Raw genomic sequence first — 118,518 nt, 5'->3', positions numbered from 1 at the left:
AGGACCAAAGACCACCACTGGTTACAGATCAACAACAGTCACATTCAGTCGGTATGCATGCGAACGCATATGAATGAGATGTGTACATATGAAAATATACATATGAGCTTATTCACACACACACACACATTCTTGCACTACATACATATATAATTAAATGAATATGAATGTATTTACGATTCGGAATCAGCAACATCATCATGAGCATCTCTCCACAAATATTGATATCCTGCTGTAAAGAAGCTTCAGTCGAACATACATATATTATGAATTCCGAACATTCGGATGGTAATTGTAAAATATTTCATAGGGAATAAATTATCATTATGGTTTGGTGGAGGAATATTAAATATTATTTGGGAAATTTATTTATCAATATATGTGTTGCAAAGGAACGTAGCAGCAACCTAATATACCGGATATGAATACATGTTTATGGTGTAGGAACGTTCATACATACATACACATAAATCACTGTTGATATAACATTAAATAATGAACATGTCGATGCTAAATATGAATGCGGGTGAAATTACAAACCCATGTCTGCCAATGACCTGATCGGATTTAAATTGATAAAGCTGGGTAATATTTGTTGGACCACCATTTGCGGAAGGAAAGTGCGTGAGGGATAACTTAATATTTAATAATTATTTTCGCACTAAAAAAGCTGCCGTAAGGTGTGAAGTAACCAACCATGCCTGTATAGGGAACTTAAAAAAATATTTTTAAAAAATCCAAGCCGGACTGGTCCGACTATATGATACCCTTCACAACTTTGGGTATATTTTACATATGTATCCTAACAGACGACGCGTTTTGTTATAAATCTATATCTGAACCGATTTCAGGGAAACTTGCCAGAGACTAATTTATATAATATCAGTACGATGTGTCAATAGGCCTAGCTATGGATCTTTTCACTAAGCTTAGTATCATCATTCTTGACTTAATTCAGTACCCAATACCAAAATTCGTGCAAATCGAAAGAGATATACGGTCTTTGGTGCACCAATTACCTTAAATCGCATGAAAATACATATGGGAGCTATATCTAAATCTGAACCGATTTTCACGAAACTTGGCAGACATCATTCTCGTTATTATTCATAACTCTGTGCCAAATTTCGTGCACATCAAATGATTTCCAGGGAGCTATATCTAAATCTGAACCGATTTTCACGAAACTTTGCACACATCATTCTATACTTAATTTAGTACGCTGTGCCAAATTTCGTGCAAAACGAATGATATATAGGGACTTTGGTACACAATTAACCTTAAATCGGACGAAGATATATATGGGAGCTCTATCTAAATCTGGACCGATTATCATGAAACTTGGCAAACATCATTCTAGACATTATTCATTACGCTGTGACAAAATTCGTGCAAATCAAAAGATTTCCAGGGACTTTAGTGGACTATTTACCTAAAATCGGTCGAAGCTATATATGGGAACTATATCTAAATCTTAACCGATTTTCACGAAACTTTGCACTAGACTTAATTTAGTACGTTGTGCCAAATTTCGTGCAAATCAAAAGATATATGGGGACTTTGGTGCACCATTTACCTTAAATCGGACGATAATATATATGGGAGCTATATCTAAATCTGAACCGATTTTTCCCAATTTCAATAGGGTTCGTTCTTGGGCCAAACAAATGAGCTTTGCCAAATTACATCCAATTCGGATCATAAATGCGACCTGTACTTTGTTTACAATATAACATGGACAGACGGACGGACGGACATGCATAAATCTACTTAGAAAGTGATTCTATGCATATTCTCAAAAGGAACCATGGGTGTATCTCGATTATTTTTGACTGTTACAAACATATGCACAAAGACATAATACCCTGTACCACAGTGTGGTGAAGGGTATAAAAATATAAAATCGATGCCTGCACTCTCTCAAAATATTTTTAAAAAATCCACACCTGCATAAAGGACCCTCAAAAACATGTAAGGTACAGAAAAATAATATGATACAAACACAAAAGGAATGTCAAAGCCTACTTGGTGTAAATATTTGGTTTGGCTACAAAGTGTGACATATTAATGTTCAATTTGCTTCTTACATATTTCATCGCTAACGTGATGATATTTGATATCAATATGCTTACTGCGGTTGTGGAATATAGGGTTCGTTGCCAACTTCATAGCACCTTGATTGTCAATATTTAGAATCACTGCTTTGTTCATATAGCAACCTTTTTAAATGTACAGCTTCTCGAGCAGCATTTAATATTGATATATACTGCCTCTGTGCTACTCAATGCTACTACATTTTGCTTTTTAGATTACCATGAAATCAAACACTCCATAATAAAATAAGAATCCTGTAGGATTTTCTGTCAGCGGGGTTACCACTCCAATCTGCATCAGCATAACCGCACAATTCATTTTCACCATTCTTGTATACAATCTTCAACTCAATAGTACCAGCCAAATACCTTAATATATTCTTGCCTGCATTTATATGTTCAATATGGGTCACTATTTCTCTGCTAACCACGTCCAACTGATTTAAATGCATTTTATTTTGTACTGCTAGACTCAAAAACAATCTAATATTTGAATACCTTATAAACGGAGAAAATGTTTCTTTGTAGTTCACACCGTATTGTTGACTACAGTTCTTAACTACCAGCCTGGCTTTATACCTTTCTATTGCTCTTTGTTTCTTAATTTGTTTGTCTTAATGGCATACACCCATTTGTAGCCAATAATTTTCTTTCCAGTCTGTAAATAAACTAATGGTCATGTCTCATTTTTCTTCAACTTGCATTGCTTTCCTCCATTCGTTCGATTTTCCACAATTCATGGCTTCTTTGAGTGTTTGAGGTACAAATTCTATTTCAGCAGATAATCCATTCACCACATTGAATTGCTTCCTAGGCCTTCCCCTATTTCCATCTCGAATTATCTTTAATCTTCCACGAACTACTCTCTGATCTCCTCGATTCACAATTTCTTCTAAATCATTATTTTCCTCGGCAATTTCTGGAATTGTTACTGAATCTGGATTAATTTAGGCCAATTGTAAACCTTGCTCGTTTTCGTTATCCAAAACCATATAATATGAATTCTTATCTTCGAATCTTGCCCGTTTTGAACACTGCTGGACTTTTAGACCACTTTCATCAAAGAATACGTCACGTCTCTCAATCACGGTTTGAGTACTACTATCGTATAAGCGATATGACTTTTCAACTAATGAGTAGCCAATAATTATATATTGCTTGACCTTGGGATCAAATTTCAAATTGCACCAAATACTTTCAGATGACCAACCTTTGGCTTTCTTCCATACCACACTTCGTAAGGAGTTTTCTCACATAGAACCTTTGTGGGAGATCGATTCGTCAAATACACCGCAGTTAAAACAGCTGCTTCCCATAGATTGTGAGGAAAATTTGCATTGATCAACTCTACAATAGTACGATTAGCTCTTTCTGTTACCCCATTTTGTTGTGGGGTATAAGCCACCGTGAGTTGCCGTACTATTCCCTGCTTTTGTAAATATGAATCACACTGATTGTTTACATACTCACGTCCATTATTACTCCGTAGTATCTTCATTTTCTTTCCTGTTTTTCGTTCGACTTCTTGCTTAAACACCTTCAACTTTTAACAAATTGCTTTCATACGGTAGACAAAAAAACGACGGGATATGTCATCAATAAAAGTCGCGTCTTACCCATTCCTCCTTTTGTTCCGTTGTCCATCCTGGGTCACAATCATAAGTTCCACTCGCGTACTTCCACAGCTTATTATGTACCAGAACGCTTTTCACATGCAAGTGCAAGGAATCTTGAAAAATGTATTTTTCTCTCTAAAAACATTTTTTCGAACACATCTCCAAAACTCACAAAAATCTTATCAAGTGTCACCAAACTCTTCCTTGATTAAAATCTGCTACAAAAATCGCCTTATTGTAATATCCCTTACAATATCGTCCTTGGCCTTTATCTTTTATCCTCGGTAACAAGTATGTTTATTACAAAAGGTACAGAAAAATAATATGATATAAACACAAAAAACAATATAAATGTCAAAGGTGTAAATATTTGTTTTGGCTACAAAGTGTATTCTCAGCAGATATATTTTCAACATAACGGCACTCAAAAAATATTTTTAAAAAAACCGCGCCCATATAAGAACCCTCAAAAAATATTTGTAAAAAATCCACGCCTGTATAAAGACCTAACCTTTCCTAACCTAGCCACCGTAAAAATTATTCTGAATATGTTTATATTTTCGCATTGTGTATTTATTTATAGATAAACACTGCCATGAAGTATGCGACGAAACATGGAGATGATACGAATTATATTGATCATAATCGTTGTACAGCGCATATGGCCCGGAATGAGATCAAATACGTTTTAACCGCTTTTCGTTTGTAATATTAACCGATGTCCTAGAATTCGCTTTTGTTTTATTGTTTCTATCCTGATTATTTTTTGTTGCTGCTTTTTACTAGTTAATGGTTTTCCTCATTATGCATCATACAGTAATAATAAAGTGTCCCAGTAAATTAGTTTCTGCAACAATGATATAATCTTATTTCAAAAATCTTACTTTGCCATAATGTTGACAGGACAAACTTGTTTTTCAACTCATTGTTTTTGTTATCCTGCGCAAGATTTTTTTCAACAGAAACTGGGTCATCTTCAGGTGCCAATGGATCACAACAATGTGGCATATGCATAGGTGGAAAGTAAACAATTGCGTTGGCGACTTTTTGAAGAAGATATAAAAACTAAGTCAAATGGGAAGCACAGGTATAAACTAATTAGGGTGTCTGTGGTACTTGATTTAACTAAGATGATAAGATGGAATATGCGCTTTGGACAAATTTGCTTCAAATTTGGTTTAATCGGTATATGTATTACTGTATCTTGGATTTATAGGAAGTAAAGATCCTATACGACACTGGGCATTGTAAATTGTTAATATCGATAATCTCTAATAAAGATTTTAAATTATTTTACGTTATTGCCTATAACATTCCAATTTATCAGGGACCGTAACGGTTATAACTTATATCAAATCAGGTAAAAAATAACTGTTATTATGTGACCTAAATAAAAAAATCCACTTTAATTATTTATTTTTTAACAGAAAAAATAAACGTTGATTTTTAACTGTTAAAAATGATTTTTATTTTTTCTGTCAAAAATAAAAGTCTTTTTGGGACTTTTATTTTTTCCGTCAAAAATAACAGTCTTTTTGGGACTTTTATTTTTTCCGTCAAAAATAAAAGTCTTTTTGTGATTTTTATTTTTTCCGTCAAGAAATAAAAGTCTTTTTACGTAAATAAACATATAGAGTTTGGTACCAGTTATATAACCTTTGACCTAATAGTCAGGGGAATGATTCTTTAATTTATATTCATGATTTGGTACACTAGACTATTTTTTAAAAATTTATAACAAATATTTTTTACCTTTGATCTTGATTACTTATGTGTACACTTATTGTAATAAGGACAGAGATTTATAAATTGTAATTTTATAACTGATTACAAGTTGTATAAACTTCTTTACATAAAAAGAGTTTTATTTCCTGACGGAAAAAATAAAAATCCCAAAAAGACTTTTATTTTCTGACGGAAAAAATAAAAATCCCAAAAAGACTTTTATTTTTGACGGAAAAAATAAAAGTCCTAAAAAGACTGTTATTTTTGACGGAAAAAAAATAAAAGTCCCAAAAAGACTTTTATTTTTGACGGAAAAAATAAAAATCATTTTTAACAGTTAAAAATCAACGTTTATTTTTTTCGTTAAAAAATAATCCTTAACATGGGAACTGAGAGTGTTTTCTCAAGATCACTCAATATCATTAATGGGCTCCTCAATACGAATCTATTGGTATATGACACTCTTGGTGTCCAATGTCTCTAACATGAAGATTTTTTTGTTCGCATTTTAAAAAATAACTGTTATTTTCGGTCCCTGCAATTTATTTCGTCATTAATATATTTAGTATTTTTCACTCCAATCTTTAGTGTTATTTCACTCCAATCCATGAATGGCAACACATAATAAGTATTTTAAAGTTCTTTACTGTAAAAGCTGAACAATTACTTTCTTCTTTTTCCAATATTTCCCATTCATTTATTTGGCTTCTTATTAAGGAAAATAAATTGGTCTGGAATCTACTTAAAAATGAAATGTGTGTGCATGTGTGCGCTTGTGTGTTCGGCAATATAATTGCTCTAATGCCAATACACACCATCGATATTGGAAAGTCCTAATGACGATGACTGCAAATGCTGACGACGACAGTCATGACGATGATGATGATGATGATGAAGCACTCTAATTCCCAGACGACAATGGTTTGTGAATGAACGAATTGGTGGGTGTGTGTTTCTCCATATGTGTGTGTATTTGTGTCTGTATACATATATCTGATCTGGATCAGAGAGTGCAAGGAGGTGTTTTTGACAAATTACATTTCACGGCGTAACGACAACAGGAAATGTTGGCAACTAGTTATTTTTGTTACAAGAATAAAGGCAACTATTTTGAGATTTTCTATTTTTGTAAAATAAAATGTAAACAAGTGAAAAAAGCGTTAAGTTTGGCCGGGCCGAACTTTGGATACCCTCCACCATAGATGTACTGACAGTACTTGAAATAAAAAAATAGGGAATACACCAATAAGTTTACCTAAACCGGCATTTTTACAAACCGGTTATGGTTCTAAATATTGGCCCTTGACCACATGTTTCTTTGGACCAAATTATTTCTTCCAAGATCAGTTCAAGTTCGAACATGGTCCACTCCTTCTGGTACCTCCCACATAGAGCTAGGTCCAAATGCGGGTTATAGTTCATATATATATATATTAATTAATTATCGAACCTTATGTTCTAGTTTTTTTTCGTATCTTCCGCAGATGAAATGATTACAACAGAGTCTTAGAACCAAACCCAAACACGGAACAAATCACATAACTATTTTAATATAAAAAAGGGGGTTATATGGGGACGACCCCAAAAAGAGGGCGAATATTAACAAAATTTTGGTAGGGAGATTTATTACCATAATACCAAATTGCAGCGAATTCGGTTGAAAAACGCGCTCAAGAACCCCAAAATACCGAAAATTGGGGGTACCCTTATATGGGAGCTATCCGAAAAAATTGACCTATGTGGTTCGATTTGGTACCTATTGAGAACTCAAAATACTAAATTACAGACAATTCGGTGGAAAAATACGATCAAACCCCAAAATACTGAAAATTATGAGGTACCGTTATATGGGGGCTACCAGAAAAAGTGGAGCTATATTTAGTAACCAATAAGAACTCAATGTACCAAATATCAGCGTATTCGGTGGAAAAACGCGCTCAAGAACCTAAAATAAATTGGGGGGTACTGTTATATGGGAGCTATGCCTAAACGTGGACCGATATATCCCGTCTTCGAACTTGATCTGCCTGCAGACAAAAGACAAACCTATGCAAAATTTCAGCACCCTATCTCAATTCCAAAGATAGCGTGATTACAACAGATGGACGGACGGACAGACGGAAAGACATGACTAGATCGTCTTAGAATTTTACCCTGATCAAGAATACATATACTTTATAGGGTCGGAAATGAATATTTCGATGAGTTACAGACGGAATGACAAAATTGATATACCCTCCATACTATGGTGGAGGGTATAAAAATGTGAAATACAAGATGTACTGCGCAACAAGATTTTGAGGGTGCAAAAGTCGTTATCTAGGTCAAAAATTTTGGGATCCCGATCTTATTATGGTAATATTCCCGACGAATCCGACAGTTGTTCACAATTCACGAAAATTGTTAGTCTTCGTATATATTGGGGTTTTTGAGCAAGGATCGGGTAAAAGTGGAAAAGAACGATGAAACCATACGTTTTGGCATTTTTTTGTTTCTTTCTTATAAAACTAATTTTAAAAAATGAAATGATTAATTAAATATATATATTTACATATAATTGAATGTTTAAAAATAAACTATTTCAAAATACTGGACTTGCAATAGGTTTTGAAAAACTTAATTTTTAAAACTTGTTTTGCGGTGGACATCTTTTTTTGAAAACAGTTCTGAAAACAGTTCTCGAACGAAGGGTTTTAAAAATTTTAATTATTTTAAAAATGGAAAGAGAAAATTCAATTTTTATTTTTTCAAAAACAAAAATTTTCCTACTAGGAGAAGAGACATTAGAAAAATAACTTAAATTTATAGTTTTAAATTTTGTAGCAGTATTTTTTATTATATCAGCAATTGTTAAATATAAAAATGACGTGAAATTTCGAGCACTTCGAACTAATGGTATAGACTTCATAATACCATCTTTAAAATAGTCTTGCAATTCGTAATAAGCGTTTGCAAAAACCCGCGAGTAGCCATTGTCCGTCATTTTGTATATTGAAAAACTGTCTTCAGATTTGTAATCAGCGACCCGAAAACCTCTGAGTGTCAGGTTTCAGGCAAATTAAAAATTTAAATTTTCGAAATCTGTCTTCAGATTCGCAATCTTTAGGTTGTATTCCTTTAGAAAATGCCAAAACTCAAAAATAGACTTTTTTGAGCAGAAAAACTAGACGTAACCCCTTAAAGAATTTTCCTTCCTAAATAAACAACCACATGGTTTGAAATTTGGCACAAGCCTCTTTTTAGGCCCAAGGACAAACCCGCCCGATTTTACTAAATTGTGCACCAAACTTCAAATATTTGTTCGATTGGAACAAAATTTTCCACAACGTACTGAATTAGGCCCATATTGATGTATGCAAAGTTTTCATAAAATCGTTCAGATTTAGATATAGCTCCCATATATATTTTCGTCCTGCCAGTAAACTGTCAGTGTTTGTTCGATTGAGAATAAATTTTGCACAGCGTATTGAAATTGCTACAGGTAGACTCCCGTTACGTTTTGTTGAAATCGGTTCAGATTTAGATATAGCTCCCATCAGCGACGTAGCCAGAGGGGGCCCGAAATTATATTTTTTACAGTAAATTTATTTTTGCAACAACGAATTTATTCATTTTGCACTAGGAATTTGATAATTTTTGGTTAGAAGATTTTAAACCCCATAAGAATTTGATAAATCAAATTAGAGCGAATTTGGTTAAAAAGTATGACTAATTCTCCTAATATTCTGAATAATGGGTGTAACATTATTTGGAGGCTAGCCAACCTCCCCAAAATACCGAAGTATGTAGCATTATATGGGGGATTCCCAAAAAAGTGAATCAAAATCTTGCTTAGTAGAAAGATTTGACACACCATGAGAACCCATAAGAATCAAATTAGAGCGAATTCGTTTAAAAAGCATGCCTAAATCACCAAAAAATTCCGAATTATGGGCGTTAGCATTATATGGAGGCTACCCGGAAACATGGGCCAATATTGATAATTTTTGGTAGGAAGATTTTTTATTCAATGAGGATCCAAATATATACAATTATAGCTAATGTGGTTGAATCACGTTCCCAATATCGAATTTTATAAATCAAATTAGAGCGAATTCGGTTGAAAACATGCACAAACCACCCATTAATACTGAATAATGTGTACCATTATATGAAGTCTACCCTGAAACTTTTACCAATATTGATAATTTTTGTTAGGAAGATTTTTTACTCAGTGAGAATCCAAAATATAAAATTAAAGTTAATTTGGTTCAAGCACGTGTCCAAGCTCCCCAAAATACCGAAATTTGGGATGCAGCGTTACTTAAAACGAGAAGCAACATTGGTTATGTTTAGTTGGAAAATTTGACACCCCACGACAACCTGAAAAATCAAATTAGAGCCAATTTGCTTAAAAAACGTGCCTAAAAACCCCCCAACACACCGATAATGGGAGTTACCATTGTATGAGGGCCAATTTTGATAATTTTTCGTAGGGACATTCTCTACTAAAAGACTATCCAAAATATTTAATTGATCCAAAATTAGTTGAAACAAATGCTCCCCAAAATACCGTTCTTGAGGGTGTAGCGTTTGTGGGGGCTATTTTAAAAAGTGGATCAATATTGATCATTGTCGGTAGGAAGATTTAATACCCAATAAAAACCAAACATAGCAAGTTATAGCCAATTCGGTTTAAAAACGTGTCAAAAATTCTCATATACCAAAACATGGACCCATATATCCAATACCTACATCCTTTGTGTAATAGCAATACAATTGCCAAATTTCAATGCTCTATCTTAAGGGGACCCCCCTATTCTCGGGGTCAATTTTTTTTGATTTAATTCGAATCTACACTAATTCCAGAATGTCCCTACAAAATTTCAAGAACTCTTGAAAATATAGCCGATTTATTGTGTCAGCATCAAGTGACGGCTAAAGGGCTTTTCAAACTTTAAACGCGTTTTTCTCTTTTGTGAATGGCGGGCACTATAACTCAAAAACTAATAACCCAATCGATTCCAAATTTTTACATGTTTCTCTGTGAGTGTATAGCTATCGTATGAAGTAGGATAAAGTCAATCGGTGAAGATCTTCCTTATTTTTTAACTTGGTATTTGGTCAAGAATCGGTGATTTTCCAAAAACATTTTTTCGAAGGTCCGCCATTTTGTTAATTTTAGAGCGATGTCAATAATCCTAGTTCATACGAGAGCCAGTCATGTACTTTTTCTATCACCGTTGGAATTTTTGGATTCCGATGTTCCAGTGAGGAGTTATCATGCCCGCCATCAAAAATAAGGATTTCTCTTTAATTACAAAAAACAACAACAAAAATTTTTTTAAATTATTTTTCTCCCTTTTTAAATCTTCAAATATATATGTGCAAAGTTTACAAACCTCAACAAGCATTGGTATTGATTTACCAGCCCATTGAAAATCTTGAAAAATTAAAATCGAGAATGGGGGGGTTCCCTTAAATACTACAATCTCTATGGTGATTTCAACAAACGGACACGTACAAGTCGACTTAGAATTTTATTCTGATCAAGAATATATATTTTCTATTTGGTCAACGGTGAATATTTCGAGGCGTTGCAAATCGAATGTCAAATTTAATATATTCTCATCCTTATGGTGGATAGTAAAAAAACGCCATCTCAATCACAATTTGATGAAACATTGACAACACTTTTTGTATTGTTTCGTTGATACAGAAAAATGTGCACAAACAGACAAAATCGTAATTGTTACGCACACATACACCTACAAATGGCATTTAAAAAGAGCTTTAAGGTTATCAGTCATCAATCATTCCCAGGAGATTGTGTGTGTGTGTGCGTCGTCTTGATTTGATGTTCATATCAGATGGCAAATATAAATTAAAAATAAAAGACAAAATCTAAAACCAATCTGAAATTAGCTGAATTATCGAAAATCATAAATGTCAGCTGGATGTCCAATCATATTTTCTTATTAGATATTTACATTTACTTTAAGCCAAAATTCAACAGAATGCATCAAAAGGTTTTCAATCAATAGAATAATTTATATAAATATATAAGAGCTTCTATATATATTTGTGACCTAATAATATGCGAATATGCTTCGTAAAAATGGGTTTTAATTATTTTTTGAAATATTCTCTAGCCTGATTTATACACCATTTTCGGAGAACAAAATGATTTTTGGGGGATTCCGAGCAGCCCAGGTCCTCGATCCGGCTATATCGGTGCCCTGAATCACAGTATGAACTACATTACGTCAGGGTAAATCACAACAGAGTCAGAAAAATGAAATATAAACATCAAGATAACAAAAAAGTCCCCTCGCCATAAGAGATAAAGATGAATTTAATTTCGTATTCCATAAAACGTGTTACCAGTTTAAATCAAATCTCTGAAGGAGAAGCAAGTGTGTTTTGTTATCATTTTTGTTTTGAAAATGAAACCAATTTTAATATTGTTATTTCTGGTTTTATTACAATTTTCCAATTGCGAAAATCTCCAAAAGACCACCTATGTAATATTACACCATTTTTTTTCAATTTCACTTTGAATAAATTAACCTTATTTTTAGGATTTAAATGACGACGAAGACCATTTGTTTATAGTCAAATTATTATTTGAAAAAGTGCACGAACTTTTAAATAGAACGAAGCAGCTTGATGCGGATTTTAAAATGACAAATCAAAGGTATTGTTTTATTTCCGAAGAATCTAAAACAAATTAAATAATTTTTATATTACAGATTTGCTGCAATAGATGGAGGTATGAGAACATTATCACAAAGGTATGGACTTAACAAATTTTTAAGATAAAATCTGTTGTGCCACAAAATATCTACTTTTTCAGAATGCAAGATATGGAAAATCGAATTAGCTCTATGAATTCCAGGTGGGTATTTCATACAAATATCTGCAAAATGTTTATATTTATATTTAAAATATAATTTTTTATATGATACATTATTGCAGATTTAATTCTTTAGAGGCACAAAATAACGCATATAACAGGGTTTTAAATCAAAGGTAAATTACCATCAATAACAAAATAATTATTTTGAAATAATAATGTTTATTTTCTTATAATAGAATCGATGACCTGGAAAGAAGATTAAATATTCAAGATAGTGGCTTAAATTAGCGATTGATTTAATATTTAATAGGATTGTTTCCTACAAACAAATTTATGGATTTGCTTAATCTTTCGTCATAATATTATTCATAATGTAATTTAAATAAAGGGAATTTTTTTAGGCATTCCAATCGAAGAACTTGGAATGCATTTTTCTAAGCATGTTTTTTATTCTTCAAGAAATCGGAAATTCGAATTAGGGCGATGCCAAACGTTAATCTTAATAGAAAATTGTGTACAAAGATGTTTATACCCTTCACCACACTGTGGTACAGGGTATTATGTCTTGTGCCTAAGTTGGTAACAGGCAAAAGGAAACCTGAGTCGATATATTTTCGTCCGATTAAACGAAATTTGGTACAGTGTACTGAATAAAGTCTATAATGATGTGTGATGTGTTTTGTGAAAATCGGTTCAGATTTAGATATAGCTCCTATCAACGACCTAGCCAGAGGGAGGCCCCTCGCGATATGAATTTTTTCACAGTAAATACATGTTTTCAACAGCGATAGTTTTCATTTTGTACTAGCGGCTAATTTGTACTAATGAGGGTAAAGCATTTCTGTGTTTTTGTTTTATACCCTCCACCATAGTATGGAGGGTCTATTAATTTTGTTTTTCCGTTTGTAACTCATCGAAATATTCATTTCCGACCCTATAAACTATAGGTATTCTTGATCAGCGTAAAAGTCTATGATTTAGCCATGTCCGTCTGTCTGTTGTAATCAACTATAGCCTCTAAACGAATTGAGATAGATCGCCAAATTTTGCATAGAGACGTCTTTTGTCTGCAGGCAGGTCAAGTTCGAAGATGGGCTTTGTCGGTCCACGTTGAGGCATAGTACAAGAGTATAAGAGTACTCCCCAAATTTCGGTATTTTGGGGTTCTTGAGTGCGTTTTTCAACCGAATTCGCTGAAATTTGGTATATTGGGTTTATATTGGGTACCAAATATTTCCACTAAAAATTATAAATATAAGTCCATTTTTTCTGGTAACCCATGTTTAGTCCATTTTAGCATAGCATATAAATGTACCCCCAAATTTCGGTATTTTGAGGTTCTTGAGCGCGTTTTTCAACCGAATTCACTAAAATTTGGTATTTTGTAGTCGTATATGGTAACAAAACTCCCTACCAAAAAATGATTAATATATATATATATATATAAGGGTACCCCCCAATTTTCGGTATTTTGCGGTTCTTGAGCGCGTTTTTCAACCGAATTCGCTCAAATTTGCTACATTGGGTTCTTATTGGGTACTAAATGTCTCTACAAAAAAATATAGATATGTCTCCTTTTTCTGGTAGCTCCCATATAATGGTACCTCCTAATTTTCAGTATTTTGGGGAGTTTGATCGTATTTTTCCGCCGAATTAGCTGTAATGTAGTATTTTGAGTTCTTAATAGGTCCCAAATCTTTCCACAAAAAAAATATGAATATAGGTAAATTTTTTCGGGTAGCCCCCATATAAGGGTACACCCAATTTTCGGTATTTTGGGTTTCTTGAGCGCAATTTGCTGCAATTCGATATTTTGTAGTCATATATGGTAAAAAATCTCCCTACCGAAACTTATTAATATTCGCCCTCTTTTTGGAGTAGTCCCCATATAACCCCTTTTTATACACTTCACCACGCTGTGATACAGTGTATTACGTATTTGTGCATATGTTTGTGACATGCAAAAGTAAACGAGATAGACACATGGTTCCTTTTGAGAATATGCAGAGAATCACTTTTTAATTCGATATATGCATTTCCGTTCGTCCGTCTGGCCATCTGTCTGTCCATGTTAAATTGTAAACAATGTCGCAATTATGATCCGAATTGGATAAAATTTGGCATAGGTCACTTAAGGACGAACCCTATTCAAATTGGGAAAAATCGGTTCAGATTTATATTTTTTATTTATATACATATTTTCGTCCGATTTGATGTCAAAGGTCCTTATATATCTTTTGATTTGCACGAAATTTGGCACAGACTAATGATTTAGGTCTAGAGTGATGTGTGTTAAGTTTCCTGAAAATCGGTTCAGATTTAGATGTAGCTCCCATATATATTTTCGTCCGATTTTAGATAAATGTTGTACCAAAGTCTCTATATATCTTTCGATTTGCACGACATTTGGCATAGCGTAATGAATAAGGTTTAGAATGATGTGTGTTAAGTTTCGTAAAAATCGGTTCAGATTTAGATATAGCTGCCATATATATTTTAGTCCGATTGAATGTAAATGGTACATCAAAGTCCCTTTCGATTTGCACGAACTTTGGCATAGCGTACTGAATAATGTCTAGAATGATGTGTGTTAAGTTTCATGAAAATCGGTTCAGATTTAGATATAGCTCCCATATATATTTTCGTCCGATTTTATGTAAATTGTGCCTCAATAATGTACTGAATTAGGTCTAGAATGATGTGCGTTAAGTTTCCTGAAAATCGGTTCAGATTTAGATATAGCTCCCATATATATTTTCCTCCGATTTAATGTAAATGGTGCACTAAAGTCCATATATATCTTTCGATTTACACGAAATTTGACGTAGCGTAATGAATTAGGTCTAGAATGATGTGTGTTAAGATTTCTGAAAATCGGTTCAGATATATCTCCCATATATATTTTTGTCTGATTTAATGTAAATGGTGTATAAAAGTCTCTAAAGTTTGGAAAGTTTTGTTAAAATCGGTTCATATTTGGATTTAGCTGTCATATATATTTTCTCCCGATTTTAAGTAAATGATACACCAAGATCTCAAAATGTGGCTGATATGCACAAAACATACTGAAATTAGTATAACTTAACCTGTGACAAGTTTCGATGACATCGGTTTAAATTTCGATATAGATCTTATATATATATATATCTCCTCCGATTTTAAGTAAATGGTAAGAAGCAACTCTATATTTGACCAAATGAAAATGGATCCAATTTCATTTTACTGGTCCTTCAAAAATGCGACGACTCTTAGGATTCAACTGTTGAATATACCCAAAGTGGTGAAGGGTATCATATGTCTTTTCGACATTTACTATCAGTCCCACCTTGGCAGACTCCTTCTCGATTCGTTCAAGGTGCATGTTACCGCTCGCAATGTTCGACCCATTATATCAATGACATTGGCGTAGACGAGTAACATGTGTTGTTTGGTGTACAGTGTGTCATTTCTGTTCATATTTGCATCTCGTATGACATTTTCCAACATGAGGTTAAAAAGGTCACGCGACAAACTGTCACCTTGTCTGAATCCTCGTTCGGTATTAAAGGGCTCCGAGAGGTCCTTTCCAGCTTTCACTGCTGACCTTGTGCCAGTTAAAGTTATGCTGCATAGCCGTATTAATTTTTCAGGAATGCCAAACGCAGACATGGCTTTAAACACCTCTGAACGGAAAGGGATGTCGAATGCGGCTTTGTAGTCGAAAAATATGTTGAATGTGTAGATGAGTTTTTCGTGGGTCTTTTCCAGGATTTGGCGCAGAGTTAATATCTGGTGGATTTGCCAGGTCTGAAGTCGCATTGGTATGGTCCAATAATGTCATAGACGATTGGCTTTAGTCGTTCACACAGCACTCTGGATAGCACTTTATATGCGATGGGAAAGCATTTCGAACTTTCAAAAAAGTTGTGGGACATACACATATGTCCTCTACCCGTTGCGGTGATCGTACAATCAAATGCATATAGTTCTGGAGATATCACTTCACCTTGGAGAATCTGTGCTTGATTATCCAACGTTTCAAACTTGGCCGGATGGAAGTGTTATCGATGTCCTCAAACAGTGTGGCATGATTGTCTGTATCAAAGGATTTTGATAGGTCAAGCGCTACTAACACTGTTTTATGGCATGGCCGGTTCTGGTTAAGTCCATATATATATATATATATATATATATAACGCATTAGAAGCGTTACGGATGACACATGTGGTACATCCTCGGGGGGAAGAGATCTTATATGACTCTTCGCTTCACCCTGTCGCTCTCAGGATGCCCGACAAACTGTCGGTCAAAATAACTGGCGCATTTCTTCAGGTCAGTCATAACTGGTGTGGCAGCCGCTAGCCGAGTAGAATCGGGATTGTGGACCAATGTTGATCATTTTTGGAGTGGAGATTTGCTTCACAAAATATATCCAGCATCTTCAAAATACCCAGAAATATGGTACTTTTAATTGGGGTTACCCCAAAACGTTGAATATTTTGACCAAAGATTCTCAAAAAAAAAAAAAAAACAAAAATATGGTGGCACTGAAATAAGCCAAACTAGTCATTAACATCAAATGCCGACATGTCAAACGAAATATTCAATGGTATTAAGTCGCTTCATAACTGTTGAGGTTATCACAAAGAAAAGGTCAACTAAAATCCGGAAATAACTTGTACTTTATGCGAACAGCAAAGAAATAACAAATAGGAAATTTGTCAAAAAAAACATTTCTTTCTTTATTTCCAAAAAAGATGTCCTCATATATTGACTTTTTCTATGACTTTTGAAACAACTTGAACAATTTGTTTGAGATTTATTCAGTGTTTCATGTTTCCCAAGAAGTATTTACCGACAAAACAGACCAACAAATAAAATAATAAAAAAAACAACGGCAACACACCACGAAAGGAAAATAAACTTTTGCTTCATTCATGTTTGGGGGAAAACTTGTTTTTTGTTCTTTTTCAAATTCTCTTGAAACTTCCATGTCAGTTCCTGGACTTCGAAACATCAATGGAAATGTTGAAAAATAAGAAAAACAAAAACTGACATATCTGTTGAAATGGCATAATAAGGAACAGGGACCAGATAGATGTTGTCTCTTTAAAGGCGCGCTCGTGGGAGGAGGATGCCTGAAATTGTGACATTCCCGTTATCTGTTCATATCATTCCATTTATATTATGTTCATATTTCATATTTCAACTCCCGTTTCCTTGGAATTTCATTTCTGTCGAAGTCGTCTTCTCTGTAGTTGTTGGCGTAGTCGTAGTTTCTTCGAACCACTACTCCCTTTGAAGAGCGAAAAAAACCATTCAAATTTATGTCGTTTACAAACTGTAAATGACAGTTTGAAAACATGAAATTAATGTCAATAACTTGCCATAAATACAACAATAATATACATTTGCACTACATCCGATACGCTTCGTGTCGAACATACAAACACACTTACTTACATATAAAACAAGTAGTTTTCAATAATGGCAGGTCATATGGTAAGGATGAGAAAATGAATGTCTAGAAATATGGAATGCTATTTGAAACTTTTAAGGGGACTCCCCCCGGTTTCAATTTGAACCTACAGTAATTCAAGAATGTCGCTTTAAATTTTCAAGCGATAATCTCAACAACTCTTAAAGATACAGCCGATTTATTGTGTCAGCATCAAGCGGTGGCAAAAGTGCTTCTCAAACTTTAAATTTAATTTCATATGTCCGCCGTTCATACAAAACAAAAACAACAAAATTATATCAAGCAGACTATCCCGGCAGCAGATTTTACGATACGGGATGACCCGAAACTACTCGGCCAGCGTCTGATACCCAATTTATATGATGTAATGGGTGCAGGAAGTGGGTGTGCTGCAGGAATAGCTCCGTTTTGTCCCGGTTGCAAGACTACAGCGAAAGGGATTACGTTCCCTCGTGCTGCTACAGCTGTATCCCAAACGAGTTTTCGTCCACGACGTCATTTTTTACGTCGGGGTACGGAATATGCAACATTTAACACCACACGTTGCTGTTCTTACTCCTTACAGTGCATCGTTTCTGCAATTTACTTGCAACAGTCTTCGAGGAAAAATAGACGATATAGTGGACTTCAGGAAACGGAAGAATACCTTGGTCGCGGCGGAGCAGGAAATCAATCTCGTTGTGATAGTTACAACTTTCTCAAAAGGGATCGATACTGCCGAGATAAAGGCGCTATATACCGCTTTATTTCGCTAACATTAGCTTCCAATTGAAATTTAATAACCGTCTGGTATTAGGGGATTCTAATGCTCACCATGAGTTGCGACAATTCGTCCTAGGTGATGACCAGAGGGGAACAATGCTCTCGCAGGACAAATTTATAGTTTCACGTTCTGCATGGTAAATGAGGATGCCCCCACCAGAATAAGGGGAGAGTGTCACAGTTCGCAAGACATATCAATTTGCCACCAGGTCTGAAAAAGATGTCAACTGACAGTCCATCATTTTTCCGCGCTCAGACCACCTCGTCCGAATAAGAAGACTGCCCGGTTTCATCACCTCTAAATGCCGCAATTTCCTTAACCATAGCAAAGCCAACTGTTAAAGATTCAGAGAGTTCACCAACCAACGCTTCAGGAAACTTTCCATTCCTTCCGATGCACGGGTAGCAGTGGGAATTCCGGAATATCATTGCAGCTGCATCCGCTAGATTTATACTTGCTGTTCGAATACCCGAGATGAGACCTAATTTCCCAGCTGAAACAATTGGTTTAGCTCCGTCGATCTAACCCAGCATATCCCAGAGTCAAGGAACAACGAGGCCAGCAGATTGGTCGTGAAGCATAAGAGGAATAAATTGTTGTAGCACCTTGAGTACCTGAATAATATCCTCAATTTATCGATAGCAACCCACGTCGTTTCCGTAGCCTGGACACCTCTAAATGCCGCAATTTCCTTAACCATAGCAAAACCAACTGGCAAGGATTCAGAGAGTTCACCAACCAACGCTTCAGGAAACATTCCATTCCTTCCGATGCACGGGTAGCTGTGGAAATTCCGAAATATCATTGCAGCTGCATCCGCTAGATTTATACATGCTGTTCGAATACCCGAGATGAGACCTAATTTCCCAGCTGAAACAATTGGTATAGCTCCGTCGATCTAACCCAGCAGATCCCAGAGTCATGGAACAAGGAGGCCAGCAGATTGGTCGTGGAGCATAAGAGGAATAAATTGTTGTAGCACCTTGAGTACCTGAATAATATCCTCAATTTATCGATAGCAACCCACGTCATTTCCGTAGCCTGGACAATCATAAAGGAGATTTCACATTTGTTACCAGTAGCGAAGAATCATCAATATGGGTTTCGTAAGCAACACAGCACAACAATAGCATTGCTATCCATCTCCACACATTTAAGTCGAGGATTAAGGGGACCCCCCCCCATTCTCGGGGTCAAAATTTTTGTCGATATAGTTCGAATCTACACTGATTAAAGAATGTCTCTACAAAATTTCAAGTGAAAATCTCAAGAACTCTTGAAGATATAGCCGATTTATTGTATCAGCATCAAGTGACGGCTGAAGGGCTTCTCAAACTTTAAACGCGTTTTTCTCTAAACATTTTTTTGCGAATGGCGGGCACGATAACTCAAAAACTAATAACCCAATCGGTTCCAAATTTTGCAACGTTTCTCTGGGAGTGTATAGCTCTCGTATGAACTAGGATAAAGCCAATCGGTGAAGATCTTCCTTATTTTTTAACTTGGTTTTTGGTAAAAAATCGGCGATTTTTCAAAAATATTTTTTCAAAGGTCCACCATTTTGTTAATTTTAGAGCGAAGTCAATAATCCTAGTTCATACGAGAGCCAGACATGTACTCTTTCTAACACCGTTGGAATTTTCGGATTCCGATGTTCCAGTGAGGAGTTATCATGCCCGCCATCAAAAATAAGGACTTTTCTTTAATTACAAAAAACAACAACAAAACAATAACAAAATTTTTTTGTAAATTATTTTTCTTCTCTTTTAAATCTTCAATTATATATGTGCAAAGTTACAAACCTTAACAAGCATTGGTATTGATTTACCAGCCCATTGAAAATCTTGAAAAAATAAAATTGAGAATGGGGGGGGGTTCCCTTAAACAAAAAACGGCCGTGCTATTGAGCAGTGTTGGTAGCGCTTGACCTATCAAAAGATTTCATGCCACATTAAGTTTGAAACGTTGGATAATCAAGTCGTTGAAACGTTGTGGACGCCAGTCGTACGCGGAGTTCCGGAGTAAGAAGTCCAAACCCCGTAGAGTGAAGCAGGGAGTTCATCAGGGTGAAGTGATCCAGACGGCATGGATATCGTTTCATATGTAGATGATTGCACCATAATGGCGTCGGGTTCAACAATTGGGCCCATATGTGTAAGGTTGAACGCCTATCTCACCACAAAATCTTCGGCCACATTGTCCGCCACACGGACTGCGGACATAAAAATGTAAAAAACTACCCCTAAATACTCGGGGTCACATACGAAGGCATGTTCAAATCGTCCGCTTAATCCACACCTATCTTCGATAAGTTGAAAAGTAGGACAAATTTTCTAAAGTCTTATAAAGCGATAGGTCGGCCTGTGGCAAGCTTTGCGGTGCCAGTGTGCCCTGCGAATACTAGTGTTATGCAATGGAGAAGACCTGTCAGAACGCCGCTGTGAGAACAGCAACAAGGTGCCTCCTCATGACACCATAACCATAAAATGATAGATAAGACTCGCCCACCCAGGCGTTCTTACTGATGCAGTTGCCGCAGAGATAAACGAATACAGAGTGATTACCGTCCTCGAAGCCCATCCCCAACACAGCTGAAGAATGTCAGCTGCCTAGACAAACCAGAGTAGTTTTGACCCAATTACGTTCAGGATGGCGCAGTCGTCTCAATTCGTATTGGGCACGGATTGGTGACGTCGTTCAGAATGTCTGCTCAGCAATGTGGCTCTTCAAACCTACTCGACTTACGTCATATGATCTGTGGTTGCAGCCAGTGGAAGTAGCTGCATTTAATAAAATGGAGACAGAACTAGACTGAAAAATGTCATTCCAATTGGATATCTAAAATTTTGTCATAATTATGATCCGAACGGGGAAGGGGATATGTCCACAATATAATGATGATTTGTCTACGGTTCTTATAGACCAAGTCTGATTAAGTCGGATATGGAAGATATACAAATATATGTATATGGGACTAACGTCCTTGTCCTCCGCTCATATCATGTACTGAATATTACTGAATATATATATATATATATATATATATATATATACGTTTCAGGTTGTTTAGGGTGAATTATTACAAGGCACTCGTTAAAAAAACCTTATTATACAGACAATAACATGAACTCACACACTTTTGAAAACGAAGTAGAAATATTATATATGACGTGTATTTTGTATACACAATACGATAATCATATTCCCCAACCATGTTCATGTGTGTGAGTGCGAGTGTGTGTTTGTACACTGATACATTACTTTTGAACTGTTTTATTTTGTAATATTTACTGTCACTTACAAAGTACTTTGTTTCGTTAAAATTATTCTCAATTCGAATACAAATACTTTGTTGCAGAGAAATATCACATTTCGTATTCCCTCTACGCTTCTCCACGTATTCAAGCACTCAACCACCCACCGACCCAGCATCTGAACAAGTCGGTAGATGTAAATAAACAAATGCTCTTAGTTGGAAAATAATATGCAATATTTGTATTGCTGTTTTGTATTTTCTTTTACTACGATATTTTACCATTTGCCATTTGAAATTTACTATTTTGTTGGAATTATGTGAAGTGGAAGGAGCAAATATTTGTCTGTTATAGAAGGGCGATAGGAAGATGTATGAAATCATTATTGTTTGACGTTATATCGGCGAAAAGATATTGTCATGTATTTGACATTTATTACCTCATGTTAATGTATAATATTGGGAAACGAATATATATTACATCTTGTTTTTAATACAACAATGTGGTATTGGGCATAATAAACAGCATTTCGTATACAAATTCTGCAATTAATGTTTGGTACTGCGTGAAAAAGTGGCATGGAATACGGACACAGGAATTATAAAGAATAATTTTAATATTTCACGAAATGAAGATGCAATTATTAATGTTGTCGTAAAGTGGGTGTTTGACAGTTCTGCAATATTTTCCCTCAGATTAATTTTGCGTCAAAGTATATTTCTAGATTTTTTTATTTCCTCAGGATTAAATACCTCGTTTTCCATATGGGGACCCTCATTTGTGTGCGATGTTTAAATAGTTCGCACCAGAGCCAGACATGTACTCTTTGGAATCACGTTGGAATTTTTAAACTGGAAAGTGATCGGAAATCATGTCCGCCATCGAAAAGAGGGACATTAAATACAAAAACAAAACAAAAACTACAACAAAATTGTGTTAATTCATTTCCTTATTGTGTTAATTCATAAGTCTTCAAGTGCACGTCCATTTGACGGCCGGTTGAAATTCATAAAATTTTAAATCGGGACAGGGGGGGCTCAGTTAAAACATTGACAAAACCTGTACATAGTAATCGGAAGGAAGTATTAAATCGTGCAATGTCGTCGGTTCGTTAGGTTTGTAATGGTAACCAGCCTAATTTTTACACAGAGTGCGGAGACGACTCCAAAGTAAATTCCAATGCAACCTTATTACGTGTATATGTTATTTATATTATAAAAATGTGATACTAATATTTTAAGGCCACATACTGATAAGTAATGAGCTTTACACCAGTAATATTTTATAACATTGTGGGCCACGGTTTACAAATGGCATGAGGTCAAAGTCAAAATTTAATATTTTTGTGAATATAATTTACATTTGAAAATTAATTAGAGAGAAGGGACTGGTGATTATAATGGAAGTGAAAATATAAGTAATTCGGAGATAATAATAAAAAAATTCGGATATTAAACTTATAAATATAATTCTTTCCAAAAAAAAAAAAAATGATTTATAGAACCTAGTGCCAAACTGTGCCAGATGATATTTTAATGATTATAGCAGCATATTCTCTGTCCAGAATATTCCGACCGTCGGTCACCGTTTATATTCTTATGAGTTATTGTCCATAATATAAAATAGTCTCTGAAAATTGCCTTTAAAATGTAATAATAAAATTTGAAGATATTAGCCTCGACTTCAACCAAATTAGCTGCAATTTGGTATTTTTAGTTCGCATTGTGTAGCAAATATTGTAATCAAAAATTATCATTATACCCTTCACCACACTGTGGTACAGGGTATTATGTCTTTGTGCATATGTTTATAACAGGCAAAATGAAACGAGATAGACACATGGTTCCTTTTGAGAATATGCATACAATCACTTTCTAAGTCGATTTATGCATGTCCGTCCATCCGTCCGTCTGTCTGTCCATGTATTTTTGTGAGCAAAGTACAGGTCGCATTTATGATCCGAATTGGATGAAATTTGGCACAGCTCATTTGTTTGGCCCAAGGACGAACCCTATTGAAATTGGGAAAAATCGGTTCAGATTTAGATATAGCTCCAATATATACATTTAACCGATTTAATGTAAACGGTCCCTATATATCTTTCGATTTGCACGAAATTTGGTACAGCATAATGAATTAGGTCTAGAATGATGTCTGCCAAGTTTCGTGAAAATCGGTCAAGATTTAGATATAGCTCACATATATAGTTTCGTCCGATTTCATGTAAATAGTGCCCCAAAGTCCCTATAAATCTTTCGATTTGCACGAAATTTGGCATAACGTACTGAATTAAGCCTCGAGTGGTGTCTGCCAAGTTTCGAGAATATCGGTCCAGATTTAGATATAGCTCCCATATATAGTTTCGTCCGATTTCATGTAAATGGTGCACCAAAGTCGCTATATATCTTTCGATTTGCACGAAATTTGGTACAGCATAATGAATTAGGTCTAGAATGATGTCTGCCAAGTTTCGTGAAAATCGGTCCAGATTTAGATATAGCTCCCATATATAGTTTCGTCCGATTTCATGTAAATGGTGCACCAAAGTCGCTATATATCTTTCGATTTGCACGAAATTGGGCATAACGTACTGAATTGAGTCTAGAATGATGTCTACGAAGTTTCGAGAAAATCGGTCCAGATTTAGATATAGCTCCCACATATAATTTCGTCCGATTTCATGTAAATGGTGCACCAAAGTCGCTATGTATCTTTCGATTTGCACGAAATTTGGCATAACGTATTGAATTGAGCCTAGAGTGATGTCTGCCAAGTTTTGAGAAAATCGGTCCAGATTTAGATATAGCTCCCATATATAGTTTCGTCCGATTTTATGTAAATGGTGCGCCAAAGTCCCTATATATCCTTCGATTTGCACGAAATTTGGCATATCGTAATGAATTACGTCTAGAATGATGTGTGTTAAGTTTACTGAAAATCGGCCGAGATGTAGATATAGCTCCCATATATAATTTTGTCCGATTTAATGTAAATGTTGCACCAAAGTCCCTATATATATTTCGATTTGCACGAAATTTGGTATTGCGTAATGAATAAGGTCTAGAATTATGTGTGTTAAGTTTCGTGAAAATCGGTTCAGATTTAGATATAGCTCCTATATATTTTTTCTTCCGAGTGTGTGTAAATTGTGCACTAAAGACCCAAAGTTTGTCTGATTTCCACACAATTGGTACAATGAACTGTAGTTACTATAATACATTTCCTTTACATTGCTTTATAAAATTTTGTCCCATTGTAAGAAGCAACCCTATATCTGACCAAATGAAAACTTTAGTGTAAGTTACAGAATGACATGTTTATGGATCCATTTTCATGTTAATGGTCCTTCAAAAATTCGACGTCTGTTATGATTCATCTGTTGAATATACCCAAAGTGGTGAAGGGTATCATATAGTCGGCCCCGTCCGACTTTACTACTTTCCTTACTGTTTTTTTTTTTTAGATTAGATTGTCCGCGTTTTTATACCCTTCACCACACTGTGGTACAGGGTATTATGTCTTTGTGCATATGTTTGTAACAGGCAAAAGGAAGCGAGATAGACACATGGTTCGTTTTGAGAATATGCATAGAATCACTTTTTAAGTCGATTTAAGCATGTCCGTCCGTCTGTCTGTCCATGTATTTTTGTGAGCAAAGTACAGGTCGCATTTATGATACGAATTGGATGAAATTTGGCACAGCTCATTTGTTTGGCTCAAGGACGAACCCTACTGAAATTGAGAAAAATCGGTTCAGATTTAGATATAGCTCCCATATATATTTTCGTCCGATTTAATGTAAATGGTGTACCAAAGTCCCTATATATCTTTCGATTTGCACGAAATTTGGTATAACGTACTGAATTGGGCCTAGAGTGATGTCTGCCAAATTTCGTGAAAATCGGTCCAGATTTAGATATAGCTCCCATATATAGTTTCGTCTGATTTCATATAAATGGTGCACTAAAATCCCTATATATCTTTCGATTTGCACGAAATTTGGCATAACCTACTGAATTGAGCCTAGAGTGATGTCTGCCAAGTTTCATGAAAATCGGTCCAGATTTAGATATAGCTCCCATATATAGTTTCGTCCGATTTCATGTAAATTGTGCACCAAAGTCCCTATATATCTTTCGATTTGACCGAATTTTGGCATAACGTACTGAATTGAGCATAGAGTGATGTTTGCCAAGTTTCGTGAAAATCGGTCCAGATTTAGATATAGCTCCCATATATAGTTTCGTCCGATTTCATGTAAATGGTGCACCAAAGTCCCTATATATCTTTCGATTTGCACGAAATTTGGCATAACGTACTGAATTGAGCCTAGAGTGATGTCTGCCAAGTTTCATGAAAATCGGTCCAGATTTAGATATAGCTACCATATATAGTTTCGTCCGATTTCATGTAAATTGTGCATCAAAGTCCCTATATATCATTCGATTTGCACGAAATTTGGCATAACGTACTGAATTGAGCATAGAGTGATGCCTGCCAAGTTTCGTGAAAATCGGTCCAAATTTAGATATAGCACCCATATATAGTTCCGTCCGATTTCATGTAAATGGTGCACCAAAGTCCCTATATATCTTTCGATTTGCACGAAAATTGACATAACGTACTGAATTGAGCCTAGAATGATGTCTGGTATGTTTCGTGAAAATCGATTTAATGTAAATGGTGCACCATATGTATCCTTCGATTGGCACAAATTTTGGCATAGCGTTCTGAATTGATGCTGGAATGATGTGTGCTGAGTTTCGTGAAAATCGATTCAGATCTAGATATATATTTTCGTCCGATTTAATCTAATGTACCAAGTTCTTATGTTGCATAGCGTTTTTAATTTAATCCAGAATAATGTGTGCCAAGTTTAGTGAAAATCGGTTGAGATTTAGATATAGCTCCCCTATATTATAGATTGATTTTAAGTAATTGGCGCACCAAGGAACCAATATATGGCTGATAGGAACAAAACGTACTGAAATTAGTATAACCTAACCTGTGACAAGTTTCGTTGAAATCGGTTCATATTTAGATATAGTATCCATATATAAGTAAATTGTGCATCAAACTGCTAATATTTGTTAGATTGACATCAAATTTTGCACAACGTACAAAATTGAGCATAGAATAACGTAGTTGGGTTTTCTAGAAGTACATACCTAGCTCACGGATGAACTATTGACATTTGTTTGAAGTCGATTTACATACTTTTGTTCCATTGTAACAAACGAATGACATGTTTATGGATAGATCTAGGTCGTTTCACATTTAGATAAATATCACATATGTTATTTCATACAACTTCATGATAATAGTCCTGTTTAATATACCCATAGTGGTGAAGGGTATCATATAGTCGGCCCCGTCCGACTTTACTACTTTCCTTACTGGTTCATCATAATTTGATGCAATTTTGTATTATCATTGGGTGTAAAACCTTCGTACCAAAAACTATCAATATTGACTTATGTTTCGGGGTAAGCCCCACATACGCCCATGTGACATGTTCCGAGAGTTTTTGAATTCCCATACTTTTTTAGATTCCCATGTTGTGCAAAATGGTGTGCTCAATTTCGAGCGAAAATGCGGCTCAATATGTTCAATATGTTACGAACTGTGTTCAATAAAGAATCTATGTTTCATTGGAATTTGCTATTTGTTTAACAACAAAATTAAGAAAAAATGCCTGCTGGCTTATTAATTGCCCTGGTTCTTACCAGAAAAAGACTAATCGTACTGGAACGTGTTGAATGACGTCACCTTAGGAACGCATCGGACCCAACGGATATGCCAGAATCTGTGTATGTAGTTGTGATCATGACTCCAAGGCCCTAAGCTACCAATAATGCTTATGGTTTCGTATGTCTTTTTAGGATAAATAAAGAAGCATTTATGCATATTTTTAAAGAAGTTGGTCCTTTCATACACAAGCGCTTAAGATTTCTGGTTATTGGTGGGTTTTAGAGGGGTTTAGAGGGTAGTGGCAAATGATTTCAATATATGTGTTGATCGCACAACAATGTGTAAAATATTCGCCCATGTGACATGTTCCGAGAGTTTTTGAATTCCCATACTTTTTTAAATGCCCATGTTGTGCAAAATGGTGTGCTCAATTTCGAGCGAAAGTGCGGCTCGAAAGCATAGCTGTGTTCAATATGTTACGAAATATGTTCAATAAAAAAACATATGTTTCATTGGAATTTGCAATTTGTTTAACAACAAAATTAAGAAAAAATATGCCTGCTGGCTTATTAATTGGCCTGGTTTCTACCAGAAAATATAATGATACTGGAACATGTTAAAATAAGCATTTATGGATATTTTGAGAGAAGTTGGTCCTTTCATACACAAGGGTACCATTACCGAAAACCTGCAGTTAGCAGCTACCTTAAGATTTCTGGCTATTGGTGGGTTTCAGAGGGTAGTGGCAAATGATTTAAAAATAAGTGTTGATCGCACAAAAATGTATAAAATATTGTGGAGAGTAATGAAAGTGCTGGAAGACAAAGTGTGTGCAAGCTGTGGACGGCTGCAGACCAGGATCCAACCATGATGCATTTATTTGGCATATGAGTGTAGCTAGGCAGCGTTAACAAAAGAGGAATTGGTATGCAAAATAGTTGGCTTCTAGGAGGCAGTGGTTACGCTTTAGAAACATTTTTGATGACGCTCTATAAACAAGGGGTGCATGGATCTTGTCAACATCGATATAATAAAGTGCACACATCTGCAAGAAATATTATTAAAAGGACTATTGGAAATCTTAAAAGTAGGGTTTTTATAGATTCTATTTTTATTTTGATCATATGGGGGCTGAGTTGCTAGATTGATCTCAAAAACGTTACGCGCTGTTTTTGATAAAAGGAGCTCTTTTTATTTTCTTTAATTTTACTATAAAAACTAATGTAAATACTGTATTTTTAAAATAAATATTGCAAAAACACTTCAGCGTTATTTTTCAACTTGTACATGCTCAGAAAAACACGTACGATCTCATTTCGTTTTCAATCCACAAGGCTATATGTGCTCGAATTATATTCCAAATATTTTTTTGGGAAATCGGAATGGAGCGCACCAAATGTGGGAAAATGTTTCACATTCGAGCAAACTCGAAATGCAGCACATGGACGATTGTGGAGAGTAATGAAAGTCCTGGAAGAAAAAGTGTGTGCAGCGTGGATAAACATTAGTTTGAGTGAAGATGAAATGAGGTTATCCAAATTGCATTTTTATGGACATTTCGGATTTCCTAATACGCGGAATACGCCGATATTTCGCGTATTTAATTTTACGAGAAAAGCCAATGTAAACACTTTCTTTTTTAATTAAATATTGTAAAAACACGTTAAATATTACATCTGCGTTCTTTTCTAATGAGCTCAGAAAAACACGTACGATCTCATTTCTTTTTCAATTCACAAGGCTATATGTGCTCGAATTATATTCCCAATATATTTTTGGGAATTCGGAATGGAGCACACCAAATTTGGGAAAATGTTTCACACTCGAGCAAACTCGAAATGCAGCACATGGGCGATAGACAGGTGTTTGGGGATTTTGAGCACGTTTTCCAGCCAAATTGGCTATAATTTTATTTGATTTTCAAAATTCATTAATTTAATGTTTTTAAAAAGTGACCGCCGTTTTCTATCCACCCTATTAAATTTTAAGTTTTTCTTGTAGAATTGTAATCAGCGTCCTCGAAACCCTTATATTTATTTATTTTTATCATAAACCCACTATTCTAAATGACCAAAAATGGGATCTCTGGCCCATAGTGCAATATTTGGTATTTTGGACGTTTTTCAATTGAATTGGAAGTAATTTAGTATTTTGGGTTCTCAATTAATAACATATATCCGTACAAAAAATTATTAATATTGATCCAAGATTCAGGGTAACCCCCATATACCAGTATTCGGTATTTTGGGGATTTATGACATATTTTCCAACTAACATTTCTGTACTAAAAATTTTTAATATTGGCACACTTTTAAGTGTAGCCCATAAATATAGGAATTTGTGACACGATTTTTAATAAAATTGTCTCTAATTTAGTATTTTGAGTATTCATAACGGTACCACCACATCTCCGCACTAAAAATTATCAATATTGACCCAAGTCGGTATTTTGAGAATTTTAGACACGTTTTTTAACCGAATTGGTTGTAATTTGGAATTTTGTATTATCATTGACTGTCAAATCTCACTACAAAAAAAAAAAAAAATAATAATAATTATATTGATTTCCGTTTTATTATAGTCCCATATAACGTTAGCCCCACTATTAGTTCTTTATTTGGGAATTGCATCTTCTTTTCAAGTATTTTTCGGTATGTTCAATGTACTATCATTATATGAGTTTTCTCCTAGGAGCCCCCATTAATTTGTCAGCCTCATGGTGGAGGGAATGGCCGTTTTTACTTGATAATTAATAATTTCTTCAATTATACCAAGGGCGGCTAATTTAGTATGCTACTTTTCCTACTGTTATTTAGAACAATAATGACCAAAACTGGTGAAATTAGGCAATGGTCGGCAGAGTATATGAAGATAGCTTTAAGCATGGTGTATTTATATGCGGTATTTATTTTTTGTAAAATAAATTGTCAGAATATATTAAGGTCTTCACTTCAAATATTATGAACTTATTCTAAATTGGTCCCAAAACGTGCCCTAATATTGAATTTAGGGCATTGACAATTTTTGTTTTCTATAACAGTAATGTTGCTTTTGTAATATAATTAGTTGTTGTAATTCATGCATACAGCTTATTAAATGCACCCTGGCTTTAAGTGAAAACAAATTGACCAACATTACCACTGAGCTCTAAGATTCTGCTGATCTATATTCCGAAACTTGATATTTTGGGAAACTTGCACTCACGCAGATAAAAAATATTTTCCTCCATAGTTGGGGAAACCATAACTATTGTTGCTACAACTTTTATATATTGAATGTAAATTTCATATTTGAAAATACTATGTTCCCTGCAAACATAATTTTCAAAATGGAATTTTCGTAATATGATAAAAATAATTTACTATATTTAATATTAATATTTTCTAATTTACAATACATATTGTGGAATTTTAAAATAATATTTTAAATTTTATGCGTTTAAGAGCTGAGAGTGGCAAAACATTTCAGTTTCATTTAAGAAGTCGAAGAAGTAGTGCGTAAAATTTAAGAGTGAAAATTTAAAAGTTGTATTTAATTCCAAATACAAATATTAAAGAGTGATTAAATAATGATACATGCTATGTATAAATGAAATAAAAATAAAGTGAGTTTATTTCGCGTTCGCTTACAACTTTTTTGTAGGCGATTTTTCTGAAAAAGAAACGTAAAAGTTCTGTTTGATGGCAAAAAATAATTTAAAGTACATATAAGTATGTAAGTCATCGTAACATAATTCACTTTCAGGAAAATTAAAATGTTGAACATTTTTAAAGCACGTGTTTTCAGAAAATTCAAGAACATTTACACTTTTTAAATATTTAACAATATATATTTTAAAATTTAACTGTATATATTTTTTTCCAAGCCAGAAAAATATTTTAGTTAACAAAAATCCTTCTACGGAGGTATGTATATGTCATAAAAACTAATTTAAATTATTTTCAGTGCTAATTATTCTATTTTGTAATCCTATAAAACATAAAAGGATATCCTGAAATCAAGCAGTTGTTTACAGTTATCTTGTTTGTCTTTCTGCAATGCATATTTCATTAGCTGACATTTGCAACATCTCCGATGCGCAATATATGAAGCTGCATAATTTGACAACTGTGGGGGCAGGAGAGTCAACGCTACCTTTCCAATCTCGTGAATCCATATATTTGGTTGGCTATGTCAATTCGAAAAATTCAAGCACACCCGGTAATGTATTCTCTGTTGGCAGTGGTTCCAAAGATGCTTTTGTGGTTTTGAAATTTGGCTATCATATTGACTATATACAAAATTACAACATTCATCCTAATGAAAACTTTCATCAATTGGTACGTGTTTGAATTATTAATAGTCTACAAATTTCAATTAATATTGTTGATAAACGTCTCACTTAGCTTAAACATAAGAAGAAACTATATACAATCCTAATAATAATGTTTTATTTTTACATCAGATTGCAAAATTGATCTTTCATTGATGATCATACCTTTCGTACACCACACTACAGCTGTGTGGTTGGCAGTTAACAAAACCATTGTACATTTTTACAATATTTATTGTAATTCTTTAAAACATTTGATAAAATTTTACAAATAAAATTGTTGAGGCTAACATTTATATTGTATTTTTTTTTCATAATATGTATTTTCAGGCTAAAAGAACATTTGATAAAATCCTACCAATATTATAATTGTTACAATCATGAAAATATAAAAATATTAAAATATATATATTTTCAGACTAAAACATTTGATAAAATCTTATAAATACTATGATTGGGACAAACGTGAAAATGGTTGGGGGCAAATATACTTTACGAATATTACGAGATGTTGCCGACATAACACAAATTTATATCCACAAAAATTATGGTGGATATAGATCTAAATTTTCGTTCCATTTTTGTTTAAGCTGTACTTCTTTTTTCAATAAACCCAGTGTTTCCTCAACATACCTTCCACAATTGGCCCAAAAAAGTATCCAATTCTTAATGTATGATTCGATACTAGACTCCATCTCAAGTATCCCAAAAACTTTGATACATTTGAATAAAATGTTAACATTTGATGTAAACATTATTAAACTTCCTGCTAAGCAAACTTCTTAGGATTTTCGTTGTTGTTGTCGTTTTATATACCACACCACTGAATTTATCTTGTCCCGGTTATTATTTCGTTTTCGTAATAAACGAAGCAATGAAGAACGAAATTCGTTCATTCCTTGTGATATATAGTTTTTGCCGACAACTGCTGGCTATAATTTATTTTACCAAAACAATTTGTTAACTTGAATTTGTTGTTGATGTTGTTGTTCTACTACTAAACAAGCTCATGAGCTTACAATCAGACAAACATACCGAACAACTAACAACCTACCTACAGTCGTCCTCAGATTGTGTATTATTACATTGCTGTGCGGTGTGTTATATAGTGTGGCGATAATCCCATTCTATAACTTCGGCAACTTCCAAAAATATAAATCGAAAAAGAGGAGGAGGAAGAAGAAGAACTCCTGCCAAAACTCCTGTTTGCCACTCTCGCTGGCACACTGAGGGAAGAGTAACGTCCCTTGGTAGTAGCTGCTACATTTAGATGGGAGTATAAATTGCAAAAAAAAGAAAGTTTTTTCCTCGTCCTGCTTAGCTTCCTTACCTTGGTCTCTCATGTGTGAGTGAGTGTGTACGTTCTGGTATAGTCTTCTTATTCTTCTTCTTGGCCCCCAGTTCGTTGCTGCTTCCCGGTAAATGTTTAGTTGCTTGGGGTTTTTGGCATCATAAATAATGCATTATTGACGACAGCTGTAGCGCAATGTCTTCGTGGCAATATGACATGGAAACGCGACGTTGGGCGGCGTTATTGTTTTGCTTTGGCTATGTGGCTGTGTGCAGTTCGAACCACCCATCCAATAGTGTGCAGCGGAAAGAGATGTGAGGTGAAAAGTCAAACAACGAAGCTGAGAATATAATGCCGTGCTTATAAAGGAAATGTACGAAAATGTGAAACATGGTAATGTAATTCTTTTTGCCTTCGGTCCTCCCTTTTTTGCTGATTTTCGGGAATGGATCAACACTTTCATGCAGCAGCAGTAGCAGCGGGACAAAGTTCAAAGGAGTATGGCAACGAAAATGAAAGATAACTTTCGAAACAGTGGAGCATGAAGTGATAATAAGTACATAACAGGTTGATTATTATTTTGGATTCATATTGCAAATGGACTAGATTCGCCTAGGTTTCGCCTCTATTTTAAGTCAACAATTATTGGGAGTAACAAATAAAAAAGTATCAGTCGCAGTTGTCGACAGATGGTTTGCGGAGGTCTACCGAATTATACACAGGTTTTATTATTCGTTATATATTAGGTATATGTTTCTATCAAAGGGTTTACCATATGTGAAGGCCTACCAGAAGAGGTTGATCTATATACCATATCATCGAATTTAAAGTAGGTTAGGTAAAATATTACGATGTTCGAACAATGGATTAAATCGTTTATTCAATCCGCTACAAATTAATTTTACAAGTTTGAAAAATGTCGACCCTTTGTGGAAGTACCAGAAGGAGAGAACCGTCGCGACGGTTCAAACCTCCGAACTTGATCCATGTAAGTTAAAAATATTATGTTATGTGCAAAGTTTCGATGAATTGCGTTGATTTTCCGTTCGCTACAAAATTACAAAATATTGACCGTTTGTGGGGGAGGTTCTAAAAGTACTGGACCAATAAAGCATATCTTCCAAAATATTAGGATTATCCGCATTATATTATAAAAATAATTTTCAGCAAAATGTTGACTTTTTAGTGTGGTAGATACCAAAAGAAATTGATTTATATTGTCCAACTTCGATCTTGATTTGAGTTTGAAAGAAATATTGCGATGTACACAATTTGGATCAAATCGGTTATTCAATATGGATTAATACATTTTCAAAATTGTTACCCTTCGTAAGGGAGGTGCCAGATGTAACGGCTCGATGAACCAGGGTAAAATTCTAAAATGATCGATGTCTTTCCATCCTTCAGTTCTATTCACAATATATTTCGAAGGATTTGAGATAGAAAGCTCATATTTGACATGTAGTTATATTTTGTCTGCAGTCAGGTTCAAAAATATGCTAGATTGGTTCACATTTAGGCATAGCCCCGATATAACGGTACTGTAAAATTTACGGCATTTGGATCGTATCTCAATTGAATCGGTTGTTATTTGATACGTTAAATTCTTACGTAGAACCCCATAAAACGGTATCCCAATTTTTAGAATTTGGACACGATTTTAAGCGGAATTGCTGTAATTTGATATTTGGAGTGCTCTTAGGTATCCATGACATAATTATGGAAGGTAGTCTCATTTGAGAAATTTATAATGGTATCTCTTCTTAATATGTAATTCATCATCATTATATCATTATATCAGGGGCTATATCTTAATTATTTAGTGCACAAAAACATGAAGTCAGTGAAAATATTTATGGGAGCTTTATTTGCATCTGCCCCAATTTTTTTTAGTCGGAGAAAATTGGGTATTTGAAGGATCATTTAAATAAAACTGGACGAAGATATATATGGGACTTATATCTAAATTTGAACAGATTTTATCCAAACTTACCAGTCGTATTTTTTATTCTTTTGTCCCAGTTCGAAACATTGTGCAAAATGTTGTGTAAATCAAACAAACGTAGATAAAATCGGACCCATTCTTTAGATACACCATTTACCTTAAGTCGCCCGAATTGGTTATTATATACTTCCAATATACAATTTCAACAAAACATAGAACCAAAAAATATTTTTTTCTCGCGTTAGCTATTGAGGAGCAAATTGGGAGCTTTTCCGTTTTCATACTATTTTCTATAAAATTCATGCTAAGAACCATTGCAAATAAATGTGATGAATAAATAAAAATTGAGTGATTTAATTCTTAAACTTTATAGAATTTGAACGACCAGGACTAAAAAATCACATCATCATATTGTTTTACTATGCATACACTTATTTTCAAATTTAACTTTATTAACGTGTTCAAAAATGTCCAATAACCCTGAACATACTGTAAATGACGGTAATATAGGGGCCGCACTGAAACGAGGACCAATGTTAATAATTTTTGGTAAACCCAAAATATCAAAGTACAGCCGATTTGGTTAAAAAATGTTTTAGCAATACTCAAAATACGAGGTACCGTTACATGAGAGCTACCGTAAAAAGTGGACCAATATTGACCATTTTTGATAGGGAGATTCTCCGCCCATTGAAATCCCAAAAAAATACAGCAAAATTAGTTAAAAGACTTGTCCATAATTTCGAATATACTGAAATTTTTATTGTATCGTTTTTTGGGGGCTACACTGAAAAGTGGTTCAATATTGATAATTTTTGATATAGACATTTAATACCTAATGAGAATCCAAAATATCAAATAACAGCCAATTCGGTTCAAAACGTGTTCAAAATAGAGAAAATTTGGACGTACCGTTATATGGGGGATATGCCTACACGTCGACTGATATAGCTCTGGCACTTCTGTGCAAATTTTTGGACAGCTAGCTCAGTTTCTGCAGATGCTAGAGTGATTACAACAGATTGATGAACAAGGCTACTGATCAAGAATATATACTTCATGGGGTCAGAAACGATTATTTTGAAAAAAAACTTATTATAGGATCGTAGGACTAGTGATTTCACTTCGATTGATGTATATCTCAAGAACATTTTTATAAAAAACCTATTTATTGGGTTGAACCCCGCCTGATTTTAGTTTTTTTTTTTGTGCTGAATCTACTGAGACCAGCCGTGTTCAAATCCGCCCAAATAAAACTGCGGTCAAAAGTACTTTGAAAGTAGAAACATCTGCAAATATATAATTTGAGAATTCCGCGTGTATAATCGCTTTATTTTGTATATAAATATAAACATAAAATATAGCGACACGTGAATAATTTTATACAAAATAGATTGGAGAGGTATATACACGGTTCTTGATGGATATGAGCAGATGAGATTTAAAAGCTTTCAAAATATTCACCCTTTGTAGGGAAGGAGTGGACCGATAAGTCCCATCGTGCAACTTATACAGGTTTAGTTATAATATTAGGGTTCAAAGTTTGGTTCAAATACGATTCCCAATTAATTTTCAGCAAAATTTAGACCATTTTGTGGGGGAGGTACCAGAGGGAGTGAACCGATATTCTCCATAATTGAACTAGATTTAAGTTTGAAAGAAATACTACGATATGCACAGCTTGGACCAAATTGGACATTCCATTCGCTTTATATTAGAGAATATTCAATATGTTGAAACAGAAGAAGAGGACCGATAGGATTGGTAAAAATATTGCGTTGACTATTGCGTTCGCTTCATATGAGATTTACAAGTTTTCGAAATATTGACACTTTGTAGGGGAGATACTAGAAGGAGTGGACTAATGAGTCCCATCTTCCAACATTATACAGGTTTCGATAAAATATTAGGTTTTGCAGAGTTTAGTTGAAATCAGTCAGTTCGCATTATATTATAATATTAATTTTCATCATTTTGTGGGGTATCTTGATTTAAGTTTGGAAGTAATTTTACGATGTGCAAAGTTTGAAGGAATCGGTTACTCCCTTCGAGAGTTATCTTGCACATCAGCCAGCCTGACAGACACGCAGACGGACGGGCTGATATTTGTAAATGAGTCCAATTTGTCTGAAGCGGATTTGGTCCAAAGAACCATGGAGTATAAAACCAATATTTCGATGAAGTACATTTTTGCGGTAGCAAAGTATATATACCCCATTAGCCGTAAGGCGGAGGTTATAATAAAAACATTTTTTCTTAATATATGCATCAACAATTATAGATGTACTCTAAAAAATTCAATTGCAGTTGCACTAAGCAAATTAGTAATTTTGCAAAAATGTATGTAATTTTTTCTTAATGATATAATGATACGAAAAATCCAATATCTGTATAAAAATTAAAAAATCAATGCTCATTTCATGAATCCTAACAGACGTCGCATTTTTGAAGGACCAGTAAAATCGGACGAAACTATATATGGGAGCTACATTTAAATCTGTACCGATTCCTTTAAAACTTGGCAAACGTTAGGCAACACTAATTTAAGTACGTTGTGCAAAATGTTGTAGCAACATTGGGTTATTTGAGCACTTTCACTTAAAATCGGAAGAAAATATATATAGGAGCTATGTTTAAACCTGAACCGAAACTTAGCACACATCATTTTAGACTTAATTCAGTACGCTATGCCAAATTTTGTGCAAATCGAAAGATATATAGGGACTTTGGTACACCATTTACATTAAATCGGACGAAAATATATATGGGAGCTATATCTATTTGTATCAACATCTATTTCTCAATAAATTGAATACAATTTTCTAAATGTGCGTTTATGTAATGGATATTTTGAATCGCTAATGGCCGTTTAGGCTCGGTTCTCGTTTATGAAATATATTGAAATTGAAAAAAAAATTGAAATTGATTTATTTTTAGATACCCAAAGTATACCTACGTCCTACTGTCATTTGCTAAAACAAATCCTGGATGATGGTAAATGAAAATAATTTGCACAATTTAAAACATTTGACTGGCTGATGTTGATGCTACTGCTGCGGAACTTCAAAAGTTTTTAAATAAGAAAAATGAGCTGCAGACTTTGTTCGCTACGTTTCAGTTTTTCTTTTTTTTCGGTTTTTACTGTTTGGTGTTTAAACAAAAAGAAGGTTACAGCCTTGACATGGAGTCATCTTCATCCTTTTCAGTATTGCCATGCCTCGATTTATTTGTGTGTCTGTGTTCTTTGCATTTATTCATTCATTCTCTACAAATCTTAGAAACCTCAACATTCTGGTACTGGTAATAAAGCCCCCATCCATCCCCCTTTCCATCTGCCGTACTTTTAAAAGTATGGCAGAAATTAACTTTTGATTGATTAATATTTTTCCTGTTTAAGTAATCCCAGCAACATCATCAGTCCAGTAATCCCGGAGAGAGTGTATGTGTGTGTGGATATGAATGTGTTTGTGTAATTTAAATAAAGTAAAAAAAAAACAACAACGAAAGAAATTGAAATTTTCAAGATGAGGGATGTTGGATAAATGTTTTTAAAAAGATAAGATTACTGGCGATGATGATGAGGATGATGATTTTATTATAATAAAATTAAACTGTAAGAATTTTCCATTTATGTATATGTGTGGGTTTATTTTTTCATAATTTTATATATATGTGTGTGTGTGTGTGGGTGGAAACTTTGTTGGTTTGGCTGGTTTTTCATTGGGTTTGTTTGCTGTTATGGAATTCAATCAATATTTACTTCATTTCAAGTATTGCTTTGGATAGAATGGATCGAATCACTCGTCTCCACTAGTACTACTATTGTTGTTGTTATTGTTGTTCTCGTTCCATAGATATCTAATCAAATGGATGATAGCCATGTTATAACAACAGCAATTCAATAACAACATTTTTGTATTTTTTTTCACTTTTGTGTGTGAGGACAAACAAAAAATCCGTTGCCCATCCTGGTGCACCGTCATTCCCTCTATTACTGCTTACATATCCTTAACACATAACTCAAATTTCAAAAAAATACAACCGAGTCTAAATATACAAATACATCATCATCAGTGGCACAGCAAAACTGAAGGCTTTCATGTAAGAAAAATATTTATGTTTGTATAACAAACTTTGTCCTTGGTCAATAAACACACACACATACACTTACACAGAGCGACAAACAACAATCGAGTAATTCGCTTGTTGGTACTACTTAAGAATCAAGGCTTCAATTTATGCCATGTCAACTGACATGTGCCCGAAGTGATATCACTTCGAAATGAAAACAGAAAAATAATCAAACCCAATTTGAAGGTCTGACTTTTAATAAACCCCAAAAGAAATAAATAAAGATGGCATTAAGTTAAGTGCTTTACTGTGTATATTTTTGTTATTATTATTTTCAGATATATGGGGATATTTAGGAGAATATTATGAACGAATATTTTAATAACCCGTTCTACTTCTGGTGGTGATATTACTTTGACATTTTAAGCTAGATATTTGTATATTCTATAGGAAAACATGTCAAAAAATTCTTTAGTGTAGGCTAAAGCTACATCAGCCATGTAAAAAAATATCTAAAATCAGTCGGACGCATTTTCAGGAGGTCTTCTATCCCTTGAGAAACCAAAATATGAAATAACAAATTACGCAAAATATAGCTAGGACAATGAGGTTTATAATGTTTCACAAAATTCGAAATATCTAAAATTTGTGGTTATACTTAAAGGGGAATTATTAAAAAAATTGGCGATGTGGATCCATGAATCTATTTTGAAAAGCTCTGTCTGTAGATATTTATCCTCGGAATACCCGTTTTTGGGGGCTATACCAAAACGTTGATTCTGAAAAATCTGATTCTGAAAAATCCACAAATAGTAGTATTTGTTCATTATATAATCAAAATTTAAATTATTATACCAGAATGACGCATTTGAATTATTATATCAGGGCAAACTGAAAACTATTGAAATTGTCATTCTTAGAAATTTATATCGTTTTTGAGTGTTAACATATATGTGTACAAATATTATATGAATCCAATTCGGATTCAAAGAATGAGTACAATGTGGCATTAATAAGGAATTTAGTTTTGCTGTCAATTCGCGTCACAAGTTTTGGCTCATTAATTTTGCTTGAGCACAGTTTTGCAACTTATTTTCGGCTAAGTCTGGATGCTCCAACATAAATTGAGCCTCTTTCTGCTTTGCATTTATTTTTTTATAAAGTATATATATTCTTGATCAGGGTAAAATTCTAAGACGATCTAGCCATGTCCGTCCGTCTGTTGTAATCACGCTATCTTCCGAAGGAATTTAGATAGGGTGCTGAAATTTTGCATAGGGTTGTCTTTTGTCTGCAGGCAGGTCAAGTTCGAAGATGGGATATATCGGTCCACGTTTAGGCATAGCTCCCATATAAGGGTACCCCCCATATTTTCGGTATTTTGGGGTTCTTGAGCGCGTTTTTCAACCGAATTCGCTGAAATTTGGTACATTAGGTTCTTATTGGGTACTAAATGTCGCCACAAAAAATTATAAATATAGGCCCACTTTTTCTAGTAGCCCCCATATAACGGTACCTCCTAATTTTCAGTATTTTGGGGATTTTGGTCGTATTTTTCCACCGAATTGGCTGTAATTTAGTACTTTGAGTTCTAAATAGGTTCCAAATCACTCCAAAAAAAATTATGAATATAGGTCCATTTTTTCTGGTAGCTCCCCATATAAGGGTACCCCCAATTATCGGTATTTTGGGGTTCTTGAGCGCGATTTTCAACCGAATTCGCTGAAATTTGGTACATTGGGTTCTTATTGGGTACCAAATATCTCCACTAAGAATCAGACAACTCCAGACAACTGTAGACTATTTGGACCACCAGTCAAGGCACATCCAAAAGAAGGAGATGAATACTTAGATAGCATAATAACTCCACTCTGTAGCATCGAGATACGCATGCTTCGAGAAAATTATGAATGTCCAAAGATATATGGTATTATGTCGAATCATCATGTACGACATCGTACGCAGTTCTGCTCTAGGGGGAGAACCCGAAGGCGTATAGCGAATCTACCAGATGTACCAACTTATAGAAACACATTATGACTACGAGAATGCCATCTTCACGAACACTACAGCTCTACTTAGCATCTACCAGATCCCACAACCCTTTATTACTGATGCATCATCGGGACGATTTCAGCATCAGAGGGGGAGACTGAAACGTATCAACTCTTTTTGAATTATTTTTATTTATTTTTATGTGAATTCTAATTATGTACTTTATTTTTTAGTGTAAACACGTTTATTGATTTTATGATGTACATGCTACTATAATTATTAAACGTAGTTCTATGTGGCACAAAAAGTCACCAAATTTTAAAAACACAATTGTTTTTGTACTTATAATTGAAAAACGGTCAAAATGACCGCCCTCGGTAATCTAGTGTTAATATATAATATTTGTTAATACGTTTGTGTAGCGATTCAAAATTTACGTAGCTGACTATAATAAAATAATTGTATTTGTTTTTTACGCATAAGTCATTTTAGATAGACTTTTACTAAAATGTTTAAATTTGTCTGATCTTTTGACAACTGAAATATATTAATGAAAGCCTTCTAAATTGATTCCAATAGGTCTCAAATTGCGGTTTTTGCGTTTTTCAAGATATATCAGTTTTTTATTCGGAACTTCAGAATAAAAACAATAATATTTTCAATATTTGGTTTGATGAAAGAAATAAAAGCAGGGAAATATATTGTTGTTCACAACGTCCCCGCAAGTAATATTGCCAATAACAACAACATGGACGAAAAATACATCAAATTAAAATAGGAAATTAGGTTATTTTGCATGCGTTTGTCAGGATGCACCGAATGACATAGGAAGATAAAACATTTCAGCAAAAAAAAAAAAACGAATACACACGAATTTTGATTACAAAATTTACTTTTTTGCTTTTTCAGGATTGATTAAAAATAAAAAAGTGGCACATGTTCAGTATATCCAGTATTTACTATAATTGTTCCTATTCCTTTAAAAATCTAATCGCGGTGTCGAATTTTTTTAACTTACTACCCTAATCGTTTTCAACCGTTTGCTGTGTATAAGACAACTGAGAAAGAATTAGCTTTGTTCATTATATGTCCGGTTTTCACTGTGGACATCTGCGTTTTCTCTTTCTTGTACATATACATCATTTAAAAAGTCAAAAAATCGTTTAAAACCGCTGTTGTTAATTTTTGCCTCAAAAACAGGTCAAATTAATTACCTATAGTGCAATGTGGCATTAATAAGGAATTTAGTTTTGTTGTCAATTCGCGCCACAAGTTTTGGCTCTTTAATTTTGCTTGAGCACAGTTTTGCAACTTATTTTCGGCTAAGTCTAAATGCTCCAACATAAATTGAGCCTCTTTCTGCTTTGCATTTGTTTTTTATTGTTATTTTGTTTTTATTTATTTATTTACTTTTTTTTGAAGCGGCTACTGCGCATTACTTTTTTGATCCGTGTTCCTAAATGCAAGTAATATATTTTCTTGAATGTATTTTGCCAAAATAAATAATTCTTTTATTTTCTTGTTCCTGTTTATTTACCTTTTACCGCGCAAAAATTCCTAAGTATGTAGTTTTCGATAGCATACTATCTATCAACTTCGAGTAGAAACATTTCGATAACGAGTGCGGTGATCCGCGTTTTTAGTCGTCATTGGGGAAATTGGGAAATTTTTATTGCTGTTGGCAGGGGTTTATGTTATATTTATGAAACAGAAAATGGTCGAAAATGTGTACAAATATCTGCACGACACTGGATAGGATATTTATTTATTTTATAAATATAAATATAAAATAAATATCCTCGTAAAAAAAGCTCATTAGATATGATCGAATATATCCTAGCATGAATTTATTATTGATTGAAATTTCGTTTCATTTTGGAACGCAACAATAGTTTTTACCTCCAACTGAAAGCTTCGTGAGTTAAATGTCCGATTATAAGAGTTATCGATAATCGTAGTTCCCAATGACGTATGTAGCCTAGCCAATAATAAACTAGAGACCGACTCCGTACAAATATTTTAGCCCAATTTCGTAGCAGACTCCGAACACACAATTCTTTCAGAGAACATTTTTAAAGATTCAACAGCAATTTTCGGCAAAAATCGGTTCGTCGGCCACATATTTTCTACTAGATGGGGGAATTGAAATATTTCAATGAGTGCTACACCGCATATGACCCATCAATTTCACATGTAGGTCGTTCAAAAAAGTTGTATCAATATTTGAACATATGTTGTTATTATACCCTTCACCACTGTAGTACAGGGTATTATGACTTTGTACATATAACAGACAAAAGGAAACGAGATGGTTATTTTTGAGAATATGCATAGAATAACTTTCTGAGTCGATTTATGCATGTCCGTCCGTCCATGTATTTTTGTGAACAAAGTACTGGTCGCATTTATGATCCGAATTGGATGAAATTTCGCACAGCCTATTTATTTGGTCCAGGGACGAACCTTATTGGAATTGGTCCAGATTTAGATATAGCTCCATTATATGTATTTTCGTCCGATTTTAATGGTGCACCAAAGACCCAACATTTTGACAAACGTACAAATATTAGTATATCGGTTCAGATTTATATAGCTACCATATAAAGTTTCGTCCGATTTTATGTAAATGGTGCACCAAAGAGTCGAAGTTTCGCCCATTGGCACAACATTTGTGTCAAGTTTTATTGATTAAGATTAAGCTCCCATATACAGTGACGGTCACGTAATTAAAACATTTACTGTGGTAACAAATTTTTGATCAGCCCTCGATTCGTTGGAAGCATTTATATATTTTTTTAATTCAGAACACTTAGATATACTGCACTTAAGATATTTAGTGAGAAAATAGGAAATTATTGCATGCAATTTTTCATAAATAACGGTTTTTATGAAAAACAAGTGAAAAAGCGTTAAGTTCGGCCGGGCCGAACTTTGGATACCCTCCACCATAGTTATACTGACAGATACATGCAATGAAAATATAGGGAACATACCAAAAAGTGGGAATATACCGATAATTCTACAAACCGATTTATGTACACCATTATGTACACCAAATACAAACTTCAGCAATTTTTAATGGGGATTTTTCCTAAAATCTGTAAGATCCAAAAAGTGGACTGATACTGATAATGCATGGTAGAGTCTAAAATCCTCAAACTACTGTAATTTACATTACAAAGGGTATGCTTAAAAGGTGGCCCAATATTGATTACATAGTGTAGGAAATAGTGAATATTTGTGGATATCATTATATGACCGGTATATACCAATTTTGAACCCAATATTTTAATTGTTTATCTCAATTCTTTCCTTCAGGAGGTATCACTATATTGAGAAGATGCCTAAATGACTACCGATATATTTCATTATCGTCAAAGATTGTTAAACAGTCTATGTAGGCTACAAATAGACTATTCCCCGTAACGACTACCCAACCGCAACACACGGAACAAATCAAATAACTATTTTAATATAAAACCAGTAAGGAAAGTAGTAAATTCGACGGGGCCGACTATATGATACCCTTCACCACTTTGGGTATATTCAACAGATAAATCCTAACAGACGTCGCATTTTTCAAGGACCAGTAAAATGAAATTGGATCCATAAACATGTCATTCTGCAACCGATACTAAATTTTTCATTTGGTCAGATATAGAAGCTATATCTAAATCTGAACCGATTTCAGGAAACTTAACACACATCATTCTAGACCTAATTCATTACGCTGTGCCAAATTTCGTGCAAATCGAAAGACATATATGGACTTTGGTGCACTATTTACATTAAATCGGTCGAAAATGCATATGGGAGCTATATCTAAATCTGAACCGATTTTCGCGAAACTTAACACACATCATTCTAGACCTAATTCATTGCTCTGTGCCAAATTTCGTGCAAATCGAAAGATATATATGGACTTTGGTGCACCATTTACATTAAATCGGACGAAAATACATATGGGAGCTTATCTAAATCTGAACCGATTTTTAAGAAATTTTAAACACATCATTCTAAACCTAATTCATTACGCTGTGCCAAATTTCGTGCAAATCGAGGGATATATTGTCTTTGGTACACCATTTACCTTAAATCGAAGGAAAATATATATGGGAGCTATATTTCACGAAACTTAACACACATCATTCTGGACCCAATTCAGCACCCTATGCTAAATTTCGTGCAAATCGAAAGATATACGGGGGCCCATTTACCTTAAATTGGACGAGACTATATATGGGAAATATATCTAAACCTGAATCGATTTTCTCGAAACTTGACACACATCATTTTGGACCTAATTCAGTACTCTGTGCCAAATTTCGTGCAAATCTAAAGATATAGAGGGACTTTGGTGCCCCATTTACCTTACTTCGGATGAAAATATATATGGGAGCTATATCTAAATCTGAACCGATTTTCACTTAGCACACATCATTCTGGACTTAATTCAGTACGCTGTGCCAAATTTCACGCAAATCGTGCCAAAAATCACGCAAAGATATATAGGGACTTTGGTGCACCATTTAATTAAAATCGGACAAAACTATATATGGGAGCTATATCTAAATCTGAACCGATTTTCACGAAACTTAGCATACATCAATCTGGACATAATTCAGTACTCTGTGGCAAATTTCGTGCAAATCGAATGATATATAGGGTCGTTGGTGCACCATTTAATTAAAATCGGACAAAACTATATATGGGAGCTATATCTAAATCTGAACCGATTTTCTCGAAACTTGGCACACATCATTTTGGACCTAATTCAGTACTCTGTTCCAAATTTCGTGCAAATCGAAAGATATAGAGGGACTTTGGTGCCCCGTTTACCTTAAATCGGACGAATCTATATATGGGAGCTATATCTAAATCTGGACCGTTTTTTATGAAACTTAGCACACATCATTCTGTACTTAATTCAGTACGCTGTGCCAATTTTCATGCAAATCGAAAGGTATATAGGGACTTTGGTGCATCATATATGGGAGCTATATCTAAATCTGAAGCGATTTTCTCGAAATTTAGCACCTATCATTCTGGACCTAATTCAGTACTCTGTGCTTTGTTTACAATTTAACATCTACAGACCGACGGACATCCATAAATCGACTCAGAAAGAGATTCTATGCATATTCTCTAAAGGAACCATGTGTCTATCTCGTGCCTGTTACATACATATGCACAAAGACATAATACCCTGTACCACAGTGTGGTGAAGGGTATAAAAAGGGGGTTATATAGGGACTACCCCTAAAAACGGGTGAATATTAATAATTTTTGGTGGGGAGATTTGTTAACATATACGACTACAAAATGCCAAATTTCAGCCAATTCGGTTGAAAAACGCGTTAAAGAACTTCAAAATATCGAAAATTGCGGGTACCCTTATATAGGGGCTACCCGAAAAAATTGACCTATATTTATAATTTTTTTGTGGAGAGATTTGCTACCCAATAAGAACTCAAATTACTAAATTTTAGCCAATTCGGTGAAAAAATCCGGTAAAAACCCCTCAAAAACTGGAAATTGAAAGGTACCTTTATATGGGGACTACCAGAAAAAGTGGACCTATATTTATAATTTTTAGTGGGGACATTTAGTACCCAATAAGAACCCAATGTACCAAATTTCAGCGAATTCGGTTGAAAAACGCGCTCAAGAACCCTAAAATACCGAAAGTTGGGGGGTACCCTTATATGCGGGCTACCCGAAAAAATTGACCTACATTCATAATTTTTAGTATAGAGATTTGCTACCCAATAAGAACTCAAAGTACCGAATTTCAGCGAATTCGGTCGAAAAATGCGATCAAACCCTCAAAAATACCGCAAAATTGGGGGTACCCTTATATGGGGGCTATCCCAAAATATGGACCTATATTTATAATTTTTTGTGGAGACATTTAGTACCCAATACGAACCCAATGTAGCAAATTTCAGCGAATTCGGTTGAAAAACGAGCTCAAGAACCCCAAAATACTGAAAACTTGGGGGTACCCTTATATGGGAGCTATGCCTAAACGTGGACCGACCACCTTCGAGCTTGACCTGCCTGCAGACAAAATACGACTATGTGCAAAATTTTGGCGATCTATCTCAACTCGTTTAGACGCTAGAGTGATTACAACAGACGGACAGACAGACGGACATGCTTAGATCGTCTTAGAATTTTACGCTGATCAAGAATATATATACTTTATACGGTCGGAAATGATTATTTCGATGAGTTACAAACGGAAAAACAAAACGAATTGAAGCGAAAGAGACCTTATGTTGGCAGCAAATCTCTCATACAATATATATGTTGTATGATTTGTTACCATTTTAAAGGTAACTTCATAATGCCTTTCTCATAAAAGTCCTTCTCCCTATTTGCAAAAACTCTAGTAGTCGATTTTTCCTAAATGTCAAGTTTTTATCAATAAAGAAATTTAGCAATGCAATAAAAAGATGATAATCGCTTGTTGCCAAGTCCGGACTGTATGACGTATGCATTAAAACTTCTCAACCACGATCTCGAATTTTCTGGCGAGTCAGTGTAGATGTGTGTGGCCTAGCGTTGTCCTGGTGGAACACGAAAACTCTCCTGTTGGCAAACTGGTTTTGAATCCAGCTTTGTTTAAATGGTTTAAAGCAGTTTTATGGTCGATTTTTAGCTCCTGAGCGATGTTACGACTGCTAACATGCCCGTCCACTTCGATAATTTCTTTGATTTATCGACATTTTCGACGACCAGGCCTACCTGTGCGAGGTACATTTTCAACATTATTGGCTGTTACAGTATCGGAACCATAAACACAATTCACAATTTTAGCCTCTGAAGGACTTACCCAATACATTATGGGGGAATGTATATACATTATGGGTTCTCACTCCATCTTATGGCGGAGGTTTTAAAAATATTCATTTCAACATCTCAAAAATATGTCCTTATCACTTAAAATGTTGTTCATTATTTCGGTATTCACAACAGAATGCAATCCCTAATTCTATTAGACATATCAATTTCGCCTTCCAAAACGAATAACCGACCAACAAACATTCGTCATTGTTAAATTCAAAGACGTTTAAAGTTGTTTGTAGGAAAATCACGCTTTAACTAGTTCGTGTGATTTGTACGCCTCCACACATTTTCTATGGGTAATGGGTCTCTGCTTGCCATGGTTGAGTGGTGGCAAGATTATTTTGGCTTTTTTATTCTTTTACAGGTCATGTAGCTTGGTTATGCTGTTGTAAGCATTTCTTGTTACTACTGCTGCCACTACTACAAACAACTACACGGTATCCCAAACCAGTCAGCCCGCCAGCCAACCGAATATCCAGCAATAGCAACAATTCCTTGTTTTTGCCATTGATCCGGCCGCTTTGGCTGTTGTAGCTATTCCTCATGTTGATTGTTACTTCGTACTCATCGTTGCTGTTGCCGTTGTCGTCGTCATTGTATTCGTGCTCATATGTGTAGTGTGCCATATAGTCATAGAAGTGGAAGACTTACTGCATCCGTTCGCCATTAAAGTAATGGAAAAACCTCCATGTAGGTGTGTGAGTGACTATATATCTCTATATGTGTGTGTGTGTGCGTACACATAACCAGTCTATGTTGGGGCTCCCAGTTTTTGTATCAAGTTCCTTTGATTTTGTTTTGTTATTCTTTTTTTAGCCCTCTTCTTGGCTCTGTGAAATCCTATGGATGATGACTACAACGCCGATGATGATGATGACGACGACGACGATGAGAATGAAGATGACTATATATGCTTAGTGTTATTGTATTGATTCAATTCAAAACCTATTCAGGGTGTTCCGTTCATATCTTTTCGTCTATGGCACAATATCCTTAAAAAAGGACGCAAAAAACGAAACGAGAAGACGAAGGAAAAAGTCTAAAGACCAACGAACGGGCGAACGCCTCTTTGTAAAGCCAGAAGATTTCTTACATTTCAATGTCTTTGGTTAAGCAAGAAGGGCCAGATCTACCACCCACTCTCTGAACTTTGGAACTATCCTCCATGCAATTTTAAGTTCATATTGTATTGCTAAGGCATTGATTGTTTTGTTGCGTGTGTGTCTGTCTGCCCGTTTCTTGGACTGTGTAAGGATGTGCCTGCTGCTGGTGGTCCGTATCAAAAGAAGAGTGCCTTTTTCCGATTGTCTATGGCCACCATATACATATATTATGGAGACTACACACACATAAACAACAAAAAAGAAGAATACAAAAATAAACCCAATGTAGTGGGATTCTACCATGGAAACCGAATAGCACCAGAACTAACATAATCTCTACCATCGGTATGTGGATAACAAAACATACAGATGCAAAAACACAAACGAACATACATACATATGTATGGATACGTTCAATTGTATTCAAGAATATATTCCATCCATCGGTATATTGAATCGTATACAGTATGCGCATAGAAATGTGTGGGTGCGGTTATATGTAGGTAGGTGCTCTCTTTAAAAAAACTGTCTGCTTATAAAAACTTAATTCATTTTATATTTTACTTCGAATAATCGAAAAAATAGTTATTTTTTCAATGGATATGGATAGTTTTGTATTCATGCTGAGTGTATTATATACACTCAAGGAAAAAATTATTAGATGTGTACAAAATATTCGAATATGAATAAACCTATTATGCATTGAGATGAAATATGGAAATACACCTACATCGTATTTCTTGATATTTCTATCACTTACTGCTGCTTGGTTCCCTGTGTTCCCGGAATATGCGGAAGCTGTATAAAAATCTGGACCCATTTTCATCATTTGTTTGTCCTAGGATCAAAAATATGGTGTGTACCAAATTTTTATATTTATTTTTTATCAATCGGGCAATAAATGCGATTTTATATCAATCAGGCAATAAATGCGAAAAATACATCTACACATTCCACATTTTCTTCGACTATAAACCCGCATTTGACAGCCTTATCCGTTCAGAGGTGTTTAAAAACATGTCTGCGTTCGGCATTCCCGCCTGTTTAACAAAGTGGGTCTGGTAGTAGTGTTTGAGAGAACAATTCAACGAAAGATCTATGGGCCGATCTGCGTCCACGATGAATATCGCCATTGTCAGACGTATCGAGCTGCAGCGACGGCGTTGGTTTATACTGAAGGGGAAGGCCACAAATTCGATAAAAATATGTTCATATCACAACAAAGTAGACAACATTTCGTAATAAGGCTTATGGAACAAATGTTCTGCCACAAGCCATCTAAGTACTTATGTAAGTCTATATAATGTTATCTTCCAAAATTCGTTACTTTAGGTAGTTAGTAATTTGGTATTTTTGATACTCATTTGTTAGGAAATCTCTCTACTAAAAATGATCAAAATCAGATCACTCTTTGGGGTGGCCCCCGTATATAAGTACCCCCTAAATATCCGGATCATGGTGATCATGGACTGGTTTTTTTTATCGATTTGGCTGTAATTTGGTACTTGAAATTGTCAATTCATCTATATACACCTAAGTCTTTTTCTAAACGGTCTTGTACACGGTTTCATATAACACAGTTTGAAAATTGATTATTTTTAATTTTTTTAGAAGATTTTATTTTATTTAGCACGATTTGAAATTTTATGTACTTAAATTTTTTTGTCAAATTTAATTTTTGCGAAGTATGTTCATATCACAAAAAAAGTATTTATGAAAGAAAAAAGTTTGAAACCATCGATAGTATCGATAGTTTGCGAACACTAGCTTAAAGATTTAAGTGAATTCCTCTTTAGCGCATACAAACAATTTTTACTGGTCAAAGCAAATGTGAATAGCACTATTTTAGGGAAATTCCCTTTAATTTTGGAATTTAGTGCTAAGAGGTACTAAAAAGTACTAAATGTTATATTTGAATGGAATAGGTAGATATACATATCTGAAACTTGGTATGTAGATTAACCTAATACAAATTGAATGACTTGTAAAAATATTTTTTGAAAATTAGTCCTAAAATGGTACTAAAAAGTACTAAAACTGTATTACACCGGAGCGGTTGGAAGTAGAACTCAGAAATTTTGTTATGCAGCTTTGACAATAATAGGGGAAGCGGCATGTGTAGACATGTTTTGGAATTTAGTACTAAAGATACTAAAAAGTACTAAATAATGTATTTGAATGGAACCGTTAGAGATACAATTCTGAAACTTGGTACGTAGTTTAAGTTATTACAAATATAATAATATGCAAAATATTTTTTGAAAATGAGTACTAAAGTGCACTAAAACTGTATTACACCGCAACGGTTGAAAGTAGAACTCTAAAATTTGGTATTTGGTATACAGCATTGTCAATGATAAGCGAATCAGAATGTGTGAACAAATTTTGGAAATTAGTACTAAAGGTAGTAAAAAGTACTAAATATTTTACTACGATGGAACAGGTAGGGATAAGTATCTGAAATTTGGTATGTAACTTAATGCATTACAAATAGAATAATAGGAAAACATATTTTTTGGAAATTAGTACCAAAATGTACTAAAAAATTATAGATAGTATATTGCAAAATAACTGACAGAGATAGAAATGAGAAAGTGCGCATATAGCTTTAACTATTACAAATAAAATACTATGCATATTTTTTTTTTTTTTTTTTGGAAATTAGTATTAATGTGGTGATAAGAAGTACTAAATAATAAAATACAATGGAACAGGTAGAAATAGAAATATGAAACCTAGTTTGTAGCTTACTCTATTACATATATGCATACATTTATTTTTAAATTAGTACTAAATACTGTAGTATAATGGATCCGGAAGAAATAGTACGTATATTTAACTCTTACATAGAGTTAAATTTTTAAAAGTAGTACTAAAATGGTACAAAATATTAAATTAAAATGGAAAAGTTAGAGATTAAAATCTGTAGCTTAACTATTACAAATAGAGCGATATAAATAAATATTTTTCGAAAATTAATTAAATATAAATGTAAATTTAGAGTACACAAATTTCCAACTCTTAGTATTTGGTTTATTGGAAATTAGTACTAAACGGCACCAAAAACATAAAATATTGCACGGGGTGCAAGTGTAATTCTGAAATTCGGTATGTTGTTTTGTATATTTTAAAAAGTGGAATACGCCAAAAAGTTAGTAAACTGTACTAACAAGTACTAAATATTGTGTACGGTAGAACGGATAAATATAGGAACCTGATATTAAATACTTATCTGGAACTATAACAATAAACTTCTATGCATAAATATTTTCCGGAAATAAATTCTAAAATGTGCAAAATATTGTATACGGCGGCACGGGTGGATATATAATTTGGTACAAGGTTGTTTGACATATGTACTTAAAATACTAAATATTTCATTTTTACTAAAAATTACTGACAGTTATAAGAAATATAGTTTCCAACCCCACATCTATCTATACTACAGAGAAAAATTATGTGAATTTTGGTTTGAACTTTCGATGTAGTGAGCAAATATGCCGCTGGACACAGCAAGTACTAAATTAGTGGCACTTTTAAATGCAAATGATTCTCCAATGATGTTACTGCAGCGACTTCCGATGTAATGAGTAATGTGCTGAATTTTCATGTCGAGGATATATAAAAAATACCGACAATTTTTTCCAATTAGGATTTTGTAACAGTTAACACACGAGAAATGCTAAATTTCTGAAATTTTTATATTACAAATTCGTACCATAAGGGTGCACAAGTACTAAAATGTGCTACATATTTTACAATTAGTATTAAATTACCGAAAGGAACAAAGAAGTTTAAAAAAACGTCGAGAAAATAGTACACTTTCAGGAAATAAAAATACAAGTTCATAAAAAATGTTTTCAAATGTATGCTTAAACCGAATGTATATTAATTACTAGATCCGCTAACGACGTAGCGGGCCTATGCTAGTATTCTATAAAGTATGCAATTCTATGATGATTTAGTAATTTCCGTCCGTCTGTATTTTTTTGTAATCATACTATCTTCAGAGAGTATCGAGATACAATACTATATTATAATGCTGAGCAAGCATGGGAACTGGTGCCCTTGTTTACATGTATCAAAAAGCTCGTTCTCTGCGATCTCTTCTCTTTTTTACTCTCCTCTCATTTTGCACACCTCGACTATATAACGATACCGAAGTATCAATACGTTCTCTTCTCTTTATTACTCTCCTCTCATTTTGCACAACTCGACTATATAACGATACCGAAGTATCGAGATAAAAAACGAAAATGTTGGGTTCCAAATTAGTCTCCCTTGAGGTATAGCCTCATATAGCTTTGCGGATTTTAGACACGCGTTATAAATATCGGTCCACGTTTTGGGTTAAGGTTAAGGTGAGTTAAGGGGAAAATTTCCCATTAGAAATTGCAGAACATTTGAATTTTTTATACCTTGGTACACTTGTTGGTATATCGCCTATATTAGTTCATGAAGTTTCCCCATTGCAAATAAATGGTATTTTCGGGAAAAGTTGGCAATTTAGTATTTCTTGTCGTCAGTAGTTTCGAAGACATCTCACATCCGGCCTGTTCTAGCATACATCGGAGGTTTTAGCTAAACTTCCCAACCTTATTCGATGTAGTATAGTGCTGGAACCTGCAACACACGTAACTGTCAGTATGTGCTTCACAGAAGTTGTAACGGTTATAATATTTCCCAAGTTTTAAAGGTGTGAACCTAGACTTCAGCTATGTTACAAAATCTCTAATATGGAACCACAGAAGCTCTGTTAAGACATTACTTAAGTCATTGGTTATAATCATTACATTTTAGATACTACTAGTACATATAACTAGAATCTACAATTTAATGTAATATTGCTACAATTCATACAACAACAGATAGTCTTCGTTGAGTGTACCATTGAACATATTTTACCAATAGCCATACATTTTTGCTGATTTGGTAGATTTTGATTAAATTGCTGATGATTGTTTATAAAATGTTGCTGGACTGGACTACGATATGGTCTAAATTAAACTGATCACAATAAAGTTAATATTATTCAATACAGTTTCACTATACGGATCCTATTTTAAAATGCCAAATAAGGCAAAATGAGAATGACGACAACAACAAAAACCCAGGAAACGACAATGGCAACAATGGAAAAATATTTTTCATTAAGGCAACAGCAACAACGACAACAAATCAATACAACAACTCATTGTAAAAGTAATGATTGCATAAATTTCACATGGAAATTGAATGAAAATTTGCTTAAATTGATGTGAAAATGCTTAAAGGACATTGCAAAAATAGCAAAACAAAAAATTCAAAAAAAAGAGAATAAAAAGGAAATATACTATTCAAAATAAACCCACTCACACACATATATAGCCATATGAAAACGGAACTCAAGTCGCTTTTGGGGTTCTGAATAGATGTTAGACAAAGAATATGAACAGGAAAATAGAAACTTGAAAAATGCTTTTTAGTTTTGTGATACGGCCAGTAGCATGTAGTATATCCAAACCAAAAAAAAAATATGTGAAGCAACTTTATGAACTCTGTGCGGATTATCGTTATGAGAAACATATGTGAGTGAATACGCTACAATAAGTTTTTTGGGAATGCATGGTCGGTCGACATTTGAAAAAGGTCAAATAATATAAGAAATATATTGCATTAGGGATTTTTTTTAAACAGTTTGGCACAGCAAATGACTTTTTTCGGTATAAATATCTAAACGACATTATCTATTCCAATTGCTTTAATATAAGGTAAGATTTTTCCAAAAATGCAAAATTTTGTGCCAAATCAATTGAAGAACTTAGCGATCAGTGATGTATCATCCTAAATGTTTTGTAATATATGTGTAATATATGTTGATTATATTAGAGTGATATAGGGAGCGTACAATCAAAATGGTTTGTATTTTGAATTTCCCTTTGATACTAAATCGCTCAACAAAAAATTATCAATATCGGTCTACTTTTTGGGTAGCCCCAATACTAATGCTTACGGCTTTCAACGAAATTCGTTGCAATTTGGTAACAAATTTTTAATATTTGCTCCTTTTGGAAGGCCAGTTCCCTTCGTTCTTTTAGATGGATTTTCACGAAGAAGATTTTATTTCATATGAAACGTAAAAAACCTTACTGGTCGCGGATACCCCCATACTCTTTCAATTGACAGATCTAAAAATTTGGCCCGATAAGAAAGTTTTTTAGAAATTGGATGGCAGAAAATGTTCACCATTGGATCAATATTACTCTGAAGCTGTGCATACTACATACACAAAATATATACCAAATTACTCAGATTCTTAATACAAAAATCATATAATCGATTTTCGGAAATTCGTGATTGCGCATTAAAACAAGAAGTAAAATTTAAAAAAAAAACACTCAAAATAGAGCTTCAGAATGTCAGTATCATTTCAAGGTAGATGCAGATAAAATTTGGAAAAATGATACATTAGAGACGTAGTCCTCCTTTTGTAGGCTTCTAGTTTTACTTTGACACGAAGACCGTGAAATGAGTGGCTCAGTCACAAATCGATAGAAATCTCCTCAACCTGTTTTTACAGACAATTTCGAGTCATATGTTTGACAGGCGAGCTGGTGCGCACTATAACTTTCAAAGGGAGTAACCGATTTCATCCAAGCTTTTCACATCGTAATATTACTTTCAAACTTAGTTTAAGTTCGAAGATGGAGAAAATCAGTCCACTCCTTCTGGTACCTCCCCCACAAATGGTCAAAACTTTGCATTTTTAATTTTATAATTTCATACGAATATGGTTTGTATACATTTTAGATAAAAACTAGTAAGGAAAGATGAAAAGTCGGCAGGGGCCGTCTATATGATACCATTCACCACTTTGGGTACATAAAAAAGATGATTATATGTACAATATCCTGTATATAGGACAGAGATATCATCTTTGGGTAGACTTGAGTTCTTTTGTGTACCATTTGTAGAAAATCGAGAAAATTATGTATAGGAGCTGTATGTAAATCTGAATGTATTTGAGCAACCATCCGGACAAATTTTAGTTATTTGGTATACCATTTAGATGAAATCGGATGAAAACCTGAACCGATTTCAATGTAATACGCAATGCAATATTTGATGCTAGACATAAAAACATAAACTTCATTTGCTTAAAATCGGACGAAAATATATATATATATATAAATCTGAATCGATTTCAACAAAATATAACACGCAACATTTCACATTCACTTCAATTTGCTATGCAAAATTGCGTCTCAATCGGACAACCATTGACAGCTTGGTGCTCCATTTATATAAAATCGTACGACTATATATATATTGGAGCTTTATCTATATCTGAAAAAAACGTCGCATACATCCATCAGGAGCTATTTCAGTAAGCTATGCAAAATTTTTTCTCAGTTGGACAAATTTTTGGGAGTTTGGTGCACTATTTAGATAAAATCGGACGAAAATACATATGGGTGATATATCTATATCTGAACTGATTTCAATAAAAATTTACGTGCGTCAATCTGATCCAATTTCAATACGCTGTACAAAATTTGGAGAAGTTTGGTGCTCCATTTACTAAAATCGGGCGAAGCTATATAGGGGAGCTTTACCTAAATCTAAAACGATTAAACAAAACTTTACGAACATTAATCTGGACCTTATTCAGCACGCTGTGCAAAATTTTGGGTGTTTGGTGCACCATTTACATTAAATCGGACAAACCTTGACAAGTTGGTGCATAAAATCGGACCGATTGCAACCTGTACTTTGCTCACAAAAATACATGGACGAACGGACAGAACCATGCAGCTAAAGTATACGTTTTTTTTCTCGAAGGTGCTTTCAATGTGGTGTACCACATCATGCAATGTAGTTTCCACCTCATGCAATGTAGTTTATATATAGTTCCCATATATAATTTCATCAAATTTTAGAATTATAAATTTAGAATTATTTCGTCCATGATTGAGACGACAATTTAGCATATCAGTCCAGAATATTTGCTATTTAAAAGTAGCGTGTCACCTTAAATTCGCTTGAAACTATTGTTTAATATCGTAACATTGCCAAATTCATAACATTGAGTCAGAGTGAGAATTTTAAACAAATATTGTACCACAGGGAATTCGTTCCTTATTTTTTTATTTTTTTTTTTTTTTGCTTGTTCGAAAATAAAGTTTCTAACGAAAAGTTTCGTGTTTGATATTTTTCTGCCTCAAAATGTATTTTATTTATTATTTACAATATATTCTGTGTTTATTTATTGAAGAAGTAAACGCTGGCAAAAACACACACACACACCAATCACACGAATACTCGACAACTACATATGTACGTAGGAGGAACAAATCGACCAAACAACTGACAGATAGTCTTTGACTACTGAAACACAACAAAAAAAAAAAGAAAACCTGAACGATGAGAATATTTTCCTGATTCCATATAAAATATGGTTTTGGTATATTTTTTTTAACAATATTTCGGTTTGGCCACAGACAGAAAACGGCAAACATTATAGGATTTCTTTCTTTCTATGAAAAGTAGCATCTTCATATGCCATATAGTTGCGTTGTTTTTTTTTTTGTATTGAATGGCACGTGTTTCGTACTGACTTCCTTCCTCAAATACTTATATTTTGTTTCATTTAAAACATGTTTTTAAAATATTTCCCAAAAATATTAATGGTAGCTTTCCGGTGGTACATTACATTTGCATTATAAATAAAAATACGGTGAATCCTTTGATGTATGTTTGTTTCATAAAATAAATTAGATACATATATATGCATATACAAAGTAATGTTGAATAGTAAACTCGCCAAAGGTGGAGATGGGTAAGTTACCCTGGCAATGAAGTTACCTAACTGCATGAAGATGTTCCTCAAATATAAAAGCTAATTTCTATTTTTGGTTACTATCGAAATGAATGAAATAATTTGTGTGTGTTAAAAAAAGTAGAAGTAGGAAAGAGTTATTTCATTTTTATATAATTTTAATACCAGTATATAATAAATTTGTCATTCCGTCTTGGTCAGAATAAAATACTATGACCATTTAGCAATATCCTCTATTACTCCTAGAATGTTTATTACTGAAAATTTAACATATTGATCAACATATATCGGTACCCCATTATTCAGCATGTCATTATAATAGTAATTGGTTCTAATCTTTAATACCCACTGGGAGCTACATCAGGAAAATAAGGTGGGTGGTCAAGCAACTCGTACTTTGATTCGTTGATTTTAGCCATTGTTAAAAAACTCTTGTGCGCTGGTGCGTTGTCTTGATGAAGAATTATTTTTTTTTTTTTTTGTGTTGTAAGCCAGGACGTTTTTGTTTTACCCTTTTGCAGATAGTCAATCAATAAAAGTCGCAAAAACCGTTGCGATAACCTTACCAATCAAATGAATTGTTTTTGCCTTCTTTGGGGCACCTTTCCAGCTTCAGTCCATTGTTTGGATTGTTCTTTTGTCTCTGGAGTATAGTGCATGTCTCCATCCATGTCTCATCAACAGTTATAAAACGCCGCTTAAAATCCATTTTATTTCGCTTAAAAGGATCCAAACACGCCTGAGAAATTCTTCTGCGTTATTGATCGGCACCCATCTTGCAGAAAACGTTTTCATCTGTAGTTCTTCATGCACCCGACCCGATCATTTGAGATTCCCATGATATTAGCAATTTCACGCACTTTTATTCGTCGATTATTTAATACCATATTATGCACTTTGGCTACAATTGTTGTTGTTATGGTTGATCTTCAATGCTTGTACGACCACGTTTAAATTCAGCAACCCAATTTGTATACCCTTGTAACAGGCAAAATGAATCGTGATAGACCCATGGTTCCTTTTGAGAATATGCATAGAATCACTTTCTGATTCAATTTACGCAGGTCCGTCTGTCCATCCGTCCGTCCATGTATTTTTGTTAACAAAGCACAGGTCGCATTTAAGATCCGATTTGGATGAAATTTAGCACAGTTCACTTATTTGGTCCTATTGAAATTGGAGGAAATCGGTTCAGATTTAGATATATTTCGTCCGATTTTATGTAAATGATGCACCAAACTCCCAATATTTGTCCGATTGGGACAAAATTTTGCACAGCGCACTGCGCACTGAATCAGGTCCATGCTTATTTGTGCGTAGTTTTGTTGGAATCGGTTCAGATTTAGATATATCTCCCATATATTTTTATGTGAATGATGCACCAAACTCCCAATATTTGTCCGATTAGCACAAAATGTTGCACAGAGTACTGATTTAGGTGCAGACTGATGTCTTCGAAGTTATGTTAAAATTGGTTGAGATTTAGATATAGCTCCCATATATAGTTTCGTCCAATTTTTTGTGAATGATGCACTTAAGTCCCAATATTTATCCGATTGGGACAAAATTTTCCACAGAGTATTGCATTAGATCCAGACTGATGTCTGCGAAGTTTTTTTAATCGGTTCAGACTTAAATATAGCTCATATATATAGTTTTGTCCGATTTTTTGTGAATGATACACCAAACTCCCAATATTTGTCTGATTGAGTAAAATTTTGAGAATGCTATTGAGAAAAGGGAATGATGCGTGATAAGGTTTGTTGAAATCGGTTCAGATTTTGATATAGGTTTTACATACATATATTTTCGTTCGATTTTATGTAAATGGTGGTTACACGAAATTTGGCAGAGGGTATTAAATTGAATATAGTGATTACAAAAAACAAAAGGTGTACGCAACGGTTACTCAATTAGATCCATGTGTTTATATATAGCTCCCATACATAATTTTACTCGATTTCATGAAAATGGTACACCAAACAATCGAAGTCTGTCCGTTTGGCATGCAATTTTTATTGATGTCAGAATGGTATGTGTATGGGGTTTTTAAATTGGTTCAAATATCTATCTAGATAGCACATTAAATTTCGCCCGATTCCATCTCAATGATCCTCCATAGATTATATGACCGTTTTATCTACAGAATATTGTAGATATTAATTAAGTCTTGCATGTACCCAAGGTGGTGAAGGGTATCATATATAGTCGGCCCTGTCCGACTTTTGAACTTTCCTTACTGCTTTATTGTTGCATATGAAGGAACTCTTTCACCTAATACATTCACCATATCATTATGAATTTCTTGTCCCGATCAACCTTTCTAATTTTCCCATTGTAAAAAATTGCGGATGCGAAATGAAAGAGTTGCCAGATCGAAACAAAATTTAACATGTGTTCATAGCTGAGATGGACGTTTCCAAAAACACATAATTTTTTTCTGTTTATACCGCGCTTTTTGTGCTAGGCTAAGAAGTTTCCGAACTGCCCTCGTAATATTGGATCATTGAAAAATTTTACCATTTGTGGGGGAGGTACCCATATTCGGACTTGATGTAGGCTTGATGAAGATAATAGGTAGTGCAAAGTTTGGTTCATATCGGACATTCCATTCGCCTGATATTAAAATTTACAAATATTAAAAATTTTGACAATTTATGGGGGAGGGTGGACCAATGGGTCCCCTCTTTGGACTTTGCAAAGTTCGGATGAAATCGGTTACTCCCATCAAGTGTTACCTTGCATTCCAGCCATACAGACGGACGGATATTTGTAAATCGACTCCAAATTGTCTGAAACAGATTTGGTCCAAAGAAGCATGGGGTTTTAAACCAATATTTCGATGAGGCACATTTTTGCCATATCAATGTGTATATACCCTTATAATCCATAAGACTGAGGGTATAAAAATTTGATTTAAAAACTGTCAGAAAATCATGTTATAACGGTGTTAAGCAAAAAAACGGATTCTTTTCCCAAAAAGAACCAAAAAAAAAACTAAAATTTCTGGAAAAGAGTTGTTTTTATGGATGAGTTCATGATTTGTGGCTAAAAAACAACGCACGCACATATGACAATAATACGAGCATATCTCGCTATTATCTTATTCCCACATTCATGCATGGTGGCGGCTCAGTGATGATATTAGGCTGTTTATCTTAAGCTGGAGTTGAAAAACTCAATTTTTTTGAAAGTGTCATGACAGCAAAGGACTATAAAAAAATGGGGATCTCTTTAAACAAGATAACGATCCCGAACGTACTGTGCTAGATTCCAGACATTGGATCCTCTGAACTAATATGAGTGGCTTAATAATTGTGGCTTAATAATTAATATGGCAAACATACGTAAAAATAATAAATCTATGTGAAATTTTAAAAATATCCTTTTGGATTGAATACTTCGTAAATTTGTAGTGGGTGTACGAATATGAATTTTGCATACTGTATAGGAAGTGATGCAAATGTGGTATAGGTTGGTAATGTGGTATAGTCACTTTTTTGTAAACTGAAAATTTTAGAATAACTGAAACATGTTTTATAGTTTGCTGTCAATTGGAAGTGAAAATTATACTATACCACATTAACATCATGTGGTATACCACATTACCTGCACTTTTTTAAAATCACTTTTTATGGAAAATCAAATATTTTCTCAAATATCTCTTAAATATATATATATATATATATATATTTTCAAATTGATACATGGAAAGACAACACATGTAGCATGTTAAGTGTAAAATTTCAATTTAATCGGTTAAAAAATAAAAATTTGGCAATCTAAAAACAAATGGGTATACCACATTTGCATCACCTCCTATATATAGAATCACTTTCTGAGTCTATTTATGCATCATCGCCCGTCTGTTTACCTGCAATGTATAATTGTAATTTAGTTGTTAACAAAGAACAAGTCGCAATTATCATCCGGATAAGATGAATTTGGCAGAAACGTGTAGAACTTTTTCTACCTTCAAAGTCCGTGCTCATAGCCAGGGTTAACCATAGCGATCTTCGGTTTCAAGAAATCCGCTAAATATATTGTTATTTTATATTTTAAATAGACTAGTTGGTCTAACGGAAACCAAGTAGTTTTCTAAAAAAAGATACATCGGTGTATAATTTTATGAGTTCCTAAACTGCATAATTTGACTGAAACAGATTGATAACAATAGTTTTGTTTTTCAAATCTATTGAGCTTATATTTGGTTTTGCACATGCATATATAATTAATTTTGCATCGTGATGTTTTTATGTCGAACATAATCCCCTAAACTATTATTGTCTTTTGAAATAAGCAATTTTTTGTTGCTGTTTTTGTATTGAATGCCGCAGCTTCACATTTGATCCCATTAACTGATGCCTGCAGCATTTAACAACAATTGTATGCCAATGTGGTAAAAGTTGTAATAATTAATTAAGAGATTTACGCAGGATTTGTATTCATGGCATAATACTAATATAAATATGCATACGTTGCGTCGATTCGAAAGGCATTATTACATATTGCACATACATATGTGCATGTACATACATATATTTTTAAATATGTACATTAGGGTAACAAAAAATGGACTTTTTTGGTTTGCCCAAGTATTGTAAATTTATTAAATATTTGCGACCGTAAAATAATTTAAATATTATTTTCCATTGAGACCACATACAATTGTTTTTCCGCATTTGGCGCAGGTGTGAATCCCTAATATAATTTTAAATAATTGTCTATTTATCAGTTTTATTATTATTTTTTGACAAAACAATAACTGAATACAGTTGGCCATTCAAGTATTTGAAAATTGCAATTAATGCAAGATATTGGTTTAAAATGTTTTTTATTAAATTACCAAGAGCAAAATAATTGAATGAAAATTAACGTGCAAAAGGAAACAAAATAGTGTTTATACCCTTCACCACACTGTGGTACAGGGTATAAGGTCTTTGTGCATATGGGCACTTACGCAGTCACTTACACGACTTTCAGAGGCAAAATCAAATGTTAAATAAATCAAAGACAATTAATTTTTTACAATTCTCCCTTAATACTTTTTTTGTAGAACTTTAGAAGTACTATCAGTGGTAAAATGGTTGAGGGCCTCCGGTTTTTATCTTTCGAGATAAAAGCCACAAAAGAGCGGTCTCTCACGTGACTTCAAATATACATGACTTTAGACGTCATTGTTAATAATGGGAAAATTCTGCGAATTGTGTGAATATTTTGAACTTTAGATTAATAAGAGATATCCAAGGACGAACTCTATTGAAATTGGGAAAAATCGGTTCAGATTTAGATATAGCTTCCATATATATTTTGGTCCGATTTTATCTAATTGGTGCACCAAACTACCAATGTTTATCCGATTGAGACAAGATTTTGTACATCGTGTTGAATTAGGCACAGAATGATGTCTACGAAGTTTTGTGGAAATCGATTTAGATTTAGGTATAGCTCCCATATATAATTTTGTCCGATTTTATGCCCGATTTATACAAAAATTGGGTCATCGTACTGATATTATTACAGGATGATGTCCGTGAAGTTTTGTTGAAATCGGTTTAGATTTAGCTATAACTCCCATATATAGATTCGTCTGATTTTATGTAAATGGTGCACCATAGATCTTGTTCGATTTGCACGATATTTTGTTTAGCATATTAAATAGTGTTATGTTTACGAGCGCCTAGAAACATCATATGACCGCTGCCCTGCCCATGACATTAAAATTCTGCTAGAGAAGCGAAAATATTTTTGGTCCCACCATCGGAAAATTCAGCCTCCATGAAGAAACATTCGACAACGGCATGAATTTGATTAACTTCGCGGCAGCAAAAATCATGGTACCAGGATTTCTCCTGATCAAGCAACGAGAAATCAAATTGACCATGTTGTGATAGACGGAAGGCATACATCCAGTGTATTGGACATTCGACCAATACGAGGAGCGAATATAGATTTGGACGAATAAGATTTGGTCTTAATGTAGCAACAAAGGTGCGATGTAACATAAGACGGAAACTTGACGTCGAAAAGCTGTAAACACAAGGGATAGCAGAAGCCTATTCCGCTCAAGTTACTCCTTTTCCCGATAATAATATAGAAGCACAATAGCAAAGAATTGCCCACTACCCACAAACTGGAGAATTATCGAGTGAAAAGGAGAGAGGAGAAAATAAAAACAAGAAAACGCGAGCATGAGTAAATCGAGATGTACAGGAATCAGAATGAAGTCCGGAAATTTTACCAACGAGTAAAACACCAAAACCAATAAGAGATGACAGTATATGTAGAATGGATACCACCTAGCCAAGAAGAGGTCAAAGTAGAACAATATAGCAGCGGGTGCCGATGGATTGCCAGCCGAACTATTCAAGACTGGAGGTTAGATGCTGGTAAGGAGCAGGGATGGTCCATGTGACGAATTTTTAGTTTTTCGACTGTCAAAAAGGTCGAAACGTCATATACCTGTATAAAATGTAATAAATGTTGTTAACGTCATTTATTTGAATATTATTACAATATACTGTTATTTTCAAGAATATATATATATTATTTTTAAATATATCTGACTATTCCTTACTAGAACTGATAAAAAATTTTAAACTTTTTGGGGAAGAAAATTTTGAAATTTGATATGAATTTGAGTAAAGCCTATGTAATTTCGAAATTGATTAATGGAAATAGCTATTTTGTCAAAAACCTAATGGTTTTTGGTGGGTTTCCGACGTTTTTGACGTATTTCGGAAATGTATGTCATTTACGTCACTATTTCTGACGAACCATCTCTGGTAAGTAGCATGCACCAGCTGATTAGTACAATTTGGCTAGAGGAATACATGCCCAATGATTGGAAGCTGAGCATCAATCGAATATAAAGTGCTATCCAGCGTGAGCGATTGAAGCCAATGGTCAATGAAATTTTTGGATCATACCAATGCGACTTCACACCTGGAAAATCCACCATAGACTAGATTTTCACACTGCGAAAAATTCTGGAAAAGACCCACCAAAATACATCGACATATTCCACCTACTCGTCGAATACAAAGCCACATTCGACAGCCCAATACGCTCGGATGTGTTCGGCATATATATTTTTTTTAATTAATACGGCTATGCAGGATAACTATAAGTGTCACAAGGTCAGCAGTAAATGTCGGAAAGTACCTCTCGGAGCCTTTCAGACAAGGTGACAGTTTGTAGTTTGACTAGTTTAACATCCTGCTGGAAAGGGTCATACAAGAGGCAAATGACATTTTTTACACCAAAGAAATGACATTTTGTACACCAAACAGCATATGTTACTCGCCTCCGCCGACGACATCGACATAATGGCTCGAATATTGTGAGCGGCAACAGCCACCTTTGAACGAATTGAGAAATAACCTGCCAAAGTGGGACTGGCAGTAAATGACGAAAAGACCAAGCTGATGGTATCAACGCGCAAGACGTCCAGTAGACCCGGACCAACAAGTGTCACTCTACAATACGCTGATATTGCCCGTGCTGTTGTATGTTGTATCTGAAGCATGAACACTTGCGCAAGCAGATGAGGGAGCTCTTGGAGCGTTTGAGAGGAAAATTCTCCGGAAGGTCTATGAGCCGATCAGCGTCGAAAGTGAATATCCTCGTCGAATGAACCGTGAGCTATACCATCTATTCTCGGACATCGACGTAGTCAGCCGTATCGAGCTGCAGCGACTACGTTGGGTAGGCCATGTTGTGAGAATGGATGAAGATGCCCCAGCTCAAAAGGCATATAGAAGCGATCCAAGTGATGGGGAAGGCCTCGAATACGATGGAAAGGTCAAGAAGAAGACAACATCTCCAAAAATGGTCTTTCAAATTGGATGAGCCAGCTAAGTACTTGCCCCTATATCGATCATTTTGTATCGCAACCGGATCCCATTTCCCAGCAAAAGTATAAAATGTTAGTATAAGTACCTCCACAGTCGCTCGACCCTATCATTATCGCATAATGTCCTTCTTCGCCTATATACACAATGATATTTAGGCAGACAGGACTAAGGACTCCCACAATGAGGTAGATATCGTTATGCCTGTTACAAATATTGACTTGATGTGGACGAAAAATCCAAAACTATTTAGAAAGGCGGCATCACTCATTAACTATTCCTAAAAAAATGTTTGCAAACATTTATTTGACAAACTGTATACACACATATGTCTGTGTGTATACATGGGAATACAACGTCATATGTACTATATGCATTTAATTAATTAACAAACCGTTTTTGTTGTATAATCAAAATGAACATACAATATCGCAATATTTTCTCTAATATATTGAAGTTGAAAAATCTGCAAATGTTGTTTTGGGCTCGAAAACCAAACAAAAAAAAAACATTTTTATGAAATAAACATAATTTGATCTAACGAACAAAAACAACAACAGCAACAGAAAAAATAAACATATTTGGTTTCTAATAGTACTTCATTTGAATAATAACCAAAAACTCATTATGCAGTTATTAAAAATGTTATTCAAATAATCAAACTAACAAAGGCCTCATTGTTTGCAAAACTAAATGTCGGTGTAAAAAAAAATGTGAATTAAATTAAATGTTTGCATAGAATGTGTCATTATAAATGTTATGCAAATAACACTTTGTTTTTCTATGTTCGCGAGTAATTGTTAAATAATACGTGTAAGAATAAAAAAAAACTAACAAGAACAACAATTAAGCAAAATAAATGTAAATGTTTAAATATTTAATAAATAATTATCGAAATTTAATATAATAGATATTAGTAAACTATATTGGAGATTTAGAACTTAACTCACGACCATTTAAGCATTTAATGTGTTCTCCGAGAATTTTTCTTTTTTGGGGGGTGAGATATTCAGAATTCGTCATAGATAACGTTTTTGAGTTATAGCGTTATGGTTTTTTTATACCCTTAACCCCGCTGTGGTACAGAGTTTTATTTCTTTGTGCATATGTTTGTAACAAGCCAAAGGAAACGACCCGTGGTTCCTTTTGAGAATATGCACAGAATCACGTTCTGAGTCAATATGTCCGTACGTCCATGTATTTTTGTGAGCAAAGTACAGGTCGCATTTATGCTCCGATTTGGATTAAATTTGGCACAGTTCATTTATTTGGCCCAAAGACGAACCCTATTGAAATTGGATACAATCGGTTCAGATTATTATATTCAGATATTATCTAAATAGTGCACCAAACTCCCAATATTTGTCCGATTGAGACAAAATTTTGCACAGCGCCCTGAATTAGGGTCATACTTATGTACGACAAGTTTTGTAAAAATCGGTTCAGATTTAGATATAGCTTCCATATATATTTTCGACAGATTTTATCTAAATGGTGCACCAAACTCCCAATTTTTGTCCGATTGAGACAACATTTGGCATAACCTATGGAATTGAGACTGGGATATAGTGTGTTAAGTTTCACTGAAATCGGATCAGATATAAATAAAGCTCCCATAGAAATATAGCTTCGTCCGATTTTATGTATATGGTGCACCAAACTCCCAATTTTTGCCCGATTGAGACAACATTTGGCTCCCATATATATTTTCGTCCAATTTAATGCAAATGGTGGCGTTACATGAAGTATTGCAGAAAGTTTTAGATTGAAACTTGTTAAAATCGGTTCAGTTTTAGATATTTCAGCCTTTCATATATATATATATATATATATTGCACATAACAGCAACGTTATGTGCATTCGTCGCAAAGTGACGACACATAGCAGTGTCGCTGGTAACGTAAGTACTTCGATTTGTTACAGAAGACATTTGGTTATGAAAGGGTTTTTGTAAAGAAGCTGTAAATAGCTTCTGGGGAGAATACCCCAAAAAACAAGTAAAAAAATGCCAGTCGGTGTTGCCAACAGATATGTATTTGTGGAGGAGGTCTTCGGAGTTATAAACAGGTTTTATTATTCGTTTTATATAAAGCATATGTTTAATTAAAAATGTTTTGGATTTTATAATATATATTAACCCTTTTTGTAGGATGCACCAATGTTGATATGTAGCTTAAGCTATTACAAATAAAATGTTGTGCCAATATATTTTTTGGAAATTAGTACTAAAAAAATACTGAAACTATATCATAGACTAATGAAAATATAGACGACGAAATGCTCTCACCAGTCCTCTCTGAATTGAGACTGCTGAATGCGCTACTCAATTTTAAATCGTGATTTATTTAAATGTTTGAACCTTTTAATTTGGAATGCCACAAAATATAGTTAGTTTTAAGAAAATACTATATCCTCAAATAAAAACATTAAAGAAAAATAGACAATTTTCCCCAAAAAACGTCTTTAAAAATTTTTGATTTTTTTATTTTGAGTTACCTGAATGCGCATTTTTTGAGTATTTCGTCGTCTATATCTTCATTACTCTATGACTATATTACACCGAAACGTTTGGAAGCAGAACTCTGAAATTTGGTATACGGCTTTGCCAATGATAGGCGAAGGGGGAAGGATGAACAAATTTTGGAAATTAGTACTTAAGGTACTAAGTATGATATTACAATAGAACAGGTACGGGTATATATCTGAAACATGTTATTTAACTTAAGTTATTAAAAATAGAACGATGGGCAAAAATATTTTTTGGAAATTAGTACTAAAATGTACTAAAAAGTTATGAAAAAGTATAATTCTGAAATTCGGCATGTAGCTTTGTCTATTATAAACAAAAAGTTGGTAAATTGTACTTAAAGGTACCAACAAGTACTAAATATTGGGTACGGTGGAAGGGATAAAGGTAGGAACCTTTTATTAAATACTTATCTGGAACTATGACTATAATCATTTATACATAAATATTTTCCAGAAATAATTTCTAAAAGTACAACACATTGTATACGGCGGTACGGGTGGAGATAGAATTTGGTACAGGTCTTTTTATATGAAAAACAATGTTTTCGCAGTTTGGTTTGACATTAGTACTTTCGGTTCTAAATATTGTATACGACAGAATGGGTAGAGATAAAGTGCTGACATGTTGTATGTATAACAACTATAACAAATTATATATAATGCGTATAGTTTACATCGGAAAAGGTAGAGAACACACAACATTAAAAATACTAAATTACTGCAATCTTCCCTATAAAGGCAGACCTCTTTATAATAAATAGTGTACTGTACAAAATGTTATATTACAAATTCGTACTATAATGATACACATGTACTAAAACGTACTACATTAGTATAAAATTGCCGAAAGGAACAAAAAATTAAAAAAAAAACATGCATTGGAGAAAGTCGTGCACTTTTAGAAAATATAAAAATAAAATAAGAAGAAAAATATGCTTTGAAACAGGATATTATGGAGTGGTGAGAAATGTTGAATTTTAATACTGTTGAATTTGAGAAATAAGTAAATTGTTCTCCATTTAATATGTTCGAAAGAAATGCGGACTATGATCTCTTTAAAAAATAATGTGTAGGATCTGAGCTATCATTATTCGACGTTTTCTGATTTATACTGAATCCAAAAGTATCGAGATTATTAAATAACTTTTAAAAGTGAGATGGATCATTGTTAGAACATGCTTAGAAATACATAAATCTATATTACGTTATATTGTGTCGCTAAATCAATGTTTATTTATTTTAATTTTGGAAAGATCCGCTAACGACGTAGCGGGCATATGCAGGTAATGTATATACCGAATATATAGTTATACATTTTGAACAAAAAATTCAAAATGTTCTTGTATTTTTTTCAGAGACATTTCCCAGTACTTTTTTTCGACTAAGCGCATTAAAGTAACATGAAACTTAATTTTAGGTATATTATGTCAAAGAATAAAATAGTCTACGTCAAATTCCACTGCATGTCCCAAAACAAACTATATATTTATATTCAATAGTGTTTAAGAAATTTACTCTATAAAATAATTATATAAAATAATAACAGCTTTGTTGCTGACTTCAGTTAATTTTATACTGTAAATTTCTTAAAAACTATTGAATATAGGAGGTGGAGGATATAGAAATGGGTTAAATTTTTGAGTATAAGGATTAGTTACACAAAATACCAAATTTAGGGGAATTAAATAAAATACCAAAATGTTGGTGGTACCATACCTACGACTATGGTCTGAGCAAGCAATTTAAAAACAAGGCCACCCAGAAACATGGGAGCTACCCAATAAAGACAACCGATATTGAGAATTTTTAGTGGGGAGATTTATAACTCATTAAGAACACAAAGTGCCACATTACAGCTCAAAAACTCCAAAATACTGAAATGTTAAAGATAACTTCATATGGAGTCTTCCCGAAAAAATTGACCGATATTGAAAATTTTTAAATGAAAATTATGGCAGCTACCCCGAAAAATGGACCAATATTGATTATTTTTGGTAGAAATATTTTCTATTGTAATTTTTCACATACAAATGGACTAAAAAATAATGTCCTGTATCGGAGTGTTACGTAGGGTATATACTTCCGGTTTTCCCATAACGCCTTAATATTAAGAACAACTCCGTTTTATGATTAGTCGCACACTTTCCTGCTTGCCCAAGAGCAAAATAAAGCTAAATTTGCTATGAACAAAATGTTGCCACTTTGCATTTTATCTTTTTCTTTTCGGGTGGACATCAAATTGTGCTTTATCTTCAGGGGAGACGTGTGCTTAAACAGCTGATTATCAACCACTCAAGAGAATGAGCTTTTTCGTGCACATTAAAAAATGTGATTTGCTCTCTCGACAAGGAAAGCAGCTGATTATTACTTTGGTGGAGAACAAAACAATAACAAATAACGCACAGATGTTTGGCGAACAGATGTTTTTTTGTTCGTAGCAGAGAGCCCCAGCCCCACACCCTAGGACAAGGTATCGAAAGAACAACTGTTTCTGAGTGACTACTCTGACTGAGTACGAAATCATATTGCTGGCTGAAACATGCGCTCGCTCTATTGCAAGTGATGACATGCGCATGCAGAGATGACGGCTCTGGAAACGACTGACACAACCGATGCACTCCGTCGATGTGTTGAAACCTCAACAAGGAAATGTATAAAAACCCAGCATAGCAACCGGCCGGAATAGTAGCTTTGTAGCACTGCTGGCAAAACGAGGTTAGCAGCAAAAGCAGCGGAGGGCAAAACCGAACCATCAGTCAGTCAGTAAAACGAAATAGGGCTCAAATTTGTTTTTCGCCTTGACGAAATTAACTCGAAATTGAAAAATTAGTTTCGTTGCGTATTTAAGAAGAAGAAACTAAGGAGAAGCGAAATTTTAGATAACCTTTGTTATGATATTCTGAAAAAGGAAAGCAAAGAAATAAACATTTTTGTGTGTAAATTGCCGTTATTGAGTGTTGTTCGGCCGACGCGTTTGATTGACATTTGGTGTGAAAATTCGTTCGTTATGTTTTTTGTTTGTTTGATTTGATTATTTGTTGTAATATTTGTGTACTCGTATGTTGTTGGGTTTTTCTATGTTTGCTGACTGTCCTCTGCCATGTTTGTGTCAAACATCCATCCGTCATACCTCTCTGAAGAATTAATGCCATAAGTTGACAAACGACCTTAAGAGATCAAGAACCCATGGTTGGATTCATTTATGCATCTGCAGCATTGTTTCGGTTAATAAACGTAAAAATAACAACAACAAAAGCCAGCCACAGAAATTGCAACACCTTTCGAAAGCTCTCCATTGACCGCTCGCCATCTAAAAACTAAGCACCAGCACCACCAGTAAGCGAACAGCAAAGGCTGGTTGGCTGGCTCTACTGCGAAACAATAGTTAAATTGACTGCAGTTCGGAGTCGACGACTGCTGCCCTTAGCAACAAACTACAGAAACAAAAAAAAATAGAATTAAATTTGCCATCATTCACACTGACACACTCACGCCGTGACAAAACAGTATCTTTCTTCTGCTTCTGCACTGTGAACGAGCGAACGAAACGAATGTTAAACGAAACAAAAAACAAATCCAAAGCTTATAAAGAAGTTCTGTGAAAATATTCAACCAGCGAACCAACAAACTTTTTCCCCAGTGTGTGTGCGTGCGTGTGTGTGTATGCGAACGTGCGTTTTTCTTGAACTGATTTACAGCAACTTTAATTTGCAGTCTTGAGAAAGAAGAAAAGCCTAGCCGTTTTGTTGTTGTTGGCGAAAGGCAAGAAACTGGAAACTGGATTTTCACGCGTGACTGCCTGCAGTTAAAACGAACAAAACTACTATCATCTACTGGTTAACATACATACAAGAAGAAGAAGAAGAAAAACCAGAAGAGGGAAAAAAATCATTTGCTGGAAACCAATTTTCTTTTTTCCCATCCGAAAATAAAGACAAGAATTGTCAAATGATTTTTGCACATTACAACGAAAACTAAAAAAAACACAAAAGTACAAAGAGGCCAACACAAGAATACCACAATTACTGTGGAGGCACCCATATATCCCCCCAAAAACACACAGGCAGGCTCTCGCCCTCTCACAATCACAGTGCATAGCTCTCACACCTACCTACTCAGTAAATGAGTGAGGGTGTTTGAGTGAACGAGTGGTATCTCATCGGTTCTTTTGTTTATTTCGTATATGAGATACTCCATAAACGAACTCTTTTATTCCTGACATTTGTTGGTGGTGTAGGACATCAAACTGACATGCCAAGCAAAGAATAGCAGCTTCATTTCAACGAATCGAAAGAAAAACCGGCAACACATTGGAAAGTCAAGCCGCGAAGAAAAAGCGCGCATCCACCTTTTGAATTTACCCCGCAGAAAGACGCAGTGGATAATTACAATTGTGATAGAAATCCTCAAGAAAATAATTGTTTAACAAAATTTACAAGATCGCCTTGTAATACTACAACTAAAATAACAAAAAACAACTCACGGTTTCATTTGAACTCCCTCCCATTTATTTTTTTGGGCACTTTGCTGCTGCATCTTTGACACTTCGTAACATTGCAGGCTCCCCTCCTTTTTTGTAATAAACGCCGCCAACACGTTACCACCAAGTCCCTCAACCGAAACTGCTGTAGAAGCAACCGCAATCGATGATCAATGTTTTTATAGCACCAGCCCCAAAAGTGACGCTTTCATTACACATTCCCGCCGCCAACGACGACGACGGCATCATTCCATCCATCATTATCAATATTATTCGGCAACAGCAGCAACATCACCGGCTTCCTTGTCATCGCCGTCACCGCAACAATCGCCACAATCCTCGCCAACACCATCATCTGCAGCGCCACCACAACCGCCTGTCCATTTAGCGTCGTCCATTAACGGCAACGGTGAAAGTGACGCAGCTGCGGCAGCCACAGCATCGCATCTATCCACATCAGCCCCACCATCATCGCGCAACGTTCTAATCGGTTTGGATAATTTATTTTCATCGCTTCTCATGAAAATGGAAGTTCTTTCAGTGCAGAATCACATTCAAAAGCAATTTGGCGTAATCGGTTCAACGAAAGTTAAGAAAGGTAAGTTGGTTTCGTTTTTTTTTTCTTTTTTAATTTTTATTTCAGAGAATGTCAAGTGAAGTTCTATTTTTAATTTTAAAAATATTACTATAATTGAAACAAGTCGTTTGTTGTTAATTACGACCTACACAACTAAAATGTGAGGGTATTATAGCTATGTATGGCCACAGTCATGAACCAATCTTCACGAAATGTAGCATGTAGGTTCGGTTCGGGCCAAAGAAGAAACCTATACGTAATGTTCCGTTAATATTTAGGGGATCAAATGGACCAACAATTATATTTTTGTCCTATTTTCTGGTCGCTCTAGAGGCTACAATAATGACAAGAACACCACGACATTTTACATTATGAAGGGAAGCTGGCCAGGGAAGAAGCATGCCTGTTTTTTTTTATTAAGATCTATCGATATTTAGCGGTTCAAAAAGACCAAGACTTTTGTGTGAAAAATGAAAATAATTTGCATTCCATTGTGTATATTTTTACTCCTGAAGGCAATAGACCGGAGAAAATTACATTATATACCTTCAAATTGATACCAATTATATTGTTTTTATACTCGGTTATAGGTGTTACAGAAAAATATTCACAGGAGATACGTATTCTGATATTGTTCAGTGTTATCATTACCACACTAGGGGGCGGATATGTAGCACTGCTGTAATTGTTGAATGTGGTTCCGGTTATGGCGCAGGACTACACCTATAATTTTCGACTATTACGGATGAAATGAACTGAAAACTTTATATTTGCAGGGTTTTCTAGTCGCTCTAGACGCCACAACTATCTACCGAATTTAACAAATTTTCCATCGGGAAGGCGATCTGACTAACTACTTCGAATAGCTGCCTTGATATAGCAGATCGAATCAACCAAAACGTTTTTGTGTAAAATAACAAAATTTGAATCTTATGGAGTAAATTTTTACTCCGGGAAACATGACTCGAAAAAGATGCCACGGTAGGAAAGAGGAACTGCTGACCTCATATATGCCAAAGGTGCAAATATCGCGACATATTGCTCACGCTCGGAATATAGAACGTAGAAAGTAATAGTTCAATGGTAGTTGTGTAGCGTCGGCCTTGTCCGACTATACTGCTTCGCTCACTGGTTTTATTTTGATCATATAATTAAAATCACTTTCGAGTACATATGCTAAAAATGATACAGCAAAAACATATCTCATCTACCCCAAGTTTCTTTGGATCAAATCAATATCTGACAATTTGAAGTTCATTTACACATGGCTTTCCATCCGCCTGTCTGGATGGTGCGTACGGATAATAAGTGTCGAAGGTGCTAAACGAACCAAACAAAATAGTAAAATTTTTGCCCGTCGCAATATTTTTACCAATCCTACTGAGTTATGATACCTTCCCTGAGGCACGGAATTAGAACCTTAAATCCCCTATTAATTGAACTTTTTTTTATTGTCCTTTTATAAATTTGAAAAGTTCCACCACTTTTTGAGTACGATAATAGAACATTCTAGTATTGACTTTCAACCAAATTGACTACATTTTTATACCCTCCACCATAGTATGGAGGGTATATTAAAGTTTTTTTTCGTTTGTAACTTATCGAAATAATCATTTTCGACCCTATGAAGTATTTATGTTATTTATCAAGGTAAAATTCTAAACCGATCCAGTCATGTCCGTCCGTCTGTTATACCCACGCTATCTTCTGCAGGAATTGAGATAGGGTGTTGAAATTTTGCATAGGGTTGTCTCTTGTTTGCAGTCAGGTCAAGTTCGAAGATGGGCTATATCAATCCGCATATTGGGATAGTCCCAATATAACAGTACTCCCAAATTTTCGGTATTTTGGGATTTTAGATTGGGTACCCAATCTCCACACTAAAAATTATCATTATCGGTATATAGCGTATTTCATCATAGTGTGGGGGATATTCTGACCTCGAAATTGTCATTTTATATCCTGCCATAAGTATTATATTCTATGTAAATTTAGCCATTTCAGTCCGTTTGTACTTCTGTCGTTATCGTACCACCTTCGGAGGGCAAAACTGAAATGTCAGTTTCGAAAATTAGCTAAATCGGTCCACACTTAGACATGATTCATACCAATTTTCGTATTTTAAACGTTAAACTTGATGTTGGTCGATATACAAAACCAAAAGGTTCAGCCACTTTTTATTACATTGGAGCTTTTAGCCACGTGAGATTGGAACTTTCATGTCCATTTTTTAATTTTAAATTTTTTAATCATGAGAAATCCATTATTTTTTCCAAAAATGTAAATATTTTATTAATAATAATGCTTTGCCATTTTACTTTACCTCATTTGTTGCTTTTCCAACAACCACCGCCACAACCGTCATTCATTGTCTCTTCCTCTCCCTCACTTGGTGGTTGTCTGCTTTTCAACCAATTTTTGTCTACTATTACACTTGTTTACAAACGCAGTTTAGTTTTGTATTCCATTGTTGGTGTCATAAAATTCGCATATGTACAAAATGACAAAAGTCGCTATTGCAAACATACATTTACTGTGAAAAAAATGCATTTTTGGGGGGGGGGCGGTCCCCCAGGGCCGCCCCCCTGCCTACGACCCTGCATCCTAACAATTGCATGTCTACGTTCCCTCTTTCTCCGTCTGCGTAACATAGGGAAAATTTATGGAAAACGATTTAAAGCAAAATTGATACACGCTATTCGGTTCGCCGCGTTGTTAAAACTATAATCATTTGTGGGGGCTATATCTAAATCTGAACCGATTTTCATGAAAATTAACGTACATCTTTCTAGACTTAATTCAGTACGCTATGCCAAATTTTGTGCAAATTGAAGGATATATATAGGGATCTTGGTGCACCATTTACATAAAATCGGACGAAAATATATATGAGAGCTATATCTAAATCTCAACCGATTTTCAGGAAACTTGACACACATCATTCTAGACCTAATTCATTACGCTGTGCCAAATTTCGTGCAAATCGAAGGATATATAGGGACGTTGGTGCATCATTTACATAAAATCGGACGAACATATATATGGGAGCTATATCGAAATCTCGGACAAAAATATATATGGGAGCTATATCCAAATCTGAACCGATTTTCAGGAAACTTGACACACATCATTCTAGACCTAATTCATTACGCTGTACCAAATTTCGTGCAAATCAAAAGATATATGGGTCCGTTTACATTAAATCGGACGAAAATATATATGGGAGCTATGTCTAAATCTAAACCGATTTTTTCAATAGGGTTCGTCCTTAGGCCAAATAAGTGACCTATGCCAAAATTTATCTAATTCGGATTATAAATGCGACTTGTACTTTGTTTACAATTTAACATCAACAGACGGACGGATGGACGGACATGCATAAATCGACTCAGAAAGTTATTGCGTATTGTCAAAAGGAACCATGTGTGTATCTCGTTTCCTTTTGCTTGTTACAAACATATGCACAAAGACATAATACCCTGTACCACAGAGTGGTGAAGGGTATAAAAATCAAAACGACAAATAGTTTTTGTGTAATTAAAGTTGTATGAATTGCATTCATAAAATGCAGAAATCTGGACATTGGCAACACTTTGTGAACACTATTCATATAATATATGATTATTTTTGAGCAAAATTTCTGAACGATATTGATACAATATTTGAAAGTTCGATAACGTTAATATCAGAATATGTAGACCTCTGTAAATTTGTAGGTATAACTCCCACATCGGAGTACAAAAGCAAAAAATTTTACAAATTGCAGAAATTGAATTCAAAATATTTTTATTGAAATAGAAATTAAACAACATTTCTAACAATATTAACTTTAAATTTAATAAAATTAAAAAATTGCATACGTAATGGAAAAAGAGAATAACCTGAAAGTGCCGACCTTATGCCATAATTTATTTAAAGAAAATTTTTACGATTTCATGCAAAGTCTTTAAAATCCCTTTTAAATCATACAATTTATTTAATTTTTTTTTTCGAAAATTTTTAGGAATATTTTTATTTATGAACAAAAATATCATTTAAATACATTTTATGGATGCATGTAAATTTTGTCCTAAAAATTTTATATCAGATTGCCAATCAAAACATGTTTACATACCATGGGCAATGTATTTAACAAATCAGAAAAGAAAAGAAAAAACAGACTGTCTCCTTGCTAAAGGAAAAAGGTCAATGTATGGCTTTCTTTAACTAAATTCTTAGCTTTTCTCCTCCCCTTCCATCTCTCCGCAATTGCATAGAAGAATTCTCTGTTTAAAATTCTGACTTGAGATTTGCATATTTTGTTGTTATTGACGTCGTCTTCGTTGTCCTCACCACAACCGCCCCTAATGTATCCCTAATTGATGCTCTGTTTTATTATAGTTCTTGTTATTGCTTTTGCTGTTGTTGTGCAAATCCTCAAACAATTCATTTTCTTTCATTTGGATTTTTCTTTTCTTCTTGGGGTTTTTTTTTTTTTTTTTTTTTTGAAAAGGTCATAAATTTACATGTCATCTGAATTGAAATGAACAACATTTGAAGATTTGTAAGTTTTCAGTTCTATTCTTTATAGAGGAATGTTTGTCTGTTGGTAGTTCTGTGTGAATTTATATGTTTATACGAGAGTTATTTGTTATTTTGTTGTTGCTGTAGTCTTGTTTTATTCGGAACACAGAACTGAAAAAAATAACAAATTCTACTTGATTTGAAAAGGTCGGACAGCTCAAATTCATCGTGTTACACACTTGAGCCGCAAATGACAAACACTAAAGCGACGGCGACTTGTAAAACCAATAACACCAGGCAGAAGTAGTAGCGACAACGGCCAGACCAGACCACCAGCCATCAATTTATTCACAAATGGCTGGCCATTGGTCGGGAAAATTGGTTAGTTTGGGTAAATGCTATGAACAAAAAAGCAAAACACACAAACGAATGTTACTTTTTTTGTGTAATTTACGACGATTTCCAAATTACAATCTGTGTGGTTGTTACATTTATACGTACATATGTTTGTACACACGTAATATTGTTTGAAGTCATTTACTTGAATATTAGGGTGTAGCGAACTTCTTAGCATTTTAAATCAGGATGAAAAAAAAATACTTCTTTACATTCAAATTTGTTTTACGAAAACAATTTTTGCTTGGTGATATCGAAACCAGTAAGTCGTACGGGGCCGAATATATGATAGCCTACACAACTATCACGAAAACATAACTTTCTGTGGTTCTATATTCTGATTCTGAAGCGTGTCGGTCTTGTGCGCATCGCCTCCAATTTGAAATACCATGTTTCGAGGCCTTGCCCTTCTGCGTGAACCATCAGTAGGCTCATTCATTCGCACAACATAGCCTAGCCACCGCAGTCGCTGCAGCTCAATAGACTGACTATGTCGATGTCCGCTCGTGGTTCATTCGTTCTTCGACGTCCGTAGATCTTTCGAAGAATTTTTTCTCAAACAACCCAAGAGCTGCTTCATCTGCATGCGCAAGTACCCATGCTTCAGTGTGAGTTTGGTCTTGTTTCTAAACTGCTTACTTAGACCATAGTAACATCTGTTGGCCAACACTATCCTCCTCCGAATTTCAAAACTGATGTCATTAGTTTTATTTATGGCGGTTCCAAGTTATATACAATCTTTAACTACCTCGAAGCTGTAGTTCTCATGTTCCACAGATGGTCCGAGTCGACTGGACGTCTTACTCTTTGATACCATCAGCTTGGTCTTCTCGACATTTACTGCCAGACCCACTTTGACAGACTCCTCAATTTGTTCAAAGGTGGCTATTACCGCTCGCAATGTTCAACCCATTATATCGATGTCATCGGCGTAGGCGAGTAACATGTATTATTTGGTGTACAGCGTTCCATTTCTGTTCACCTTTGTGTCTCGTATGACCTTTTCCAGCAGGATGTTAAAAAGATCACACGACAAAATGTCATCTTGTCTGAATTTTCGATGGGTGTTGATAAGTCTTTTCCGGCCAGAGGTGGAAGCGAGTCGACTGTGAATCATCATTTTTTGAGTGAGCGGGTCGCTGCCGGCGAAAGCATTTCAGAATAGTGGCGCGCCGATTCAATTAAAATTTTAATTGAATTAACTGATTTTTAGCTTTGCGTTTTCGATACTATTTTCCCGTACTGAAAGAATATACTAGTTTTTAAAATTTTTTTATATATAAAAGAAAATTTGTTATCCCAGTAAAAAATAGTAGATTCTTGTAGTACGGGAAAAGTTTGTATTCATATGTCGAAGTTGAGCCGCGAGTCGGGTAAATTGTCGGCGCGCCGCCGCCGATAGTCTAATATATGATGCGCCGCCGCCGAATAAATCGTTCCGCTTCGTTGCTATTCTGACCTGATCTTGGTTAGGTGGTATGCACTCTATACCGTAATTTCTTATTGGTTCTGGGGTATCTTCTTCACCGATGCAAAACATACCCTAATAAAGAACATAGGAGCTACCCCGAAATTTGGTTCAGTATTAATCATTCGCTATACATTAGAAACCCAAAATTCTTAATTACAGCCAATTCGGATTAATATTATGCCCATTAACTCCAAAATACCGAGGGGCTACTCCGAAGCATGGAAAATTTCGAAAATTGGAGGAGCTATACCAAAACGTGGACCGTTATACCCCATTTGGAATATCAAGCATCATAGAAGTAATAACAATGTCTGTGCAAAATTTCAGTGCTCTATCTAAATTATTGCGATCTCTATGATCGCAGACGGACGTGACTAAATCAACATATTCTTATCAAGAATATGTATACTTTATGGGATCGTTAAATCGCTTCTCGTTATGATCGTTATTTGGAGGTGTTGCAAACGAAATGGCTATATTAAAATACACTCCACCTTTATGGTGGGGGAGGGGGGGTATACAAAATATATTGTTTACAATTTTTATAAATTTGCCGATCCACCCCAATATGCAATAAATTCAAACCTTCATAAGTCATTTCAATTACATCTTTTCATTCCAATTCATTTAATATTTATGCAAATTTATCCATACGGATCGGACCGCAACGAACCCCAAACACATAATAATAGCAGCAGCAGCAGCGCAGAAACAACAACAAGAACAACAATTGCTAGAAGAATCAAGTCACAGTTGTTATCAGTTGCTCTGTTTTGTTCTGCTGATTTTTGTTTTCCTACTCACTGACTGACTAACTAACTGACTGTTATTCTTTGATGGTGTTTTTTGTTCACTGGCATTAGTCGTCTTATGGATGTTGTTGTTGGTTGTTTGTTTCATAAGTTCAAACAGATATTCATTCATTCATTCTTCCATCCAGTAAGCCATCCAGCCAGCTAGCCAACCCATCCATCCAGTCAGCTAGACATCCATCCCATACATGTTCTGTCCATCTTTACAACGTCATTTTATTACCTTCATGTACTTCTGTTTTCGATTTTGTTTTCTCGGTTGTCAAAAAAAAAAAAAAAAAAAACACACAACACAACAACAACCAGTAAGGAAAGTAGTAAAGTCGGACGGGGCCGACTATATGATACCCTTCACCACTATGGGTATATTAAACAGGACTATTAGCATGAAATTGGATGAAATAAAATATGTGATATTTATCTAAATGTGAATCTACCTAGATCTATCCATAAAGTATGTAAATCGACTTCAAACAAATATAAATAGGATGACCTCTTTATTGGGCTATGTCTGTACTTCTAGAAAACGCAACTATATAATTTTATGCTCAATTTTGTACGATGTGCAAACTTTGATGTCAATCTGACTAACATGAGGAGTTTAATATGGTGCGTCAATTACTTAAAATCAATCTATAATAAAAAGGGCTATATCTATCTAAATCTGGACCGATTTTCACGAAACTTGGTAGACATCATTCTAGACCTAAATGATAAGGCTGTACCAAATTTCGTGCAAATCGAAGGATATATAGGGACTGTGGTGCACCATTTACATGAAATCTGACGAAACTATATATGTGAGCTATATCTAAATCTTAACCGATTTTCTCGAAAGTTGGCAGACATCATTCTAGGCTCAATTCAGTACGTTATGCCAAATTTCGTGCAAATCGAAAGATATATAGGGACTTTAAGGCACCATTTACATGAAATCGGACGAAACTATATATGGGAGCTATATCTAAATCTGGACCGATTTTTACGAAACTTGGCAGACATCATTCTAGACCTAAATGATTAGGCTGTACCAAATTTCGTGCAAATCGAAAGATATATAGGGACCGTTTACTTTAAATCGTTAAAATATATATATGGGAGCTATATCTAAATCTGAACCGATTTTTCCCAATTTCAATAGGGTTCGTCCTTGGGCCGAATAAGTGACCTATGCCAAATTTCATCCAATTCGGATCATAAATGCGACCTGTACTTTGTTTACAATTTAACATGGACAGACAGGCGGACAGACGGACGGACGGACATGCATAAATCGAATTAGAAAGTGATTCTATGTATATTCTCAAAAGGAACCATGGGTCTATCTCGATTATTTTTGCCTGTTACAAACATATGCACAAAGACATAATACCCTGTACCACAGTGTGGTGAAGGGTATAAAAATATGCAGAAATCTATGTACGAATGTAAGTAAGTAAAAAAGGGCAAATATTACATTGACGCGTTCGTAGGGAGAAGACGAGAGACGACGATGAGCTGGATGGTCAAATGATGAGGTAACAACCAACGACAACAACAAAAAACCCTTTCAAGTATAGTCGTCCATGGCACTTAGGTGGGGTTGTTTAAGCACAATAAGACCAATTTTTGAAAAAAAGTGCACAACAGCAACAACAACAAGTAATATTGTCACGTTAACTTTACAATGTTGTTGTTCATGTTAGATTTACTGCATACAAATATGGGGGTAGTGTGAAAAGTCAAGGGGAAAATATGATGCCAAATTTTTAATAAGTATGAAATATTAGAACGTATTTTGCAGACCGAACAGCTGCAGTATTTTTGGAAGAACATCACATGTCGAACTTCGACATCACAAAATTCTTTGGAGATATCTAAGGATTGAGGATATATTAAGTTTGTATTACCGTTTGCAAATCTTGGGCTGAGCTTTTTATACCATCAACCATGAGGTTGACATTCAATATATCTAAAATAATTGGCAGCTTCTAGAAAAATCTCACATTAAGATATGACCTTAAGAATATCGTAAAAGACGCGAGAAAACATGTTTTAAATTATAAAAATACTAAATAGTGGGGCTACCGTTATATTGGGCTATACCAAAACGAGGAACGCTATTAATAATATTCGGTAAGAAAACATATATATATATATTTTTTTTTTTGGTACAGAGATTTTCTATAAAATGAGACTCCAAAATATTAAATTACATCCACTTCGGTTGAAAAACTTGTTTAAAGTCCCCAAAATATTAAAACCTAGATCGATCCATCCCATTTGCAATATCAAACCACCTAGGAGTACTAGCAATGCTGCATTCGACAGCCCAATACGCCCAGAGGTGTTTAAATCCATGCCTTTGTTCATCATTCCTGCAAAATTAATACGGCTATGCGGGATACGTTTAACTGGTACAAGGTCAGCAGTTAAAGTCGGAAAGGACCTCTCGGAGCACTTTAATACCGAACAATGATTCAGAGAGATTCAGGTGACAGTTTGTCGTGTGAACTTTTTAACATCCTGCTGGAAGAGGTCATACAAGATGCAAATGTGAACAGAAATGACAGTTTGGTGTACTGCAATTGTTACTCGCCTTTGCCGATGACATCGACATAATGGGTCGAACATTGCGAGCGGTATCAGCCACCTTTGAACGAATTGAGAAAGAGTCTGCCAAAGTGGGACTGACAGTAAATGGCGAGAAACCAAGCTGACGGTATCAACGCGCAAGACGTCCAGTAGACTCGGACCAACTGTGGAACTTAAAAACTACAGTTTCGAGGTAGTGAATGATTTGTATTACCTTGGTACCGCCATAAACAAAACTAATAACATGATCTTTGAAATCTGAAGAAGAATAGTGTTGGGCGACAGGTGCTACTACGGTCTGTGTCAACAATTTAGGAATAAGGCCACTTCCCGATAGACCAAACTAACACTCTACAAGACTCTGATACTATCCGTACTGTTGTATGGATTTGAAGCATGGGTACTTGCGCAAGCTGATGAGGCAGCTCTTAGAGTGTTTGAGAGAACAATTCTCCGAAAGATCTAAGGGTCGATCTGCGTCGATGGTGAATATCGCCGTCGAAATATCCATGAGTTGTCTGACATAGGCATAGTCAGACGTATCGAGCTGCAGCGACTACGTTGGCTAGGTCATGTTGTGAGAATGGTTGAGGATGCCCCAGCTCAAAAGACATATAAAAGCGATTTCGGAACAGGGTCTTTCAAATTGGAAGACCTACGCCTCGGAAATCTTTTTAAGCTCGACTAATGGAACAAATGTTCTGCCACAAACTAGCTAAGTAAGTAATTTTTAATATTGCTATGCGTAAATCGACAGAAAATTTTATTCTGATAAAGAATACGTCTTCTTTATGGGATCTCCGGTGAATATTTTGAGATGCAGAAAACAGAATGACAAATCGAATATATACTCCACCTCATGGTGGATACAATTTATAAAAATCGTAGATCTTTGGGAATAGTCCGAATGTAAAGTTCCAGACCCTTCATTGGTATTTTACTGGTCATAGGTTTTTAAATCGAAAATTTATGAATAAACTGGGGTACATAACGCATTTATTATCCGAATTAGATAAATATTTTTCAGTTTATTTATTTGGTCTAAGGACAACCCCTATTGAAATTGGCGGATACAGGTTCAGATTTAGGTATAGCCCCCATCTACATTTTCGTCTGATTCCGAATGTTTGTCATATTAAGAAGAAATTTCGATATAATGGAATGCATAAAGTTTTATTGAAATCAGTTCAGATTTTTTATAGCTCCCATATATACATACATTTTTTCGATTTGAATTTTTTGGACAGAGAGTTGGTTGCAGCATACCGATTGACACGTCAAGTTTACTTCAAAACGATCCCTATTTACATATAGATCTCCATAAAGACTTTTGAACATACCTTACTGGTTATGAGTTTTTTAATGTAAGGGAATAAAAAGAATTCATTGGATGTACAGTCAGGGCTGTTCGGCGAAGGATCCAAAATTACAGGCCGGTCCAAATTGTAATGTAATTCCCTTTTTAGCGTTTTAGATTTTTTGAATTTATTTTTCCATTATTTTCTTCGCCACCATTATATGTAAATAAAAAATACAACCGACCTTTCTAACGACATTCCGACATATGTGATGTTACATATATCGACACGTTTACAGACCCCATAAATGATGGAACAAGTAATTGAAGTGTTTGCTAATATGTCGCTGCAATCGTAAATAATAGCCCTTGTATTACTTTACATTCCCTTTTTTGTTGGACTCCTCCAATAAGGGTAATGATGATGGAGTGGTCGTTCGGTCGGTCGGGTGCTGGTAATTTGAAGCAATTATATATACGATGAAGCAAAAAAAGAAACATCAAAAACGACAACAACAACAAAAAAGAGTTGTAACAAACCTTAATTTGTTTTAACGACGCTTACAAATGCAAATGGTTTTGGGTGAATTGACATTTGTCAATAAAAGAACAACACCATCATCACCACCACCAACAAATGTTCTATTCCACAAGGAGCAATATCTACTCGACGACAACAACAACAAGAACCACAAAAAATGTACAAATATTTCAAATTAAAGTAATGACAATATGTTGTTTGTTGCTGCCACTGTTGTTGCACTAAGACCCCAATAAATCGTCAATTTGGGTTGGTTATGTCTGCAATTCGGAGTTCGTCTATTTTGAGAACATTGCGGGAAGAGTGCAAAAGTAATAGCATAAAAACCTTATGGGAGGTTTTTATTCATATATATTAAAACAAATTATATTGTTATATTATATAAAAACATCCATTAGAAAGAGGTATGTATATTTTATGTGTACTAGGAAACAGAACTCCACATTTTCAACATGAGTATGAAATTTGATGACATTGACCCATAATCTACACAGATTTTTTTTAATTTTACATTCGAAATCGCTTATAACGACGGTCAAGGGACCGGCGACATTGGTCGCTTGAAGTGATATGGCGTTATAAACGATATCAGAATAATGACAGAACATTTCTTGGGACTTATGGATAAGTCGTTATAAACTTAATCCTTATATAGGTTGGGACCTTTTTATGTGGACTATGTCTTTGTAAATTGTGTGTTAGTAGGTAGTTTAGGTAGTTTAGCATACCAAAAATGAAGAGGGATATTTCTGTATATGCTATATAAAACCAGTGAACGGATCAGTATAGTCGATATACGATACCCTACACAAATACCACGGAACTCTAACTTTCTGCGGATGTTTATTGCGAGCCCGGACACTATTCCGTGATATTTGCTCGATTAGAGGTCAACAACACCTCTTCCTTACACTGACAAATTTTCCGAATATTACTAATATTCAGTACAACTCTTTTAATTTGGCTCTAAAAAAATTAATAAATAAAGTTTTCGGTTCAATTCATTCCACAATTATTATCTGATCATCACCTAAATTTTATAGGCGTTGTCCTTGAACATAACTGAAACCTCGTGGAAAATTTCAAATCGATCAGCGCTATATTTCCACCCTCCAGTGTGGTAATGGGTTACTAAATATTGTCTGAATACGTAAGCACATGTAAATATGTAAGTGTAACTCCCACATCCGAGTACATTCGATAATACATTTGGTATCAATTTAAGGGTCAACCACACCTCTTGGATCAGGGATGCGAAATGAAATTATTCAAATTGTACTGGCTTTCAATAAAAAGTGTATTTTTTTAGTTCGATTTTACATTTTAAATATTTTTTAATAAATTGTTTATTTTTATTAACAATTAACGAAAACCAATTTTTACTATATATATTTTCTAGAACAAAAATAACAGTTTTTAAAATAGGTTTGAAAATTCTGAAATTTTTTTAGCTTCAAAATCATTGATTGTAAAATAATATAGAAGTGGTTCCCATTTCCCCCAAACCTTTTCATTAACTTCTTGACGCGAAAGCCATCGAGTTGCTGAGTATACTTCGGGAATACTGAATTTTGAAGCAGAATAGGACACTATGTTTAAACTAAGACAAATGCATCCATTCGTAACAACAGCAGGGGAGGACAATTCATTGTATATTGTATGTTTATGCAGTTATAACATATTTAAGTAGGAATAGTTGGATACATTTAGAAATAGTGCTAAATATGTCATTGGGGTGCTATTGTATTTTTGACTTCCAAATAGTGCTAAAATTAGTACAATTGTATCAACTTTTGCATCTCTGTCTTGGATATATTATCAACTTCTTGGGTCTATGTCCTTCGGAAGTAAATATATACGCCATGGAATACCAATTTTGTAATTTTTCACACAAAAGTAAGGGTTCATTTGACCCGCTAAAATGGACCGATCTTTATCGAAACAGTCATAATTATTCTTTGGCCAGATCCACTTCTCGATATAAAATTTCGCTATATTAGGGTCATAATTGCAACCTCTAAGGCGACCAGAAAAACAGACAAAAAGAAAGTGTTTGGTCCATTTCATCACCTAAATATTTACCAATTTTTACCAAAAACAATAGGGGTCTTCATTGGTCAGAACCGGTCCTACATGCAAAATTTCGTGAATATTGGTTCATAACTGTGGCGTGTATACATATTATACACATGTCTAGATTTACTCAGCAAGTCGAGATATGACGATCGACATACTTAAAGGTGGATCTAGGTCCAATATTTCGCGGCGTTACAAACGCTTGGGGCTGCACAAAGCTATAATACGCCCAAGAATACGGAATGCCAAATATTTCGGTGAAATGAAATGCCGCTAAAACTTTCAACATATCATGATCTAATTAATAAGAATAAAAGTCTATGTCGATTTATGCATATCTGTCTGTCTCTTGTAATCACGATCGCAATATTTGAAATAGAGCTTTGAAATTTTGCACTGGTATTACTATTAGTGGGTATACCGGTCCACGTATTGCTATATGGGAATGTTATTATGGGAATTTTTACACGTTTTGTAACCGAATTGGCTGTAATTTGCAACGTTTTGGTTTTCATTGGGTATCTTTCCACCCATTATTCGGTATTTTGGGAATTTTAGACATGTTTATCAACAGCTGAAAATTGGTATTTTGGATTCACATTGGCTATCAGATCTGCATACGAACAATTATCAATATTGGTTTATTGGCTTTGTAACCCTAATATAACGGCACCCCCAATATCCGGTATGGTTTTGGACTTATGTTTCTACCATATTGGTTGTAATTTGTTATTATGGGATGCGGTATGGTAGAGAAATTTAATATTTTTGATTCTCATTGAGAATAAAATGTCTCTGCTAAAAATTAGCAACATTGGCCCATGGCAACAAGGAAATGTTGCCCACATTACTCGGTATTTTGGCGGCTTTGAGATGCTTTTAATCAAATTGGTTATATTTTGATTTTTCAGGTTCTCATGGGATGTCAAATCTTTCTACTTAACATGATCAATATTGGTTCACTTATTCGGGAAGTCCTCATATAACGATACACCCCTAAATGTCAATATTTTGGTGTTCTTGAGCGCGTTTTTAACCGAATTCAGCGTTGTTTGGTATTAATATTCAATCTCTTTTAGGCGTTGTCCCCCATATAACCCACTTTTTATATCCTCCGCCTTGTGGCTAGTGAGGGTATATACACTTTGATAAGGTGAAAATGTGCCTAATCGAAATATTGGTTTAAGAGCCCATGTTACTTTGGGCCAAATCCGTTTCAGAAAATTTGTAGTCGATTTACAAATATACGTCCGTCTGTCTGTCTGTCTGTCTGACCAGCTGGTGCGCACGATAACTCTCGAAGGGAATAATACATTTAATTAAAACTTTGCACATATTAATATTTCATCCAAACTTACTTCATGTTTGAAGATGAGGAATAATGGTCCACTCCTTCCGTTACCTCCCCCCACAAAGGGTTAATTTTTTTCAATATTTGTAAATAAAATATCAGGCGAATGGAATGTCCGAGTTTAATCGAACTTTCTACAACTTACTACCTTTACCAAGCCTAGATCAATTCCACAGATTGGGACCCATTGGTCCTCTCCTTCTGCCACCTCCCCCAGAAATGGTCAAAATATTCAATATGTACAAATCCAATTTCAGAGGAGTGGAGCGTTCGATTTAAACCAAACCTTGCACAACCTATTATCTGTAGCAAGCCTAGATCAAGTGTGAAGACGGGACCCATTGGTCCACTCTTTCGGGTACCTCCCACACAAATGGTCAAAATTTGCTAGGTGTAGATTCTGGTACCTCACCAGGCTGAGGGTATATATCTGTCGGCAGCAACGACTAACATTTTTTTACTTGTTTTTCTAATTATGCATATATTACGCTCAGTAATTTTGGGGTTGGAACCACCACCTCACATTAACGTTAATCTTCACGTTTTACAGCTGAATTACATCATAGGATAACCTTTGGCGGGAATTTTTTTAATACTTTTTCGATCTTCTACATTTGAAAATGTTTAATAACTATCAAAGCTCTATTTTAAATGTCAAATTTTAATTAAGATATAATAATATAGATTCTCCTTCATTCTATTTTCACAATCATAATATTTAAATTCGCCTTCTAAGTTGTTGTAGCCATTTTAACCTTACACCCAAGTACATATTATATTACTGTCGCGATAAACAACAACACCTGAAACCTAACCACAAAAACCATCAACGCTTGTCGTCGTCAATTTATCGGACATTTGTGGTTTTTGGCTAGGAAACGAAGACATTGCGTGGAAAGTGAGCTGAACTAATTAAACGCTTGCGGCTCTGTGCTGTGCAAATAAATCATTAATGAAATCATGTACAACGTTCAACGACTACACAACTGTGTGTTTGTGTGTGCCTGTGTATTTGCAATTTACTAAGCAAACATAACATTCCATATTCCTCCTACTAGATGTCCGTGTTGTTGTTGCTGTTGTGTATAAAGTAAATTTCGAAAATTTTCTTGCAATTAAATTCAATTCAGTTTAACTTTGAAAACTTTTTCCATACCCAGTTTTAATTTTGTTAGCCTATATGACTAGTTGTATGGCTTTGTCGTTGTCGTCGTCGTCTGCGCTGTCTTCTTCATCTTCTTGTAATGAACAAAACGTAACGCAGGAGAACAGTAAAGGAATGTACAAAGGCAAGGATTATGCAACTTCCGGCATTATTTGTATCTTCTCCTCTCTATGAGTCGAAGCCGATAAGAGTATGTGTTGTTAAGACCACAATGTCACACAGAAACAACTACAACTTATGTCAAGCCAACAACTATGCTGGGGTGGTTGTATGTAGACTGCATACATGTTTGTGGGATGTGTGTTTAGTGAACATCCATCCATACATACTCTAAAACCGTATTAAAACATTTCGAACAAAAATTAAAACTTTGTATCGGAAAACGGAAAGAACCTCCCATTTTTTTTTTGTATTTTTGTTTAGTTTTGGTTTGTTACTTGGGATTGTTCTCATTCAAGAGAGTAGTTTCTTCCTTTTTGTTGTTGTTGGTTTTCAATTCAGTTCATTTTTGTAGTTCTCTGTGTGTGAGTGTGTGGATGTGTGTTTTTTGCATAATGTTTGCAGTTGTAGTTAAAATGTTGGTTTTTTGTTCAGTTACGGCAAATTGCAGTCAATTTAAATTTACAATTGAATTCATTCTCTTGGTAAAATAAAAGGCAACAACAGCAACAAATAAGATATGTACATACAGTTGACTCTGGATTAATGTCGAATTGGATTCGGTCTGTGTTTAATGTGAATGTTAAAAGGATCTGAGAACATTAGAGGTAGGATAGTAAATATATCACTTGGTGAAATGAGACCTATATAAGGCGAGGATTTTTAAAATATTTGTTTCTGAGATCTTTATAAGGCGTGTATTTTTAAAATAGTTTTTCGAGGCGAGGATTTTTAAAATATATCGTTCTGAGACCTATATAAGCCATGTATTTTTAAAAAAATATTTTTTCTAAGGCCCATAAAAGGTGTAGATTTTTAAAATATTTTTTCTGAGACCTTTAAAAAATTTTTAAAACATTTTTTTGAGACCTTAATAAGGTGTGGATTTTTAAAATATTTTTTTTTTCTGAGACTTATATAAGTCGTGGATTTTTAAAATAGTTTTTTGATACCTATATAAGGCGTGGATTTTTAAAATATTTTTTTGAGACCTATATAAGGCGTAGATTTTTAAAATATTTTTTCTGAGACCTTTATAAGTCATGGATTTTTTAAATATTTTTTTCTGAGACCTTAATAAGGCGTGGATTTTAAAAATATTTTTTCTGAGACTTATATAAGGCGTGGATTTTTAAAATAACACCTTTATAAGGTGTGGATTTTTAAAATATTTTTTTCTGATACCTTTATAAGGTGTGGATTTTTAAAATATTTTTTTTAGATATTTATAAATCGTGGATGTTAATAAATATTCTTTAATAATTCCACACGTTATATAGGTTCTTGAAAAAAATATTATTGTATAAATCCTCTTCTCATATAGGGGTAGATTTTTAAAATATTTTTTTTTTCTGAGCCCGTGGATGGCGTGGATTTTAAAAATATAGAGAGAGCGTGGATTTAATGAATATTAAAAAATATTCATTAATCATTCCACACGTTATATAGGTTCTTGAAAAAATATTATTGTATAAATCGTCTACTCATATAGGTCCTTGAAAAAAAATATTATTTATATGGGTCATTGAAAAAATAATCCAATAAATCCACGCCAGACGGCCATGCTTAAAACGATATATACTTTGGGGGGTGTCCGGTGAATATTTCGAGTTGTTACAAACGGAATGACAAATTAAAAATACATTCCACTTTATGGTGGAAAATTAAATTGAAGCCAATTAAAATTTTGGAACTTTGTTGGCGTGGAGAAGAAGTGGACCGATGGTTGTCATCTTCCGAATTGATCTAGATTTTATAGAAATAGTGCGATGCGTTTTTGCAAATTTTCAAAATGTTGACCTTTGGTGGAGGAGGTGCTAGATGCAATACAATTCTAAAAAATATTATACAAACGGAATTTCTGATTTTTAGTATTTTAATAAAACCTATCCCTATTAAAAGTTCTCGCAAAAAATGTCTCACATAATAAATAATAACAGTTACTTTTTATGGTCCTTTCTATAATACCTAATCTTATATATACTCAACTTCTACACACTTAGATTAATTTTTCTTCCTTGCGTTTCAATCGTGGAACCCACTGTCGCTAATATTTTGTTCTTCCCCTTTAAGTATCTGTCTGTTCTATATTATGTGGTATATAATATAATCAAAGATTCTTGTGGCGGTACATTACAAAACTACATATTTCAGTGGCTTTTTGGTTAAAAGAATGTGAAGGATATTTGTTGTTATTTTTTCTCACTACACTCAATCGTTCATTTGCCTGCTTGTTGTCGTTTATTGCCCCCAGATTCATTTATTCGATATTTCACTTCCTCTCCATCTCTGCTTTGCATCCTTTATTCGTTTTATCATCATCACCACCACCGCCACCAGTACCGCGCTACCATTCTGCTCTGACCATAGATTTTGTTAATACGAATGTTTGGTAGGATGGGTAGTTGGCTGGCTGGCTGGCAGGCAGGCGGGTTGCATGGATGGGTTGTTGATGACGGTTAACTTCCTTCGTTGGCAGTTACTTTAATTACCGTTAGCAACAAGAAGACACAACAATTGCGGCTTGATTACATGAGCGACGAACAACAAATTGTAAATGAATAACAACTGCAACACATTTCATATTTTTCTTGGATGTGACGTTCGGGCGGTCGGTGCTAACCAACAACAAACCGCCACAATCAACGACAACTTCATAGCCGAATGTAAGAAAGGATATCGACTATGGATGGTGGTATGGGCCAAAAGGGAGAAGGGTTGAATGTCTGTTTGTCTATTTGTATGTGGGTAGGTGTTTCAAGTCCTTTCATCGGTCTTTAGTTATTTCATCTCTATCAAACCGAAAGTCATTGACAGTCAGACGGAGGGACGGATAGACAGACAGACATACAGTCCTAATAACAGGATGAACGTTAGTCTAAAAGAGAAGACGAAGAGAATACAATAACGACCGGTTATTATAGTTTAATGAAGACTTTTATAGTAATATTAAATAGTAAAATTTTTATAGACATTGGTCGGGAACAAATTTTAAAACTTTTGCATGAATATTGAGTGTTGATGTTTAGAATTTAAAAGGCTCGGAAAACAATCTTGGATTGTATGAAAGAATTTTATAAATGAGATTTTTTTCGAATCCTAAACAAATTTTCGGAAATTATTTTTTTTCTTAGAGTACGCTTATTTTCGCAACTGAGAAAACGTCATATTGCACCAGTAAACGGATATTGAATTTGTCATTCCGTTTGAAATATTTGCCGATGCCCCAATAAAGTGGCTTCAAAGTAAACGTAAATAAAACATATATAAAATAATTTTCATTACCAGGCAAAAAAGTCGGATATCATATGGTCATAACAACGGATATCATATGAAGGTGACACTTCGATCATTACTGGATGTAATTGTCTCTCTTCAATTACTTTAGGATTCTTAGAATCCAAAATATGAAAATTTTATTTATTAACATGCCCGTAGATTTTACTTAAACTATAATCTCTTCTGACTGTGACATAATCGACATTTTGTAGTAGGGTTTGATAATTTGTATAATTTCTGAGATAGTTAAGCGATACATTTTCATCATTATCTATCAGACTTTAAACTGAAAAGAAAAAAATTGTTTAACAACTTATTTTGACAGATGTCGAAAACTAGTCCCACGAAATGGACAACCCTTAATCTTAATCAGTATAAAGTTCTATGTCGATTTAGCCTATCTGTCTGAGCTTTGGAATTTTGCACTTACATTGCTATTAGTTTATATTGCAATTAGCGTATGTCGGTCCACGTTTTGGCAATTTACAGTCGATTTACAAATGTCCGTCCGTCTGTCTGGCCGGCTGGTGCGCACGAAAGGAGTAACAAATTTCATCCAAAATTTTGCACATGGTAATATTTTTTCCAAACTTAGTTCAAATTCGAAGAAGAATATCGGCCCACCCCTTCTTGTACCCCCAAAAATCGTCAAAATTTAAAAAAAAAATGAATATTATAACATCATCCGAACGGACTATTCGATTTGAACTAAATTGTGTACAAAATATTTTCTTTACCAAGCCTAGATCAAGTCCGAAGGTGGAACCCATTGGTCCACTACTTCTCGTACCTCCACCACAAAGATCAATATTTTACAAAACTTGTACAGTTGAAGCAAATTGAATGACCGATTTGATCACCATTAATCGAATAATAAAACCTGTGTGTAATTCCGAAGACATCCGCAAACCATAGGTTATCGATAACACCGGCTAACACTTTTTACTTGTTCTTATACCCCACACACAATTATGTTGTCAGCATATTATAGTAACACCGCGAAATATTGGTCCTAGACCCACCTTCAAGTATACCGGTCGTCATATCTCGACTAGCTGAGTCGATCCAGACACAGTTATGGACCAATCTTCACGAAAAGTAGAATGCGTTCTGCCCAATGAAAACCCTATTGTTTTTGGAAAAGATCGGTTAATATTTAGGGGATGAAATGGACCAAATACTTGGTAAAGATCGGTTTATATTTAGCGGCCTGACCTGACTTGTATATATATATATATTTACTCCTGATGAACATAGACCCAAGAAGGTGATAGTATATCCATGAGGAGTCGTTGGCCTTTAAATTGATACCAATTATATAGTCGTATGCACTTGAATGTGGGAATTACACTTAAATATTTACAGGTGTTTACGTATTCAGATGTTATTTAGTAAACCGTTACCACACTGGAGGGCGGAAATATAGCGCTGATCGCTTTGAAATGTTCCATGAGGTTCCAGTTATGTCAAGGACAACGCATATAATTTTCGGTGATGATCAGATAAGAATTTCGGGATGAAGTGGACCGAAAACTAAATTTTTTGTGTTTTTTCGGGTCGATCTATAGGCGACAATTATAAGCCGAACATCACAACACAACCCACGGTTATGCTGTTTACCTCTAATCGGGCAAGAGGGTGCAACTATCTCGGAATATTGCCCAGGATTAAAAATCCGCCGAAAGTTTGAGTTCCGTGGTAGTTGTGTAGGGTATCGTATGGTCGGCCCCGTCTGACTATACTGCTCCGCTCACTGGTTTTGTTTTTATTTAATTTGATCCCATAAGTCCTAAATAATTTCTCATTAAAATTTCGAGTGAAATACAATCAATTTATTGTGTAAGCGACAGGTGTGTTCTTCTCGAAACAGTGTTTTACACGTTATTATCGACCTACATAGAACTAGGATAAATACAGTTCGTGAATTTTTGGGTTCGAAAATAAGCAATTCTCAAAAAAAAACTTCTCAGGTCCGCCATTTTGCTAATTTTCAGGCGAAGTCAATAATTCTAGCAAGTTACAAGTCTTTAACATAAAGTATGAGGACCCACTTTAAGTCCATCAATGCACGTTGCAATCCATATCTACTGTTGTAATTTTTGAACACGACAACACGACACATGGTGGTACGTCAAACCGTACTGAGTGTGTTTATGCTATAAATGTCGATCTTTTCAATGATAGGTATAAATGTCGCTTTACAATACTTTGTTTTTCCCTAGGCCAAAAATATAAATTATAGACCTCGTAGTACAGACTCCACAGCCATGGCCAATTTATTTATTTATATTTATTTATTCTTACTTCCAATTCATTACTTTTTCAAAGATTTCAACGATAAACATTGTCTCCATTAACTAAAATCTACAACTGCGTTATCCAATCGATTTATTTATGCAGTTTCTAAGTGCTTTGACCTCTACAATTACTTTAAAAGTGATTTGAAAATATTCAATATAATATTTTACAACTACAACTGAAAAATGTACTAAATACCAGGCATTGACGTCACTAAAGACCCAGAAATTAATGTACGATTAACACACACACACATGCACACATTGTGTTTTATGGTGGGAAATACTTAATTCGCAAAACCTTCATTAGGCGTTAGTTTGCAAGTTAGTTCATTTGATTGGGAAGGTAGTTTTGCAACAACAATAGCAACAACAAGAAAAAATTAAGCTCTGTGTTTTGCAACTTTAAAGCTTATAATTTAGAAAGACCCTCGCGGTAATAAAATATTGTGAAGAAGAAGAAAAAATAGAACATTTTTAGATTCCATTGCTTGTGTTTCCCATACAAACGGACACCCCCAATTGCTCACCTTCCACAGTCAGGCAGGCAACCAGCCACCCATCCATCTATTCATTCATACAATTTGTTCGTCCTTCTTTCATTCTTTTTGTTGTTGTTGTTTGTGTTATTGTTGTTCTTGCTGTGTTCTTTCTTTATAAGCATTCAGATTTTATTCATGCCAATACACGACACTCAAGTGCGAGTATCCATCCTTTAATCTTCCACTCACACCACACCTATTTTCTTTCGCTTCTTCACTTTCGACAATGGTGGGTGACTACTGCCACCCCATCGACATCGTCACCCATCCCACTATATGTTGAGAGAAGCTTGTCTTTGACTACATGCCATGGACGACGACGACAACAACAACAACATCATCATAATAATAAAACATCCTGTTCTCCTAGGCTAAGCAGCTAGACTGCCGCATCAACGAATTTTGCCTTGCTTTGCTATTCTTTCCATCCATTGAAATTCTCTTTGACTCATTCAGTGTTTATTTTTGCATTTGTTTGTTTCTCTTTTTTGCATTCATTCGGAATATACATTTGATATATACAAGCCTACGTACGTACACAGAGGAATGTGTTTGTCCTAATATGTGCACTTTCTATTTGAATTGGAATAATTGTTGCTCGCTCACATGCACACACAAAATATACAAACACTTCTAGGACAAAAAAGACGACACAGTAAACGTAACAATTCACCGACTGTTGCCACCCACGCGCAGCACAGTGTTGCAAAGCTCAACTTGGGCCCTAAACAAGTAAAACTAAATTTTACTGGTTCAAATTAACAGATGAAGATCATTATAGCATAATTTCAAAAAAATGTCTAAGAATATTCAACCCTAAAGGATTTCAAAATGACAAATTCTTAACTGGACGATTTGCTCCATTTTTACCTTATCTTATCATAAACAAAGATATTCTCCATCGGACAACTCCTTCCGGTACCACTTAGAAGACATCTACTGCAGTCGAAGTATTCACCAGACCTATATGCTGATAACTTTTGTATTTCTAATACTAGACTACGAAAGAGCCATAGATATAATGAATGAAGATATAACAAGTTAATACGATGTTAAGTTCGGCCCGGCCAAACTTTTACAATGTATGGGATTGAAAAACGTGTGAAGAATCCTCAAAATACCGATTTGGGGATACCGTTATATGGGGCCTACACGGAAACCTGGATCAATATTTTGGTACGGAGATGTGCTAAACAATAAAAACCCAAAATACCAAATTGTAGCCAAATCGATTGAAACATATGTGGAAAATCGCCGCTATATGATGGGGGCTACCCTGAAACTTGGGACAATATTAATATTTGTTGTTGGCACGGACAAGTGCTATACAGTGATAACCCAAAAAACTATATTTCAGCCAGTCCCTTTGGATAACCTGCCCAAAATACCGAATATGGGGAGGTACCGCTTTATGGGGGCTGCCCCGAAACTTGTATAAATATAAATATATTTTGTAGAACGGAGATGTGCTATGCTATGAGAACCTAAAATACAATTCGCTTAAAAAAGTGTCAAAAATCACCAAAATACCAAATATTGGGGGTACCGTTGTTTCGGTGCTACCCTCAAAATTTTGTCAATATTAATAATTTTTGCTACGGGCATGTTATATACAATGACAACCCAAAATATAAAAATTTTAGCCAAGTAGGTTGACAAATATGTCAAAAAATCCTCAAAATACCGAATTATATGGGGGCAACACCTAAACGGGGAACCATATATCCCATTTGAAATACCAAACATGCTAGGAGAATGTGCAAAATTTCTGTGCTCTATTTTAAATATTGGGGTCTCTATCATGATTTCAACAGACGAACAGAAAAAATAGCTTATACTCAAAGTAGTAAGAGTAATAATGCAAAGGTGAAAATTTTGTGCGATCAAATTTCTAAAAAAACTATTTTTGGGTCCAAATTTTTAGATCTGTTAATTGAATGATATGGGTACCCGCGGTCAGTAAGGTTTTTTTAGGTTTCGGATGAAATAAAATATTCTTCGTGAAAATCCAGCTACTATCACGGATTGATTTGCATTTTCATCTGGGTATAGCAGCATGTTTCATAGAACAACCAAAATACAGAATCTGGGACGGACTTTTAAATGTAGGCTAGATGCCATCTCCAATAACCTGGAATGTTTAATTTCATCCTTTTCGGTTGAAAATCCGAACAAAATGTTCAGAATATCGAAAATGGAAGGATTTGCATTTTATAGAAAACTAGCATATGTCCGCGAATGTGCGAATTACCTTTATTAGCTCTATCGGTTCACCTATATCCAAATTATATCAAATTTAGTACCATTTAGTACAGATACATACAAATTTCCATTACTACCTACATCATGAAATCCAATGCAAATCTTATTACTCAATATCAGGATTCCAGATCTACCGGTGAACTCTAAATCCAAATTGTATCAAATTTTGTGTCATTTAGTAGTCATTTCCAAAACTTTCTACATACACCAATCCAACACCTCTACAGCGATGCTAACACCAAGATTCCAACTCCATCGGTTCACTTAAATCCAAATTTGGTACCACTCCAACAGTAACCTTATTTCCAAATTTCAGTGTTCCAGCTCTATCGGTTCACCCAAATCAACATTTAGTACCATTTTGTACACATTAGTACAAATTTCCAAAACTTTCTACTAACTCCTAATTCCAGGATTTCAACTCTATTGGTTCACCCAAAATTTAAAATTTACCAAATTTAGTACTAACCCAAACAGTGGTACCATTTACTAAAAATTTCCAAAACTTTCTATATCGGCTCATCCAATATTTAAATTTTACCAAATTTAGTTCACAGGATTCTAGCTCCATTTGTACATCCAAATTAAATTTTTACCAAATATAGTACCATATGGTAGTTTTCGTACACATGAGTACACGTTTTCATTCACACGTTTTTTTTCCTTATATCGACCCTTTTTCTCTAATTAACATTCCAAAATTCAAGTTTTTAGCTCTATCCATTCATATGCTATGAAATTATCCCGAATTTAGTACATTTTTCGTACTTTTCGCATATTTACAATTCGAATGTCCAAAAAAACTCTTTGCTATATCTATTCTACACACCATCAGTGGCCCTCATTTCAAATTTAAGAGTTCTAGCTGCACCGGTTCGCCAAATACAATGGTACATTTAGTACTTTTCGTACCGTTCTAGTATGAATTTCCAAAAATCTAGCATTATCTGTCACATCTGGACCAAGAGTGAACCTCACCCAAAATTTCAAGATTCAGACGTTTCGTCTGGGCGTTGATGAATCGTTAAGTCATCCAATCAGTAAGACATACAATAAATCACTTTACTCTTTTATTAGTGTAGATATAATGTTTGTAGTTACAGTGTCCTCCGATTCTGCGTACGTCCCTGATACCATCCTATTTCACCACAACCAGTGCAAATCCTCATTTTATTCTTCACTAATTTCTATCTTTCGAATTTTCATTTGAAAACAATTTCCTAAGAATTTCAGGTGATATTGACTGAAATTAACCGGCAATTGTCCTTCCATTATTTGTCAATCATTTTGAGTCACACAATAACTTCGTTTTCAGTTTTCTGTGGAAATGTCACCTTCGCTAAAAGCCATTGCACGCTGTCAGTGACAGTCAGTAGAGGTAGTAATAATTAGTAATTATTCAAATTTCTCCATTTCTGTTTGTTTTCCTTGATGTTTGGTCTGTTTTGTTTGATTTGAAAAATGGTGAATGGAAAGGTGGGACGGATAGGAGGATGACAGAATGTAGGATAGAGTGGTGATGGGGGATAGATGTAAATTGACAAGTTAAGTGATGACAACGACGATTTATTTTCATGTTTTTGTAATTGTACTTTTTTGTAGTTTTCATTGAAAATTCGTGGTATTGCTTGCAAAGGTACCTCACTACTTTCGCCTTGCCATTTATTCGGATCATATATTTTGCTAATGACATCCACGCCCTGCTAACATTGTTAATTAGGGTTGTCATACTCAAACTGTTCATTTGACACCTCTTGTAAAACAATTCTAATTAAAATGTAAAAGCATGTACACAAAATACATATTTACTTACCTACATATGGAAATACAATACTAAACTGTGTAGATAACTGCCAGTGTCTAATTAGAAAGGACTTTATTTTCCAAAGTTTAATAGCCAATGAAATGTTCCACTAATTTGAGAGAAATACAATTTTAACAATATGTAATTAAAAAATAGTTTTACTGTATAATTTATATTTTTTAGAAACTGGTATTTTTTCACAACAATTTCAATTTAATTCAACACGTCAATTATTGAAACAATATTAAAAAAAACAAAAACAAAAAATACTTTTGAACACATTTTTCAACCAAATTGATAGTAACTTGGTAATGAATTTTCTAATTGAGTAGCAAAATTGGTCTACTTTTATTAAAAAATATGATTGTGAATATAAGAAGTTTGTTCGGGCCGAACTTAACGACGTTTCCATACGTTTCTTTTAATGGCTGCTACAATTGGTTATGCAAATTTTACAAAGTAAAAATCTAATAGTACATGTAATAAAGCACCTTTTTCTTCCTTTTTGCACGAACATATCCTTTCCGCATTTAAGTATGGTCACTCCCAATATATAATTACACTTATTTAGTATTCATTGATTAGATTGGTTTATGTCATCGAGCTCAATTTAAATTTCTTGACCTTTGGTGGGTAATAGATTTTCTCCCTCATAGTAAACAAATAAATTATAAAAATTATTACAATTGTCATTCGACAAGTAGTAACCTAATGTCAATAAACTTTGATAAGTCACTTTAAAAAATGACACTGACGTATAAACCGTTTTGAGAGACGTATTTATTTGAATGAATTTATGTAAAATTTTACATATAGAGGTGTCCATACATAGTATATATCCAAGGACGTAGTCAGGATTTCACTTCGGGGGGCCCACTGAGAACCAAAAAATATTTTTTCCCGCGTTATCCTAAACCATCGTTAGCTATTGAAAAGTTCTACGACTTTTATGGATTTATAACAGAAATTCGTTCACAAATTGAGAGCTTTTCCGCTTTCATACTATTTTCTATAAAATTCATGCTAAGTACAGAACTATTGCAAATAAAGGTGAGGAATAAATAAAATTTATTAACGTGTTAAAAAATGTCCAATAACCCTGAAAATACTGTAAATTGGAGGATGACCGTTATATAGGGGCCGCACTGAAACGAGGACCATTGTTAATAACACTGTGCAACACGAAAATTTTTCAGGGGTTCTAATGTACCAATTCTGTTTAGCTGGAGTCCCTGGACCACGAAAATACCTTTGGTTTTTCTGGGTCACTTCGAAAATTAATTTTATAACGGTAAATATTTTCAATTTGAAACTTGAATAACTTATTTACTTTATAACGGATTTATATTATTCTTTTTTTCTTTCGAAGTGTACAATTTTTCCTTTCAAACAAGATATATATTTGGTAAATCGGTTGAGGATTGGCTGAGTTACAACGGTTGAAATGTGAAAAAATACGCATAAAATGACAAAATTTATTATTCTTCGGACTGCACGATGAAATTAAGATATCAAGCCATATAAGTTTTATTATATTACGGGGAAGAAAATTAAATTAGCTTTCGAAAATGATAAAAATCAAAAAAAAAAAAAAAAACGGTTAAAAAATGTATGACTTATACACATTTTTGTATTGATTCTATGCATATTCTCTAAAGGAACTATGGGTCTATCTCGTTTCCTTTTGCCTGTTGCAAACATAACGGTTTGTAACAGGAAACGACACAGACCCATATTTCCTTTAGAGAATATGCAGAATAATATAAATCCGTTATAAAGTAAATAAGTTATTCAAGTTTCAAATTGAAAATCCATGAAACCACGTTTTTCTCTATATTTACCGTTATAAAATTAATTTTCGAAGTGACCCAGAAAAAACAAAGGTATTTCGTGGTCCAGAGACTCCAACTAAACAGAATTGGTACATTAGAACCCCTGAAAAATTTTTTTTTGTTATTTTGTAGCACAGTGTAATTTTTTGTAAATAAATTTTGGTAAACCCAAAATATCAAAGTACAGCAAAAAGTGCATCAATATTGACCATTTTTTGTAGGGAGATTCTTCGCCCATTAAAATCCCAAAAAAAAAATACAGCAAAATTTGTTAAAAGACTTTCCATAATTTCCAACATACTGAAATTTTTATTGTATCGTTTTTTGGGGGCTACACTGAAAAGTGGTTCCATATTTTTGATACAGACATTAAATACCTAATGAGAACCCAAAATATCAAATAACAGCCAATTCGGTTCAAAACGTGTTCAAAGTAGAGAAAATTTGGAGACACGGTTATATGGGGGATATGCCTACACGTCGACTTTTATAGCTCTGGCACTTCTGTGCAAATTTTTGGACAGCTAGCTCAGTTTCTGCAGATGCTAGAGTGATTACAACAGACTGATGGACATGGCTAGATCGTCTTAGAATATTACACTGATCAAGAATATATATACTTCATATACTTCAGAAACGATTATTAAAAAAAAAAAACACACACACATACAACGATGGAGGGTGTAAAAATGAGTAAAAATATGCTGAAGCCAACAATTTTTTTGTCTTTTGCCAATGTATGACTAAAATACACCATTTACAGACTTGGGCTCAACGACTGAATTGAAGAACACCATATTGGCAATATAGTTCTAATGTATGAATTTTCGTTATTCCCACCGTATTCAACTAAGCTCGATGCTGACATTTTGAAGTTAAAATTTTCCTGTTTTCGGACGAGCTAGTTGAAGTCCTAAACTTATTATAGCATCGTAGGACTCGTGATTTTACTTCGATTGATGTATATCTTAAGAACATTTTTATACCAAAAAAATACCTATTTATTGGGTTTAACACAGCGTGATTTTAGTTTTTACGTGCTGAATCTACTGAGACCAGCCGTGTTCAAATCCGCCCAATAAGAAAGATTATCAAAAACACCGAGCTTATACTTTCTTATATCCGATAATTCCATATAAGAAAAAAAGCATATAAGAAAGAAATCTCCGTTTTTTTTTAGTAAATGTATCATAAAATATAGCGATACGTGAATAATTTTATCCAAAATAATTTCATTCAAAAGACAACGGTAAGAATTGCCGCAAGTAAATTCGCCTAATCTAAATCAGGACTAACTATTGAAAAGAAGAACACAAAAACTATAACTATCGGAACTGAATATATTGTTTTCCTATTTACCTTCTTCTATAACGAACTAATTTGCATGGTCCCTGCAGGTTCGCTACAACCGTGCTTTACTGTATTTAACTTCTAAAAATATTCTTTACTAAGTCCATGATTGTGTATTGTCTAAAAAAACATCATTTTAATAAGTGAATCCACGCCTATGTAGGGTCTAAAAAACCATCCTTTTAATAAGTGAATCCACGCCTGTGTAGGGTCTAAAAAATATTCCTTAATAAAGTCACGTCTGTTTAGGGCTTAAAAATATTCTTTAATAAGCCCACGCCTACTAAATACCCTAGAATCATTTTCCTTATTAGAGGTCTTAAAATGACTTTTCTTTATAAATTCACTCTAATTATAGGCAATAGAAAACGGTTCCCTTATTAAGTCTTAGAAACATATTCCTTAAAAAATATTCCTTAAAATAAATATTCTGTGATAAGTCCATTCTTCATTCCTTCCTTAAAAATATTCCTTAAAATAATTATTCTGTGATAAGTCCATTCCTCATTCCTTCCTTAAAAATGCTCCTTAAAATAAATATTCTGTGATAAGTCCACACCTTAGACCTTAGAATTGTTTTCTTTATAATGGCCATGTTTATTAGAGCATTTAGACAAAATTATCTTTTTAAATTCACTCATATTACAAGCATTATAAAAATTTTCTTTTATAAAGACATCAAAAACAAGTGAAAAAGCGATAAGTTCGGCCAGGGCGAACTTTGGATACCCTCCACCATAGATATACTGACAGGTACTTGAAATAAAAATATAGGGAACATATCAAAAAGTGTACCTATGCCGTCATTTCTACAAACCGATTATGGTTCTAAATATTGGTCCTAGATCCCATGTTTCTTTGGACCAAATTTGTTTCAAAAAATTTTGATTTCATCTAAACTTTGCCCATCTTATTATTTCTTCCAAAATTAGTTCAAGTTCGAACATGGAGAGTATCAGTCCACTCCTTCTTGTACCTCCCACACAGGGGCTAGACCTATGTCCTATTTTTTCGTATCTTCCGCAGATGAAATGATTACAACAGAGTCTTAGAACCAAACCCAAACACGGAACAAATCATAAATATTTTAATATAAAACCAGTAAGAAAGTTGTAAAGTCTGACGGAGCCGACTATATGATACCCTTCAACACTTTGGGTATATTCAACAGATGAATCCTAACAGACGTCGCATTTTTAAAGGACCAGTAAAATGAAATTGGATCCATAAACATGCCATTCTGCAATTTATTACGCTGTGCCAAATTACACTCCAAATTATTACAATTATTACTCCAAATTATTTTTGTTGAAAATCACAATGACAATGATAGGCAACAAGATGCACAAAAGGTAGTCATTTTGAAGTGTTTAAAACGTTAAACTTGTTTTAGAGTGTTTCAAATCATCCCTTAAATATTTTAATATTCAAATCCATAAGTTTTTGGAAATGGTCGAATAGACTTATAGACTGAAATAATTACTTCTGCTTACTTCAAAACACCATAAAGGTGAAGGGTATCACCACTTTGGGTATATTCAACAGTTGAATCCTAAAAGACGTCGCATTTTCGAAGGACCATTAACATGAAATTACAGCCATAAATATGTCATTCTGCAACCAAATTGTTCATTTGGTCAGATATAGAGTTGCTTCTTACAATGGAAAAATATGTAAATCAATTTAAAGCGAATATCAATTGGACACCAATTGAGGAGTTTGGCGCACCATTCACTTAAAATCGGACGAAAAAATATATAAAAACTTATATTGAAATCTAAACCGATTTCATTGATTTTCCCAGGTTAGGTTATACTAATTTCAGTATGCTCTGTGTATATCAGTCACCAGGGATGGTCCGTGTGACGAATTTTTAGGTTTTCGACTGTCAAAAAGGTGTAAACGTCGAAAACGTCATATACTTGTATAAAATGTAATAAATGTAGTAAACGTCATTTATATCAATATTATCAGCATATACAGTTATTTTGAAGAATATATATTATTTTTACATGTATCTGACTATTCCTTACTAGAACTAATAAAATTTTCTAAATTTTTTTGAGAAGAAAATTTTGAAATTTTATATGGATTAGAGTGAATCATGCGTAATTTCCAAATTGAATTAATGAAAATAGCTATTTTGTCAAAAACCCAATGGATTTGGGTAGGTTTCCGACGTTTCTGACGTATGTATTATAGGTCGGAAATGTATGTCATTTACGTCACAGTTTCTGACAGGCCATCTCTGTCAGTCACATTTTGAGTTATTGGTGCATCATTTACCTAAAATCGGAGAATATATATATATATATATATATATATGCACCGATTTTTCCAAATTTCAATAGGGTTCGGGCCAAACAAGTGACCTGTGCCAAATGCCATCCAATTCGGATCATAATGCAACCAGTATGTTTTCAATTTAACATGGGCAGACAGACGGGCGGACGGACATGCATAAATCGACTTAGAAAGTGATTCTATGCATATTCTCAAAAGGAACCAAATGTCTATCTTGCGTAGTCTTCGAAACTGGAATTCCAGAGTAATCGGAAGTGTTGAACTCAGCACAAGCGATATCTTTGTCAAAACATGTAATAGCTTCAGTAATTTTTACAGTCAAATAAAAAAAGACTGCTGTTAATTTAATTACATCCGTCAGTCTGTTGAAATCACGCCGGCAATATTTAATATCGAATTATGAAATATTGCACATACAATTTGGTATATTCGGGATAGGTCCCCTATAACGCTATCCCTCATTTATTCATTATTTTGAGAACGTTTTTAAGCGAATTATCTACAATTTGACATATATAAAAGTCCCGATCAATTTTAGGTATTAGGGATTATGGAAACAAAGTGTCATATTCCTCAAAATCAAAACATTATATTTTTGTCGTCCACTGTGAACATTTTGACACATGAGAAATTGACATCGTCACTGGCTGACACAGCTAAAAAAGAATAAAATAATAACAACAACAACAAAAAATTAGCACACGAAAAATTGCAACCGGCTAGCGACGACGACACCGAACACCATAAGAAATACAAAAATAAAAAACGAACAAAAAGTAAGCACACCATGTTTTGTTGGTATTGGTGGTATACGTGACTGCTGGCAAAGATTACAACTAACGGCTGATTTTACAGCTGTTGTCAGCTGGTTGTTTGAGCATTAATGACCGAGTTAAAAAGGCGATACAGATAACCCTATATTAATAAAAATTATTATAAATATTAAAGGAAAACTGTATTTTTGTAAATTAATTTTAAATCGAACTTTTGCCTGTGCACCTTATTCCATTTGCGTTTGATTATGGATAATAAATATCCTTTAAGTTCCAATAAATTTTATACTTTTTAGGATCTATAACATTCCCCATATAATTGTATGTACTTAAAATTGGATTTTGTATATACATAATACCACGTTTTTTAGGATTAACTGTATTCATGTGATTACAAGAGAACGCAGTGCTTCTCTCATTCATTTTTGCAATATTTTACAAATCAGCTGCGAAATGAAAAGAGGCATAAACTCAAATGCTTTGAGTGTTGTTAACTCCTCTCCTTGTTATATACTCTCAATCGCATAACTGCTGAAACCACAATGAGTAACCACTCATTTATGTTGGAATTCATCACAGTTAGTAACAATAGAACACATAATGAAGAAACAATTACCAAACTGAAGTTGGTTTCTTGAGTTATTCACTCTTTAACTCATTGGAAAATGTACCCATCTCTCTCTCATTTCACATTTCCACTCTTTCGAGAGTGTTTTTATTTTTTGAGTAAACTCCATAACTTTTGAGTTCATATTTAAGGAAAAAAGTTTCTTCATAGAATTTGTTCGTTTTATTACGAAATCAGCTGTTTCCGTCTCCGGGTGAATTTATTTGCCAGCTGATACCCAGTGCTGTCCAGGTCAGGCAGTTAGTTATCAAACAGCAAAAAAAGAAAACGACTGCATAATGGGATAAATTGCGTACATAAAACGGAAGGAGTTAAGTTACTTTTCAAATAAAAAAAAAGCACATGGGCACATTTTCAAATCTGTGTTGTTGTTTTGTTTTATAGAATTTATTTCCCCCGTGCTAATTAATTGATGTTTCCTTGTTTCATTTCAGACTGGACTAGTTCTCTTACACCTCCATCAACGAACAACACCCCAACCACCGACACATTCAGTCATCACCATCACCAATTCTGTCACAGCCCCATTGAGGAACACTTTGATGTGGTTGATGGTATTAAACCACAACAGAATTCACATTTCTTTGGAAGGTCCCCGGACGGTAGCTCGGGCACCTCCGCCACACATTTTGGCCATCAGCAGTCACATTCATATGCAATGGAAACGGCTACTGCGACTTCACCACCAAAAGGCGGCATTGAGACACCAAGCGGTGCCCACTATTCCTACAACAATAATCTCCTTTATTGTGCATCGAGTAGCAATGCATCGACGGCAGCAGCAGTAGGAGCAATGCCATCAGCTGTAGCCAGAGGAGCTACATCAGCATCATATCACCACCACCACCACTATCCCACCATTAGCACCAGCACTACCACGAGCAACAACAGAAATGTTTTTGCGGCTGGCTTTACACCATCGCCAGCCTCATCGAATCTCTCCACACCCACCGAGGCCACCGAACATTATGGCATTGGAGGACACAACGATATTGATGCAGCTGCTGTTAATGAACTTTCGCAACGTTTGCAGTCGGAATTACGTGCGGCAAAAAGTCGTCATTTGTCATGCACTGAAGTCTCATTGCCATGGGATCTAACGCCACGTATAGCCGCTGATATGATAAAAACCTCCGAGAGGGAACCTTGCGGGGTGCGAGGTTGTGCTATTTTCATCGATTTTGAAGATGAGACAGGCAATGCCAGGTATGATGACGATGACGTTGATGATATGCAATTTTTGTTTGTTTTTGTTGTCATTTTGCCATGTGCATGTTACATATATTTGTTGTCGTTGATGTTGTTGTTGTTTTCGCCAGTGTCACATATCCATCCATTTGCCTTAGTCGCTGGTTTGGTTTGTCTTTAGTGGACAACAGCGGTTGGAAATGAGTTTTTGATGTTTTCTGACATTGGATTTCTCTTTTTTTTTGGATTGGAAAATCATGATGATGTTCAACGAGCTGTTATAATCAATTTGTTTTGAACTAACTAAGGATGCAACGTCGGATTATACTCAAGGTGTACGTTGGTTTTTTATTTAAGTGGACAGTAAACTCACACAGTTGAAGAAGTGATAAACTATTGATGTTACAGGGGATTATTAAAATAAAATTAATGGAAATACGTGAAAGAGGATATTGCTATGGGGATGGCGAGCAATTGCTGTTATGGTGGTAGCACCTGAGGACTTAGTACTACTATATTAAAACAGTTTTGTAGTTCATGTTTTTAAGTAGATAGAAAAGAGTTATGTGGAGGTGTGACCTATGCCTATCCGACAAACTTGAAGGATGAATTTTAAAGTAGATGCTCATACTCGTATTAGAATTGGTGAATAACTCTTCCGCTCATGTTAACGGTAGATCTAAGAAAATATTAGAGGGTACACCTGAAACTTGGGACAATATTAATAATTTTTGTCACGGATATGTGTTATTCAATGAGAACCCAAAATACCAAATAGAAAACTTGTTCCAAATCCCCAAAATTCCGAATATTGGGGGTAATGTTATATGGGGGGTTCATCAAAGCGTGTTCCGATATATGCCAATTGCAATACAAAACATCCTGGGGTACTGTTATATGGGGGCTTCATCAAAGCGTAGACCGATATATGCCAATTGCAATACAAAACATCCTAGGGGTACTAGCAATGTCTGTGCAAAATTTCAGAGCTCTTTCTCTTGATCTCTATTTTGATTTTAACAGACGGACATGCGTAAATTGAAATAAATATTTCGAGGTGTTGCAAAAGGAATGACAAATTTATTATACAGGGCATAAAAATATAGCATTTATTTCTCCGATGAGGAAGATATATAAACTTTGTAGCGATAAGAATGTGCCTCGTCAAAATATTGGTTTCGGACCCCAAGTTTCTTTGGTCCAAATATATTTTAGACAGCTTGCAAATGTCCGTCTATTTGGTTGCGCAAAACTCTCGATGCAAATGCCCGTCTATTTGGTGGAATGTGAGAAGGGAATAGAAAACCAGCTACAGAATCTACTCCAACAGCCAGTTTATTAATTAAGTTGCACTACTCATTTAAAAATACAACTAAATTAGATTTTATAAATTCAACATTCTTGCTAAAATCTACATTAGAGTACACAGAATTAAAATCAATACAAATTTTACTGAGTGGATCTCCCATGAGGATTAACCGATTTGATCCAAACTCGACACATAGTAATATTTCTTCCAATCTTTAATAATAATTTTTCATTTCTAATTTGGCATTTGGATTTTCAAAAGTCAATCAGTAAAATGGTGCCACTCGATTGGCTTTTTATTATTATAACGTATTATTTTCTTAATTATTTATCAAATATCATTTCGAATTGCAGGCGCATTGCATCTTTCAAAATTGATCCAAATACCGTATCAACATTTGAATTGTTTTTAACCTTGAAACAAGACAAGGGCGGCTGGACTTCATTATTACCACAATTTCTCAAGTAAGTATCATTCGGATTTCATTTTGATATTTTCCATGAACCTTAACTCTATTTTGGCTTTTTACAGAAATCTAACACGCAGCAGTACCATACTCATAAGTCCACATTTTACATTAAATAAACATAAGCTTTATGCCTGTGAGTAGGAATTTCTCTCTTTTTTATAAAAAAAAAAAAAAAAAAAAAAAAACAAAAACAAAATAAGATAAAAAGAAAAAATCCACCTAAAATGTACAAAAACGAACAAAAAATCATAAATATTATTAAAACAAAGAAGTTACATATAACTATATTATTATGAAGAAACAATAATATGAAAAAAAGAATGAAAGAGCAAATGAAAACAAAAAAAAAGAAAATCGAACAAACAAAGATGTAAAACCAAAACATATTAAATGTATGAAATGTGATTTCAAAACAGTAAAAAAAAAAAACAAAACCAACAAATTAAATTGGGGCATGTCAATTGTGTTAGTTAGAATAGCATAAGTAATGAAATGATCAAACAAAAATAGTAATTCCCTCCGATTAAGAGAATTAAAATAATGGTTAGTTTCCTTTTTTTTAATTATTTTCATTTTCAATTAGTTTTTATAATTTCCACTAAAATATGAGTATTATATATGACAAAGTCAATGAAACAAGAGGCAACAATCTCACAACTTGGTAATGAGTTTCGCATAGTACATACCCCCTTCACTAGAAAATAAAAGAAAAAAACAAAAACTTTTTTGGGGAACAGAAATAAACAACAACATACTTTCATACATGTACTCTCTCTCCCTATCTTATTACTTGTTGTGTATATTCTAGATATAAATAATTTTATACAAACATAATTATATATAAAAATGCTATGCAATACAAAACAAACTTTGGACCACATACATTTCAACATTTTTCCCTTTTTAAATGAATGAATAAAAACGAAAACAAAACCAACTAATATTATGACAAGCATAAATAACCAACAATATTACAAAACATATATGAAATAGCTAAAACATCAACTGGACAATTTTTACATTTCTAAACGTATAATCCTCCCCTGCTCTACATAAATATTTTACTTTAATTTGTATCACAAAAGAAAAGTAAAAAAAAAACAAAAATAACAAACTTTAGACAAAAAAAAACTGAACAAAACACCAAATTACTCAAAAAAAAAAAACCAAATTCAAATGAAATTGACTGACTCCATTGAAAAAAAAGAAAAATGATAAACTACAAATTGACAGCAAATTAAATTTATAATATTCACCTACCATGTAATTAAAAAAATAATGAACATGAAATAGAAATTCATAACAAACAACTAAAAATATCTAAACCAACATAAAGTTAGTTTTAATTTTTTTCATTCAAAATAAATATCATTATAAACGAATTTAATATCCACTTAAAGTTAAGAAAAACTGCAAAAAAGTAGTGAAAAATATTCCGAACAAGAATTAAAAAAATAAAAACTAAAATAAACAATAGCTTAACTTTTCGCTTTCAACTATTGGCACCCAAAGACAATATGCTCAAATAAATAAAATAAAAAATAATTATCAAAATATTATTGGAGTAACAATTTAATATTTGTATTTGAATAAATTGTGTGACATTGTACCATTTTCTGCCAATACAAATGTAATAATCTTATAGAATTCAGACAGATTTTACCACATATAGAGCATTTAAATATATTTTTGATCAGAGTAATATTCAATGTTCATTTATTAATATCATAGACATATAGTCCCTATAAAAAAATCCATGTTGATGTTTCGACATAGATGTACATAGTATATTAATCCTGAGACAATGAAGGAATCAATTAAAGGGTCAGGCCGTGGAGGAGAATATAAAAAGTCTACACAAACGAAATTAACAATAGTAATTGTGTTTGAAATGGATTTGATCTCTTTCGGTGATTCTGTTTCGTCGTATATATTATTCATTACAGTAAAATTATGTATCGATTTGTTTGATATTTGAAATTTAGGACATACTTCTATATACTTCTCAGCCTTACGGACAATTAGGGTAACTTTGATATGGTGAAAATGTGTCTCATCGAAATATTGGTTTTAGAACCGATGCTTTTTGGACCAACTCCGTTTCAGACAATTTCGAGTCGATTTACAAGTGCCCGTCCGTCTGGCCGGATGGTGCATACGATAACTCTCGAAGGGAGTAACTGATTTCATCCGAATTTTGCACATCTTAACATTTCTTCCAAAATTAGTTCCAGTTCTAGGATGGGGAATATCGTCCACTCCTTCTGGTATCTCCCCCACAAAATGATCAAAATTGTGCAAAAAATAATTCTATAATATCATGCGAACGGACTATCCGATTTGAACCATATTTTGTACAACCTATTATCTTAATTAAGTCCATTGGTCCACTCCTTCTGTTACCTCCCATACAAAATGGCCAACATTTACAGAATTTATAATCCCAATCTCAGTCGAATGGAATGTTTGATTTGAACTAAACCTTGCACAACCTATTATCTTAATCAAGCCTTGAAGAAGTCCATAGATGGGACACTATTTATGGTACTTCCCATACGAAGGATCATAATTTTCAATATTTATAAATCCAATATCAGGCCATGGAATGTCCGATTTGAAACAAACTGTGTACAATCTATTGTCTTACAAAGCCTTGATCAAGTAGGAAGATGGGACCTATTGGTCAACTCTTTCAGGTACCTCCCCCAAAGGGTTAAAATGTTCAATATTTATAAATCCCATATTAAGCCAAAGTAATGTCCGATTTGAACCAAGCATTGCACAAAGCCTAGATCAAGTTCTCCCCCAGAAAGGGTCAGTATTTTATAAACCTGTAAATTTTATTTAATTGAAGCAAATTAAATAACCGATTTGATCAACATTAAATCGGAAACCTCTTTCATAAAAACATACCTTATATAAATCGAATCATAAAACATGTGTGTAATTCCGAAGACCTCCGCAAACCATAGGCTGAGGGTATATATTTGTCGGCAATACCGACTGACACTTTTTTACTCGTATGTATTAAAAATGGGATATGTTGGTAAAGGTCCCGTTCTATTTTCAACATTTTGAAGGTTGTTGGCAATTTTTTCTAAATGAAGTGGCTGTAATTTGACATTCCGAATTCTAAAGAGGGTAATTAAATTATTTTCAAAATGTTTTCAATATATGTCAATGTGTTGACACATCCTTTCGATAATCCGTGTTCTTTGAAGGTCATAACCCATTCATTTCAACCGAACAACATCTAAGATTCGGCTTCCTCCTTTTCATCGTATCCATACCGTCCATATAACACAATCTAATTGCCTATAATGTCTATAGTGTATAATGTCTTCTCGGCGAAAGTAGCCTTTATATAACAGCTCTAGCCGGATTTCAGAACTCTGAAGGCACCAGCTATTATTTAGTATGTAAAATGGCTGTAATTTTTCGTCTAGAGTTTTATTGGGTAAAAATGATTCAATACTAGTTAACTTTTATGGTATATTCTCATATATACCAGGACCGATTTCAGAGAGCAGCCCAATCGAACAGTTTTTTCTATTTCCAATTTGGAATTCAGTTTCCAAACATTTTTGTCCTAAATATTGAAAGATAATAATAATTTGTTCTTATGTTACAACTTATTAGGATTCTAGTTTCTCTTTCCAAAATGAAAAATTATATTTCATATTACAGAAAATGGTGTATGTCATACAATTAATAACAACATTAATATTATTATTTTGAAAAAACGTATGATTCACATAAGAAATCCAACTCAAAACAATAGCAATATTTGACAACTAAATATTAAACCCAATATAAAATACATATGTATAAAAAGAATAGAATTCAATACACATGACATTAATAACTTACTTGATCAACTGTAGTATTTTTTTAGTTTCAAACTTATTTTATACATAAACTTATTTATACACAAAAAAAATCATATTTTTTATTTTCCTTTTTTCTTTGCTTTTCATTTTGTAGTAGACGCAGACGAAGAAGAATGATTTTGATGATGAAAATGAAAAATGACAATGATGATGTTTTTTTGTGAAAATGTGGATAAAGGATCAGGATCCTGAAACAAATGAATGTCATGAAATCGCATTCAATTCAATTCATATGAAAACATGAAATAAATAGAAAACAAAAAACAAAACAAAAAACCCAAAAAAAAAAAACAACAAACTGAATATAAAACAAAGTGAAAGAAAAAACAAAGTTGATGTGATATTAAAATATAATAATAATTATTTAAGTAATTAGCAAATAAAATTAATTAATTAATTATAAATTACAAAAAATTAATATATTAAATGTTAAAACCAAAAAAAGAAAAGAAAATCACAGTAGATAATAATATTGTTTTTAAGTATTTATCAAATTTTTTGTTTAATTTTCTTATATATCTCTGTAATACCTTTAGATATTCCCTTAATTTTAAGTAGAATTTAAATTATGTGCGAATATTAAAAACCAAAAAAAAAAAATGTACGCGCAGAGAATTAGCAAATATTTTTTGTATGTGTTCTTTATTAAATCTTATAATTTAATTTTAATTTAATATTTTTCTTCTTCTATTTTTTTAAATATAAACTGAAAATGAAATTTGAATTTCATCAAAAGGATATTTGTTTTATTTTGGTATTTTTAATTTATTATGCTGTTAAAATTCAACTTACACTTGATTTAGAAAGTTTTTCCTCATATTTCTTGGAATTTGTTTCAACTAATTACAGGTGTAATAATTTGAGTGTGCGAGCGCTGGTATATGTAAATAAATGATGTATATTATAGATATAATGTAAATCATCAAAAATTATTTAAGCAAATTAATTTTTCAAATGGTTGTACATCAAACGCGGTACGTTTATCCCAAAAATATCTAATTTTCCATTTGAATGTAACATATTTAGTTTTGGCCTTATTAGGCTTTATTGTTACATAATGAAATAATAAATAAATAAATAAATAAAAATGTCAGATGACTTCATTGGTCTCTTCTAATATTTAAAATCTCAAAATATGTAAAATCTACACGATTGTTGCTATGGGGCTTTCAGCATACTCACAACTTCCATTTTATTTAAGAACACAATTTTTTTAATTAATGTTTATTTATTTTTTAATATATACATACTTTTTTTTTTTTTTTTGTTTGACCTGCAAAAACTTAATGTCTTATTTAAAAAAGCTAACATGGAAATACTAGTCAAAAAAATGCTAAGCAAAAACAAACGAATTAATTAAATATAGACATAATAAAAAAGAGAAAAATATTCTAAGCTAAAAATGATTACAAATAACTCTTATAAATAAATAAATGGGATAAAAAGTCATCTGTGTTATAATTATAATAATAATAAAAAGATAATTACAAAAATAAAAACCTGCATTAAAATTATGAAAATAAATATAAAACAAAATTAGTTTTAAGTAGTCTACATAAAATCATTTAGTTTAGAATTAATCTCTTTCTCTATATAAATAGGCAACATACAGAGAAAACTAAAAATTCAAATAAAACAAAGAAAAGAAAAACTCAATTCAACAATCAAAATGAAATTAATTATAATAAAAATAAATAAGAACTACAATGCAATATAAAAAAAAACACTTCACATACTTCTTGTGTATATTGTTTGTAAAATAAATCAAATTGTTAAAACGAAAGAAACATTCTAGTTATGTTATCAAAACGTTAATATATTTTTATTAAATTATATAATTTACAATTATTTATTTAGATATTTTTACACATTTCTAATTAAAAAAACTTAATTATTTTATTTTTATATAAAATTTTATTATATTCAATTATATTTTTGAAAATTTTTATTACATTTATAGTTCCCGAACTGATATGTTTACTAAGTTCTAGGGATGTTAAGTCGGGGCCGAAGTGAAGTTTTGGAGCTATTCTGTCGCCTATGTAAAACCTATCGTTCAGTCATAGTGTCTTTAGTGCACGGACTAAATTAAAAACAAGTAACAAAGGCGTTAAGTTTTGCCGGGCCGAACTTTGGATACCCTCCACCATAGGTTACATATAATTACTTGAAATTAAAATAAAAATATTAATTTTCGCAATTTTTAATTGAAACTTCCAAAACACAGCAATTTAGAGAGCAACGTTATATCAGGCCATCACCAACGCTTAGAGCTACGCTAATTGAGCAGCGATATATTTCAATTCCGAACCCAAAATTTTTGCATTACACTACCTTCCTTCATGTAAATATGGGGGCTAGGCCTATATGTGGACCTATACTTCATTCTTGAACCTGACGTTCTAATTTTTTATCTCGATATCCTCCGATGGTAAAATTATTACAAAAGATGGCTAAACGAGCAAAATCGTTTTAAAAATGCATACATTTGAGTACAGAATATCCCCTTACTGTGGTGGAGACAAACCTAAACCAAATCAGTTAACTATTGTAGTATAAAAAGGGGGCGAATATTAATAATTTATAGGCTACCATATACGTCTTCTAAATACCAAGTTATAACGAATTCGTTTATAAAACGCGCTCAAGAACCCAAAATACCGAAAATTGGGTGTACCCATAAAAGGGGGCTACCCGAAAAAATTGACCTATTTTTATAATTTTTAGTGGAGAGATTTGCTAACCAATAAGAACTCAAACTCCTAGACCCACCATTAAGTATACCGATCGTCATATATCGACTAGCTGAGTCGATCTAGACATGTGTATCCGTCAGTCTTTACATTATAATTTCGAAACACGATACAGGCCACAGTTATGGACCAATTGTAACGAAATTTTGTATGTAGGATGGGTTCTCGCCAAAGAAGACCACTATTGTTTTTGGGTAATGATCGATTAATATTTAGGGGATGAATTTGATCAAAAACTTTTTTCTATGTTTTTTGTTCTGGTAGCTCCAGAGACTTCAATTATGACCCGAACATCACGAAGTTTTACACGGAGAAAGGGATCTGAGCAAGGAACAAGCAGGGATCTTTTCCTGGTAAACAGTCAAGATTTAGCGGGTCAAATCAACCCATACCTTTGTGGAAAGTAGCAAAGTTGCAATCTATGGCATATATGTTTACCCCAGAAGGGCATAGATCGGCTAAGTTGACTATATATCCAAGAGGAGCGGTTTATCCACTTTTTCTGACATTATATCATTACAACATGAAAAGGATATCATTGTCTGTTTTTCTAGTCGCTCTAGACGCTACAATTATAAGCCGAAAATCAGAAATTTTCCATGGGGAAGAAAATCTGACCGACTAATTAGAAGGGCTGTTTGATCGGCCAATATTCAGCGGGTGAAATCATCTAAGACATTTCTGTGTAAAATTGAAAAATTATGGCGTCAATGTTAATCCTGGGAAAACAAAATTCGGAAAATATACCAGGGTAAGAAAGAATAGCTGTTGATCTCTAATCGGTCAAAACTGAGCAAATGTCGCGAAATATTGCCCAGGCACGGAATGTAGATCCGAAAAAAGTTAGAGTTCCGTTGTAGCTGTGTAGGGTATCATATGGTTAATTGAGAGGTACCATTATATGGGGGCTACCAGTAGAAGTCGACCTATATTTATAATTTTTAGTGGAGAAATTTGGTACCCAATAAGAACCGAATTCGATTGAAAAACGCCCCATACCATGGTGGTACTTTTTGTGCTAAAAAGTGTCATTCATTTTAACGGAAATGCCATTTGACGACATATAATATGTTGTAGCCGTATATCCAATAAAGCACAACTGCAGTCGTAAAATTTCTCTTTGGCTGAATTCTATATCTCAACAATAGATGTAACTGCATCTACAGGCACCGGAATATCCTCCCTGCATTTTCTGTTTTATTTTATCGGATTTTTAATAATTAATTATAATAAGTATTTTGACCATACTTTGAGTCCGATTCTAACATCGACAGTCTTGGTTCAATTTCATATTGCGAAAATAAAATATAATATTAAATTTATAAAAGTTAATTTGTTTCTGTTTCATGCCCTTCTATCAATGAATGCTACTTGCAAATATAAATAAAATTAGAACAATAAATGTGATCTATAATAATAATTAAATTTTTAAAATTTTTTTAGGTGTAAAAAATACAACAAATTAAACATTTGAACTTTAGATAATACTTAAAAACAACAACAAAAACACAATATATAATTCTCTCAGATTGGACATATTGCAGAATATAATTGTGATGTAGACAAAAAAACAAATATAGGTATTTTTAAAACAAATATACGATAAATATATATATAAACAAATTATATTTAAGACAACAAACATTTACAAAATCATCAATCACAGAATAATCTACACCAAATAACAACAACAAAAAACAATAACCAATGACAAAAACAACAACAACATATGGAACTACTAACTCAACACAATAGTAAGTGCGCTTTCTCTTTGTAAAATTATGTTGCATAAAAAAATAAAAAATTGATAATAAAAACAATATTTTCTCTTCAAAAGTCAAACAATAACAAATAACACAAATTAATGTATAAAAAATCAAACAAAAAATATTAAACATATATAGAAATTTTATTTTAATATATTCAGAAAAAATATATATTTGAAATCGCATACACGTCCAGTGGCTCCTCAAAGATTACTGTAAGCAAAAAATAATTGAAAATTAACAAAAAATCAATAAAACCAAATAATACCAAAAAAATTAGACAAATTACAAAATAGATGACAAAAAATATCCAGCAATTGTCAAACAAATATATTTCTTTATTACAATCAACAGCTTCAACAACAAACAATAGCAACAATAAAAAAATATTTATGTATGTCATATGCAACAATAGCAATAATTATAAACAATTAATACAACAAATAAACAAAAATATATAGTT

At 34.0% G+C, this 118,518-nt stretch overlaps 1 protein-coding gene across 1 annotated transcript; it reads left to right on the top strand.

Annotated features, from left to right (window-relative positions):
• Positions 1 to 48,746: 48,746 nt before the first annotated feature.
• LOC133326150 (protein charybde-like) lies at positions 48,747 to 113,738 on the top strand. The gene is made up of 6 exons (XM_061534829.1): positions 48,747 to 48,829; positions 72,768 to 73,285; positions 107,115 to 107,886; positions 109,531 to 109,641; positions 109,709 to 109,779; positions 113,631 to 113,738. Exons 1-6 carry the CDS (start codon positions 48,747 to 48,749, stop codon positions 113,651 to 113,653), a joined length of 1,578 nt encoding a protein of 525 aa, XP_061390813.1. The 3' UTR covers positions 113,654 to 113,738.
• Positions 113,739 to 118,518: the final 4,780 nt, after the last annotated feature.

This window comes from Musca vetustissima, unplaced genomic scaffold (genome assembly GCF_032173495.1).
Source record: "Musca vetustissima isolate MV318-11 ecotype Yass unplaced genomic scaffold, APGP_CSIRO_Mvet_v1 utg36595, whole genome shotgun sequence".
Lineage (NCBI taxonomy): Eukaryota > Metazoa > Arthropoda > Insecta > Diptera > Muscidae > Musca > Musca vetustissima.
The sequence above is the reverse complement of the archived record's forward strand: the minus strand, read 5'-3'. Positions and strand labels throughout refer to the sequence as shown.

Excerpts from the sequence above, each read along its gene's own strand:
- LOC133326150 (XM_061534829.1), top strand. The coding sequence starts at position 48,747 with ATGGATGATGACTACAACGCCGATGATGATGATGACGACGACGACGAT. Across the intron at positions 48,830-72,767 it reads TATATATGCTTAGTGTTATT|GCTCCCCTCCTTTTTTGTAA; the intron begins GTATTGATTCAA and ends GTAACATTGCAG. Across the intron at positions 73,286-107,114 it reads TTCAACGAAAGTTAAGAAAG|ACTGGACTAGTTCTCTTACA; the intron begins GTAAGTTGGTTT and ends GTTTCATTTCAG.